This window comes from Anastrepha obliqua, chromosome 1 (assembly GCF_027943255.1).
Source record: "Anastrepha obliqua isolate idAnaObli1 chromosome 1, idAnaObli1_1.0, whole genome shotgun sequence".
Classification (NCBI taxonomy): Eukaryota; Metazoa; Arthropoda; class Insecta; order Diptera; family Tephritidae; genus Anastrepha; species Anastrepha obliqua.
Genome location: NC_072892.1, coordinates 134,518,510 through 134,662,688, shown reverse-complemented (window position 1 = coordinate 134,662,688; position 144,179 = coordinate 134,518,510). Strand labels below are relative to the sequence as shown.

Here is a 144,179-nt window from a genome sequence, read left to right as displayed (position 1 = left end):
AAGCTAACCAGAGGATACGTGGGCTAATCCCGGACGTTGTGAGCTGCTTGAACCATATGTAGAAGAATCGTCCTGGCCACTCCCAAGTGAATGGCGATCAGTAACTTTCCCCACTTGCGTGGACTTCTACACATGGAACCATCCTCCCATAATTTCATTTTCAATCAGTATGTTCAATTTACCATGCCAATCTGAGCAAACAACATCATTAACAGTCCCACTTTCTCCACAAACTTTTTTAAACACGACTCCATTCCTCTTTTTGAAATTTGTTAGCCACCCTTCACTTGCCGCAAAGTTTTGTATGTTTAGAGTAGACGCGAACTCTTTTGCTTTTTCTTTTAACAAAGTTCCGCTAATACATACATACTTTTTGTCCTCTACACTGTCTAAGCCAAATGACCAGGCTTTCTTCAAGACGAGGAAATTCACCTGTAGTTGTTCTTTTCCGTGCTCCGCTAGTTTGAGCAGCAGTAACTTTCTCCTTGTCCTTTATTATGGTTGAGAGAGTACTGAGAGGGATCTTAAATTCTTTTGTAACATCGCTTTTCTTCTCACCTTCTTCTACTTTTTCAATTAGTAATTTCTTCTTTTCAGCAATCGTCAAACATTTATAATTTTAAGGACTAATATTTAATGCAAATTTTTAATCTGTATACCAACGAAGCCATTCGTCAAAATGCGGAAACGTGCGTCAAAATGTAAATATGTTTTATGCATAGAACGCAACCATGCACAATAAAAGTATTTTCAGGGGAGTCCCAAAATTCAAAGTTCTTACTAACAAACCAAGAAACTTTGCAAATTTGAATTGTCGAGTGCTCGAATTACCGCGTCGTAGCAATGATTTTTTCGTTCGAATTACCGAGTGCATAAAAATGTATGGACGTAACGAAATGTAAAGAGATTTTGTAGGGGAATCGTGATAACTGTGAATTAATGAGAGGTTCGAGATATCGCAGGTTTGAATTAACGAGAGTCGACTGTATATATATACATATAACCTCGTTTTGGGATCTTTCTTTTTGTGACACTTAAAACCTCAGCAAAGTGCGAAGCAAAGTGGCGTAAAGTTCGTTTCCTAAGTCTTTCGTTGAGTAAAAGCTAACCGCTCCTTCATTTGAAATAATATAACAATAAAAATAATATAATATTAAAAAAATTACACCGCGTTACACACATTCTGTCTTTTGAACCAAATATACTTTTTCGGAAAGGGGATAAAAAATAAAAATACACGTGTATCGGCGATTTTCATGTACACGTCACAATTTTTTTTTTTTTTTGTATTTTATAACTTTAAACGAGCAATTCTTGTATGCATATCTGTATAGCAACACGATCTCAGGATTAGCTTAACGGATTTGAATGAAATTGGGCACACAGATAATTTATCACATTTCTAGACTTTTCACCTAGGTGTTGCCACTGACAATGTTTCTCAGGGTTGCCAACTGTTCGAAATTAAAAAAAAAATTGCATGAGATATGCCGATGTGGGTATCAAAAGAAAGGTATTTCACTCCACATTACAATAAAGATATAAAACCCCGAATTTTTTTTATTAATTTTATTATATTAAAATTAAAAATTGTTATATTAAAAATTTCAATGCTTTTAAAGAAACTTAGGCCGCCACTATATTCCACTGCTTAAAGCGTGATGCAAAGAGTTCGGCTGTTCTCTTTGACAAATTTCCTTCGCGTACAGGGTCATTGAAGTCGGCTTGCGTTACTAAATGTGGCACTGCAGTCCCAAATTCACTGGGTGTTGGTACAAATTCCGATACTTCTGGTTCCCCGTATCTCGCATTCGATGCAAGAAATGTTGATAGCATTGTTGGTGCTACTGTTGGTTCTCCATCCCTTAATTCGGGAACATCATCAAAAATCTCCATTGAAGCCGCTATACGTTCTTCTGGTGAGTACAGAACCGCTGGAATAACCGATTCTACATTAGCGTAGCGAATTTTGTTGCGGCGAAAGTATTGGTACCCTTTAGTTTGAGTAAAAGTTACGCAAAAGTAGCACAGTTCACTGCAGTGCTTCGTACGTGGTAGCCAAATTGTTGGTACAGAGTACTTTATGGTTGACCTTCCATCAGGAAACTTGCATAAATTTCTATAGCAATAGTTGCACACGACTTCCGGAGTATACCACAAGTAAGGAACATAAGCAGTCTTGAATATTTTCTGAAACGAATTAACCACTGTTTTCGTAATATTTTTAAAATTTTTACTTGGTGCGAATAAGTCACAAACGTAACAAAAGTTATTTCGAGTCGGGCACTGCATTTTTCGTAAGATGAAATATACAGAAAGACGTTTTCGCGCAACAGAACTTAAAACAATTGTCAAAGTATACGTCTCCTAGTAGCGCCCCTGTCAGATAATCGGAACTTCCGGAACACACAAACGGCACAGAGTATGTTGTATGAAACAATAAATTAAAGGTTAATAAGTTGTTTAAAAATTTGGAGTCCCTTCAAGTTATGCCGAAAATTTAGAAAAAAGTTTTTTTTTAGAAAAAAAAAATTCAAGAAAGTCTGAATTGATAAAATTTTCTTTTTTTTAATTTAACATATAATAATAAAAACATTTCCACGAGTCTGCCTGCAGAAATTCAGCGCAATTGGATCACGGAAAAAGGGTTAAAAATTGATCCAAAGTTTTTCACACAGGCGGACTACGAGCTCTATATTTTATATTATACATAAAAAAAAATTCTGACGTGTACATGAAAATCGCCGATATACGTGTATTTTTATTTTTTCTCCCCTTTCCGAAAAAGTATATTTGGTTCATAGGACAGAAAAAAGTTCGTTCTTGTAACTCAGTGTTATTAATAAAAATTATTATTAATACTGATGGTAATAATATAAATAGTATGTTAATAATATTTTTAAAATATTAGAGAAATAAAGATATAAAATAATAACAAAAGCAAAAATAATATTTACCTGCGCAAGAGGCGTGCTCTATAATTTGTCGGGTCTGTATAAGTTTTCTTTAAGAAAATTCTATAAAGTTAAAAGATTCGCTACAATTCTCGGAAAAACCGCTCATCTGTCAATCATACAAAGGTGCAGCAACCACTATTGTATAATTGCAGATTACCAACTAACGCGCCTGAAAGTTCTCCGAAAGCATACACAGAAGATATATATATTCAGAATAAAAACGATCCGGCTAGAAATGAGCATTCACAAACTTCAATAAAATTACATTTCATGGACTTTTATCAACTGGCCTAAATTGCATTAAATACTTCACTAAAGGAATCAGATGTCTATTTGGAAAATATCATTTACTCATTCCCTTATTGTATATGCTCTGCCTCATATGTCATGAAATATGTCATATGCCAATAAATAAACAATTGATTTTATTTCAAAATATGTGTTTAACTTGCTTTTCAACAAGGAGCCCTAACTAGGCAGATCTTACGAAAAAACATATTTTTCAACTGTTTGGTTAAATGCAGTAAATTTGTGAACGAATAATTTTCCTTACGAAATTTAAATTATGGTATAAAGTTTTTTGTTTCTAGTGCGGCTTTCGTCATTTGGAAACTTCACTTCAATACGCGTTTTTTTATTTGATATTGCACTTACTTTAAAGAGGTGCCCATTGACCACACAGCCTAATTACCTGAGCTAAATAAAAAAAAAACAAAAACAAGAAATCATGAGCCGTGAATATTAATCAAATTTTGCATATTTACTACAACCTAACGCAGCCAACAACAATGCATATCAGAAGTAATAGCAATTACCAGTAAGCCACACGCAACATGCAATACCGCAACAACAACAACAACTTGCGCATATGTGCGCCTATATAAGTACATATTTATACCCGCACCCACTTGTGCGCAAGGGTATTATAATGTTGTTCACATAACGGTTGTATGGAGCAGCATACAGGAATCGGTATAGATATGCATACATTTACAAGTTGGCGCAAAATTAATCAGTCTATCGGAAGATTTATACTTTTTGCTAATGGCGTCGTGTATTTGACACTTGAGATCTAGACAGGTTTTTCTTCTTCTTAGCGTCACAGTCCTTGGTGAACCATTGCTTCCTTCACAGCTTCTTGCCATCGTTCTCGACTTACAGCCACTTCCTACCAGTATTGCACGCGCATTTTCCTAAGATCAGCTTCCACATCTTCTAGCCACCTTTTCCTCGGGCGTCCCCGTTTTCTTTCTCCAATTGTGCGAAGATCTAGTGCCTTTCTCGTTGATCGCTCCCTTGGCATTCTAGCCACATGTTCACCCCATCTAAGTCGTTTAGCTTAATAAGTCTTATTATAGTTTTTTTCTTGAGTATGTCTTCCAGTTCGGCGTTGTGCCTAATGCGATAATTGCCATAGCCAGTCTAAGCGGACCATAGATCTTTCGGAGCACTCTTCTTTCAAAGTCTCGTTAGCTTTCAGCGTCCATAGTTCACAGCCATATGTAAGCACAGGTCGTATCACTGCTTTATACATTCTTAATTTTTGCTCACGCGATAATATTTTAGATCTGAGCAATTTTAAATTAGCATTATATGCTTTTTTGGCTGCCCGTATTCTATCATTTACTGCTACCGCCATGCCTTGGTTGGCTGATAATGTAATGTGCAAGTAGGTGAACTCATTTACACACTTTGGAACGTGTATGCTACACACTCCAGATCATCGGATACAACGTTTGATCTTGATCGGATATTTAGTTTTTTCTACATTGATTATATGATAATTATCAGTCCAGCTAGATGTATGCTTTCCTCCAGCTTTTTGAACGCAGCCCGCAGCTCATTTCTATTTTTTGCCATTATTAGTATATAATCTACATTTGGAACGACTTATTGTAGATGCTTCCATTTGTGTTTATTTCGCTTAGTATTGCATGCAGCATCAGGTTAAATATCACCGTTGAGAGGGCATCTGGTTGTTTAACTTCTGAGGCAATAGAGAACAGTTCCTTGCACAATACCTTTTGCTGTCGTATTTGTAAGGGTCATAATAACAAGTTCAATAGCTTTGTTGGTATGCCCATAGACTGCAACAAGTATTTTATTTTACTATGGTCTATGCTATCACATGCCTGCTGAAAATCGATGGATACACAGTGAATATCAATGTCGTATTCATATAGTTTTCCAAAGGTTTGCATGACTATGAAGCCCTTGTAGATCGTCGACCAGTTGGCTTTAAGCCCTGTTTGGTAATCATCTAGTATTTCTTCAGCATATTGGATCAGCCTTAAATATAATACATTTGTGAAGACCTTGTACCCTCAGTTCAGTAGCGATATGCCTCTGTAATTTCGACAGTTTGCTTTATCGCCTTTTTTGTGTATCGGCGCAACCATTCTATAGGTAAGGTGTTGGTTTCCCATATTTTTATTATTAGGTTGTGCAGATGTTTGGCCAACTCTATTTCACCATATTTTAGTAATTCAGCCGGTAACCCATCATCGCCACTACTTTTATAATTTTTCAGTTTGTTTATGGCGGTTTTTATTACCTCAAAACTGAGGCTGCTTATATTCACCTCAGCGGTCTGCAATCCTGGTGTTTCTCCTTCTTCTTTTTATACATTTAGAGTTTCATTGAAATGTTCCTTCCAACGATGAATAATTTGCTGTTTATCACTTAGGGTTTCTCCACATTCGTCCGTGGGCAAAAGGATTTACATTGATACATTTTTCGTATATTTTCATTTTTAAGACAGCTGGAGTATACAAATAGATAAGTAATGCAGCGTAAAGTCAAAGATTTTCATCACTCAAAATCAATTTGGTTTTATTTAGTAAAAAAGTTATTTAAAAACAATTAATTGATTAATTTTACGCCACCTTGTATGTATATACCGAGATGCTTAGAAAAATGAGAGTAGTCGATTAAGCCGTCTATCCGTCCGCGCACGATAGCTATAGCAAAAATTTACATACAGTAGAAAGAAAATTTATATAAAGTAGCTCGATTCTTGCACACCTCGATCTACAATTGTTTGTTTTGCGCACTCAGTATTTTCGAGAGTAGAAAATTTGTATTTTGAAACTTGCAACCATTTTTAGTTTTGTCTCTTAACGTTGTATTGTTGAGAATAAAGCTCGGGAAGTACCGTCAATGTCATTCTGATAATGACATTTTTTGAATTGAATTTAGGGGAAGCACCGTCTAACTCATTTGCTGACGAAGTAACAGTTTCGCTTTAACTTTTGCATGGTGTGGCCTCATAATGACAAAGAGAAAATTTAAGCTGCTCACAATAAAAGAAAAGCTGATACTTTTGAGCAACAATAACTCGTATTAAAAAAATTAACAGTCCATAAAGAAGTTTGTTAAGTGATCTGAATCCGGTCCAGTTAAAACGAAAACTCTTCGGATTTCTGAGTTTCCAAAAATGGAAAAGGCGTTATTCAATTTGTTTGCAGATCAAAAGGCCAACAACTTAAAACTTGCGGAGAAAATTATCAATTAAGACTGACTCCATCAACCATCTTTCATGAACCCATTTTTTGGACAGATTTAACAAAACAATTATGGATTTAATTTTGACAAAAGATCAGATATACAAGTACAATGCCGATGAATCTGGCTTATTTTGGAAGCTCTTACCCGATAAAAACCGTGAACGCTCAAATGAAACCTCGGCTTCGGGGCACAATATCAGTTCGAGAGAATAACGTTCCTTCCTTGAGCAAATGCTGCTGGAAATCATAAAGTAAATATAATGGCTATTGAGAAATCGGCGAATCCGCGTTCATTAAAAAATTGTACTGAAATGACTGGTTGGATGACTTTAGCTGTACATGAAAAATGGTTTCACAGAACATTTGTTCCAGAGGTATGTTTAAATAAATAGGTGAAAGAGTGCCTTCGGGCACAAAATCTTCCAGAAAAAGCACTTCTACTTCTCCCATGGATCAAAATATTGTATGGAGTAGAGTCCAAAATTAGCGAGCTAAGAAGTGGCGAATTGAAGGCGCATATGTTAAGATTAAGCCCGTCTGTCCATCCGATGTTACAAGCCATGACTGTCATTGTCTATAATTATTTTTGACAACTAAAACCCAGCACAAATCTAATTTTACTAAAATGTGCGCGGGTATAAAAAGTTCAGTTCGGAGCAAACTCACCAGCTCCTTACTTGTTTTCGTATAATTTTGCATGTAGCGAATTACGCGGCAAAAAAGCATTTACACTTGCATGATTTATGAAAATGTTATGGTTAATTCAGTACTAAAAATGAAAAGTCCTAAATACCTTAGAGCGCAAAGTGTAAGCAAATAAAATTGAGAAAAGCTGCTGCGTATGCCGTAGAGCCACGAATACTTAAATATATACACCAACAAAGGTGTTGCTCATAGGCTCATAATTCTGCAGATGACCGTGAACTTTTTAAAGCGCTTTTAATTGAAAAAAAAAAAATAATAATAATTGTGATTATTATTATGAAACTGTTTGCATCTTCAGCTGAAGATTTAATTGCATCGACTGGAAAAAAGTAGATAAAAATAAATCAAAAGATATAAAACGATAAAAAGTTCATGCTATTGGCTAATACGCGAAAAAATGTTAAGTACAACCCAAGCAATCCATACCTTAATTAGGTCTTACTGCATACTTAAAGTGAATAAATTCAAGGCAAATGAATTGAAAGCAAGTAAGGCAGTGCTCAATTCGGTTCGGACTGAACTTTATATACCTGTCGCTTTTTTAAACACACGAACAAACCCACAGACAATGAAACAAAATTCAATTTTTACATTTAAAAAGTTGGCATGATGTTTATCAGCTGTAAAATAATAATTGTTCGGCATCTTAAATGAGCTGGGGAGCAATGGGAGTACTAAGGTTCACCGAGTTTATTAAATCATTAGCGAAATACTTTGACGTATTTGTTGGCAGGCATCCCTGCCACGTTTTTTTTTTGCTTTTTGGAAATTGACCGTTATAAAGGAGGTGGGCGTGGTTATTGGGCGATTTCGCCTACTTTCAATACAAAACTACGTCGAATAAAGAGGTGCCAAGTTTCATTGAAATACAATATATTAATTTTTGCTCGAGTTGTCAAGCGCAAGGACGGACGGACGAGCAGAAAAGCATTGCTAAATCGACTCCTTTTATCAATATGCGCACATTTCGCTATATATATGTCTATATTTATCCTGATTCCTTTGAGCTATTACATGCAACCTTTACATGAACAGAATTATAATACCCTTGAGCACAAGTACGCGGGTATAAATACTCAAGGTCGTAGATACATACATATGTATGTATGCATATATTTAAGTGCCAAAGTTATATTATACTTATATGTATCTGCATATGTACGTATGTTTGTGTGTACAAGGGCATGGTTGACGCTTCAAAACTGCTCTTCTGTTTGCTTGGTGGGGTTCGTTAAGTCGCTGATTAGTCTGCGTGCACTTTTGCAACTTTCATTTAGCTTTTCATTCAACAGCATGCATGTACATACATACATACATACATACATACATACTTATAAGTACTTGTGCATAATCATACGAACATAATGAGATTAAACTATAGCAAATTATATGTATCATATTATAATAATGGAATAACAATGAACCTGCTGCTGAAGCTATTTTTTGAGCCAATGAAAAATGTTGATAAGCTAAGATAATTTTCGGATTGATTTGGTAATACCAGACACCTGTAGTGCCACAAAAATAAATATAATATAGAAAAGAAGTTTAGTTCTCCAACAACTAAGCTCTTCTTTTAAAAATACGTGGATAATGGCCATATTTGATTTCAAAAAATAAACTAAAGAAATCGTTAAAAACAAGTCCTTCGCGGTCGTGCAAGGTGAAGCCCAAAATAAACAAGACTGGCGTCATAAAAATGTTTTTGATGGCCGGGGCCGAGGCACATGTACCATATAGAATGCCCAAATGGAGAGCTGCCAGTTTTGCCTTGCACAGGCAAGTGGTTGGACGGAGAGGCCGAGGGAAACCAAACAAACGCTGGATTGATGAGGTTACAGCCGACTTTCGAAAAATGGGAATCGCAAACTGGAATGGTGTAGCAGATGATCGATCGGAGTGGAAAACCGTTGTTGTGGCAGCAATGGCCTGCACAAGGCCTATCGACGGTAAAAGCCGTTTTTCGCCTCAAGCTGTAATCAAAGAGTCCTTTCTTAACTAATTACTTGGCATCTTTGGTTTTATGAGTTTTCGGTGACCAGAGCTTCAAAGTACCATAACGCCAGCTGGTTTCAGAGGATATGGATTAGAATTCTTCCTCGCCTAACCAGTTGTCATACACAGGGTCTCACACTCAAAGTGTAACCAATTAAAAAGGCCATTGACGGTCTTGAGGCCTTGAGATGGCCCAGAAACGAATCGCAAGCTACACGAATGTGACATGCAGGTATTTTGGCCCACTCGCGGGCAATGGCTTTTTTTAGCGCCTCGAGACTGGCGAATCTTTTAGTTCGGACCTTGGTCTACAAAATGGCCCAAAGATAATAATCCACCGGATTCACGTCTGATGAATTTGAAAGCCATTGTGTGGACGTTATGAAGTCGGAACGTTGTTTTTTAGCCATTCTTGGTTCTTAAGCTTTGTGAGACGGTGCCGAATCCTGTTGAAACGTCCATGGTCTGCCACCGAAATGTTTGTCTGCCCACGGCTTCAAAGCAATCTCCATAATACTTTCCCGATAATATTTCGCATTTATCTTGACGCCAGGCTCGATGAAAACGATTGGAGAGCGCCCGTCTGCGGTTACAGTGGCCCAAACCATTACCTGTGGCGGGTGCTGCCTCCTGGTGGTCAATCGATGACTCAAATTCCCGTATGAACGGTCGGTCAAATAAATGCTTTAGATGTGATGGTGCGATAAACAAAAACTTTCTATACTTTAAGGTGCTCGAGCTCACGAACAATCGTTGCTTGTGATTTTCCAGCCAAATATAATGCTGTGATTGCTATGACGTTTGAAATCCATTACTGATTTTCTTTTTTCGCGTTTACTGTCGGCAATACTCTTCACTTTTGCCAACTAACAGACAGCTGCACGGGCATCAGCTGCGCGAGCGGTCTGAAGTTGGCTACACTTCGAGTGTCGGACCCTGTAATTGTGAAAAGAGCCAAGGAAACTGTAAATATCGACGAATTCCTCTTGACATATCGAATTCTCACCCTATCAGATCTCGATGGCAAACAATACGTGAAATTTTTTAGTCGGAAGGAAAAGAAAAATAGCCTTTTTGTTGAGTCCGAAAAAATAGTATATAATAAATAGTTGAGAGCATACATATGTAGCTTTATGCAAAGATTCTGCTTTTCGTCAAAAATAAAGTCGATGCTCATTTGGTTTTACGATTCCAAGCGAGTTGTCCACAAGGAGTTCGTATCAACGGGCAATTTTCTATGTTGGCGTTTTGAAGTGTTTGTTGCATCGCATTCGTCGAATTCGCCCTGAATACCGCGAAGGAGGGAGCTGGCGCTTATTCCATGAAAATTACCATCGCATCGATTCACTCTTGTGATTGACTTTTTGACTATAAATCGCATTTTAACCATCAATCACTCACCGTATTCGCCTGATATGGAGCCCTGTGATTTGTAAAGGGTAGGCCATATAACGTTTGCTTTTTGAACCATCTATTTTTTTGAGAATAGTTACACAAATGACATGTCAAATGTATTTATAATTTACTTAAAGGTTTGGCATTTACGAAATGGGACGCTATACGCTTGAACAAAATTGGGAAATATTGAAAACTTATTTCCAAACTGGAGAGCCTTCTTCTTCTTCCGCGGTTACAGTAAATGGCGGCCGTTACCGTGACATGTTCAACGAGTTTTTGTTTCCAAATATTGAAGAGGATGACATGGACGACATTTGGTTTCAACAGGACGGTGCAACTTGTCACACTGCCAAAGTTACACTCGAACTTTTGGCTACCGTTTTTGAATTCCGATATCAATTGGCCGCCTCGGAGCTGGGATTTAAGCCCATTGGACTATTTTTTGTGGGGAGCCGTTAAGGACAAATGCTATGCGCACCATCCAGAGACGATTGATGCTTTAAAACACGAAATCGAAGTTGCCATTCATGATATTGGAGCCCAAACAATCGAAAATGTGCTTAAAATTTGTGTTGATCGAATGGCCTACTGTAAAGCCAATCGTGGCAGTTATTTGAACGATATTATTTTTCATTCATAAATGACAATGTTCAATCTTCAAAATAAAAAAAAAAGTTTGAAAAAATATTGATTAGTTTTTTTTTTATAGCCGATTTGAAAAGCAAATTTTACATGGCCCACCCTATACCTATTCAGAAAATTACATTTGACCACGAAATGAAAACGTTTTGCGTCCCTAGAGACCATCCAAAAGGCTTGTGCCGTCATTCCGAAGGACATTCCGGTCAATGACCTGAAACACTCTTTCGAAAAGAGTATCGAGGCCAGAGGGGACTATTTTGAATAAATAAACTTCAAGTTATCACAACAAAGCTCCTGTCGTTCCTATTTTAGATCAGTCTTGTTTATTTTAGACTTCACCTTGTAGAGGAATGTAAAATAATTGAATTCAATTCATAGGACAGAGTCGTTTAAATTATTAAAATTTAATTACACACAAAATGCCATTTCAATAAGAATGTAAATTGAATTTTAAAAATAATTTTCCCGAATCCAGTGTAAAAGTCTTCATAGATTACAAGAAAAAATGGAGGTTTTCTCTGTAATGCGAAGCGAATGGTAATTGCAATGCGAAAAGAAATTTAGTATTTGGTGTAGCAATAAAGAACTTAATTACATATCGTTTAATATATATATATTTTAGAATCTCGAGATCCCGGTATTATTTTAAAAATATCCCGAGATTTCATGATCAAAATTTTCCGCTAATATTGTCATCCCTAACATGTTCGCGCCGTGTTGGTGACTTTATAAATATCCCCACACCTGGTTAAGCGCGTAAAAACATGCCACAAACCTTTGCCTGTGCATTTCAACCATTGGAAATTCGTGATGCATGAAATGTATCGCTTTATATGCATTTACTTATATATATATGTACTTACGTATGTATATACAAATGTATATATAAATGTGCGCCACCACAGGGTAATTCAAGCTCGGAAGAGAACTTTTAGTGGTATGGATATTGGCGATATGCGGTTTTAAGGGGTTAGGAGTAGTCAGAGGACCGAAAAAATGATGATTTTCAATCATTTTTTTTTTTTTTTTGCTATTCAATAGCTTTATTTTACAAAAATAAAAATATAGCATTCGATTTGACTTTAGCTAAATTTCAAAAAAAAAATTAATAATTGTAAAATTTATTGCTGTTTGTGTGGAGCCCGTTTCTCCAGAAGTCCCTTGCGGTGATCATCAAATGTCCTTGGAGATTCATCTAAAATCAATCGGACAAGAGAAATTACTTTTTATTTTTAATTTAAGGCGGCCGCCGTAGCCGAATGGGTTGGTGCGTGATTACCATTCGGAATTCACAGAGAGAACGTCGGTTCGAATCTCGGTGAAACCAAAATTAATAAAAACATTTTTCTAATAGCGGTCGCCCCTCGGCAGGCAATGGCAAACCTCCGAGTGTATTTCTGCCATGAAAAAGCTCCTCATAAAAATAAATATCTGCCGTTCGGAATCGGCTCGCAACTGTAGGTCCCTCCATTTGTGGAACAACATCAAGACGCACACCACAAATAGGAAGAGGAGCTCCGCCAAACACCCAAAAAGGGTGTACGCGCCAATTATATATATAATCTTGTGCCTGATCGAAGCTTTTTTTCAAAATTAACAAAATGACAGCCTCAGGAAATATTTTCCAGATTATCGAGAAAAAAACTGACAATTAATTGTTAAAAAAAAAATCAAAATTTTTGAAAAAAAAAGAAATCTTTCGATCAAGCACGAGTTTTTTATGTTTTTCAAAAGCCGTATACATTTTATTGCAATCTACCAAGCGGTTTTTAAGTTGCAGTGATCACCAGTTCAAAAAGACAGTTTTGGGAAAAACTCATTTAAAGTTTTACTATCGATTTATGTAGAATTATGCGAGTTATTTAATTACTTACTCTATGTCATCCATTCCTGGGCCATATAATAGCTATTCAGCCGTCATAGTAGCTTCCAAAATATCGATTTGCTGTTGTCTACCTTCTCGAGTGTTATCGTTAGCGCGCTGATCTGCGACTTTCATAGGTGCAGCATCTATTTTGCTGCTAGCTACTTGCTCTCGAACGCTCCGGAGCGCCCGAGCGCCCTTTGTTAATTGTTGAATAACTCGAAAAGTATTTGTCGGATGCACTTTAAATTTTCACACAATATTTTTAAGATATTATACTTTAAGAAAATGCAAAAAAAAATCAATTTTTTGAAAATTCTGATTACGCCTAACCCCTTTAACAGACTTCTGACAATCGAAGTTCCTGGGAAAATAGTTTCATGATATGCTGGCTTCAAAGTTCGTCCGATTTAACGCATTTGGACTGCGATCTATGAAGCGCTCTCTTATGAAAATAAAACGTAAGCCATTGAAGCTTTGACAAATAGCATACAAGGTAGGGCCCTATTATGAGTACGCCTAAATGTCAGCGATAAACAGATAATTAATTCTCATTCAAAATATGTGTGTTTAATTGGAAGTTAAAGAAGTCGAGTTTGAAAGACCCTTTCTATTAGTTTATGTTAAGACGGATCGCATGTGATGTCATAACATATCAGTAAGCAGGGTAAGCAGAGCAGTGCACAATCGAAAGCTGTTGACACTTAGACAATGCGATCGGTGCTGTGCGATGTATATGTATGTAACACATCGCGCCGCCTCATAAATATGCATTGATTGCACTCGCCGTAATGCACCGAAAATTTCTCAAGCCAACGACATGGCTCTAATTTTATATTTTCGCATACAAAAGTGTGTGCATGTGTGCGTGCAACACTTATAAGCAGCTCAGTTTTCACGACTGATTGTTGCCCACAAGAGCAGACTAAAAGAAAAAGTATTTTGTGTAATTGCTGTCACACATAGTAAAGTGTTGTTGTATACGTTAAAGAAGTTAATCTAAGATGTCAAACTATGTATGTATGTATGTATGTATATATGTAGGTATATTGCACGTGTTTTCGGTAATCTTACGAAAGCACAAATAGTTATGTACTTTTACATTGTCCACTTTCCAGCCATTAGCCGTATGCTGTTTCACTAAGCTCGATATGATGAGCCAATTTTAATCAAACTGAATAGCTACAGTAAATTATCACTAATTAAATTTCAACTTCATTTGCGAGCATGTGCTTCTTGCAACTTCCTAAAGAAACAAGAAAGCGCATCCGATTGCTTACATAAATATGTGTGCGAGTACATACATACAAGGTGGCGCAAAATTAAACATCAATTTTATTTTTGAATAACTCTTTTACTAAATACAAAAAAAAAACTAATTTGAGTGATGGAAATTTTTATTTTGACCTTTACGCGCTCCATTGCTTGATTACCATTGGGTGATTAATTTTGTGCCACCTTGTTAGAATGTCTATTCGTAAACAATTGTTCTTGTGTATATCGCCAGTAGTTTCGGACGTGCCCCGGTCGGTGATTGCGCGCGCTAATCAAGTTCATACAAATGTATGTGCGTACTTACGTATATACAGGTTGGTTGAAAAGTCATTTTCTGGATGTAGAACTTAGTGGTTCTGCCAATTTTGACACATGGTTGCCCAGTTGGGTGGGTAGCACTTCGAAAGGGCTATAACACCGCTAAATTGGAGCGAGTGCAGAGGAATGCATGTATTGGCATATAACTGGGGCGTGTAAAATATACTCCACTGTCGCCATTAACGTCATTATTCACTTACTTCTCGTTGATCTTCAAGTTTAATCTATTACCGCTCAGAGCGCTATTAGGTAGGCCTCTGGAGGTGAATTGAATTTGAAAAGGTCGAGCCAAGGAGCACCAGGAGATTTGGTGGCTCCTAAAACACTCAGGCTAAAAAGCCCATTGTATTTAAAGCTCTGGAAAGGGGGTAGATAGTTAAGGAGGGAGGGAGAAAAGTATCAGAGAAAGAGATAGGAAAGAATAGAGACAGAGATAGAGATAGTTAGTCCTGTGAGAATTTTCCAGATTCTTTGGCGAATCTGTAAATATCCTCCAGTTTTAGAGAACGAATATTACTCATTCCCATGACATCGGAACCCAATACCCGTAGTCGCGCTCTAGCAAAGGCAGGACACTCACAGAGAAAGTGCTCAGTGCTATCCGCCTCCTCCAAGCAGGACAGGCATACCGGGTCCTCGATGATTCCAATGGTGGTCATATGCTGACCCCATGGGTTGTGTCCTGTAATGATGCCGACCATCAACCGAATGTCTTTCCTTCTAAGTTTTAGTAGAAAGTTTGACAGTTTTCTGTTCGGACTTGTCACAAAACACTTTGCAGTTCTGCAGCGTTCTAGACCGGACCATCGCTCTTTATGTAGATTGCCTACATAATCGTTGATCCAATTCTTGATTCCTGCGGGACTGATTCCGATTATTGGCTCTGGCCCCTGTGGGGGCACCGCTGATCCACGGTTGGCCAATTCGTCGGCAATTTCGTTTCCGTGAACACCGGAGTGTCCCGGAACCCATATAAGTACAAGCCTGTTTTGTCTTGCGACAGAATTAAGCTTCTTCTTACATTCTTGAACAATCTTCGAGGTTTGCTTCGCGTTCTCCAGGGCCTTCAATGCAGCCTGACTGTCACTGAAGACTCCAATCTGTTTCCCGCTCCATCTTCTCTCGATTATCCATTCGGCTACTTTTAGGATGGCAAAAACTTCTGTTTGAAAAACAGTTGCCATTCCCCCCATAGCATAGTGATACTTATTACTATCGTTTAAGTACCATCCGGCTCCAGACCCTATTTCAGTCTTGGACCCATCGGTAAAGAAAATATCCGTCAAACCTCCCTGCATGCATTCTGGATTGCTCCATTGCTCACGCAATGGAAATCTGACATCAAATTTCCTTCCGAACGAAACTGTGGGTATCAGGTCATCTTTAGGTGCCAAAAACAGTGGATACTGCTCCGACAGCAACTTAAAGATTTCTCTGTGTCCCGAAGTTCCATCTTCGTGCCAGAAACCATATTTATAGAGTCTACACATTGCTTTTATTGCTTCCTGTTGTATCTTAAGATCCAGGGGGAGCAAATTAAGCATAGCATTTAGGGCATCACCAGAGGTTGTACTCATGGCACCCGTGATGCATAAACATACACTTCTTTGCAGCTTGTATAGTTCCCGGATTGTGGACTTAACCATGCTCCGTCGCCACCAGACCACAGAAGCGTAAGTGATGATTGGTCTGATAAGTGCCGTGTATATCCATAGGACCACAGCAGGTTTCAGACCCCAAGTTTTGCCAAAGGCTCTACGGCATTGCTGAAAAATCTTCAATGCACGATTCACCTTCAGTGAAACGTGTGTCTCCCAGGTCAGCTTCTTATCCAAGATTACTCCTAGATATTTAACTTCGTTGGAAAGACCAAGTGTCACACCTTTCAGTGTTGGAAGACTGAGTCCATCCAATTTCCGTTTTTTCGTAAACAAGACTATGGTTGTTTTGTTCGGATTAACGGAAAGACCTTGTCTCATGCACCAATCATCGATTCTGTCAAGGATCCTCTGCACTTTCGTGCAAAGCTTCCTTAAGGATTTATCCGATGTTAGCGCACAGACGTCGTCCGCATATGCTTGGACGTGAAAGCCGAGTTCCTGCATCTCCGCTAATAGGGAGTCTACGACGAAGCACCACAGCAGCGGAGAAAGAACACCCCCTTGGGGACATCCTTGCTTGGCCCTGACTGTGATTTGCTCGTCGTCGCTCCCACCAGCGGTTAACAGCCTCTCAGAGAGCATGGAGTATATCCATTTTATAATGGCTTGATTAACTCCGTGTCGTTCGGCAGAAGAACATATCGAGCCGAAAGTGGCATTATCAAAAGCCCCCTCAATGTCCACGAACACGCCCATTGTGTATTCGTCAGCTTCCAGCCCAGCTTCAATCTTGCTAACAAGATCGTGTAAGGCTGATTCACATGATTTTCCACTCTGGTAAGCGTGTTGATTTCTACTAAGTGGACTTCTCGGCAATACCCCCACTCGAATATGTTTCTCCACCACTCGTTCCAGACTTTTCAACGTGAACGATGTCAAACTGATTGGTCTGAAACTTTTTGCTAGGGAATAGTCATCTTTTCCTGGTTTTGGAATAAATACTACTCTTACGCGTCGCCATTGGGATGGTATATAACCAAATGCAAGACAGGCTGTGAAGATCCTTTTCAGGGCTTCAATCAGCCTGTCTCCTCCTTTTTTAAGCATTAATGGATATATTCCCTCAGGTCCAGGGGACTTAAAGTTGTCAAAGGAAGATAAGGAAAACCTTATCGATTCCCTTGTCACTATCCGACTAGCAATATACCAGCTGTACCTAGAGGTTCCACCGTTGCCACCGTCATTGTTCATGCCACTCTCAGCTTCAGAGAGAGTTCTACTACCCGGAAAATGGGTTTCGAGTAGAGCATTAAACGTTTCCGATTTGGAAATGGTGTATGAACCATCAGGTTTTCGAATGGAATCCAGCCTTACTGAGCGGTCTAAATGAAGGACCTTACAAAGTCTCGCTGTTTCCCTCATTTCTTCGACGTTACTGCAGAAATTTCTATAGGATTCAAGTTTGGCTTGCCGTACTTTTTTCTTATATTCTCTCTGTGTAAGTCGATGATTGGCCCAGTCCTCTTCTGTTTTGGTCTTCAAGGCCTTATTAAGAAGTTTCCTGGACCGTACACGAAGCTTCGACAGTTCAGGGTTCCACCAAGGAACCGCTTTCCCCTGTCTGCTTTGCCTGAGTGGACACAGTTCCTCAAAGCAATTGATTAAAGTACCTTCTAATTTCTTAGTAGCATCTTCAATCATTTCTGCTGATTTGAGTTTTTTCAGGTTTGGTAATCGCTCTGTTACAAGCTCACCATACCTGTCCCAGTCCACATTTCGAGGATTCCTACCGGAAGGTATTGATATTGTGTCAATTCCCAGTCGGAATTCGATAAGACGATGATCAGAAAGAGAGTCCTCTTCCAAAACTCGCCATCGGTTGATTTGATTTCCAACTGACCTATTGGTAAGTGTTAAATCAATCACCTCTTGTCTCCTTCTGGTCACAAAAGTTGGTTTGTTACCAGTGTTTTGGATGACCAAATCGGATGACAGGATAAAATCCAGTAACTTGAGACCTCTGGGGTTGCATTTGCTGCTTCCCCACACAATGTTCTGTGAATTTGCGTCACAGCCCACTATTAGCCCCAGATTATTGGATTCTGCGTACTTGACCACTTCTCTTAGCTCCCTCGAAGGAGGTGGCTGTACAGAGTCATAGGGTAGGTAGGCCGAAACTATGATAGCTTCGACACTGTTCCCACTTTTCCAGTACTTTATTTTTGCAGCAACGATATCTCCAGAGCATAGCTCTTTTAACATCGTGTGTTCGATCAACCTCGGCATGATAATACATGCTCGCGGTCTCACATTCCCTTCACAATGAAGTATTTGTCCCCACGACATAGCACTTAGACCACAGATACGCTTGTGACATACCCATGGTTCTTGTATAAGTATTATGTGTGGGTTTGTTTGCAGTTTTGCATGCCTACGGCACAAGAGAGCCGTAGACGCTTTGCTATGCTGCAGATTAATCTGTGTAAATATTACTTCAGTCATGAGACTGAGTATATTTACGCTTTGTCCTCCACCTTATCCTGTACGCGGAACTGGATCCGCCCCAGATGTAGGTGAGGACGGCAACCGTACTTCGACTTAAGCACCTTGAGGGACCCAAGATCGATACCCAGTACCAGGTGGGAACCCGCCTCCGAAGTGGTAGCGGATTTCTGCCTGGTGCACGAGTATACTCTCCAGAGAGTCGTGTTAAGATCCTTATTCTGAACACGGATGCGTTTGAGGAGTTCTGCTGAATTACAGGAAGGACCCGGAATCCAGACACTCGCTCGTACCAGCCTTTCTTTGCTACTCTCAACAAGAATAAACTTGCTGTTTTCGCAAGCTGGAATCTTTGCTATAGCTTTTTCTAGCCATTCTCGGGAAAAAGCATTGGAACAGTGCACCTTTACGATGCCGTCCACCACGCTTTTCCCCTCGAACGTCGGCGCGTCTTTCGACTCACCGATAGCTTTCCAAAGATAGCTGTCAAGATAGTCTTGTTGCCCTTTGGACAGTAGACCATCTTGTTTGTCGGTATGGATTGGGTCGAGGATGCAGGCATTTCCGAATTCCGTCTCTCGACTTTCCTCTTCTTTGCCTTTCTCCTCTTCCCGGTCGTTGGCACAGACCCCGTTTCGTTTCCGGAAGAGCGCAGCGCTACAGAGGAATCCTCTGTTCTGCCACGCTTTCCCGTTTCCGTTACAGGTGTCGAAGTTGACGGATCTTGAGTCCTTGCCTTAGCTAGTGCTTCGGCTTGCCTCGCCTTCTGTCTCCTTCGTTTGATCTGCCTTGCGGTTAGACCAACACCTGCGATCGAATCTCCAATAACTTCGGTCTTTTTACCGGTACTTACCTGATTCGCACCAGGTTTAACCGTTGTCAAAGACTTACTCGGTACCAGAGATCCGTTTGAGTCTACTGAGAGATTGACGGCCATCTCCACATCCTCCACAACTTGTTCAGTTGCTTCAGATCGTTTCGACGGCGGTGTATCACTCACACTCACTCGGCTCTCCATTGGCAAAGCCAATGTGCCATGTTTCACCACTAGTAGTTCGCTTCCTCCGGAACCCTGGGTGTCAGTTCCGGTCATAGGGGAATGTGGGGTTCGGGCCTGCACATCCGATGCCCGAGCCGTCGATTGCTCGACGGGAGGATTTCCCAGAAGTGGGTTACCTCGTGCAGAGAGATCCTTGTTAAGCCTCCACATTGTAGGAAAATGCATTTTATACCTCCTGCCAGGTTGTCGGTACGGTACTCTCCACATAGTACTTGGGTGGCCACCAATTCCGCCGTTCCGCGGTTGAGTGGATACCCAATTCCTATATGGAGCTGCCCTCTTAGTTCGTGGTAAGCTAATCTCCATAGAATGGGGTTAACTCGCCACTTAAGCCTCATCCCCGCGGCAAGGAGACCGACATGACTGGAGGTAATTTCTTGTCAGACATATTAGCATTTTGAGGCAGATTTTTCCTTCTCCGTAAACTGGGCTTTCAGAGTTGCGGAAAAGATTATCTTGGGTTATCTTTCCAAGCAGACTGGTGCATAAGTACTTCTGTTTTCACCGACAGATCTAAGATGGAATCTGGATTTGGAGTGGGGGTTTTCTCTAGATCAGTCTAGTAGGGATCGTTGCTGAGAGGGAGGCATAAACATCTTTTCCGATAGTCAAGCTGCGATCAAGGCCCCGTCGTCGCCATGTTGCAGCTCTCATTTCCTTAAAGGAGTAGATCAAACGTCTGGAACGTGCAAGAAACATTATTCTTATCTGGATTCCTGGAAATTGCCGGTAACCTTGCGAGAAAAGAATCGACAAAACCGGTTTCAGTTATCCCCATCTCAGGTATCCGTGTCCCCTTGACCATTGTTAAAGGCAAGCTGCACAATTTTTTTCTTAAAAAAATGCAAGCAGATGGAATTCTATCCTATCGTGTGTTATCTAAAAAATACTTTGGCTTTAGTACAACAGAAGTAAGGCTCTTAGGGGCGCAGGGTGATCGGAACTCTGTACAACCCCCATTGCAGGAGATGTAGGAATCCAGCAGAGTAAGGGACTGTTAGACACTTTCTTTGAAAATATCCGGGTCTGATGCCTAGGCGCTTGAATTTTTTTAGTGTGCCTTTCGAGGATAGCCTGAGACAGTTCTCCAGCCTAGATACCGTTTCTCTTCTCCACTACATCAACAGCACTAGATGGCTGTAGATGGTTTTCCTTCATTTAAGTTGTGAAGTTTTGCGCAGGTACTGGTCTACATTATGGTTTTAAAACGGCACTCTAGTGCTACTTGTAATGTACCCGTGGTACTCTTGTCATGTAACTTTACCTACTTATCTAACTGGAACCGATGTGGCTTAATTTGTTTGCATTTTTATGAAAAAATACGGCTTTTCGCTTTAAGCTTTAAGTGGAACCTATCTATGCCGTTAAGCGAGGTACGAGTGTATTCGGCTCACTAACACCTCAACTTCAAATGGCTTGTAAACGAAAAATGCATTCACGTATGGAAATAAAAATTGCCTTGTATTCAAATCAAAGACGAATTATTAAAATGGTGTATACATTTTGGTTGCTCTACTGGTTGATAGGTGTTGCTGTCAATACTTTTCAACCAACCTGTACATGCTCGTATAGTGTTTTATTTTCTCTTAACTTCAAAAATCTTGTAGTTGTAAGACAATTTATTTTCTTGCTCTAGAGTGCTTGCGCAAATGCGCACAAAAATGTTTTTTATTTAGTTATTGGCTTGAGTCCACGTTTTGTACAAAGCAAAAGCGAGTAATTTGTACTTGCCATCTTCATGCGTATGTCTTATTTCACCTAATTGGACGAATAGCTGCAACACAATTTGTACTTTAGTACTCACTTAAAATTTACTGAAGCGCGCCAGATTTAAGGTTGAACTACATTTGTAGATACAAACTACATCACATTTCATTACCCTGCTTAGCTTACTATGCTTCTTAGTACCTAATTATGTGTCTGAGTTTGAATATTTTAATTTTTAGTTTTGATAGATTTCTGTTCATACGAGTAACTTGGTAAATTATTTTTTCACGAGACGGAAACTAAGTTTATGTATTGGGAATGTTTCAACCCGTAATGCTTGAGCCACATACTTCAGTACCAAAGACGCTTTGGTAACATAGCCAAGCAACCGCTCCATAGTTTTTGGTACTTGCAGATATCCATAAATATTTTTATAAATAAATCCATTTGTGGAACAACATCAAGGCGCACACGCGCCAATTATATATATATATATAATCTAAGAATTTCTTCATCAGATATTAAATAAATAAAAAATTCGTCTGAGTCAAAAAGGTAATTATTGCAATGTAAAACTGCCTTCTGAATACGAATATGATGAAATGAAATTAGTAGAAATGTTTGAAAAGAAGAAAATTTTCTTCAATCAAAAGAACTTATTTTTTCCCCGTAATAATACAAATATTATAAAAATTATCATAAAATAAAGAAAAAGTCATTAAATAACATGATAAAAATATGATTACTCCTAAAACCAAGCAGTAGGTGTCGATGCGATGGATATTAATATGAAACTAAAAACTAGTTTTCTCTTAACCATTTAGAGTATTTGGGCAATCACCTAAAAGGCCTCCTTCTAGTCATGGGAACGAAGATTTCTCAATAGCACTCAATTATTATTCCAACCTCATTGTACGGTAGTGAAACCTGGTCAGACAGTTCTGCGAAAAATTTTTGGTGTAATAAAAAATCTAAAAACGAATGGCAAATGGCAACAATCATGAAATCGAAAAATTGTACGTGTCTGTAATACCCACAATAATGATCAAACGACTGAGATGGACAGGTTACATAAAGCCCGTAAGGCTAATACCGATTACCCACCCCAACAAATACTCTTTTAAAAGTGCAACTGACATAGAAGAAGGGGCTGCCTACCGCTCAGATGGACTAACGGTGTAAATAAAGACGCAGGTTTATTAGGATTTCGGGCATGGAGGACACAGGTTCGAAACTGAGACAATTGGAGGCTATAATCGCCATTGCTAACGTGCAAAGATTCAAAAATCTTCCGCAGAATTTTTCTCTCAAACAGTCCAAGCTTCTGCACCACACGATAGGATGGGCATAAGGAGAGACTTGTAGGGTGTTAGTTTTGTTCGTCGAGAGAGGACTTTACTACTCAATTGTCTACTTAGTCCAAAGTAGCACTTGTTGGCAAGAGAGATTCTACGTTGGATTTCAAGGCTGACATTATTATCGGTGTTAATGCTGGTTCCTAGATAAACGAAGTATCTTTAAACCTCGCACTTATGACTGTCAACACGTGACGTGATGCCGATACGCGAATGTACCAACTGTTAGTTTGATGACAGGACGTACTTCGTTTTGCTCTCGTTCACCACCACATCCATTCGCTTTGCTTCTTTATCCAGTTTGGAAAAGCTTACTGAACAGAAATATCAACACAGTTTGCCATTCTCAGCTGCCAAACCATAGTTATCCGCAAGATATTTACATAGGCTGAACGTTGCTCCTTTTGCGAGTTAACGGGATAAGATTTAGTATGGATCGTTTCCAACTAAGCAAAAGCACCTTATAAGAGAAGCTGATTTCCTTCTCCGCTCTTCTTCGTATGTTTTATGACGGCTCGTGAAAAGAATTAGTCCAGCTTTGAAGGGATTAAACGCCATGACCTTTCCTTCCTGCCCACTTAGCCATGTAGATTGCTGACTGTCGAGATGAAACTCGCTATCAATAGTATATAAAGATTATCTGCATACACCATAAGCGTACATTTCGAGGTTTCGTAGTAGAGCACCTAAACTACCGAGTGACCATTTTCCTTACTTCAGCGATTCGTAAGGAAACGTGAAGCTTCTTCTTCTGGAGAGTTGTCATAACGTATGTATTAAAATTTTACGTCAGTTCTATCGAGTATTACTGACAACTTTGGGTAAAGCTATCTTTACCGATATACATACATAACTTTACGGTATAATCTAGTCAACTATTGGACAGCTTCTTTTACTCGTGGTAAAGAGTAGGTAGGAAGAGGAGTAAAATGGTTGCAGTACTACTCTGGTACTACCTAAGCAGCACTAAAGCGCTGTTCTGATACCATTATGAGACCTCTAAGAGGCAGATATCTAAAGCCAGCCAGAGCTGTTGATGTAATAGAGAAGTTTGATGGGATTTAGGAGCATTTACAGAGAAAATGCTCAATAGTCTTATTCTCTGAAATGTCCCCAAAGGGTTTATATGGTAAACCTAGATTTTCTCTGTAAGTGCCGATGTCCAATGACCGGTAAACACAGCCACAAGTGTGGAAATTGAATGATGTGGAGTCCCCAGGACTATCTGCGTCCTGCTTCTATTGTACTGAGGTCATAGGATTTCCAAAATACCACACGAAGTAATGGAGCTTCATCTGATCTGTGCTTTCCTGAGAAATCAGTTGTCCACTCCCCTTTAACAGTCAGGGTGATAGACCTCTGAAACCAATTCAATTGAGTTCATCATTTCATTTCCCTCTATGTTCCTATATCCTCTAACTCAGGTGAGAGAAATGTTACCTGTATACCCAAGAGATTTGATCTCCTCCTGACAGGACAACTAGTCACTAGTTTGGATCTGCACCATAGCGTCGTTAGAGCCTTGATCGCAGCTTGACTTGACTTGACTTGAAAAGATTGCCCTGACACGACCCTCAAGCTCCAGTTTGTGGAAAGGGAGATCTGTACAAATTTCAGAGAAATATGGTGTTAACTGCATAAAAATGTTATCATGTCTCTTGGGAGATTGCCTCCAGAGCCCAACCTCCTTTAACCTGATTGCACTTTGAGCAGCGATGAAAATGACGTAAAAGTCTAGTTGTAGTTCAAGTTCTACATGCTCTGGCGATGCCAATGCATGTAGCCTTTGACGCCCTCACCAGGCTAGTGATATAATAGTATTAGGTGTGCAACTAAGTTCCCGCTGTTTGTCAATAGATGCCGCCAGCAGTGTGTGCTAGTCGATTCTAACATAACCTAAACGTCATCAACCAAGCTTAGACATATCGTAAACAAACTGCTTCGACACATTAGTGATTTTGTTTTGGTATCATATACTTTTGGTTTTGTAAAAATTTCTGATTTTGTGCCGAATAATCGCCATTTGCGGGAAGTGTTTATTTTCCTCTTTCATTCGAAAAAACGGCGGCTGAAGCGCATCGATACCTACAAAAAGTTTATGGAGATGCTGCTTTAAGTGAAACAACATGCCGCGATTGGTTTCGTCGCTTCAAAGACCTTCGAAGAAGCTGAATTGGAGGCATTGCTCAATGAGGATCCGTGACAATCCGGGACCAAGTTGGTGTTATTTATTATGAACTGTTAAAACCAAGCGAAACCATCACTGGGGTATCGATATCGACTTCACGCGAAAAACAGCCGCAATACGCGGAGAGGCATGAAAAAGTGATTCTACAGCATGACAACCCTCGGCTTCACGTTGCCAAACCCGTGAAAACCTACCTGGAAACACTGAAATGGGAAATCCTACCCCACCCGCCATATTCTCCAGATATTGCGCCGTCCGCTTTTCACCTGCTTCGATCGATGGCACATAGTCTAGCTGACTAGCAGTTCCATTCATATGAAGACATAAAAAAATGGCTTGATCCGTGGATAGCCTCAAAAGATGAACAGTTTTACCGCGACGGTATACGAGATCTACCAGAAAGTTGGAAAAAAGTAGTAGCCAGCGATGGGCAGTACTTTCAATGATTCACTTGTAACAATTTTTACAGAATAAAGTTGTATTTTCATCAGAACTTAGTTGCGCACCCAATATTTAATTTTAAATATGCGTTAAAATTGGCAGTAAGGAGAATTCACTCTAAATCTTGTAAATTGGACATGCTGAACTTTTGTCCTTGTTTACCATAGTTCACCATAGTTGGCAATAAGCTGCTAATGAGGTAATACGGGCACATAAAATGTTACCAATGTTAAAGAGTTGTTCACCCGTTCAAATCAAAAGTAATATGAATTTATTTAATACTCCCTTTATATTAATTTCCAGAGGTCCCACTACATCCTAGCTATGCTATTCCGCCAATGACAATGACATTTCATCAAACGTCCAAAATACTCGAAAAAAAAAACCATGGACAACGAAAAAGCGTTGCAACGCCGCCACCAAATTTCAAATGCACAGAGCCGTCAACTAATAGCGATAACCATTGCAAATTTGTTACCAGAGATTAAAAGAAAATACAAAAAAGTACGTTTAAAGGCCAGACGAAAGTCATGCATTTCTTGCGCAAGCACAGTTGCGCTGGTATTCTTGACTCTACTGCATCCGGTGACCAGTAATCGGCCACCACGATTTGCCATCGACGGTGGTCAATCTGAAATTGTTTTGCGACTGAAGGAGAGCCCGGAGACAGCCGTAGGTGAGTTGAAAAAACAAAAACACATTTTTATATAAATATAAAGTACGAGTATGATAGGTAGATAGCTTTTGAAAACATGCAGATCAAAGTGAAACAGTTCGCTCTATGTGATCAAATTTAAAATTAACCTAAGTTTTCAATTTGGCAATCAGGCATAACGATCCCGCCATAAAACACAAGCATACACATTTCTTATAAAGTTTAAATTTTACCCTTCATAGGTTCCCACATATATACTCTTAAAGGTTTCGACCCCGATAATGATCCTTTAATATTCGGCAAACGTCCGTCCCACGACAGCGAAGTCATACGCATTGAGAATACAGGAGACAATCAGGCTAATATCTACTTAGCCAAAGAATTAGATAGAGAGGTTGGTATCGCAATAAAATAGCATAAAGTTGTTCAATTTTCTCCTTGTTCTTTCATTTTCACTGCAGTTGCAAGACGAATACTCGATAGTTCTAACGCTAACCGATAATCATTACAACGACTACAATTACGTCACGCAAAGTTTTCTGCTACTCGTGGAGGACATTAACGACAATGCACCAATATTTTTACCTTATCAAAATGCCATCGAAATACCGGAAAATAGTGATCCTGGTATTATAACAACAATAGAAGCAACGGATGAGGACGAAGGTGCCTATGGGCAAGTCGTCTACTATCTACAAGAGTTGGATGGCGACAACGACATGTTCTCCATATCCACATATCAGGGCAAGGGTGTGCTACGGCTGATGGGCGAGTTAGATTACGAAACTAAAAGTCTGTACCAATTGCGTATTTTAGCTGTCGATCGCGCTAATCAGGGACCCGTAAATACTGGCACCGCAGCCATTCTAGTCAAAGTGGGTGATGTCGGCGATCAACCACCCGAGTTTGTTGAAGTCCAAGCAGTAGCACGCATTCCTGAGAATGCAGAAATAGGCACACGTGTGCTACGTGTACGCGCTATTGATGGCGATCGTGGCATAAACAATCCCATTCAGTATGAATTAGAAGCCAATGAGTTGTTCGACATTGACCGGCAGACAGGCGTAGTCTACACAGCGCAACAGCTCGATCGTGAGGATAGCAGCAAGCAAGTAAATGGAGCGTATATTCTAAAAATAACAGCCACCGAGGTGCCACAAGTGCGTTTGCTGATGGTCACATTAAAAATCAACGACCATGACATTGTAGACTAATTAAATAGACTCATTACATTTATTTTTTTCAGCTTCAAATGCGTGCATCGGAGGAGGTGATGCACATCAAAACGGAAGTCACCGTGATCGTAACGGACATAAATGATGAAATACCAACATTCAGACAATTTATTTACCGATGCGAGGTCAATGAGAACTCACAAAGTAATACACCATTGAGTTTCATAGATGATGATGTGCAAAATTATGTCGAAGATCACGATATGGGCAATAATGGCACATTTCGTTTGTTTTTGGATCCGCCAAATGATCTGTTCGAAATTGTGCCTGCCGTGGCAGTGAATGAGGCAAACTTCATGGTGAGAGTGAAGAACGCGAAGGCTATCGATTACGAAGAAATGAAGGAGATTAACTTCACACTTTTTGCAAGAGAGATCGATGAGCCGACTAGGTGGAGGTAAGCAAATGGGTATTTGCGTAGTATGTCGATTTTTTTTTAATTGAGATACATTTATGTTCTGTATTCGTGGCAGCTCTGCACATCTTCAAGTTTATATTCGCGATCAAAATGATAATTTTCCCGAGTTTACACAAGCAATATACAATGCGAGTGTGCCAGAGAATAGTGAACTAGGCACCATCGTTACAAAAGTCGAAGCCACGGATGTAGATTCTGGCGATTTCGGCTCAATGGGTATACGATTTATGAGCCTACGCGGCAGCATCGCACATTTGTAAGCCACTAATTGAGTTATTTATGAATCAGGATTTATAAAAACTTAATTACATTTCTAGACTACATCTTAATCCCATTACTGGTGTTATTACCATCAAACAGGCGGACGACTCAGCTTTCGATCGCGAAATCATTTCGCTGCATTACCTTACCGTTGAAGCTATCGACAATGTTGGCATTGGAAACCGCAACACCGCACAAATCATAGTCAATATTGAGGATGTCAATGATAATGCACCAATTTTTTTACAACGTCACTATGAGGCTAAATTGCTGGAAAATAAAGCCGAGTTCGAGACACCACTGCTATTAGAAGCGCGCGACATAGATCTCAGTGGCACCGAGAACAGTCAGATCACTTACGAGCTTGTCGACGATCTTTATCGTGGCAATTTCAGTATTGATCCCAAAAATGGTCTGCTGCGGCCATTGCACGCTTTCGACTATGAAGAATTGCTGGAGAGTAGGCGACGTGTGCGGCGAGGTGTCAATAATGGTATACGTGAAATCGATTTGTTGGTGCGTGCACGTGACTCGGGCATTCCTATGCTCTCGAGTGTGGTGCCGGTGCTTGTATATCTTGAAGATGTAAACGATAACCCGCCCATATTTCAAAAGAATTTCTATGCCAAGACTATACCAGAGGACCTGCCGGGTGGAAGCTCGATACTACAGGTGATGGCAATCGATCGTGATGGGGCTGCGCCGAACAACGTGGTGGTATACCGCATACAAATGGGTGCCAGTGATAAGTTTATCATTAATTCGGAATCTGGCGTTATATCGGTGGCACATGGCGCAAATCTTGATCCAGATTTGACGGAACCGAAAAAACTTGTCTATACGCTGACTGTGGTAAGGGGAATTTATATAAGAAATTTATATATTTCAAATGTACATAAATATACGCAAGCACTATTTTGACTTTCAGCTCGCTTTGGATGGAGGTTTAGGCAACTCACAACTCATGAACTCTGCCACGGTTAATATAACCATTAAGGATATAAATAATAAACCACCCGTTTTAGGAGAGCTACCCACCATACGAATTATGGAAAATACTGCTGTAGGCACTCAAGTATATCGAGTACAGGCCACGGATCCTGACGAATTGCCAATTATACGATATCGCCTGAATAGGGACAACTGTGAAGCGCGCAATGAAGAGGGAACCTTTATCAAACTTACAGAATTTGATTTTTTAAGCGCAGTCGACTTGGATCCTATTGAAGGGACATTGAAGGTAAATTTCGAATTTTGTACATACAATTTCATATTAGTTTGAGGAAAAAGAAATCCATTATTTTAGTGTAAAATTCAAAACTGTATTTAAGATGTTTGGGATTGTTCGATTTGGATCAAATCTGCAGCGCTTTGTTGTATAATTGTTGCCATTTTAAAGGTAGCTTCTTATAGGCGAAAACCCTTAATCGATTGATTCCAATTCCTTATCACTCAGAAAGTTTTGCAATGAGCGAAAAAGGTGGTAATCGCTTGGTGTCAGGTCGGGACTGGACCGGTGGATATTCAACCAAGCTCTCGGAGTTTTTGGCGAGTCAGTACAGACGTGTGTGGCCTAGCGTTGTCGTGCCGGAATACCACACCTCTTCTGTTGGCCAATTTTGGCCTTTTCTGATCAATCGCAAGCTTTAAACGGTACAGTTCAGTAGAGATCCAAATTTAATGTTTGGCCATAAGGAAGCAACTCATTATAAATGATCGCTTTCAAGTCCTACCAATTACACAGTAGAACCATCCTGACCGTTAGTCTGATTTGGCCAACGTTTGAGCTGTTTCATCACGCTTTGACCACGATCGTATTCGCACAATATTATCGTATGTGACCCATTTCTCATCCCCGGTCACCATCCGTTTAAGAAATGTGCCGATTTCATTCTGTTTAACCTAAGCTTCGTAGATGGAATTTCGATCCATCATGTTTTTGGAGTTAATTGGCATGGCACCCAAACATCGAGCTTCTTTTTGAATTCAGCTATGTGCAAGTGGTTTAAAACTGTGTTATGGTCGAACTTTAGCTCCTGGATGTTGCTACGACTACTAACATGCCGATCAACTTCGATTATTTCTGTCATTTTATTGACATTTTCGACGACGGGTCTGCCTGTGCGAGACGTATCTTTAACATCAAAAATGCCTGAACGGTATCGACGAAACCAAAATTGGCGCTCGAAGGAACTTCCCAAAATAACAAAGCCGCAGCTCTCGAATTCGTTAGGTGTCCATGCGATAAGGCTTGGGATTGCTTCAAGTCCTTTCTGCAGAGGCTGTCTGGAGGACGATGTGTAACCATCTCAGAACCTTCCCATTAGCTGTCCTGCTCTCGTCGGACAAAGGTTTAAACCTCTGGGCTCTCACTTTTTCGCTACACCTGCGTATATTGCGGGTTTAAGTATCACACATCTGGTAAAATTCATCAGTAGCTTGAAGCCGTTAATACGAACGTAAATCGCCACTGTTGGTCGTCATCCTCTAATCCAAAGCCCCGTCTTTCGTCTGGTTTCTTCCCTTCTCCTTTCCCCCTCCCTCCCCCTGTATGGTATTACAACGGACAAATTTTAAAACCTTGTCCAAGTGGGCTCCTCGCAAAGTCAGCCATTTACCCTAGTTCTTACGGTATCGGCACCATAAACTCCTTTCACAATTTCAACGACCTGACTTGCATTTTCGCCTTTATCAAAGAAAAACTCAAGTAGCACTAGAGCGCCATTTTGATACAGAAAAACTGTGAAATGTACGGAATTTCATCTTTGTTGACTTCCATTGTTAACACCCTGTAACTCACAACTGAACGGATCAAACAAAAAACAGCAAACAAATTTTTTAATGTGAAATGTCACCTTGAAAAAGAGCATAAACTTTAAATTGTTTGATCGATACTTTACGAGTTATCGATCACTACAGCCATCTACCGAGAAAATAATGGATTTCTTTTTTTGCCCCAACATAATATTACAAATTATTTATTATTTTACAATAGCTGCTCAAACTTCTGGATCGCGAGAAAGTCGAACATCTCAAGCTGGCCATAAGCGCTGAGGACTTGGCTGCAGTGAAAGGGAGGCAAGTGGTGGAAGGTAAACTAAATACATTCATTTCAAATAAGATTTGTGATTAAACTACATGCAAAAAATCACTGTCTTCAGCTTTTCTAAACATAATAATCGAAGATGTAAATGATAACAATCCGAAGTTCAAGCAGCCGTTCTATCGCAAAACGATTACCGAGAACAGCATTAACGGTGTATTGATTGCAAATATACTCGCCTATGATGTGGACAAAAATAAAACAATCACATATTCATTAGAGGGTAATCCCGCGATAAGGAATCTGGTACATCTTGACCCACAAACTGGCGAGTTGGTAGTGGCGAATAAAATTGACCACGAACAATTTCAGTGGTTGAATTTGACGGTGCGCGCAACAGATTCAGGTGTGCCGCCACGATCCACACTCGTCGATGTTTATGTGTCCGTGTTAGATGAGAACGATAATAATCCGTATTTCATTGGTGGTTCGCAGAACTATACAATAAGTGAGAACGCCGAAAAAGGTGCACGCATTGGCACAGTACTGGCAACCGATGCTGATTCAGGAGATTTTGGCAAAATCACTTTTCTCATGGATCGCATAAGTTCGCAGGTGCGTATGGTTTGTAATGATCAAATATGGAACGTTTTAGAGTGGTTTTATTTTAGGGAAAATTTTCAATTGATGCAGACACTGGTGTGCTCTCGGTTGCCGATAGATTAGATCGTGAAACAAAAGACTTTTACATGCTGGTCATCGAAGCTTGGGACAATTATCAGTTTGGTTTCCTGGCGGGCGAGAGTCGTAATGCCTTCAAGCAAATATTGTAAGAAATTTTCTTAATAATGTAGAGTAGTGCTAGGCTTAACTTTTATACATTTTCAGTATAACCATATTGGATGAGAATGATAATGCACCCGAAGTTTTCCTACCTAGCAGCTGTGTGCTGATCACCGAGTACCATGACATGAATGAAAAAATTGCCACTATTCATGGCAAAGATGCCGATGATTCGGATTCACCAAATGGACGCTTAGAATTTCAAATTACGAAAGGCAATAAATATGGTGAGTAAGCAGTCAATCTGCGTAAGCTCAAAGGAGTATTTAACGATTTTTTTTCTCAACATTTCTCTAAGATCTTTTCGAGCTACGACAGATCGACGAGTGGACTGCAAATATTTACGCACATACGCTTTTGCGCAACAAATTTGGTAATTACACGCTCACCATAGCTACACGCGATTTAGGTGTTCCCTCGAATATCGTGACCAACACTTTGGATATTTGTATATCCGATTTTAATGATCATCCACCAGTTTTCGTGACACCTTTACATAATACTACACTGCGCATACCCGAGAATACTACTGTGGGCACACAACTGCTGCAAGTGGTGGCCACCGATGAAGATATTGGCATGAATGCGTTGGTGCACTATCGCTTAAAACCTGATCCACTGGGCAGCTACAAAATATTCGATATCGACAGTGAAACTGGACAATTGTTTTTGAAGGAGCAACTAAATCGTGAGAAGCAAAAGATACATGAGGTTAGATGAACTGAAATTTGTCTACAGTATTTGGAATTATTTAGCAAAATAGGCTGAAGTAGCGATCATCACGGATGATAGATTACCAGGTTTGCTATTTAGCCATGATGAAAAAGAAAATTGTATGCGAAACTTTAGCTACCACGTCACTTTTGCACTCGGCAGCCGATTTCTGCACGATCATTCCACATGTATTCACACACTCATCCAATCAGTCGATGTTCAGATAGAAACGAAGCAAAGGTTGCCTTGTCGTATATCACTAACACAATCTTATTGCCAGCCGAAATCTGTACGATAATTTCACACATTCGTCCAATCAGTCGTTGCTCACACGGCAACGAAGTGTTATTATAATTTTTTTCGTATAGTATATCACTAACACAAACTTAGGTTTTTCGTAAACAAACTGCTTCATGAACACAAGTGACGTCAGCCCTTCAGCTGCCGTTTTGTTAAATGCGTTCAGAGCCGAATAAAGGTCTGCTAAGTAGCTCACCTTTGAAATCTTTCCACCATGAGCGACCATCGTAAACCAGTGGGCTTGTACGTAACTGTCATTCAGTTGGTCCCAGATTTGATAACGACTGTGGACATGAAACATTCATGTGATAGAAAAGATTTTGTTATGGTACGAGTGCCTCTCAGCAAACAATAGCAAACCTCCGAGTACATTTCTGCCATGCAAAAGATTCACATAAAAAATTATCTGCCGACCGGAGTTGGTATAACAGTGTAGGCCCATCTATTTGCAAGAGTAAAGCACACAATTGGAGACGAAGCTCGACCAAATAGCAAATAATCTTTATTCTATTCCATTTTCGACTTTTTGTTTTTTTGGTGTGTTGTTTCCGAAAAAATTGATCACAGAATCTGTATTTCTTAGTGTAATCATGTTCTAGCCCCCATATTCACGGGTCCTGCCTTTCTACGACTTTTTTTGTTCCCTGCACTGAAAAGAATCATCAACGGATGTAAATTTTCCATCATTGGCAGATAAAGACTGCATTGCGGAAACAGCTCAAGGCCAGTATACAAATCATACATCAGAAGTGCTTCGGAAATTGAAAAAAAACCTTGGCACAAAAGTATTAATTATACATAGAATAAACAAATCTATTTCGGGAAAAATAAAGCCACCTTTCTTGAACAAACCTCGAGCTTGTACGTGACTAGTATACGATTACCCCGGTTCGAAGCATCAAATGAAAGAACGTTTTTTCTAATAGTGGCGGCTCCTCGGCTGTCATTAGCAATTCTCCCAGTACCCTTACGAAATAAAAAAATACTCTTAAATAAATGTCTGCCGTTCGAAATCGGCCTTAAACTGTACGTCTTCTAAGGAGAATCTCGGTCAAGCACCACACAACGGATGTACACGACAATTATATAGGTACAAATAGCTATGAATTATGGAGAGAACACTTCTCAAACCTGCTAAATAGTGATAGCTGCGCGTGTCTCAGAGAATGTGAAGATCCCGAAACCCCAGTCGTTGACGACGGGAGTGTCGTTCCGCTACCCCACCATGGCGAGGAGAGAATAACGATAACGCGGCTAAAGAACAATAAAGCCGCGGGAGCCGACGGACTGCCGGTTGAGCTATTCAAACACGGCGGCGAGGAGTTGGTAAGGTCGGATGAAACCATGCCTACCGAATGGAATTTAAGTGTGCTCTGCCCAATCCACAAGAAGGGTGACACAGCAATCTGTACCAATTACTGTGGAATTAGTCTTCTAAACATCGCGTATAAAGTTCTAGCAAGCGTATTGTGTGAAAGGCTGAAATCCACGATCAACCAACTGATTGGACCTTATCAATGAGGCTATAGACCTGGAAAATCCACAATCAACCAGATATTAAGAATATATCAAGTCTTGAAAAAGACCCAATGAAAGGGGAATCGACACACACCACCTTTTTGTCGATTTTAAAGCTGCATTCGACAAGATGAAAAGGAGTTACATGTATACCGCGATGTCTGAATTTGGTATCTCCGCAAAACAAATACGGCTGTGTAAAATGACCCTACTCATTAACAGCAGTGCGTCGTGTGACTTCTTTAACCTAATGTTGGAAAGGATCGTGCGAGCCGCAGAACTTAATCGCTCAGCACAATTTTTTTATGGGAGCATACAATTGTTAGCCTATGGCGCTGATATTGACATCGTCGACCTTAACCACCGCGCTATTATATTAGTTCTGGCTTTTCCAAACTGGATAAGGAAGCAAAGCGAATGGGTCTGGTGGTGAACGAGGGCAAAACGATGTAGCTCCTGTCATCAAACAAACTATCCACGCACTCGCGTATCGGCACTCACGTCATTCTAATGATTTCGAGGTTGTAAGAGGTTTCTTGAAATCCAGCGAAGAATCTCTTTTGCCAACAAGTGTTACTTTGGACTAAATAGACAATCGAGTAGTAAAGTTCTCTCTCGACGAACCAAACTAACACTCTATAAGGTCTCATCATGCCCGTCCTATGGTGCAGAAGCTTGAACGATGATAATATTCGATGAGGCGTCACTTGGAGTGCTTGAAAGAAAAATTCTGCGGAAGATTTTTGGACCTTTGCACGTTGGTAACGACGAGGATCGGAGACGATGAAACATAGCGCAGCGAATAAAGATCCCTCAGCTACGTTGGCTGGGTCACGCCGTCCGAATGGATATAAACGCTCCGGCTCCGGAACTATTCAATGCGGTACCAGCCGGCGATAGCAGAGAAAGAGGAAGGCCTCCTCTGCGTTAGAAAGATCAGGTGGAGAAGAAAGTGGCTTCACTTAGTGTGTCCAACTGGCACCGTTAGAAACAACTCGCGCGATTTGTTAAACTCGGCTAAAATAGCCTAAGCGGCTATCGCGACAATTAAGAAGATGGTTTCCATCTTGCTTTTTTGATTGGTCAAGTGCAAAAACAAATTATTATTGAAATTGAAGCCGGGCATGGCACAGTGGTCCGGCGGCCGGACAAAATTCAATTTTTCAACATTTTTGAAATAAAAATATGATAATGCAGATGTTTTCTTAAATATTCAAGGTAGATTTCCTGAAAATATTACTTAATTTAAAAAAAATTTTCATTGTAGTTTTTTGACTTTAAACATGAAATTGTATGCAAATCGTACTTCATACAAGAGTTTCATTCTCATGTCTGCAACCAAATATTGAAAAAAAAGATAATTGAATATATTAACGGAAACAGTAATAATTCTCTTAAGTTGTGGTACAAAATCCAATTTTTTTTTTGAAATTTAAAAATTTTTCGAAATTTTTTTTTTTTAAGATTATTTTTTCGAGTGGTCCACACCCGGTCCACTTGAACTCAATATGAGTGATGTAGCCACATATTTCAGCTATGATCTCAAACTGAAACCTGTTGCGCAAAGTTGCGCAAATTAAAAATAATGTAGCTTTTGTGCATTTACCCACAGGCAAAACGTTACATATGGCTTATGCAATTTTGTGTAAAAGACAGAAAAAGACATCACAGACCCCATCAGCATTAAGAGACAACTAAAAAAACAATGACAGATTTATTAAATGCTTTGCTTTGTTCATCAAATGTAGTTATAATTACAAAAACTAAGGTTCCGAAAAACAACCCAAAACCATTTTCAAAAATTTGAAAAATGATCCAGCCTCAGAAAACAGCTCATCAGAAACCGAGTATTCTGAATCATAAAAAAAAAATTAAAAATGAAAAACAAAAAAACAACTAAATATCCAAAAAAATTTAAAAACTAAAACAAAAAAAAAATTTTAAAATTAAAAAAAAAAAAAATTTAAAAAAAAAAAAAAAAATAAAAAATAAAAAAAATCTAAAACCAAAAAAAAATTAGGAGAGAATAACCTTACCGTAAACCTCCACGTGGTACTCTCTGGGGTCGTGAAAAATGTAAAAATGAACTCATCAGCTAATTACGGAAGTAAAATGTATTTATAGTATTCAATGAATTTAAAATTTGCTAAAACTAACGTCAGGTTCGTCATCACTGATCCTTAAAACCCCTAAATATATGTTTTCAGCTTAATTAAATGAGTTTTTGAATTTTGTCCGCCAACGCCTTCTGGTCGGACCACTGTGCATGGGTTTGGTGATGCAAATATTTAAATGTTTTTAATTGAATGAATTCGTAAGTAACAGCCTCATTTTGCATCGAGGTATTTAGTGCAAACGAAGAAATTCGTATTTTACAAAAGCTTACTTTAAGTCGAATAATAATAAGAGATTCGTGAAACATTTGGACCTATTAATTGGATTTTTCAACAGGATAATGCACTTGTACACTCTTTAAGTGTGGTTAAATCTTGGTTTGCGTCCCAAAACGTTGAAACTTTAGCAGGGCCACTGCATTCCCCAGATCTGCACATTATTAAAAGTCTATTGGGACGGCTTGCTCGTAAGGTTTATGCGAACGGGCAACAATTTTAAAGCAAAAATTCTTTAATTCGAATCATTGAAAGGGCCTGATCTGAAATTTCATTATAATACGTTCACATATAAGTAGATGATCTACTTTTTCGTGCTTAACTTCCAATCCGTAAATAAAAAGCGAGATTTCCCATACAAAATTTCTATCCCAAAATCTGAGATTATAAAATAATCCTAGATAATAATTATACCTTTTGACATACAACCCTGTGTTTTCTGTGCAATAGATCATTATTTTTACGAATGAAAGAAAAACGTCAAAGTAAAAACTAAATAAAATGGATGCCGGCAAAGAAAGCAGGTTTCTAGACATAATTCTAATAAAATGATTGTTAAGTATCATTAACTACACATTCATATAACAGAAAAAAATCGTGGGTCCCCTTATTGCTTATTATAAAATGTAATATCGAATTTCGAATGCGTATTGCTGCTATAATTTTTTGAAACGTCAGTAAACGTCGTTTACGGATTTACTCCAACTATTCATTATTAGCGACCAATTGCGCAATTAAATTAGTTATTCCTTCTCCTTGTCTTTTCTTTATATCGGTAATAATAATTAAACAAACCAGAAACACCGAAATATTCCACCAAAATAATTTCTATGAAGAAAAACTTTTCACAACAGACTTGTCAGCTGATTGTCAATTTTGCAGGTAATCTGCCATATGTAAACGGGTAGATAAATTTTGTGGATTTATTGGTAATTAACACATATGTGAACGTACTTTAAGGCTATCTGGTTTGTACAAATCTATTCATCAACGTATTTACGAAGTAATTTAAAAACAGGGTGGCAGAACAAACTATTAAGGGGACAGATACCTGTAAACGGCCATATTTTCACTGATTTTCATTACAATTATTTAAAATGAAGAAGTCAATATATTTTTTTTTAAATTGGCATACAGTTTATTTATACATTAAAATAATATATTGTATGTACATTTTTTTCTAATCATTTAAAATGGCGGATGTACACTCAATTCTTCCAGGACGGTCGCAGCGGGGCTTCTCAATCGGCGGGCATTGTAGCATCGGCGTCAGTGACCTGAATACAAAAAACCAAAAATTTTTTTTGTTTATTAAGGTCATAATTTCTATATGAATTAAACAAAAATGATGCAGCAGTGGTCTGGATGAGTAGACTCTCTCTAGTGGGAGTCAGGAGGACCTTATCGAGACTGCAACGCACTGTGGCCATCTGTTGCACCGGAGCTGTTCCGACTACTTCAGACCCGGCACTAGATGCTCTGATTGGTTTACCACCACTTGATGCTTTCATCCAAGGAGAGGCCTTGAAGGCCATCTGCAGACTGAAACACAGTGGGAACTGGTACGGCCCTTGTCCGGCATTGGAACACAGAGAAGGCATGGACATCGATCCAACGATTCTCTCCATGCCTCTTGACTCCATGCCATCAAGAGTCGTACTTGAAAAGAGATACAGTGTAGTGCTACCAGAGGCTCAGTTGTGGGAAGACTCAGAAAATGAGCCCGGCAAACACTGTTTTCGCATTTTTACGGATGGCTCCAGGACCGAGCATGGCTCCGGCTCTGGGGTCTACGTGGAATCCAGCGGGACAAAACTGCACTTTGCTCTTGGAATGCATGCATCAGTGTTTAAAGCGGAGGTGTATGCAGTTCAAGAAGCGATGAACTTTGTTGTGGAAAAACGATGGAGAGGCAGATCTATATGTGTCTGCAGCGACAGCCAAGCTATGCTTATGGCCTTAGACAGCCCCCAACCACTTCAAGGGTAGTCGAGTCCTATAAATGCAGGCTAAACTATGTCGGTAGACATAATAGCCTGATGCTAACATGGGTCCCGGGACACGTGGGTATCGCGGATAACGAGACCTCTGACTCCTTCGCTAAGATGGGCTCTGAAGCCAACTTCTTTGGCCCAGAGCCCGTTTTGCCACTCCCTTCGGCGGCCATCACACCCACGGTTAGCAAATGGGTAACTACCACCCACAAGCGAGCTTAGCAAGCTGAGAGAGGCTGCAGATGGACAATCGTCATGTCCGATCGACTGTCGCAAACCCTTCTGTCATTAAGCAGAGGGGAGTGCAGACGGCTGGTTGGACTGATTACGGGCCACTTTCTGTGGGCGAAGCACATGGAAAGGTTGGGCATCTCAGACAGAGTACTCTGCCCAGCTTGTGAGGAGGATAAGACGGCGGGCCACTTCCTGTGTGTCTACCCCGCCTTCGCTCGAATCAGGTTTGAGGTCTTTGGCACTGATGTGTTAAGAAGCGACCATCTTGGCTCCTTGGCACCACAAGATCTACTCAGATTTCTTCGGAGATCGGGTAGATTTAAAGAAAATTAAAAGGGGAATCCAAGTGTAGTGCAATGGACTCAATTAATGTCTGAGTGCTGCACTTGCTAGTTGTCCCGACAAAAAAACAAAAAAAAAATGGGAAAAAAATTCACAGAATAAAATGCTGCAAAAAACAATTAATTTTAGGGCGAATTTTCCTACTATTTTTGCTTCGAAAAAATTATTTTTTTGAAAATTTTCGAAAACTTGTAAATTCACATAGAAAGTAATATCATAAAAAAGATGTGTGCAAAATTTCAGGGAGATCGGTCAATAACTTTTCGAGTTATCGAGTACGCCAAATTTTTTTTCCGAAATTTTACAGGTATCTTTTCCCTTAAGCGTTCAGTAATGAATGTAAAAAAAATTCTATTTTTGTTATTATTTTTTCTTATTTCGTTATTATCATACAACTGTTGAAGTTTTACTGCTGCGAAATAACGTTAGATGGGATAATATAATATTTTGATGCATGTTTATTTTCGAGCAAAGTAGAGCATTCACTTGAGTTATCAGAATTTTTTGTTATGCTAGATAAAATACAGTTGCTTTAATAACCATTTTTTCCATAAAAATGATTGCCTCTAATCAAGTGAACCAGACTGTATTTGGTATAGGTACAGACGCATTTAAGTTTTTATTTCTTTGTCTTGATACTCTAATCTATCATCTTTATTTGTTTTTATCTCTTTTGCAGATAAGAATCGAAGCATACGATCAGGGACTTCCAAACTCTTTGAGCACCGACTTGGACTTAACGATCTATATAAGGAACGTTAATGAATACGAACCACAATTTGTGGTGGAAGAAATACACGTTAACTTTACAGGTTTGCAACTCAAAACACATTTTCAATTAAAAAAATTTATAGCATTCTGAACTTATTTTCCAGAGCACGCTGATCCCGGTTCAGAGCGTGTTAAGCTACCGGACACAATTGACAAAGACGAAGTAGATGATCTCGATGACCCACCCAGCTCGGTTTGTTATTTCATTGTGAAAGGCAACGAGCAAGGCTACTTTAAACTTAATCCCGAAACGCATATACTCAGCGTGGAGAAAGAACTAGATCGTGAGTTAATTGCCAACTACACTCTCTTTGTGAGAGCAACGGAGAATTGTTCATACGAAAAATTCTCGTATGCATCTGAAAAAACCGCTGGCAATCGCCGGTCAGATGGCATTGTAGATAACGGCGCTCGCTGGCAAGGGCAGTCTAATGTTGGCCGAAAACAAGCCGGGTTTCTGCGCAATTCACAATTTTTCGATCGCTATAAGCATTCACGTAATTTGCGCTCAATCATCGATGAGGAAACTCCCCACGCGCAAGAGTCGTACGAGTTTACCGACGATAATGTCTCGTTAACTAGCGAAGAGGTGCTGCTATTCGATAGCACTGTGGTGCGTGTGCGTGTACGTGTGTTGGACATTAACGATAATCCGCCGCATTTTCGCACGAAGGTATTCACAGGCGGCATAACCACAAGTGCTGATTTTGGCACGAAATTTATGCGTGTAGAAGCTTTAGATCCGGATGAGGGCGTGAATGCCAAGATCTCTTACTATATGGTCGGTGAGATCCGGCAGACGTTAGCAGAGGGTTTGGAAAATGTCAAAAAGTCGCCATTTCTGGTGGACCCTAAGACGGGTGATGTGCAATTAAATTTCGATCCACAAAAAAGTATGAAAGGATATTTTGATTTTATGATATTAGCTAACGATACGTTGGGCATGAAGGATGTGGCGCATGTATTTATCTATTTGCTGAGAGAGGATCAGAAGGTGAAATTTGTTTTCCGCTTACAACCAGACGAGTTGCGACTCAAAATCAACACATTCAGAGAGTAAGTACACATTGGTAATATATTTTAGTATTTGAAATGTGTAAATTATATTGTGCACTAACCTTTTATTGATCACCAATCATTTTGCTGTACAAGGACACTCAGCCATGTCACCGGCGCAATTGTGAATATAGATGAAATAAAGGTGCATGAAAATAAAGATGGTTCCGTGGATAAAACGAAAACTGATCTTTACATGCATTTGGTGGAGCGAGAGGATAATTCAATATATGATGTGCCGGAGGTGCTAAAGCTAATCGATCAGCACATAGAACATTTGGATAATCTTTTCAAGGAGCTGAACGTATTGGATACTCAGGCAGCGGAGGCTGAACTACTAGTTGCTGGGCCACCGAAACCAATGTTTATTTGGCTAATTTTCACAAATTTATTTTTGGCCACATTGTTGGTGGTCACGTTGGCTTTGTGTGCCTCACAACGAAAAGGCTACAAGAGACAACTGCGCGCCGCCAAAGTGAATATATTTAGTAAGTTATTTTGAAATGTTTTGGGTAAATATCCCATTTACGAAGGTTGAATTATTACGATTGTTAAATCACGCAATCTTCCGTAATTGTAATAGGAAACTCTTCGTTGTCGCTGCAAAACAGCACCGAACCAGCTACTCGAGTACCAAATACGAATAAACACAGCGTTCAAGGCTCAAATCCCATCTGGCTGAAGGGCTATGAGAACGAATGGTTCAGAAATGAGGAAAATCTAAGGTTAATAATGGATTTAAGAAATAGCAATAATTCACAAAGAATACTAATTCAAAATGCTAAAAATTCTATACTGATTGCTTTCTCAAAACATTAAATTACGAGTGATTTAAAAAAAAAAATTATATTTCATTTATTATTTTTATTTTATTTGCATGCAGTCAAGGTGGCCAGGATTCGTTGGATGACAATTTTCTAGCCATTGGTACACAGGACATACACGAGACGCTAAAAGGCACTGCAAAACTCTTCAATCACACAAACGACCTCAACCGGCACTTTAATGTGTACAACCAAATCGATAAATTAACAAATAATGCTCAAATATTAGCGCGTAAATTAGAGACTACAGAATTGTAAGAAAGAATAGCTATGGCCTTCTTAAAAATAAGAAAATCATACGCTAATGTTTTATATGCGAGTTTCTATGAAATTAAAAGTAGTTACAAGAAAATTTGTACATGAAGTAGTAATCATAATTTATTTTTGTAAATAAATAAAATGCATCATATGGATTTGAAAATTATTCTGAAGACATAAAAACTCAAACTCGTTTCTTTCTCGAGCTTACCAGCGGCAATTGGACACACTAAGTAAAGCCAAGCCTTTCTCCACCTGATTTTTCCAACGCAGAGGAGGCCTTTCTCTTCCTCTCTTAGGACCACTACCATTTGGTGCAGGATAAATCTTGTCTTACCTTAGGAAGAAGAGTAAAATATATTCACGGATCAAGAGAAAACCTGGCGCAGTATCTGTTGCAGTAGCATCGAAGACTCTGAAAATGAGCCCGGCAAACACTGTTTTCGCATTTTCACGGATATCTCCTGGATCAAGCATCGTTCCGGTTCTGGTGTCTACGTGGAGTCCAGCGGGACCCTTTGCTCTTGGAATGTACGCATCTGTGTTTCAAGCGGAGGTGTATGCTGTTCAAAAAGCAGTGAACTTTGTTGTCGAAAACAGGTAGAGAGGCAGATCTGTATGTGTCTGCAGCGACAGCAAAACTGCGCACATGGCTTTAGACAGCTCTCCAACTACTTTAAGGGTAAATCCGGGCTGAACTATGTCGGTAGACATAATATCCTGATCCCAGTATGGGTCCCGGGACATGTGAGCATCGCATGTAACGAGACCTCTGACTCTTTAGCCAGGATGGGCTTTAAGGCCAACTTCACGGCCCGGAACCCGTTCTGTCACTCCCTTCTGCAGCCATCGAGCCTACGATTAGCAAACCATTTACTTTAACCCACAAGCTAGCTTGGCAGGTGGGGAATGGCCGCAGATGGGCAAAATTAATGTTACCTGTCATGTCCAACCGATTATCGCAGATCCTCCTACCATTAAGCAGAAGGGACTGTAGACAGCTGCTTCGACTGATGACGGGCCACTTTCTATGGGAGAAGCACATGGAAAAGTTAGGCATCTCAAACAGTGCACTCTGCCCAGCATGTGGAGAGAATGATGAGACGGCGGACCACTTTCTGTGCATTTGCCCAGCCTTCCCTCAGGGTCGGTGGTCGTGTAGATTTAAAGAGTGCAGTACAATGAACTTAATGTTATTTGAGTGCTGTACTTCCAAGTTTGTCCCGACAAAAAAAAGTAACAAAGAGTGTTTTTCTCTCTGATCTCTCCTATAACCTGAGGCACATATCTTGCCTATGAAGATGGATACTACCGCGCGCTTCCTTTAAAAATTGATACAAAAACTTCGAATAGGATTAGCCTTGAAATCGCATATGGGCAACGATCTACAAACTATGATATAAAAAGCACTTGTTGTTCCTCAAATTTAGAGTAGAAAAGAGGTAAGATTCTTCAACAACTCGGATCGAAAATCGAGATGCGTAATTGAATCGCTGAATTCAACTTTTGCCGTCTGTCGTCTCTGAATAAGGCAGCTAAACAAATACTCTTCTACTTCGTGATTGGCGCGATTACCGCTTAAGCGATTTTGGTCAAGTTTAACAAAGCGCGCCAGTCGTTTCTTTCTCGTGCTAACCGGCGCCAGTTTGGACACACCAAGTAAAGCCAAGTTCCTCTGCACCTGATCTTTCCAACGCAGAAGAGACCTTCCTCTTTCTCTGCTACCACCAACTGCTACTGCATGGAATACTTTCAGAGCCGGAGCGTTTGTATCCATTCGGACGGCATGACCCAGCCAACGTAGCCGCTGGATCTTTATTCGCTGCGCTATGTCTATGTCATCGTAAAGCTCATTATTCCAACGCCTACGATACTCACCATCACCAACGTGTAAAGTTCCAAAAATCTTCCACAGAATTTTTCTCTCAAACACTCCAAGAAACGCCTCATCGAATATTGTCATCGTCCAAACCTCTGCACCATACGTTAAGACGGGCATGATGGGGGCCTTGTAGAGTGTTAGTTTTTTTTTTTTTTTGTCGAGAGAGGACTACTACTCAATTGCCTACTTAGTCCAAAGTAGCACTTGTTGGCAAAGGAGATTCTCCGGGTTCTTTGCATGCACTGCGTGACACCAAAATTCTGTCAAGTAATCTATGGTTGCTACAACTTGAAACTGCTTGCTCGAAGTAGGTACTCAGTTAAATGGTTAGTTTATCAATATTTGGATCCATTATGGACAATCAATAACTAACGAGGGCAGTATAAAACGCGCCGCTCCCGCTTTCAAGCTCATCATATATTCCACATATAGTCGCTATAGATAGCGGCCACCGTAGCCGAATGGGTTGGTGCGTGATTACCATTCAGAATTCACAGAGAGGTCGTTGGTTCGAGTCTCGGTGAAAGCAAAATTAATAAAAACATTTTTCTAATAGCGGTCGCCCCTCGGCAGGCAATGGCAAACCGCCGAGTGTATTTCTGCCATGAAAAAGCTCCTCATAAAAATATCTGCCGTTCGGAGTCGGCTTGAAACTGTAGGTCCCTCCATTTGTGGAACAACATCAAGACGCACACCACAAATAGCAGGAGGAGCTCGGCCAAACACCTAACAGAAGTGTACGCGCCAATTATTTATTTTTTTTTTTTTAGTCGCTATAGATATAGGCGGTCAGGCGAAGTTAAGCTCAAAATATGCAATGTAAACATACACCCATTCGCCTGTTTCCCGACAAGATATCACCGTAATATTGATGCGCTTGTCAGAGGAGACAAATAATCATAGGGGAAAACTCTTGGCTGAGATAGACTCAGATAAACGATTCGACATTCAGCACAATAAAGGACGAGTCACATATTCACATGCCCTCTTAAACCTATACACCTAACACCCTTCTCCCTCTGGATCCAATCCGTTGAAACAGCATGTTTCTTGGACCTATCATTACATGAGATAGACGTTGACGTTCGGTGACTGCAACGTACCGGCAGACCTTGCTAAACTACTACAACAACAGCTACAGGGTGTCCGGTGGTAGAATTAGGTTTTCAATTTAAAGTTTCTCCCTAATCGCTGAGCGTATGAGCGTCCCCTCGCCCGCATTTACTTCATTATTTATGTAGGTTATTTAATCACGATGTCGCAGTGGACGTGCGAACACCTGCATTCGCAATCAAAGCGTATTTCAAGGCCCGAAGTGAAGATTTGATTCGTTCATCGGTGCGAAGACTCCGGGCAAAAAGTTCGGTGGCAAATATCTTATCTTCCTTGTAAAAATATATACCTGCTCCGCTTCATTTAACCTAAATGCACTCATGGTTGCCATCTTCTTGATATGCAGATCTATATACGTTATGTGTCAGTGCATTAGGAGCCTCCTTACAGCATGATCTGATTGGAACTAAACAGTACCTTGCTTATAAAAAATGCCCGAGTAAAAACTTCAATAATTTCATTATGTCAATTTCTTACGCAATTTTCACTTTATTTCATTAAATCAGTACAAAAAACTCTTTATGCCTGCCAAGCAACACACAAATTGCTTTCATTACAGATCAAGTTGAGGTGGTCATCCAGAAGGCAAAAATTTCCAAAGACAATTTTACCGACGGAAGAAACTTGTTGATGGAATACACTCCTCTCTCTCTTCTTGACCAATTTTTATATCACAAAAATGTCGGATGTCGGATAACTTTCCTTCTTCCACGCGAAAAGGAGTTCTACGCAAAAATACTGTGGATCCGCTTGCGTAGCCGGAGTTGGACTGATGAGGGTTATTTTTTTGAAGCATGCAACCGCGATCGCCACTAGGGTGCAAAACCGTAACAAGAGCCTCAAGTTGCTATTAAATAGTTGGGTCAAAGTAAAGAAATGTTTCTGGCGACATTTAAGGCGGCAATTATGCAACGCCAATCCGGTCGGTGGGGACTAGTAATACTGAGTGAAAAATACTTATCACTGATGTTCCAATTTGGTATCTACATAGCGAGACGTATATGCTTCCCGGAAAGGGCATATACTATGCTTAGCAAGCAGTTCCTGCTGGAATGCTAACGCAGGAACAAACCAAGAAGGCAATTGTTAGAGGCAAAAGGCAATCCATTCAAATAACTGACGAAATCCGAACTTACTCACAACAACCACGACACCCGCATACCGGCATACAGGCAACTAACAACATTCTCCGAGAATCCCTTATTCCCTTCATGAACTCTTGCTCCCCGAATGTGTTCACCTGCCTCCTGAGACCCGCGTGATTACGTTCAAGATGTCGTAGCATGTTAAACTCCTTCCTATCCAGAATTTACCCAAGCGTACTCAACAAATGTCTAGCATGTAAGGTTACCCCACCGCCCCACTCGTCTAGCACCAATTTCCTCTGAACCCACTGGATTATACAGACGACAATGCCGAGGACCTTACTATGCTCGATAGACTTTTGTGAATTGCTACAACAACAACAATTTTATTCCTTAGCCCAATTCATTGAACCAAAGACAAGCTGTGAGTTTTTCTGTTTTGGTTTTTGTTTTATTTTCTAAAAAATTCTTTTTCCTTCAGCTTATTCTGTTTCTGTTAAAAATTTAATTTTAATCATACAAAAATAAATCACAAATGCAGAAATACGAAAGAAAGTCACTTAAAAGTTTGAGTAAAGGATGTATACGTGCATTTGTACATGAACACAAGTCTGACATTGGCAACATATTTATGTATGTCGCAGCATACAAACTTTAACTATTTCTTTCGCGTTTAACTACATACATAGTTCATTCTTCTTCCGATGCAACTCACTTCCTCCGTTAATTTTAATTTTAAGGTTTTTGTTTATCTATCGATTTTCTTTTTTAATGCAGCAGTAATATTACTTATATGTACTTATATTGTTTTATTAAAAAACGAACAAAATATAAATAGTTTTTAAATATATTGGGATGGTCCAAAAAAAAATATTTTCTTGGTGTCACGTTTGTTCTAGGGTAAAAAATTTGTCAAAAAACTAAAAAGAAAACGAGATAAATTTTTTAAAAATTTTTAAATGTTGTGGGTCACTTTAGAAAATGGTTATTGTTTTTAGATAAGGTATAAGTTATCACTTTTTGTAATAATAGTAGATTAAATAATATCGAGCTGCAAACATTTTATACCAAACCTACTGAAAAGTACATTTCTTCCCAGGCAAATTCAATGGTCATTTTCAAAGCGCTGGCGGCACGGATAAATATTAAACAAAAAATAAAATAATATGAGTAAAAATATAGTTGGCTAAGTTTCTTGGCCAAAGCACAAATGTAGGGAATAGATCCAGAGTAAAAACTTTTTTTTGGGCCATCCAAATCTATATGATTGTGTCACATGCACAGCACACGACAAAATATAGCACATCAACATTTTGATCAGTTATGACATTTTTTTTAATAACATTTTTTTTATAAAAGTGTAGCTCATTCTCTAATAAAACCATATAAATCCACTAAACGTGGATTTATACACAAATTAGAACAACTGTACACTCTTTTCATCCCAATTCCACAGTTTTTGATAGGAATTTCTAGAAAGATATATCGATTTAAGTTTTATAGCTGATTATATTTTGTTACATACTCGTATACAGGGTCCGGCACTCGAAGTGTAACCAACTTCAGACCACTCGCGCGGCTGATGCCCGGCCATCAGCTGTCTGTTGGATGGCTAAATGGCAGTACAGAATAGTGTTTACAAGCGCACGGAATCATTTCGCCAAGAGTAAACGCGAAAAAAGCAAATCAGTATTGAATTTCAAACGTAAAAGTGCGATTACATTATAATATATTTGGCTGAAAAATCACAACCAGCGATTGTTCGTGAGCTCGAGCCCCTTAAAGTAAATAAAGTTTTTGTTTATCGCACCATTACTCTTTACTATGATACTGGTAGCATCGCGAAACGTTATGGAGGTGGTCATCAAAAGACTGCAACGTCACGTGAAATGGTTCAAAAAGGGAAGAAGCGACTTGACCGAAATCCCCGACGAAGTGCCCATCAAATGGCGAAAGAATTGAAAATATCTGACCGGAGCATCCGCCGTATACTGAAAAGTGATCTCAAAGTCAAGCCTTACAAGATCCAAAAGGCGCTTGATCTCTCACCAAAGCAGCAAAAAGTCAGACTTGAAGGAGCGAAGGAGTTACTTCGCTTGGCCGAAAGCGGTCAATTTCCGACCATTGTGTTTTCTGACGAGAAAATTTTTCAAATTGAGCAATTCATAAACTCCCAAAACGATAGGGTTTATATGACCGACCGTTCATACGAGAATTTGAGTCATCGATTGATCGCCAGAAGGCAGCACGCGTCACAGGTAATAGTTTGGGCCGCTGTAACCGCAGATGGGCGCTCTCCAATCGTTTTCATGGAGTCTGGCGTCAAGGTAAATGCGAAATATTATCGGGAAAGTGTTATTGAGGTAGCTTTGAAGCCATAGGCAGACAAACATTTCGGTGGCAGGCCATGGACGTTTCAATAGGGCTCGGTACCGTCTCACAAATTGCGAGTGGACCGATAAACATTGGGCAATTCTTGTATGGAGTAAATGTGCAATACCCCTTTGTTTGGGAACTACACAACTCTGTGTACATGCATTGGAATGTGACAGATACCCTGCTAAAGAAATTTTCAAAATTAAGCAATCAAATCCTGAGCTTTATGATATGATTGCTAACTCAACCAATATTAAGGCACGCTGGCATAGTTCTGTGTTTCAGGAATTTGAGAAGATCTTTAGTGACACTGAAGTGGGTACCATTTTTGTAAGAAATAAGAACATGACTATTGTCACTGATACGCCATAAGTGTCCAAAAAACATTGTCTATTAAGGAGCTAAAGGCTATTTATCTGGAAAAATTTAATGATTATCTTCATGACGGTTTGAAAATTATTGCTACAGATGCCTCAGTGACAGACGATGCGGTTGGCTGTGACATTGTTAATACGGTCAATAATTTAGAATACTTTTTAAACTTGAGATGCACACTGATGATATCGCCAATGCTTGCAGATATGAAAGGATTTGTATTTTTATGGACACTTTAACGGCTTGCAGTCTGTTAAAAAAATCACTCTCAAAAAACTGTTGCGTCGCTATCTTAAGTATGGGTTTGGACGTCTGGCCATGTCGGTATAGGTTTTAATGAACGGGCTGATTTGGCTACAAGGAAAGCAGTCGACAGTGCCTCCATTCTAAGTGTAAATTAATTATTGAAGACGCACTGAAAAATATACATAATATAATATTTAGAGATTGGTATTCTGGATTTTTGGAATTCCCGAATTTGTCTGTTTGCTAGATGAATGAATTCAAAAGAATTAACAGGATTTTGACTGGAAAGACTTTATGATGAGTTGCAGTATCATCAGTAATCATTCCATCAGTGTCAATTTAATTATTTTGCATTTTGTTTTTTCTTTTTTCCTTGTTCACTCCTCTCGGGAGCATTGGGCCTTGCGTTGGTTTCACTAATATATTTTGATTTCTGGCAGGGTAGGTGATTAGCCTGCCGCTACCAGTCCTAAATAGTGGGGAATGCCCAGCTGTAGTTGCTTAGGAACAACGCCTTCTTACTGCTTGAAGCGCCATCTGTGTTTCACATTTGTCTGCCAGAAGGATCGCACAGATGGTTGAGGACATCGCTGAATTTGGTGTGTCTGCGCTATTACCGCGGTTGACTGCTTCCTCTTGCTGGCGCCACTGATGCAATGTTTAGCTGTGTGTTTTTCTTTGTTTCTGCTTGTTTTAGAAGCCACAATGTAATAATGCGCTGACTATTGTGCTGGAGTAAGCATGGAAAGGATAAGTTTTTAGATAAGTTACCGGAAGAGAACGATGCAGGCGATATTAAAAAGGAATTTTATACATTTTACTATGTGATTCCTGAAATTGATGCGCGGTACGCCGTTGAAGTTGAAGACATTATTGTCGATCCACCAGCCTTAGCACCCTTTTTTATGCTGAAAACTGCACTAATAGCACGTTTTCCCAAATCAAAGGAGGCTAAACTACTCCGCAAGTATCCAGAAATCACGAACCCAGATGGCATGTCGAAGGTCAAGCAACCACCAGTGACAAATAAAGCGCGCCGCCTACCACACCAAGCCAAATTAAGGAGTAAGGCTGGCCTTACCGATTAAGATCCGAATTAATTTTAAGAATGCTGAGCTTGCCTCATCGAGTAGGCTGGACAATATGAACAACAAGAATAAAATAAAAAAAACGACAACAGCAACAACAATAATAACAGAAAGGTCAGTGGGAAAAAGCTGGACAAAGACCACCTTGCAGAGCTCACAAGAGGCAGTGTCACTCTTTGAGGAACACGCACCCGAGAATAACGAACCATTTACCAGCCGTGGGATCTACCGCGAAGCATCCCTAGATGCTGGGAGATTAGGTGAGTCAGTCACCACAGACTCAGCATCAAAAATAGAAAAGTGAGGAGAACCTCGAAGAGCAACAACAGCTGCTAGCTACAGACCTAGCGGCTCTCACTAGCCAACACCGTCCAGTGTTACTGCCCAGCACAAGCTCGGATACTGGTCGGGCAAGTAACCGAATGGAGGAATCCCAGCAGCGAAATCGGGTACCATCCCCAGAAATCAGGCGCCACAAAGCTCCCAGGCACTCTGAGTCCGGGCAATCGTCCTACTCTACCAGGGGAAAGGTAGGCGCAATCCGGCGTGTTGGACGTCCCAAAAAGTACAGGGTTGAGTAACGCGTGGGTGAAATGGTGTCTGCGCTATCTGGAGGAGGGCAAAACCCTAGAGACAGCTCGCCAACATGTGAAGCAGCGACCAAAGAATTTGGTTGATCAGCCCTGCGTAGCATCAGCGACTAAGCGGGATAAATACTGCTACAGGGCAGACAGGAAAAGGACTGCACCCTCTCCCGCCACAGAGCAGGTAAGCGGGAAACCAGCAACTGAGCCCGCACCCGCCGCAAAGCGGGCAGATCACTCCGCAGGCACCCAATGCCAAGAAACAGTGAACGCACACACTGCTTCCTACAGTATGAACCAGAGAGCGACAACGTATTCCTCCCACGCCAGATAATAACGGACAGCAAACGAGTTACTCGTACGCACTCAAAGACATCCCATTGGCAATACTGCCGTAGAATTCCCTGCGGAGACCCTAATGGACGAGGATGGACTGCTGGCTGAATTATGAACATGAGACCATAGAAGCAGAAGGCTGTCGGGGACAAGGAAGGCCATCCAAGGAAGGCTTACAGAGTAAGACAGTACCACGTCAGCCAAAACTGTACAGCGTCCACCATGCCCGCCATGGTAGAAGTCCTCCCTCATGGGGAACCCAGGCAAGTCACTGGGCTTACAAAATCCAGGCAAGCCACTGGACCAACCCATCCCAAGGAATTCACTGAGACGGCTTATATGCCCACCACATAAGAACTTTTTTGAGGACTGGACCTAAGGAAGCTCGAGCTCGATAGAAGGAGCGAGAGTGAGTTGTAGATCTCGGACGAGGACGATTGAGAGACACCTGGAGAGAAATGACAACCAGTCAATTGTTTACCCAGCAATCCATAAGATGAGCCATTAGCACCTGTAACCCATACAAGCCCTCGGAAGCTGATGTAATCCGCTTGGTAGAACCACCGCAAGCGGGGCGAGCTAATTACACCACATCTCGTTGGAATAATGCGAGACAGTTTCCCGCTGGTTTACATACCAATAGTGGAGCCTGGCTTGGTGGCGACAGCAGATAGCGAGACAGAGCACGCTTTCTCGGCCTACCGTTAGATAAGTTAAACGAAGACGACACCGCACAGATAGGGTTTAGTAATCTACATCAACATAAGAACTCGCCAGAAGATACGAGCTGCCAGATCTAGAAATTACGATAGTTATTAAGTACATGTATGAAAGCAGAGGTGCATCCATATAGGAATTCAGTTGGAAGTCGAACTTGTAAACGAATAAACGAAGAGCAATAGAGAGATTCAGCCTTAAGATGAACGTGTACGTTTAAGTGTTGGAAATAAAGTAAAGCAAACGTTTTGCCATTTATTTGCGATTTTTATTTGACAATCTAGTGATCGAACTCAAAGGAGTTATTGTAGCTCCCTCTCTGCGGAGCCTAGAGGCTGCTGCTTCACTTACTGATAAACAACAGATGACTTTGTCATTATAGCGAGGGGCAAGTTTGAGAACACTCTTTTCGCCATATTGCAAAGAGCTTTAAAGCTGACGAAAAGATGGTGTGGGTCTGGATATAAGCCCGTTCAAAACAGCCATCATTCCCTTCGTCAAGAAGAGTCTTACCAGGAATGAAGGAGATCAGCATGCACGGGGTTGCTATTAGGATTGCCAGCAAAGTTAAGTATCTTCACCTTGTAACTGGAAACGCCATGTTGACGCAACCTTGTCCAAAGCAACAAAAGCTATCATTATCTACAAGCGTTTAGCAGGAAAATCCCGGAGTTATAGCCCAAGAATCCTAAGATGGACGTACTTCATGATAATATACCCAATGATAACATATGTAAAGGTTGTTATGGCATCGAGAGCCACTCTCTCGACAGTGCAGGCAGCGCTCACTAATCTTCAATGCCTAGCATGCGTGTGTGTCACGGGGGCTTTGCATACCTACCCTACAGCTGCGATGGAGGTGATGCCTGACCTGTTCAGCAATCAGTCAAGCGTAGCCTATTTATTATTACTAGAGAAGGCTTCGATAAAGAAAAAGTTATGCAAGTCGCACTTACCCAGCTACCCAAAGATGATATCACTTAAGTCATCAAATTCGAAAAGAAGTTCCGAATAGAACTGGACGAAAAGGTAAATTGGAATACACCTACATTTGAAAGAAAACTCCAGGAGTGTACCCTGCACTGGTTCACAAATGGCTCGAAGACTCCAGAAGGCATAGGCGCTGGAATATATAGCCACATAACTAAGCGTTCTGTGCCTATGGGTAGTTTTCCAAGCATCTTTCAAGCGGAGGTGGATGGCATCTGTCCATGTGCTAAGATTAACTTAGACAGGAACTTCTGGGATGAGTGAATTGCCGTTCTGAGCGGCAGTCAGGCGACTCTGAAGGCTTTGTCATCCTGTGAGATTAAGTCCTCACTAGTTATTGTATGTATCGTTCATTAATAGAACACGAGCCCTTCCTTGCTATGAGACAACACACCATCAAGGAGAAGCTTAGGAGTGAAGAGCTAAGGCTAAGGGAGGTTATCTGGCACCAAACTCTAGCGCTACGCTAGACGAAATCCTTACTGGAGTGGTAAAACAAAAAAAAGTTTAAAAACCTCATAACTCTCTTCAATCATCTGCACATGATCGTAATATGATCCACTGCTCCTTGTACCATCTCCAGGAGACTCCAATGCACCATCTCCATGAATGCGCCGCTATAGCGCGGAAAAGGTTGAGACATCCCGGCCATTTGCAGCCAGAAGAAAGGCACATACGCTCATTCCAACCCAGCCTAAACTCGCACAGTATAGCCGACAAGTACCCCGTATGCTGTCGAGATTTCACTGCGAAACTTCAGGAAATTTTTTTCCCACAACATATTTCGTACCACCATTTAACCAGATTCTGGTAGCACCCGAAAATATGTGCAAAACTGCCAAAATAACGCCATTTGGCCTTTTCGAGTTTCTCCATATGACTTTTAGCCTCGGAAACGCAGCACAAACATTTCATAGGTTTATAGATGAAGTGATATATGACCTGCCGTTTATATTCCTCTACATCGATGACATTCTTGTGGCATCAGAGAACGAGAACGAGTATTTGGAGCACCTTGAATTACTGTTTCAGGCTCTTCAGAGCTACGGCTTGGTTATCACTTTAACATGTCCGATGTCCAATACTAGGACACATCGTTAATAGTGAGGGTATCGTTTCTTTAACTTTAGCACAAACTGTTGTCCAATGGATTCACATCTGGACTTCTAGATGGCCAATCTTCTGCGACTATGAACCCAGGAATATCGTTTTTAGCGAATGGTGGTTTTTGCCTTATGGACTGCAGCGGAATCTTGGTGGAAGATGCAACGCTCTCTGCTCAACTGCTTCACCACGCCTTCTAAGACACTCTTCTGGGATACTTTTGCACCGGTCTTAATCCCTTTTCGCAAATGAAGATATGTCCTTTTGCTCATTAAAAACTTTTTCAACAGTGATAAGTGAATTTCCCCATCTTTGAAAAGAATATTTTCATGACCGTTGACCGCGTACCACAAAAGAAGGTTCTTACATCCGTCGAGTCTAATTTTCTTCAAGTGCGTCGTCAAAAGATGCCCAACGTACCGAGCGAGCTTCACTCTAGCAGTTCCGACAGTTAGATTATATTGGTCAGCCATATAAGGCATATATAAGTATAATACATATATTTAAGTGCTACGCAAGAGTTTCATTATTGAAATTCATACTTAGCGGAAGAAGCACTTCTTCACGAACTTCACGTTGTTGTTCATGGTTCGCTTAAAGTCGCTTAAATAAAAATTTAAGAAAATGGAGTTCCAACTGCTGGCGCTTACTGAAAACTCTACCGAAAGAGGTATGCGAATACAATTCGCTGGTATTTGTGCATTTTGAAACACCGGAAACATCAGTCAAAATTCTTTGGGTGAATTGGAATCCATCCAATGACGAGCTACTTCTAAACATAAAACGCCCAATAATTCAGCCAAAGCGGCCGCCGTAGCCGAATGGGTTGGTGCGTGACTATCATTCGGGTGTGCGTAGGCTCGAATGGCTCCGTGCATGAACAACAAATAATAGAACAAGTTTTTTTCTAATAGCGGTCGCTCCTCGGCAGGCAATGGTAAGCCTCCAAGTGAAATTTTGTCATGAAAATACTCCTCATAAAAAACCATTTTCCGTTCGAACGCACACCACAAATAGGAAGAGCAGCTCGGCCAAACGCCTTAGAGAAGTGAACGTTCCAAATAATCCAGCCAAAGCAAGCGGTTTTATCCGAGACATCGAAGTTATACGATCCATTAGATATGGGAGCACCCATTGTTGTATTATAATATTTAAAATCTTATTTCCAGAATCCTGGTTTTACTGTCTCGGTTGAGACGACCCGCTACCTGATCTTTTGTGCAAGCGTTGGTGCAGCTAAATGAGCGAACTACATAGTTTAACAGAGCGGTGGATATCATCTCAATATCTCAAAATCCTTAAACCTGATTGGATTTTCTGACGCATTAACTTCGACATCTGCTGCTCGTGCGACCAAGCCAATATCGGTGCCAAGACTCGAATTGAATGCCGTTTTGTGACTAATTAATTTATTCTATCTCGTAAAAGAGTGATTAACGTTGCCACTTTCAAGCATTATATGTTGGGCCCATTCCGAAATAGTCCAACATTGGTTATCTGCTCCGCCCGGAAAACCGAACACATTTGTTAGCAATCGTACAGCGGAGATTTTAGATGTAGTTCCTAGAACTCAATGGAGACTTATTCGCTCAGTAGACAATCCAGGTAATTGCGCCTCTCGTGATCTTCTGCCTTCCCAATCAGTTAAGCTTTACTTGTGGTGGCATGGACCGAGTTTGCTGGCGCTCGCTTAATAGAAAATTCTCTAAATTTCCAGCTGATCAATCAATGCCAATTGAAGAAAAGAGAAAAAGCATAATAACCTTGTGCATTAACCAAACTGATGACCCATTACTGTTGTTATGCGCAAAAATGTCGTCGTGGACACGCGTACTACGCATTGTTGTTTATTGCGTCCAATTCACCAACAAAATTCGTCGTCGCTTTGAGCATTGCACGCATTAATTCCTCTCTTCAACTGAAATCAATGAAGGTAGAACGCATTCCCATGCCAGCCGGTTCTACGTTACCGGAATGACTCGCGTTTTTCCCGACCAAGGCGTGCCGCCCCAGTAAACTAGCCCCGTCTAGTATATCGTACCCCACCCCCAAAGTAGAACGCATTTACTCAAAATGGTACAGCGGCATGCATTCTCCCGCGAATTAATGAAATTAGAACCTCAATCCCAACCGCTTCATCCGAAGTCTGCACTAATTCGTTACGCACCTTGCGCCGATCAGTCAAGACTGCTCCGTGTCGGAGGTCGTATCAAACATGCAAATATCAGTCAAAATATGAAATGTCCAACCTGTTACCTGAAGATCCGAATGTTTCATTACTTATCATTAGATGCACGCACGAAACTAATATTTAGGTACATTCGGATGTTGAAACGACCTTTGCTACGGTTCGTCAACAGTACTAGATCTTAGGCTGCAGAAACTTAGTCCGAAGGTGGTGTTTAGTTGCAAAACGTGTTTTAGGCTGAGATGGGCTACCAGTAGTAACTCATGGGTGATCTGTCGTCGGCTAGAATGCAACCAAGCCAGGCCCTGTACGACTCAAACATTCAAAGTCCCGTAATCCAAAGATTGGAAAGGCTTGGTTTGCTATATTTTTATGCCTTTCGACGAAGACACTGCATACAGAACTCATGAGTGACTTGACCAGCGATGTATTTTTAGCTGCCTTTCGTAGATTTGTTTCGAGAAGAGGCAAGCCAAGTGACTTATATACAAAAACTTGCAGTTTCTCAGGAATATCGCGCTGAGATTGCTGACTTTTTTTCAAGTGATGGTATCAATTGGCATTTCATTCCACCTCTTAACTTTGGAGGACTTTGGGAAGCTGGAGTCCATTCCAGCAAGCTGGATTTGAGAAGAGTGATCGGAGAGAATGTATTGAGTTGCGAAGAATACAGCAAGAAGCCATTCTAAACTCCAGACTATCATGTAGCATTTCGGACACGCATTTCGATGGACGAAACGCATACTTCTGTACAAGATCCATCTATGTTGAACTAATATCAATCGCTTACAATACTGGCGGCACTTTCAGGCAATGGTGTAAGAGTTTTCGAAGCGCTGGCATACCGAGTATTTGACATACTTCCAACAACAAAGCAAGTGGCAACAGACTAATGTAACTATTGAAGCGGGTAAGCTGGTTGTATTGAAAGAACCGAATCTTCCATTTTCGAAATAAGTTCTTGTGCGCATTGTTGACATCCATAGAGGTCCCGACAACTTGTTTCGCGTGGTACAGCCTTGAATTTCTGAACGTGTCCTTAAGGGGGGCGGTATGTTTGGAAAAGACTCTGCATTTTCTCTAATAATTTAATGTGTATGTATGTGTCATGCCAGTAGACTGGGAGCGCCCTATAACGACTATTGCAGAAGCTGTAACGACATTGAAGAAGAAGAGACTATAGAACACTTTCTATGCGGGTGCATGGCTCTGTATAGAAGAAGGTTCAATATTTTAGGAAAAACCTCCCTGAATAACTTGGCAGAAGTAGCCAATATAAAAAAACAAGTCTTGTTAGATATATCAAAGCCACAGATTGGTTCAATGAGGACGATGTAGAGTGAGCAGAGGGGACAGCCCCGGTGATATTACAATGGGTCTACAGCAAGCCTAGGTGTGTCAAACGACAACCACTATACCTACCTACCTACCTATGTGTCTGTTTACTGTTAGTTTAACTTACTTTGTCGTTCCTCTTAATTTAAACAACAAAACTGAATAAATTATTGTAAAACTTAAACACGGAACTCATCGCATCTCATAGTTAGTTCATTGATAGGTGCATCAAGGAAAATATTAGTGTACTTCTGCCATGAAAAACCTCCTCACAAAAAATATAATATATGCCGTTCGAAGTCGGCTTGAAACTGTAGGTACTTCCATTTGAGGAACAACACCAAGACGTATGCCACAAGTAGGAGGAGGAGCTCGACCAGATACCATAAATCTTTCTGCAAAGTCTGATTAACCCTCCGTATTTGAAACCTTCGGTGGGTACCAGGGTCTGGCCTTAAAGGCCCTTCAAAAGTTTATATCCATAGGTTAGGTTAGGTTGACCTGATGGCTGAAAGCCATCACATAGACCTATTGGTCCTTAGTGTTACTAGACGGAGCTATACATGCGTTTCTTTGCAGTAGACATCTTGTAATACATCTGCGTCTTTTGCGAATCTAAGTAAATTCTGAAACTCCCCGAGAGGCATTCTAACTTCTGATATTGTAAAGCTCCTAAGTATTTTAATCTGGTTCTAGCTAACGCAGGGGGCAAGAAATTTAATAAATTTATGGAATTTTCCTCATTTTTTTATAAAATTTTAAAATTTCATTCAAATGGTTTTTGTTAGACGAAGAGCTATACTTTTACAAAAAAACCTAATGAAAAAAAAAATAGTCAAAATGTTGCTGTGCTATCGCTTTGTCATGCGGTGTGTATATGTGTGTGATTCGTATGCCATCAAATATGCAGTGCATAGAAAATAAATTTTATGTAGTTATATAATAAAAACTGTATATAATAACAAAAATTCAATTAAAAGTAAAATATATAAATGTACATATGTATGTATATGTATACATATTTATTGTATAACAAATTTTGTTCGATATTTCCGTAGCATAGGCTTCTTTTACATATTATTATTATTTTTTTGTTTGTTTGTTTTATAATTATTTTATTTCAGATGAATTAAAAGCAAATTTTGTACAATTCTATTTGGTGCTTTTAGTACACACCTTACACAAGATTTCATATTCAGTTTGTAGAACTTCATTTATAAAAAAAAAAACGATTATACACATACATATAGTATATACGAGTTAATACAAAGTAGATTTTCATATTATTTTACTATATAGTACAGGATATTTGACTGACTGTGTGTCGATTGTTGTACGAATACAATGAGGAGTCTGTCCTTCTTCGGCATTGCCCAACTTGAAAAAGCCTCCCAAAAATTAATGAATATGTTATATTTAGATACTCCCTCCCTTCTCAAGCAAAAAATTTCCAAACCGATAATCGCATAATCCACATCTTTCCTAACCTAGCTAGTAGACGAATGCATTTGTGTGTGTGTGTGTATACAAGTGTATGTGGAGGCGAAGTGTGCGTTCAGATGTGTTTTAGATGGTAGGTGCGCATTGTGGAGAATGTGCTGATGAACGTAATTATATAGAATTTTTTTTAAAAATGCACTTACATATGTACACATAATAATACTCGAGCGTAGCTGGCAAATGAGGTGAAAATAAATGATTTCATCAAATGAAAATGTGAATAGATGCAAGTATATAGTTTTAGACTAAATATAATCTAAATTTTATAAAATTATTTTTGACTAAAAAAATATTTTTTTTTTGTTTTTTTTTTTTAATTTTGGTTACAATTTTTTTTTTTTTGTTTAGAGAGTAGACGACATAGGAAACACCAAACGAATACAACAAATAAAATAGAGCTACACACATACGTATATACGAAAACAAGACCAATCTATACAAGGTGATATCGTTTGTAAAATTTTAGCTGCAGGAAGAGGGAAAGAAAATACAAATACTCCCATTTTGCAAATCACGCACCAATCAGCTCACGTAACAACGCCACCTTGTATAGATTCGCGTTGTACCAAATATACGCCATATTGTAGATGGAGTGGGAAAGCAAATGAAGCATACACACTAATGTACATAATTATATTTTACTTATATGAACGTCTAAAGTAATTTTTTGCTAGCTCCTAATGTTGCACACCATCTTGATCAAAAAGTTCCCGGAACAACCGCCAAGTGACGCTCTAAGTCAATCGGTTTGAGTTGTTTTTTTTTTTGGTTTAGGTTACCACATCTGTGATTAACATTCTTACCAAAATTGTATCGCCTTTACTTGACATTTGTAAAAGTTACGCCGCCGTGAGTAAATCTACCTCTGCACGTGTTTTCGTTTTTTTTTTGAAAATGGATTTGAATCTGCAACGAGTTCGTATTAAATTTTGCGTTAAAAATGGATTTCATGATGCGAAAACCTTAGAAATGTTGACAAACTGTTTCCGTGAAGACATAAATTACACGTGTATGAACGTTTCAGAAGAGATTGTGAGTCCGTAGAGGATGACGAACGCAGTAGCAGGCCGCCGACATTGAAAACTGATGAAAACATTAATAAAGTGAGAGAAAAGTTGGCCAAAACACAAATTAACCATCAGAGAGCTGGCAGAGGACATGAATATTGCTTATGGATCCGTTCAGGGTATTGTAGTTAATGATTTGGGTTTCAGTCGTGTTGTTGCAAAGTTGCTCCCAAAGGACCTGAATTTCATGCAAAAAAGGGGCCACGTTGATATCGCCAAAGACACGATTTCCTATGCTGAATCCGACCCAATATTCATCAACCGCATCCTTACTGGAGACGAGACGTGGGTTTATGAGTACGACACGCAATCCAGACATCAGGCGAGTGAGTGGAGAGTTCTGAATGCGCCAAGCCCATAAAAAAACATGTCCATGTGCCCGATTTTTATGGACTATAACGGTATTGTACACCAAGAATTTTTGCCAGAAACTCAGACGGTTAAAAAGGACTATTATTTGGGTGTTATGAGACGTTTACGTGAAGCAAATTCGATAAAAAAAGAAAGGATTTATGGAAAAACAACTAGTGAATTTTGTACCATGTTGACACACCGTCGCACAGTGCCATCATTATCCGTGACCTTAAGCAAGAACGAAACGAATACCATCCAATAGCTCATCTCTTTAGATTTGTAGCAGCATAAACATTCTTCACACATGCACGGGGAATGCTGCTGCAAAAACAGTCCTTGGCCGGATACAAATCCGAATCATTTCGGTAACGTATAACCGACTGCCGTGAGAACGTAGCGAGTCAAAAAACTACTATAGGGAACGCGTTTTAAAAGCCAAAAGTAAGTAATGAACAAATCAAAGACGGCTCTGATGGCTATATCGAAAATAGAGCTCCACAAATGTTGCGAGAGCTGCATCAAACGCTGGCATAAGCGCGTTTCAGTGGATCGCGAGTGCTTTGAAGGCGTTAAATATCACTTTTGGAGAATTAATGTGTATTTTGAATTTTCTGAATATATTCCCGGAAATTTTTGCTCATGGCAGCATGCAATAATAGCAGCAGTAGTAATGCTCTGACACAATACAACAACATACACACAAATATCAATTTCTCATTGTTCATATTTTCTTTACTTTCGGTTTCACATTTGTTTTTACTTTACATTTAACTAAAGCCATTTATCACTAAATTGTAAATACACACATATTCAAATAAGAAAATAAAATAAAAACATTTTCCAATTTTAAATTTAGATAAATATAGTACATACATAGAAGTTAATCGCTTGTTGAGGAAACAATGAAAACCAAAATTAAGAGTAAAAATAAAAACAAAATTTAAAAGTGTATAAAGCATTTTCTTAAAGTAGTAGTTACATATACAATAGTTATATATATTCATAGTATAATTTATATAATAATACAATACGGGGTTGTCTAATGGGTTATCGGTTATTATTACACTTTCAGTTTTAATTTTATCAGCAGACGTTTTTTTTTTGTTTCAGTCCAACACAGTTGTTTGCGATGCCTTTGGGTGCGCTATAAAATCACACTTTGGACGGCATTGCAAAAAAAAGCAAACAAAAGTAAGCCAACAGGTTTGCATAGCTGTTGTTGTTTTTTGTTTCTTTTTTTCTTCGTCTTTCGATGTGCCTTAAATTTACGCATGTGCATTTTTGCTAAGATTTTCTTTCAATGTTTCTTTTTAGTGCAACTTGAAATTAAACGCACTTTTCAGTTGTTTTTAGAGTCTAAAAGTTTCAAATTGACAAAATCTTTTGATTTAGTAAACAGAGCAAATGTTAAGAACTGGTTATGCGATTTTCGAGTAGTGCAGCTTTTAAAAAACAAAAACATAAACAAAAAAAATAACAAAGAACCAGACGTAGTAGCTTTCAAACTAATTTATATAGAGGTGCTTACGAAGTTTTTATCAGCAACATTTTTCATGAACATCCATTAAACACTAACCCAACCCACTTCAATAATGAATATGGATGTACATTTTTTTTTTTTGCTTTGTTACAACATCCCTAACACTTACTCACTTATTATAAGCAAAAGAATTCGCTCAATTTATAAAGCTACTGGTATCCTTTCGCTTCTTTCTTACATGTCCGGTAGCTTTTCTAATTTTTCCATTAAGTTTCGTATCCTCTTTTTTATTTCCCATAATTTCACCAAGTTACAGTATTCACCCTTACAATGTTACTTCCTAAATCAAGTAAGTTAACGTTTGTTGCAGTGATTCTTCACTGAGTGCAACGATAATCGTTATTTTTTTCTTCCCATTCTTTGCATATTTCATTGTTTCTGATGTTACCATTGAATATTTTTTTCAATTGTATAGCATACTTGTATACCGTTATATGCCAACGGTTTGTATGTACGAACTGTATATCGTCTGTGAAATTTAAACGCTGGATTTCAGTATGAGTTTAGCGCTTCTCCTTGCAAACATATATATATGTGTATATATATTTACATATACATATATATATCTCTGTATTAGTTAGCATAATTATATATAAAATATATCGTTATTAATAATTAGAAGTAAGGACTTTAAAAACATTCCAGCAATTCGCGCATGTACCATTTTCGCAGCAGCTCAAGTCAAGTAGAAACGTAATAAAAATGATAGCTTTATATATACACAATTTCATATATATATATTTACATACATTGACATGTACAATACATATATATGTATATATATATATATATTCATTCGTTATATACAATATATAAAATAATATAAAACAAAAATTAATATCAGCTCGAACTGCTAAAATGTTAATCCAACCCTTGTTTTTTATAAAATAGCTTACTATTATTTTTTTAATCTTTTACTTTTATAATTTTTCTTCCATTTTCTTTGTTTTTATTTTTTCCATTTATCTTTTCATCATTATTTAAAAGAATGCTTTTACATTCCCCAAACGCCATACGCATTTATATTCCTTTAGTTTCCACTGACACATATTCCTAACCGGCGGCCACCAACCGCTGTTAAATGGTCCCAAAACTTACGTTTGCACAAGACCTCGTATGTCAGCGATATTGTTCGAGTGTACACTTCCGCCTCCTCCTCCTCCTGCACTGTTGCTACCACTGTCAATAAACAGTGTTGAAGTGTCAATGCCGGATGTGGCGTCTGGCGAGCCCATCACCGATGACACAATATCCATTTTGCTGCACATAGCATCAGTATCTGCCAAGATCTCGTCGTCGCCTGGAAAATCTTCTAAGAAATGAATATCTGAACCGATGGTTTGTTGTAAAGTTTTTAAATGTTTGTCAGCCAATTCGAGTGCTCGTTCGACTTCTTCACGCTCTTCTTGATGCACTGCAAGTGTTGCAAAAATTAATTTATCAATAGTTTATGTAAAGGAAACAAAGAAAATGTAGGCATAACTAAGTTAAGACCAATCTTAATATGCTAGCTTGCTCAATAAGTTTTGCGGTTCGATAAGAAAAACACAATTTTATGGTTTGAAATTCACTTTATTATTCAGTATAGTCTACCTGAACATCAATACACATGTTGCTGTTTTTTGTTTTTGGACGTCCTTGACGTGGATGGTCTTCAAGTCTTATACAACCATGTTTGAATTCAGCAACCCATCTTTCTACTATACTAGTGATGATAGTTCATAAATTTCCATTGTTTTAAGCTTTCCAAAAACAAAAATTCAATCACTGCACGCCACTTGATTTTTTCCATTGTAGAAAATAAAATGGCTTGTAAACAAAGAATAAACTGACAGATTGAAATGAAGCTTCAATGAAGAGTGTACCAATATAAAAAAAAAAAAAAAAACAGAAACTTTGGGTAGTAACAACGCCTTCTCTTATAGAACCATACAACTTATTGAACAACCTAGTAGAAACTTAAACCCTATTTCAACTTAATACGCTAACTAAACTTGATTTCTGAGAGGAATTTCTTTATTTACCTGCTGTAAATAATTCATTGAATGCATCTTCCGGTAGCGCACTAAGCACATTTGCTAGATCATGCTCCTCTAGTAGCCGTGTGTCGCCCAGCGGTATATCGTCTGTACAAAAACGTTAAAAAACAATTTCACGTTATTTGCTAAGAATTTCTCTAACACGGCTTACCTGCATCATTGGGGCCCACCATCAATTCTGTCTCACTCAATCCACCCAATCCGGTATCCTCGGAACTGGCATATGCTGAGCTATTTTCGCAAACACTTAGCAACTCTTGGCGGAATAATTCCTCTGTTGATGAAGGCAACGACGAAGACGAGCCCAGCGCCGATGTGAAGTTGGAATCACAATTTGCACTGATATAATTATAACAGTTATTAATGCTACTGTTACTGTATGCATTCAAACTGTTGCTATTTTCATTGTTGTTGCTGTTGTTGTTGTTGTTATTATTATTATTGTTCACTGCAACGGAGAACTGTGCCACTAACTGGTTAATTTCATGTGGCTTCAAATCTTGAGACATAACATCATTGCCTGCTAGTGTTGCCCCATTATCGCTGCAGCTCACAGTGCTAAAGTTAAGCTTACGTTTCGGAGCAGATACCGGCGACACAGTGCTACTTACGACTGGAGCATTGCGTCCGCTGAGTGGTGCCAGTGCAGGCATTGCGATCTTCCCCTGAACTTGAGCATTCATATTCGAGGAAATGTAATGCGGCTGTGAATTAGACGATTGCGAATTACTTGCTATTGATTCTAGCGAAGTGGTGCTGCTTTTGCGCTGAAGCACTGCTGATGTCAATTGTAGCGGCGCTACAGCTGCGGCTACGACCGGCGTTGTCGGCGTCCCATTCACTCCTACTTTTCGTGGTCGCTTTTGTGGTCGCCCGACTGTTGCTGCTGCGTTCGGTGCCTTACGCTTACGCGTAGCCGTCACTTTTCCATTGCCAGATTTTTTGCTCTTCCCAACGGTATTATATAGGTCCTGTTGTGTATAAATCTGTCGCTGTTGCTGCTGCTGCTTATGTTTGTGTTGAATTTTTTGTAACTGCAGCAGCAAATCTCCTGCATCACAATCCAAAGAAGGTTGAGTTGTGGCAATAGCGGAATCTGCCAATTTCTGAATCCCTGCCTGTTGATCGTGCACGTTCTGATTGTAAGCGTCACGCTTACGCGAATGCTCCTGGCATAAGGGCAGGTCGTGTATTACGTCAAAAACGGGTATACGGCATTGGGTATTATCGGCGAATTTCGCCGTACACGGCAAGAAAATGTGCTGCGATATATTGTCCACAATGTGATCTTCACATTGTAGTGCCATCTCAAGGACGCTCTTGCTACAGCCAACGACATTGCACTTATTGTGGGTAGTTATGCTATAAAATGTAAATAATTAACAATTAATGAAAAGCACACTTTGAAAACAACTAAAAACAAAATATACAAAAAATATCGTAGAATCACTGCTGAAGTAGCAGGCCCTGGCCGCGCCCTTCTGGTGACGATAACCCCACTGTCCTGGGAACAGTCAAGAAAAGTCTACGCGAGCTTTATGGGTAACCAGATAAGAGCGATACAAAAAAAAATGTATTAAATAAAATAACAACGGCGTGGATATCAAATTGATTTTGGCTTAATTTTAAAACAACATTCATGAAACTATGTATGGAATAACAAATTATTCAAATGATCGCGCCGACTTCGATTGAATTAAGCTTCTTGTTGTTTTTGTAGGGGGGGACATCAGGATGCATCCCGGGCTGTCCTGATTGTAGTGTTTTGGCATGTCTGGAGCTTTGTCCACTGCGAATCACTAGTTCCAGGCGACCAGACAGGGGCAGCATAATTTAGAACCAACTGCTTTAATAGCCAGTAACATATCTTTGTCTTTGCCCCAAGTAGAGCAACTTATCGAAAGGTAAGAATTAAGTTTGTTGTTGTTGTTGTTTGTTTTAACAGCATAGTTAGCCCTGTCAGTGTAAGTATATCATCGGTCGTGTTCGTCTAGCTCATCTAAGGGTAGGCCCAGGAAACATGCTGTTTCGACAGGTTGGGTCCAGAGGGAGAGGGGGGTTAGATGAGTCGGTTTGAGGGGGCATATGAAGAGGTGGTTAGTGTCGTGCGGGGTACCTTCACATGCCGGACATGTGTTTGGTATGTCGGGGTCAATTCTGGATATGTAAGAGTTTAACCTGCTACAATATCCAGAACGTAATTGTGCCAATGTTACACGAGTCTCACGGGGAAGCTGGAGCTCTTCATCTGCGATAGGTGGTGGTTGGACTCCGATTACGGCATTCACAGGACGGGAGTTCATGAAGGTGGTAACGGTCTCCCGCTGAATGTCGTTTATTGACTGTCTAAATACTGTCCGGTCCAGTAGGTTTCGGTCAGTTTTGTCCTGGAGTTCGTCAGCGTAGTCTAGGAGGTGTCTCCTGACGTGCCTGGGAGGCGGCTCAGGCTCAAGCAGGTGTCTGCAGGGGTGAAACTTGCGGTAACACCCCAGCAGGAACTGCTTGCTGAGCAGTTTGTTGTGCTCCGCTACTGGGAGCATTTGTGCCTCGTTGTGAAGGTGTTGGATGGGTGACATCAGGAGGCACCCGGTCGCTGTCCGAATGGCGGTATTTTGACATGTCTGTAGCTTTGTCCACTGCGAATCACTAGTTCCAGGCGACCAGACAAGCGCAGCATAGTTTAGAACCGGCCGGCCAATTGCCTTAAATGTCAAAAGCAACAGTTCTTTGTCTTTGCCCCAAGTGCTGCCGGCCAGCGATTTGAGGACCTTGTTGCGATTTTGGACTTTTGTGGCAATTGCGGTTGTATGCGCAGAGAAGGAGAGCAAGCTGTCAAAGGTTACACCCAGAATTTTGGGGTTATTTACAGTCGGAATTGGTGTGTCGTCGACTTTTACCTTAAGAGACAGCTTGACCTCCTTTGTTCAAGTGGTGAAAAGGGTCGCCGTGGACTTGGTGGGGGAAAGTTGGAGATTCCTCGCAGTGAAAAAGCGAGAAAGGTCGGTGAGGTAGTTGTTCACTTTGGAACACAGGCCATCGATGTCATTGCCCGACGCCATTATCGTGCAATCGTCAGCGTATGAGATCAGGGAAACTCCCGCTGGTGGTTGGGGGAGCTTCGAGATGTAGAAGTTAAAAAGCAAGGGTGAAAGGACACCACCCTGCGGTACGCCTTGCTTAATCTTCCTCTGCTTTGATATTTGATCTCGAAAAATCACTGACGAGTGCCGACCGCTCAGGTAGTTCGCGGACCACCTCTTCAGCCCTGGCGGGAGTGTCGACTGATAAATATCATCTAGTAGCGTGGAATGGCTGACTGTATCGAAAGCCTTCTTTAGGTCCAACGCTATTAGGACAGTCCTCTCGCAGGGGCGGTTTTGGTTAGGCCCGCGATTTATCTGGGCGTTTATGGCGGTGAGTGCCGTGGTGGTGCTGTGCACTCGTCGGAATCCGTGCTGATGTGGGGCTGGGGCCAGGTGTGTCGTGTAGAGTGGGAGTAGGAGGGCTTCAAGTGTCTTCACTACTGGGGAAAGGAGAGTTATCGGCCGATAAGACTCCCCTCGGTTGGCGGGTTTCCCAGGTTTCAGTAGTGGGACCACTCTCCCTGCTTTCCACTTGTCAGGGATGATGAGAGTGGCCAGGGACAAATTGAAGACCCTTGTGAGGAATCCTACTCCCAGGGCTCCCAGATGCTTCAGCATCAGCGCGTTTAATCCGTCAGGGCCAATGGCTTTCGATGATTTCGACTTGTAAGGTAAGAATTAAGAATTAAGTTTGTCAACATAGCCGCTGTGCCAAAAAAGGGGGGACATAAAAATTCTTTTAAATAAATTCCAAACGATCGGTAAGCTTGAAACGATACATGATGAAATTACAAATTTTAGTGAATATTTCGACAGTCGGAAGTCATGGGTAATTTTCACAGCTCATCAAACCCATATTCCCTTTACCATAGTCGGACAGACGAACGCTGCTCCTGCATAGACTTAAATATTTCTTCATTGTGAATAGTTTGGTATATTCATTCTATACCTATCTCAATTCTTCTGCGCTATAAAGAGCATCAATAGCCTAGCGCATTGGTGCACACAGATATACAAATAATTAAGAAAAATATATTCAATAACAAAACGGAAACTCTAAAATAAAACCGAAACTTACTCATCTATGCCATGACGTTCGTACTTTCGCAACAAACGATCAACGCACATCAAACGACGTTTGGCTGCCTGGATTGGCAACTTTTGCAACGAATGTGTGGAGAGCAGTTGTAACGCTTGACGTCGCAGCAGCGTTTTTCTCTGCGTAATGCGCGACTCACGTTCACTTGCTGTCGGCGCTAAAATTGCATCCAAATTGCCAACACCTTTGCCGGTTGCAGTTGCAACCACACAAACGCTTCCAACTAACTGTATTTCGCGGGTAATATACAACCAATGTTTTTGCATGCAATACGGGAGTACTGTGGCGGATGCCAACAAAGTTGTATCGGCTTCAATTTCTGCAGTGGCCATCTTCACCACGGCCACAGCGCGGCAATTACCTTTGTTTTGTCCATTGCTGCTACTTTCAATTAAAGTAGTACCATTTGTCAGCATTTGGTTATCGCAGGCTGAATGCAATGGCCCCATTTTGCGGCTGCGCTTTTTTATGAACGTTGGCAAGGCATTGTTGCTTCTCGACACCGTTGGCGTGGCAGTTGCTTTTGGTTTGGGCGCGTGTTTCACAGCAGGCGTATTGGCTTTGACCGCAGCCATTACTTTGTGTGCATCTGTAATCTTCTGCGCGCACTTCTCTTCTGCACGGATGTTTTTAACACCTGTCACTGGCTTACGCACATATTGAGCAGGGGCTGTAGTGTCATAATTTAGCGGTTGTGGCGGTTGAGGCGGTGGTGGCTTTGCCATGGAAGACATATTTTGCTGCGGTTTAGGTATAGCTGCAGGTGGTTGGTAAGGTGCACTATATGTGTGGGCAGGTGTTATCAAAGCATCGTTACTCTGTGTAATTTTCGCGGGACCAGGGTGCGTGAAAACAATGTCACGTAACACATGAGGAGCGGGCCGTAAACTCGGCTTTGTCACTGCTGCAGTTTCTGTGAGCACAGCTGAAGCAGACGCTGGTTTTGACTGCGTGTTGGATGAGATAATTTTTACGTTCTTCGCTTTCATATAAGTTGAGTTCTTTTTGAATGCTTCCACTGCAGAATTCCTGCTATTTACCATTGTTTTACCACTTTCACTGCTGCTGCGACTTACACCTTTGCCCAAGGCAGTCACACTTACGCTGTCACCGAGTTGTGAATGTAAAATCTCGCTCGCTTGAGGCTTGCGAAATATAACATTCACTGGAATTTCATTCAAATCGGAATCGGAATGTTGTGGTGGTGAAACCGCCTGAATTGCCTGCAATGGGGGCGGAGCAGAAGTTGTGGCTACAATGGGCTTGTTCATTTTCGCCTGTGCTTGGGGTTGTTGGGTCACATGTGCGTGCAGTAGCGCTGACGTCGGCTGCACAACGACAGTTCTCGTGCCTGCATCACATCGCTGCTGATGCTGCTGTTGCGGCTGTTGCGGCTGTTGTGGCTTCAATACTGCTTGCTGTTCCTGAATATTTTGTTGTGATTGAAACTCGACGACTGCAATCGATTTCTTTGGCTTTTTAATGCATTCTACTTTCTGCAAATGCTGTGCCAGTGTGTTATGATGGAATTTAGATGGTGGCAACGGGGCCGCTGAAACTGCAACCAGCGGACTGACCATAGCCGTGGCAGCAGCAGTCGGCGACGGTACTGGCGTGGGTGTAAAAGCGGTCGCCAGTGGCGGGGAGGGCAACGATGCGGGTGATGTCGGTGGGCTTACCACGGCAGATGCTGTGTTCAGAAGCAATGGCGTCTGCCATAGCGACGGTGTGTGTTGCAGTAATGGAGGTGGCGATGATACTTGCTTTCGCTGCTGCTGCGCCTTATAGTGCGGTCGCACTGTTGTAGTCAGCTGTTGTTGTTGTTGCTGCGGTCGCACTATACACACATTCAGAGCTTTCTTATGCTGATGCTGATGCTGCTGCTGCTGTTGCCTCTGAGATAGCGAATTTGTAGTTTTCACAGCTGTAGGCAAAACTGTTTTTGCCGTTGTTGCTGCTGTGGGCCCATTGTGGGCCGTTGCAGCAGCCAACGTCGATGCCGCCTGCGTTTTTGTATTATTTCCATTCAATGGTCCCAATGGCAGTTTCTGATTGAATTTTAATTTTGCGTTGGTTGTAACTATTGCTGTTTGCGGTCGTTTGTTAGCGGTGGCTGTGACGAGGGTTAGTGTCGCCGCCGTCGGTATTGCTATGGTTGGGGCTGTTGTAGTTACAGCTGGTGTTGGTATTGGTGTTGGCGTTGGAGTTGGCGTTGGTGTTGGTGTTGATGTTACTGCTTGTGCGTCTATGAATACTCTGCTTCGCGTTTTCTACACATATATCGAAAACATATTCAATTACCGATAAAATGTGATTCTAAAAAGGAACAATTTGGAGCAATAAGCACCTGTGTGTTAAATAAAATGGGTGGCGTTGTTGGCACTGTTTCTGTGAACACATACGGATCCTGATCTTCAGATGAAACTGACGTTGTTGCTGTTGTAATGAGTCGTGATACTTGCTGACATGACATGTCCAAATTTACAGTTTTCGAAATATTTCCTCTCTCTTACACGCTTGCACCGTAGCTGATTGCGGTTGGATTTTCAAGTTTCCTGTTGTTGTTTATTCTTCTTTAAGTAGATACTTCTCCAGTTGCGCTTGCAATTAAAGTGTGTTGTGTAAATTTGTATTTAAAGTATCTATAAAAAAAAGAGCAAACAAAAGTTGAAACATCTTTATACTACAGAATCAAGATTCAAATTATCCGTCTTTAAGATTTTAAAAGAAAACTACATATCGTTGTTTATACACTTCTTAACTTTAACAACAAATTCTTACATGCATCCATGTAGATTGGCGAAAATAATAAGAAAAACGTGTTTAGATATTTTTCTTAGATTTCGCATTGAAACAAAAACGAGAAACAAAATATTTTGGATCAAAGTTTAAGGGGTATTAAATGATGCACAAATATATTATCTTACTATATAAGATTTCATGAACAGCAAACGCTATAAAGTGGTGTCATGAAATCCCACAAATCGGCAGAATTCAAATGTTTTGCACAGGCTTGCCAGGTTGGCGAAAAATTCGATTGCAATTCGCGAAATATCTGCCTTCGTTTTCGTTGGTAAGTGAATGATCATAGAAAAAAAGTGGGCTCGCAATAAACTCTGTTGCGCATGCTTATTTATTATTTAGTATTTAACACATTGACGCCCGGGAACGAGATTTCTTGTTTTCATTAGACATTTATTGGTGACCGGGAACGACATACATATCTCGTTTTGGTAATAAGCATGATTCAATAACAATAACAATTCATTGATTGCTTTCGTTATAACGGCATTTTGTACTGCTATTGAACGATATCCATTGTGTTTCTAAGTAAGTTTTCAGTTCGGTTTTAATTTCGCAGTGATTGGTGCATACATTAATAATCATAGTATTTATTAATTTTGTTTTAAGGCACCTTTCTGGTCTAGAATTTCGAAAAAAAATTTTTTTTCATGTTATGATAGTTTATACTCTCAAAAATATACTTGCAAATTTTTATATTGAAATTCCTTGTAGTTTAAACGTTACAGTCCTTTAAAACGAGACCGGTTTGTAGTACGACGCCCAGGTAAAGGGTTATAAGAGGTGTTATTTTCATATTCAAAGAAAAATGCTATTTTTTAATATAAATGATCGGATGTTTATTTCATTATAAAGAGGTAGGTATACCGTTAATAAAACCGTTAATATACCGGAAAACAACATCAGGCAAATGACCACCACGACCACGCTTCCAGGACAATATCCTTTTCATGCAATTTCCATAACCAAATTGCAAAGTGGCTGCCCTTTGTCCTCGATAGCCTCACGAATTCCATCTTCAAGGTGTTGAATCGACCCTGGGCTGTTGGCGTAGACCTTCTCTTTCACGTGGCCCCAAGGAAAAAAGTTACAAGGTGTTAAATCACAAGATCTCGGTGGCCAATTGTGATCCCCTCTTCGAGAGATAACACAGTCCGGAAACTTTTCCCGTAAAAGATCAATGGTTTCGTCGCTTGTGTGGTACGTAGCGCCGTCTTGTTGAAAATAAACGTTGTCCAGATCAATACCATCCAATTCCGGCCATAAAAAATCGTTTATCATCTCTCGATAGCGCAATCCATTCACCGGTAACACCTGTTATTGGAAAACCCTTTATAAGCGCGTTAGCGCGATTGGTTTGAATTTTTAATATATTATTGAGTAGACTTGTGGCTCTCACGTGAAAAAATTTTTTTTTTTTTTTTGTTTTTCCAAGAAGCGACATATCTTCTGATGAATAATCGTACTCAGACGTACCTGAGCAGCCCAATCAGTTACGTCAGGGGAAGCAATTTTTTATTATTGTCAATGAAAAAAAAAAAAACATTTTTTTTTGTAAATAAGAATTTATCTAATGAATAAAAACGCTTTTCAATTGACACCGATTGTTTTTCTTCAAAAAGGTGCCTTAAGGGGTTATATACCTTGTGTTGGACTAAAAAATCGAAAATTTTGTTTATGGAATAATCTAAAAGTACATCATCTTAAAAATATAAATTCAAAAAATCATAAAGATCGGAGCGCTAGAACGAAAGTTACAGACCGTGAAAGCGCGCGACCTTTCTTGGAACGAGAAGTGCACGCAAAACTTTAGACGCGATTATCTCGAAGTCATGTTTTTTGAAAATTACCGTCACGGTGATCATTATTTACCTATCAAAAACTATTTGACCGATTTGCATAAACTTTTTTTTTAATTATTCGTGAATCTGAACGGTTCACTTTTTATAAATATTTGCATAGTTCGCTGGAATTAATTTTTTTTTTTTCAACCCCTCAAAAGTCGTTTTTTTGGTGCAAAGCGGCTTTCATATCGAGAAAAAATTTTTTTGGGTAAATAAACCGTTCAGATTCACTAAAAAACATTTTTCTACAATAATCATTTAATTTTTTTGATTTCAGTTGAACTGTTCATGCGCTACCGTGATCACCGCAAGCCTCTTCCAAAAAACGGCGTTTCGGGGGAGGGGCGATATCAACAATAAATAATAACATTTTTTAAAATAAAAACACCAAAATGTATTCTTCGAGAGTTACCCTTCAGTAAGATATATGCCTCATTTGAATAAAAGTTCTAAAACATATTTAAAAATAAATTATGACAATCGTACATTTTTTCGGGCTCACAAGGTATATAACCCCTTACAGTTGTATACCTTCGTTTGCGGAGCACTTTTATGAATATTTTTTGATGTACCGAGTAGTCGTGAAGGTGAGAACAGTGATTTGGAAATAGAAGAAAGTTTAGATAGCGGCATAATATTTGTGCCGTGAAACAATTAGATACTTATCACCAACAAGAACGTTGGTATAAAATTGAGAAAAACCCATTGAAGTGGGTTGATGTTATTATTATATGAAACACTGATATTTGGAAAAGTGTAAATAAATTGGTGTGAAAAAAGTTATCGTAGTATTATTACACGCCTCCCAAAGTAATTTCGAGTTCTAAAATCACCGGTCACATAGTAAATTTCAACAAAACATTAATGGACGTGTTAAGCGAACTATGCATTTTTAAATACAATTTTTTAAATTACTTGATAACTTTATCTTTAAAATTGTTGGCATCATTTTAGAAAGCCAAACATCTACATATATATTATACATAGGTACGCCATCGTTCCTACTATAGCTCCAACCAAGAGCTGTCATCCCAACAACTATGTATGCGGAAAGTTTATGCTATTATTTTTCTATTATTTCTACTATTTTATCTAAAGAGCAAAAATTATTTTGTATTCGTAGAATATCTACTGCATTGCGTATTTTTGTTTGTGGCATATTGTAAAGAGTTAAAGATTAACTTTTATTTGAGGTAATGAAGAAACTGAAAACCCACATCGCGGAGAAACTTAGGAAACGTATACAAAATATACGTAACGATTTCTACGCACGCTGGTTCAAGCTATACTTTTCTTTATGGTTCAAGTTACGCTATATAGTCCTTTTACATTTATTTTACATTTCCCTGAAATATATATACATACATATATCTATATATATAACCGTGCGAACATGTTGACAGAAGGCTGGCGGAGATAAAGAAATGCAGCCGGAAGCCATGTTCACTGCGGATGGCAATGATTAGGTGCCCAAATAGTCCAGGGGTCAGCCATGCCCACCGAGATAGCAGTATATTCAGATGGGAAGTCCAGGCAAGTCACTGGGCCTGCAGCACCCATACAAGTCACTGGACCTACTTATGGCAAGCAAATCACAGGACGGCTCAAACTTTACAGTAGCTCAGATCAACCTACACCGCGCAGTAGCGACCACGGCCGTCATAGTACGTATGTTTACCTCGAGGCAGCTGGCCATAATACTGGCTCAAAAGATAGTAACAAGGTAAAGATGTAGTTCTTGCTTCAGAATATTTGGCGAGGAACAACAATATACCGTCCTCAGTAACAGACTATCCTAACACACCTACTATGGAACCTAGTTGTCGATGACTTACTGTATATGCTGACTTACAACGGCATTCGCTATCAAAGATACGCGGACGACGTTGTAACATGCAAGGGCAAATTCGAGAATGCCCTTTGCAATATAATGTAAAGAACTTTGAACCAGAACTTTGTTCTGGAGTCCGACTGTCATTATTCCCTGGGATTGTAGCCCAAAAATCCTGAGATGGTTTATTGCGACACCAATCGCATGGGTATCGAGAACCACCTTTTCGAAAATACGGGCAGCACTGACTAAGCTTCAACGCGTAACATGCGAGTACATCACGGAAGCGATGCGCACCAGCGTTGGACGAAGTACTCGAGCTGACGAGAAATCAAACAAGCACACCCTATTTAATGTTACTAGAGATTTTAGTAAAGGAAAAGTGATTTCATCTAAGAGCATAAAATTGTTGCACCTACAGCTGCCACTTTCTCCCATTTAAATTTGAGAAGTAATCCAGGATCGAACTGGACAACTGGATTAAACCTGCTCTCGAAAGGAAACTCCAAAAGTATTGGCATGGAACACCTGAAGGCATAGGCGCTGGAATACATGGCAATTGAATTTGCTAGGGGTCATAGGATATGGAGGTATATCGGGGAAAGAAGTAGCGGATTTATTAGATAGAGAGGCTGCGGCCTCACTATAAATAGGGCCCCCAAACCATTATTTTCCAGGGGGCAACACACCGTTAAGAAGTGAAGAGCTAAGGCTACGATATGTAAGCTGGCACCAAACTATGTGCTGAGCTAAAAGCAGTAGACCGGAAGAAAGGCTCGTACGCTCAACTTAGCCACACTCCATTTTAGATTTATTGCGAGATCTGAGTTTAGATGAGTTACTATGATGACTACAGGACACGAAAGACGAGGTGCAAGCCTCCCTCCTTTTCATTCATTCAGTAATCAATGGGAATATTATTACGAACTTAAAGGGCTAACTGTTTCATCCAAGTATGCAGCGCAAACAAAATTAGGCCAAAATGGCGTATATTTTACATTCGATTGCAGGTTTCTTCCAGGTTCGCAGTGTCTAGTCAGAAATCTTGGCACTCCATACATGGCATAGCTTTCCGGTTCGTTTGACACACAATTATACTAACGATCTCAGGCGATATTAGCGATTTAAAAATTTAAATCGGGCTTCGCATAGTCCCTGGAGCCGGGTCTCTACGACCCACAATGGCGCAGTTATGCGCACCTACGGCTAGAAGAGCGCTTGACCAAAGCGTGCATTCGTTATGTGAAGGAACACCGTCAGGGGAAAAATAGATAAAAAATCAACGAGAAAAATACCATATTTCTAATTAGCTGTTAAGGGGTGTATATGATATATGTACATATTTCTGAATGTATGTATATACATTCCATCTCTTAGTATCATGTTTAATGAAAAATTTTTTTGTCGTGCTCACTCCCGACGTAGTTGTAGTATGTTCGTGTTTTCATGTTTTCCTACAAATAGAGGTACCTACAGTATTAAGCCGAATCCGAATGGGAGTCACGTCTACAGTGGGCTTTGAACCTGATGGTAGTCACGCACAAAATCATTCGCCTACGATGAACGATAATTTAAATAATTTTCACTGCACCATATTTTTACAAGACGAAAAATCTCATTATGTAAAAACAAACCAGGAAATTTTCATAAAAAAGAAATATTTCTAATTGGTTCTATATAATTGCGCGCCACTGTATTATATGCATATAATTAAAGTTTGTTTTTCAATGAGCGAATAAATGAATACGGGTTTCCTTATTAGCATTGCCCTATAGAAAAACGTTCTACTTTTCGCTGTTGTTATTATTGTTGCATGCCCTTTTACTTCTGTTATTATTGTGCTGCACTTGCATTGTTGGTGCATTTAGGAGAAACATACTATGAAGGCAAACCAAGAATACAGTAAAAGAAAAAACTTCGGCAAGGTATATAATCAGACGCCCACCACAGCCTATTTGCTTAGCCACTACCACCATCGGCGGAATTAAAGACACATCAAATACATTGAAACAACCACATCACGAACGCCAAAAGAGAATTTAAACTAAGAAATGGAAAGGCGATTGTGACAACAACAAGGCAAAACGTAAACAACATTTCGTAGCAGCATCGTCAATGTTCAGCAACAGACTCAGGCACAGTCGACTCTTACGTGTGTACGAATTAACAACAATAACAATAATATTGACAATACGCGCGAAATATGACTAAACACTGTGGGCAACACGATATCAAACCCCTTGCCATCTTCGCCGCACCGTACTTGAAAGCCTTCATTCGTCTGGCAATAAATACAAAAAACAAAACAAAAACCTTCTCCTCCACCCCGTGTAATCCGCCCCTATTAACCATTTATATGGCACGACACGGCATGCTGATTAAAACTTTATGCACAGAGTGTTTATGTATGGGTATGTATGCATATGGGAGTATGCACGTCAGCAAAAATAAATGATAGCGATTGTATGGCACGAGGTGGCGCAGAAATTATTTGTGTACATTTACAAATGCAAAAACAAGAAAAGGAATATGAACACAGAAAACAAACAAAAAAGAAAACACAGTAAAGTGAAATTTGCAAAAAATCGAAAAAACTAATATAAAAAATAGTACGAGTAGAGTAAATATAAACACACACGGAAAGGAACAATAATAGCACTTTGGAAATATAAATGAGGAAATTTACATTTAGTAAATTTGCATTTAGACGACTTTAAACATTTGCGCGTCGACAAGAGTGTGTGAGTCCGACCGGGAAAGTTGATCTATTTAGGATTGCTTTTGCTATGCAATACAATGGAGTCTACTTTTAAACGTCTACTAATGTCAAACACATTTTGTCAAAATGTTTGCGATTTAAAATGAGGTGAATCTTTCTTAGGCAAAGAAGCCTTTAAACTCTATTGAAGTTTTTGCCTGCGTATACTTCGTTTGTGAGTATCATAATTGCCATTAATCTGAAGCTGGCATGTAAGACCATTCACAAACATCTGTGAGCACATCTGTCATAAAAAGCCGACAAAAAAAACTATTGTCATTGTCTTAGCATGACTCAAATCCTTCTAACGCTGGTACAGCCGACAAGTGTTGTAATCAATGTAAAAGGTTTGCCCACGCTGAAGTATAATCTGCTCCGATAACGGAGCAAGAGTTTAGGAAGGTGTTAATTTAACCTCTCTCAAAGTCGTTCAACACTTGCTAATAGTCCATCGGTTCAGCTCATGGAGAAGAAGAAAATTAATTTGTCAATGTAAATAATTATATTGGTGGCGGATTGTTTATTTAGAGATCAAAGGTTGTGAAAAACCGCGCTCGACTCAGATTTGTGTTTGTTGATCTCCAATGCCATTTCAACGACATACAAAAGAGAGAGCTTATTTTATCTAAAATACGTGTGTATGTAATATAGGAATGAATGTATGTAAGTACCATGTACGTATTCTGCATACATTTTGTCTTGTTATCGTCATGTTCTCATTTCTACGACTTCATTCCATTTTCTTTGGTATTGTTGCTATTGTTTTTGAAACATTCACAAAGACGATACCGTCCGTACCAACTCTCGTCTCTGTCACCATATCAGTAAGAAATATTTGTAATGAAATAAAAGCGGAATAATTTGATATCCCTTACGATATGTATGTATAGTATATGCACATGTTTGTAAACTATATGTATACACACTTATTTATACAACGTGACCAGTTGATTTTAGCCGTAAATCTGCAATCAAATTCGCATACACTTGTGCTCATACAATTAAGTCACTACAAAGTAAAATTGAAACCAATCAAAAATAACATAGTAACCCTTGACATAACTAAATTTTTTTTAATGAATAAACTAGTTCAAAGTAATACTGAACGAGAAGGTTTAAATATTTTTATGTTTTGTGGTAAAGTGAGTTTGTTTCGCGAAAGATCAATACGACTGTGCTCACATAATTAAGCCGCGGCAAACTACGAATTACGGAGTAAATTTATTAGCCCAATTTGTTTGAAGACAACTTCAGAAAAATTCTTTGATTGGAGGCATCGTTCAACAGAAAACCCACGTATAAAAAACAATTATTGCAAAACGATTGGTATTTGCCAATCAACATTTGAACAAAGTTCTAAATTAAATTAAATTCAAATTAAATATCTGGAATCACGAGGTCAAATTCCATACGTTTGGTAATGATGGAAGACCCTACGTGAGTTGTCTACTACCGCACGAATTAAAGTCCAAGTACACTAAAAAAGTGCGTGTAGCGTAGGACACATAACAGAAGTGAAACTTTCAAGACAAAGAAAGAGGGAGAGACCCGAGAGAGGATGTGAGAGAGAAAGAATATATATCTAAATAAATTCACAACATTTGCAGAGAATACAAATAGACACATTTTACAAAAGACGCAGAAGGGTCAACCGGTGTAGGTAAACGCCGGACACAAACCGTGGCAACAACGCGCACTAGTCCGAGCGTTTATCACCCGCACAAACGCAACGATTCCAGGCTCGCAGCAACGGCACAAATTACCGCAAGGCAATACCAATAAATCCGACGCCGGAATGGATAACACTTTATAGTACGCACAAGCACTAGCCAGGAAACGGAAATAAGCGCCAAAAAGTAGGCACCAAAAAAAAACGCCAAAAAAATTGGGACCAGAAAACGCCCCAAACAGTAGGCACGAAGGAAATATAACGCCAAAAAGTAGGCACCAAAAATATATTTCCTACAAGTTTGCACCAACAAACAAGCGCCAAAAAGTAGGCAGTGTTATTTCTCAGAAATTAGCAACCACAAGAAACTCAGGAAAAATAGCCTAAAGTGTATCTAAGATATATATAAGGTATAGCTCTCTCTCTCTCCTTTTCCTCTACGTTACATTTTTTTCTCTCTCTCTCGCGGAACGAAAAAGCCCACAACGTTGCATGGCCTTGAAATTCTACTCTCCATTCTCGCTCCTCCATCGACGCCTAAGAAGTTTCACTTCAAAAAACAGTTGAACATGGTGGTGTAATGGTTATAGTGTGGAGGTGTTTTAGCTCATCAGATGTTGGTCCGACAGTGCAAAATCAAGACAAAATTACTGAAATTATGTCCAGAGGAATTTTTTTGACAGGATATTACTACGATAATTTTTATAAAAACTCTTGAGAATTTGTGGCGGATCATGAGGAGAGCACTACCTGCAAGAAAATCCGTAAAAAGGTTTTTTTATCCAGACGAATGGTACAAGATTAGCCCGTGTCAATTCCAGGATTTGGCGCACTTCATAAGTAAACGATGTATCAAAATATGAATAATTTTATTGTAATATGCATTGTTTTTCTCTTCAAAGTTTATTGATCAACTTAAATTTGAAAACATGCATAGCACTAATTTGTAAACAAACCAGTTTTTTTTCAATAAATTTCAACTTTTTTACAATAGTTTATAACCATATTATCGGTTCACTGATATTTTTTTCGTTATTTTATTACTGCTATTTTGAATTTATGACCCTATTGTCACTAGTTCAGTATATCCACTTTGCAATTTATCGCTTGAGAAAGTTTACATTTATATGCTGTAAGTAAGTATAAGTTCCCTGCAAGACAGTCGATTATCAATTATTATGGGTTTATATTAGTTTGGGAAAAGAAATGATACGCCGTCTTGTTGGCACCAAATGTCGTCAACGTTTAGCTGATTAATTTTTAGAAACAAAAATTCAGTCAGAATGGCTCGATAGCATTCGCCATTCTCCGTAGCGACAGTTCCTTTCGATTTGAGGACCGATTATGCCACCAGTGCTCCTTGAAGTAAATTTGCACAATTTGGAAGCATTGCTTTGTCGTTAAACGATGCATGTGGCAAGTCAACAGCCCTACTAAACAGAAATGCTGGTCATTCTCAGCTGCCAAACCATAGTTATCAATAGTTCTCTTGCAGCAAATAAAGAATACCCGATATATTTAAGTACAAAATATATCGACTTAGTTCTAAAAAGGCAAAGCAACTAATAATTTGTATGATGGCAATATAATTTTACTACTGACTAATAATCTGCTCACTGCTGTCATCACAAATAAATCGGTGCCTTAAATACACAGCCGTGTTTTGTAGGGTATATATACACATATGATCATTAAAATAGGTAAGTAAATTAATAATAACAGATATTCTGTTGTATGTGGATTAATATAGCAAATATATATAATATTTGAAGGATCTTTTAAAACTTAAACTAGTGACATTAGGATAAAAAAGCAAATATTCATGTCGCCATTAAAATAGGTACGAAATACGAATAGATGCTGCTGCTAGATCAAAAATGCTGTTTAACACGTTGAATGCCACGCCGATTTTACATGGTTTGTCCGAGGCGCCAACATGAATTTGTTAGTATGCAAAACATATATATTATGAGCACACATTTCTCATATTTAAATAAAATGTTTTTGTATGATCTATACTACATTATATCAATTATATCAATTACACTGCCCTGCATCCGTTTTGCGAATAAAATGGGACCTAGTGATCCCGAAGGGAATTTTCGCGCTAAGCACGAATCCGAGTTCAAAAATTTTCCATCACGTCAGGTTTTCGAGAAAAAGGGGGTTGAAACCCCTAAAAATAGCGTATTTGGCCATTTTTCAAAAATTGTGGAGCAGAACCCTAACGTGCTACGATCTTCGTTATTGTCAGTAATTGAAGGTTGAACTTTGCTCTTTGAAATAAGCCCAAACCCAAATTGTTGCACCCTTAGAGTAGAGGGTGTACTTATGTCTACGGGGGTAGGGAAAAAAATGAACATAGGAACTTACATATCTACACCCAAGATAAGATATAATGAAAAGTGCAGTGTTCCTAAGGTATTTAGTGTCGCTGATTACAAACCTGTAGTCAGATTCCCAAAATTCAAAATGGCGGACGAAAATGTTGAAAATTTATCCGATTTGCTTGAAAGTTGTTACTAGGAACTCCCTTCCCACAGCCCCCAAGCCGCGCCACCACTTTCATTCGTCACTAAGAATCGAATATTTGCTTAAATTTAATCTAAAAAATCTTAGTTTTTCCTATTTCCCACTATTTATAGCACACTCTAGACTTCATAATCCGCATAAGCTGTTCAACTATGACCCAAAGGCAAAGTTCAAAAACGGTTTGAAATAGAAAATTAATAAAAATAATTTTGCTTGATATTTTTCTGATTCGTTGTTTTGATTTTATTCAACGAAGCATAGCAACGGATGCCGGGTATTGTAATATTATGGTTATTATAATAATAAAAAAATATTTTCTATGCAATTATTGTTTTTTATATACATATCCTAAATCCCTCAAAACTACTCCTACGCGAGCGGGGCCCCGGGTTAAAGCTGGTATATGTATATAATTGACGCGTACTCCTTTTTTGGGTGTTTGGCCGAGCTCCTCCATCTATTTGTGGTGTGCGTCTTGATGTTGTTCCTCAAATGGAAGAACTTATAGTTTGAAGCCGATTTCGAACGGCAGATTTTTTTATGAGGTGCTTTTTTATGGCAGAAATACACTCGGAGGTTTGCTATTGCCTGCAGCGGGGCGACCGCTATTAGAAAAACCGTTTTCTTTATTTTGATCTTTCACCGAGATTCGAACCTACGTTCTCTCTGAATTCCGAATGATAGTCACGCACCAACCCATCCGGCTACGGCGGTGGAATACCATAGTTCCTTGATTTTTCGCTATAAATCCATCTTATTTTCGAATGTTTCTTTCCCGATTCGCTTCCTTAAATCTCCCAACGTTTTTCAGGGATTTAGTTCGGATGACTAGATCGGCCAATACAAAACTTTAACATTATTTTCATTATTTCAAAAAAATAGCCACCAAAGTGGCATATTCTCCTCATCATATGGTAGCATCACTACCTGAGTATGTCCTTGTAAATAAATTTGTTTGTGCTGTAGCAGCAAAAACATTCTCCATACATGTACGGGGGTGCTGCTGAAGTAACAGTCCTTGGCCGGATATATAATAAATCCGGTATTTCCGGTAAAATAGAACCGACGAGTCGGGGGAACGAAGTAAATTAGCAAATACTAATATAATAATGAATTCGTCCATTTTATTGGTCATGAGCTGAACAGGTCCTACATATCAGAACTGACATTTTGCCCAACATTATTTCCAAAAAAATTTATTTCTGTTTCATCGCTCCAAAGTATGGGATACCATTTTTTTCATTCTCTCTCCGCACCAACTTTTGCTTTTCCTTTAATTTGCTTAATTCAACAGGGGAACTTTATGAGTTATCCTGCCTGGCAGCATAAGAGCATTTATAACAACATTTTTGGACTGTCTCAGCAATTAATTTGTACGATTTGTTTTTTTGGAAGATTAAGGGGTTATATACCTTGTGGTCCGGTGAAATTAGCGAAAGTTGGGTTTTTTTTAAAGATATGTAGCAATAATTTTATTGTATAAAAGTTTTTATTATTGGATATTACAATGTTTAAAGAAAAAAAAAGGCTTTGTTTGTGTAAAAATATTTAAAAATGGCGGAGTTATGGCGTTTTCCCCCAAGACCCTTTTTTTGGAAGAGGCTTGCGGTGGACGCGATTCAAGTCCACCAAGTCAACTGAAATCAAAAAATCGAAAAGATTTCATTAGTATAGGGTTATATCTTCTTAGTGAACGATCAATATATTAAATATTTTGATTTTTGTGAAAATAGGAACATGTTTTTAAAAAACTCCACTTCTACAGTCCTAAAATTGGCATTAAAAAATTCATATCTGCAAAATAAAAATTTATACATAAAAAGTTGATCGTTCACTAAGAGGCGACATCAATTACGAACAATTTAAAAAAAAAATTATAAAAATCGGTTGAATACTTTTTTTGCAATCGCGTCCACCGCAAAAGCATTTTTGGAAAAACAGGTTTTTGAGATAATCGCGTTTAAAGTTTCAAGCGCCGCATGAGGCCGTACGCTCAGGACGTGACGACGCACAATTTAAAACGCTGTAACTTTCGATCTATTGCTCAGATCTCTATGAAATTTTTGGAAAATGTTCTCAAGGGATTGTACTTTACGATAAAGAAATAAAATTTATTTTGATTTTTTTGAAAAACACAAGGTATATAACCCCTTAACAACCAGCCTCCGCTCCTGCAATGCTACCCTTAAACAGTGAAATGCCCACGACCCATCTTTGAAAAAAATTGATTTTAATTATTAGTTATTATTTTCACTTAATTAGTTAAATTCAACAAAAGCTCTAAATATTTCCAAACGGCACATGGAAATCGATAGATGAAGGCAGCGTGCCTATTTTAATGATCATAGGTGTATTTATGTACATACAAATAAGTACTGAGTTGCAATACAAAGCACTTATATTCACAGATACTTCACTCCATATATGAGAGTGTCTCTAAGCTGGTTTTTAAATAAAATAGGTAGAATAGCAGCGAAGAAATAAAATCGTCATAAAGCAACAAAGTTTTAAATATACATATAATGGGAAAACATTAAAGAGCAAACAGAACTTTATAATTAACTGACGTAGAAGCACATGAAATATATGTGGATATGTATGTGCATCGAAGAAGTTTTTACCTATAAGTTATGTGGCTTACAAAAGAACTAAGTACACGCCTTTAAAGCAGCATAAGTACAATGGACGAAGACAAAGCAACTACAAGTGATTGGCATGAATGATAATAACACTAAAAGCAACAGCACAGCAGAATACATAATGGTGTTGTTCAACTCACGTTGCCTCCGACTGACTAACTTGTTGTTTAGTTGACTGGGTGACTATTAGATTGCTCACAAAACATCATTAAATCTTGCTTTAATGATCATCATCATAATCTTTTTATATTGTTGTCTTTGGCGGATTGCAGCTGCTAGAGCGGAATTAGCAGATGTATGTATGTATGTATAGAAATATGTTAACATCAATTGCCATTGTGATCACATGTTCATGCATCGAAAGAATGGAAACCTCGATAAAGCTTGTTAATGCAAGCATATCGTAAAGGAGTACTGGCAGACTCAGTACATTCAAAGAAAATATTCATATTAAGAGATGCTGAAAAAGTTATCGTTATTCATACTAAATACAAGTGTTGTCAAATTTAAATACCGACAACATAACACGTCTTTAAACTCGTGTTTTCAATATCGTGTATTTATTATTGTTATTGCACTTCATATTAAACAGCATGGGAAACTGTGCATGTCCAGGTAAGTTCATTTTACTTCCAGTAAAAGTATACACAAATGTTATTCAGGTACGTAGAATGAAATTGGCGTGCCCGTTTTTTATTTTCTTTATGTCTTTTCTACGACTCCATCCTCATTCTCCGTCTACATTGGAAGGCGATTCTTCTTTATTCAGAAACTTGTTTTCTTTCACTGCCATATCAGATACCCTAACGTTAAGTTAGATGTACCGATGGAAAATTCACAAAATAATTCTTATATTTCTCTTGGCACTGAATTTCTTTTGAATAAGTACACAAAATTTACCAACAAATCCAAACTAATTCAAAATCTTTTTTTTTTTTTTCAATTTTCACGGTTAGCGCTTGTTATTCTGTGTTGGCCAAAAGTCCATTTATTTTTCTACTCTTAAGTCCATTGACATCGCGGAACCGAATAAAAACTACAAGCATAAGAACGTATTACTCGAAAATATCAACAGCAGCAGCAAAAGTAGCTGCGAATCAACAGAAATCCGTTAAAACCACTTTACAATTTCATCTTTGGAACTTGTATATATGTGTACACTTCACTGCCGTCCACATTTCCTGTTCCATGATTCGTATTTATCAAGCATAGCGGCAAAGGCCATAATAGTGGCCGCGGTCATTATCATTATGTTGATCATCGCCTTTTCCTAATTCTACTGTTTGCATTTCCTTGTAGTTTTTTATTTTATCTTTTGTTTTTACCAGCGGCGTCGCCCTTTTTTGTTTTCATTTGGCCCTTGTTTGCAGCTGTGTCGTCTGGCAGGTTTCACATCCTCTCACGTCACTAACATTCTCACTCTCGCATAGGTTAGGCGTTCATTTTAGTAACTCATATCCCTCACACTTTTTTCTTTAGTTATTCCCTTATAACCTATGAAAATTTTTCCAACAATTTTGTTTTTAATCAAGTATTCACCTTTTAATTTTATTCACTTTATATATCAAAACATATTTTGTATTTAAGCATGATTATTTAAAGCAAAAACCTTTTTTTCTTTTAATATGGTAAACTGAACAAAGTTAAAAAACTCGAACCGCACTAACAGACTACACAGGAAACGTCAAACTTCTTCGTGTACACTGTCGTTGTTCCCATCGCAGTTATCGACGTCAAAGGCAAATGGTATTTGCTTCGCTCTTTGTACCAACAGCCAAAACAAACGCGCGGGTGAATCAAACCATTCCCCTTTTTCAAACACATCCAACATCGCTGAATGCAGAGAGCGACAGAACTAACTAACACTCCCAAAGCGAATGAATGTAGTGTTGCATTTTTGCGTTAGGTGACGCAAAGTAATATTGCCTATAGAATGTATAGAAATTTTGTGAAATTCGAACTACTTTTAAAATAACCATGTCTCACTCGCGGGCTATACGTATACCCAAAGTGTATTTAATAAAGTGGAATTTAATTTGGCCGTGCCATTATAAGAAGTATACTATGTCAAATTTTAAAAAAATTGTGATTAATTAAAATTAATTTGTCTATATCTTTTGACATTAAGTACCATACAAATAAGTGGCATTGAATGATCAAGCTAGTATTAAGACGCTCACGGACTGCAGAAGGTTTTACAGTAAAATTTTTAGTATCAGAATTGTAGTTGACATTTTACAGTAAATTCTTGAATATCAAAAATGTAGTTGACAGTTTGCCACTGTCTATCGAGGGGCAAACGCAATTTGAAACAAACTTCATACACTTCGGCATAAACTTCATATACTTTAGCAAAAGTTTCTAAAAACACGGTTTTATAAAGAATAATTTAATAAATCCTTAAAAGGATGATTGGGATTTTTTTAGAAAATTTGCTTTAATAAGTGTTTTTAGGAAAAACCTAGCTTGATTTTTCATTTTTGTATACCATAAACCAATCATTGGCTTTGCCATTCAATTTACCGTTATTTTTCTTATAAAAAGTAATTGTTGAACGTATCTTATTCCAATGACTCTATTTATAGTGAAATATGGATTCATTACATGCTTTACATAAATCATAAATCGCAATTATTTAATTAGTTTTCTTTCGGCAATTCAGTACAATAACTACAACTCGAATTTGCAGAACACGCAACACTATTTTTGATCTTCTTTCTGGTCAGTGACTTCTGTACTCATAAACAACACCTAGAAATGTTTTCCCTCCCAATTCTTTCCATATATGTAAATGAAAAGAGAAGCCGTCAAATAAAAGGTGAGAAATGCCAGGCACACATTGTCACTCATTTCGTTGTTGCTTTTCACTGCGTCATTCGTTTGCAACAGTGAAATAACTTCAGCAACGCAAATATATCAAGTAAAAACACCAATAACCATACGATTGAATTGTCATTAAAGCTTTCAGGTCAATTCATTTTCCGCCGATGACTAATGAAACAGAGGAGAAGCAAGCCTGGGGGTTCTCTCCAGTTTCGTAGAAATGTGCATACATACATACATATGTATATAAATATGCATCTTTGAACAAGTATTACCCAACAAGAAAGTCGCACTCCTTGTAAGCCGGCAATCAAAACCCTAGAAACAATGGTATCGCACATATGTTTTATGTTCAGCTTCCAAATCATAACTGCGAATAAAATGATAATTATATATTGTGTTGATATGCAACATGAAATAATAGAATATTACTCGCGAATAATTGCACTACCCCCAAAAATGTTCAATATAAGATACAACACAAATTAATCACGTAGGCAGTCAAATCATAATCGCTGAATTTTATCCCGTTAAATTATTCCCCCGCCACCCAATCCGCGAAAAAAATTTAACAACCTTCAACCAACAGTACTCCATCGAAAGATAAATACACCGCCAAAACCGCTCCTTATTTTTATCTCGCGCATTCTCCTTCAACACCGCACACCCTTATTCCTACATTATTCATATGGCTGACGGCTGGATATACAAAATTTACGGTAGTTCTGACAGCGTATACTCTACTGTCGTGGGAACGACCTCATACCCATAGGCAGCTTCAGTCAATACCCCTGAGTGTTCGGGGAAAATAAAGAAGAAATTAACTCCGTGCTGAATTTAATGCAAATCCACCAGGCGACCTAACTTTGTCATATAAACATTCCTCCGATTCAAGTCGACACTGAAATCGCGTCGCAATAAACTAAAAACCTCCACTTGCCTGTTTTATTGTATTTTTATAAGTATGTGCTTTTGTACGTTGTTCATTATCCAAACAAGCTGTTCGCCATAGCAAATTTTTTCTCCACGCTCTCTTTTATGAGCATTTTCTGGCATTCGTTTGCTTTGCTTACCCGATACATACACAACTTATAGATCTCCCCTCATTCCACACACAATTATACAATCAGTGGCAAAGCGGCACTAAATCTGCTCAAATTTAAACACAAATACACATCGTGACTCGTATCCGCACGCTCAGAAACGAATAAAATGAACCTCGACCAATTACGCCAGCAGTAACAGAAGTGGACCTGGGAATTTTTTTCTTTTTTTTGTACTTTGGTTTTTTCCTTTCTCGTTTTCACTTTGTACTTTGCAGTTGGACTTTTAAAGCCTAATTTCAGAGCAAAATTCACAGCTAACCAAACTTGAGTTAAATATATCTCAAGAAAATTACTTGAATTATCACCTTTATGTATTTCGAACAATTTGAATCTATTTTAATGCGATTTTTCAACGAAAAATTTTTCTTTTACGAACAGCAGTTGAGAGATGACAACACGCAACTAAAATGGCGGACGTTTCTCCATTCGGTGTTCATCCGTCTTCATTTGTGTTAGCTTCAGCGCATTGTACATGTGTTTGTGTTTGTGTTGATAGCCGAGTGAATACTCTGCAAACAAATTATTCGGAGAGGCGATGATTGTATACATACAATGTGTTTTTAATTCTGAGTAGGCACAACGATGATGCCACAGGGGTAATTTAAAAAATCCTTTCTATGAAATTAAATTAAAACCCCCATATTATTAAGATTTTCCAAAGATTCAAATATAATCTCACTTACGTTCTGAATATTTTTATTCACGATCCGACAATCCAAAACTCAAAACACAATGAGACAAAACGAACATCAGCATGCAATCAATGTAATATCGGGGATCCTTTCTAGCAGAAGGACCTACGTTAATGAAATATCCAACAATTGGCAGTACTTCGGATAAGTAAAATAGATTTATTGTGTCTGACCGAAACAAGATGCCGGGGTGGAGAGGTTGTGTATTTTACATTAAATAATATTAAAAACCAGTAATACTTCCAAAAATTTGGTTGCGCCCCCGTTTATAGGAACGGTACGGCCGTAGTGGCTTGTATAGTGAATCTATACAAGATGATATCAGTAGTTCCGGATGACTACCTTATTCTGCATCAGGAAAGAATATACATCTGTATATGCAATTAACAATTTTTATTGCTCCAATCCATTTATAAATCAAATTTTGAATGACCTGTTAATTTGTAGTGAATGTGCAAATAATCACTTAATTTTAAGCCGCAAAAGGTTTTATGTTACTTAAATGAATTATATGAAACATTGAACATTGAACATACATACATATATTATTTATTTAATGCATTTAATAGAATGTATTCTACAATTGGCCCCCAATATTTAACAGAATTCAAACAAGAGTAAGAATTTATATGGCAAATTACTTCGCAGCTGTCAGCTGTTTTTGTTTACAAATAACGGTCGCAAAGAGTCGACATCTCTAATAATTCATGACTGTTCTACATTGTTGATTCTCCGTTAGCATTTTCAACACTCTCGCTCATGGTATTTTGTTATGAACAACTTTACAGCGATTATTTTCTCAATTAAGTTCGACATAACGAAAACTCTGACATTTTGCACTCATAATTGATATGTAAACAACTATCCCAGAAAGAAAAGGTTTTTTTTTTTGATAGTGTATGTACATATGTACATATAAGAAAACATTTTAATTTTGCTCGGTGTCAATTTGTGATTTGCTGCTGATAATATGTGAAAAGGGAGAATGTCAAACTTATTGATGAGAAATATCTTTGTCAGAATTGTCATCATCACAAGTCACATTAAACAGTAAGCAGGTAGCAGCATTAGGCTTGCAATTTTGATTTTTTTCTATTTAATTGGTCTCAAACGGTCAATCTTTGTTTATAGGTTTTGATATCATAGGCAAGAAAAGCAAAAACAAAATACATTGCCCTTGTAGTTTTTGCTCTAATCTGTTTAATGTGTGTTAATTGGCCTCGGGAGACGATCCAGCATGCTTGACTGAGCTTTGTGTGTGTTAGTGCAGTCGGGTGTCGTCGTGTCACACATACTTGTTGTCGGCTTTTGAATGATGAAAATCAAAAATTTTAGATATTAGCGTCAATCAGCCGACACGCACACATATAAAGTTCTTGTCAAACAAAGCTTGTCCGGTACCAGAGGCCAAATGCAACAGATATTTAAAGAAGGTATAAAAATATGTATTCTACTAACGCACGTAGGTGTCGCTGCTGTATGTCGAAATTTTAGCAATGTTACCCACCTTTGTAGTTTTGTCGTTAACAGGAACGCATGTGCTTAGTATTAAATGAACACTTGTGTTGAATTAATTTGGTTAAAGCCGATTACAATTAAAATATGTTTTTAAGTTAGCTTTTATTCAAATAATGCTAGGAATTATTTAAAATTATTAAATTGCACTTGTGCGATTTTCCAATAGATCTGATTGGCAAACTACAGTTTGAACGCAGTACTATCTTTGTATACAATTCGCGCATACTCCACTTTTACCGCTCCATTGCGATGTAAAAGCAACAGCAAAGGCAATTTAGTAGTCTTGGGGTGTTCTTCTTCAAGGCAGGTTTTATTATTAGTAAAATGGCGATAGGATTCAATTCGTTAAGAACTACAGCAGACAATTCGTGTGTTATTGATAAAGTGAATGAGTAAAATTCGAATAATTTACAAAGTGTAAAGTGAATAAACAATTTTTAATTGTGATTTGGAATCAAAATAAAAATGGAAAGTCTCGTTAAAAAAGGTAAAAATTGTATCTCCTAGATAAACAATTAAATCCACTTCTGCATTTAACCAAACGACAGAAGACGACTAGCTATTTCAGTTTTTTCTACTTGTCTTTACTGCGTTTGTCAATTGGGGCTGGCAGACGGTGTAGCTTTGTCGAATTGTTGCAAGCGTGTGGTAGCGCAGATATTTATTTTTGGCGCAAGGGTTTCGTGGTCGGACAATTTAAAACGTACGAAATAAACTCTAGTAACAAATTTTATATTTATGAAGTTAAATCCAGACTAGAACCTATATTTCGTGTATAAGTAAAGAATATACGCCCCGTTTTGCTTGACGAAACCGATAATGTTGCTCGATTGAACTTTTTATGCTGATTATAACAATACTAAAAGTTGTATGGCCTAATTGAAAATGGAATATATATCTACATTACGCGTTTGAAAAATGTTAATATCTTGAAAACTATGCAACCATTGATCGTAAATCATATGCTCATTTTGCTTTCAAGTTCTTGCTGGCAAAAATTTTCCCCTGCAAATGAAATGTCAAAATTGCGCTCTCTCGCAATTTTTTGCGTAAACGAACGCGATTTTCTAATATTTTGTACGAGTTTTTTGCTTCGCGAACAATCATATTGCCAATTTTTGTTTTTGGAAAATTGGCTACTAACCTGTAACTTTGGAGTGAAATTTTTTAACGGATATGTACGGGTGGTAGTAAATTTGGCATCATTTTCTTTCTCGACGTTTTTGTTTATAATGGTACACATTTTTCTATTTCTCTAACAAGTTGATGTAGAAAAAATGAGAGTGTAAAATTTACTACCACGTCGTAATATAAAGGTTAAAAAAAATAAAAATATATAAAATATATATTAATTACGATTGTGTTATATTGCATTATAATGTGTGCAATAATAGCTTAGCCGGAGTTGGACTGACGAGGGTTAATTCTACGCTGTGCGGTCGAAAGCAAAATTAACAAGGCACGGGCATGTGGTATTTCAAATGAAAGTGAATTGAAAACACTTTTTAATGAAATTATACTTATATAATGTTAATGAGGCACATTTTCGAAAAAAAAAATCGTTTTACGTAACTATATTCGTAAAAAATTTATGGTTCAAAAACTCTCACAAAAACTTAAGAAGTATTTATTTTACATTCAAAGAAGTTCTAAATTACTTTTCCCATTTTCGAGTAAATTTTATTTTTGACCTTCGATATCACCTATACTTTTAATTTTTATTATTTTAATCAGTATAAAAGCCTCTATCGAACTTTTTTTTGTACCAAAACTGTACAAGTCAAATATGACTGACAGCGACATACTTCGTATTGTAAAAATTTATATACCTATTAAATATTATATCGCACTTGTTACGTTAAAGCGTAACAACTCAAAATCTGAACATTTTCAGTAGAGACGAAAAACTGTTTCCGTAAATACAGGGTGGCTGATGAATTTTGCTACATTAAGAAACTCAAATAACTTTTTTTTTAGTGTATGGAATTCATTTATTTTTTTTTTCAAGTTGAAGGGCATTAAATTTTATTAAATGTAGCTTAACTAGTTTTAAAAATAATTGAATTTAAATGCCCCCCATGCTCGTTGACACAAGTGCGGCATCTTAGTAAAAAGTTGTTCATTGCTGCTTTGAGAGTTGCGACAGGAATAGCCGCAATTGTTGCCCGAATGGATTGTTTTAGTTCATCCAAATTTGTTGGCTTTGTTTTATAAACTTCTTGTTTACATAAACCCCACAAGAAAAAGTCAGGTGCAGTAAGGTCAGGCGACCTGGGGGGCCAACGAAATTCGGAGTTTCTTGAAATCAGTTTATTGGGAAATTTTCGTCGCAACTCTGTCATAACAGTCTGGGCTATGTGAGACGTTGCCCCATCTTGTTGAAATCACACAGAGTTGAAAGGAATTCTCTTTCGGCGTAGTTCTGGATAGAAAAGTTCGTTCAGCATTTTCAAATAACGGTCTCCAGTAACCGTAACGGTGTGACCATTTTCTTCAAAAAAATAAGGCCCGACAATACAGCGTGAGGAAACCGCACACCACACTGTCACGCGAAGAGGATGCAATTCCGTCTCGTGGAGTATCTGTGGGTTAGAAGTACTCCATATTCGACAATTTTATTTGTTCACATTGCCGTTTAAATTTTGTAGTGAAATAAGTCTAAATCTTTGTGCATTATTGTTTGCAAAGACTGTCGGCTGACACCAAGTTGAGCAGATAAGCTTCTTGTTGAAACCCTTGGATTGCTTTGTATAGCTGCAGCTACAGCAGCGATCGTTTCCTCCTTCCGAACTGGTTGGTTTCGATGATAAGGCCTTCTTGCGACTGTTCCTTGCTCAGCAAAATTATTCACCAGTCTCATTATGGTCCATCTGCTCGGGGGATCGCCGCCAAACATCCGCCTGTACTCTCTCTGTACCAAAACTACGGACTCCAGTGCGTGATAGCGGCGGACTATCCAAATTCTTGTTTGCGTGTACCAGTTATCCATTTTAATAAATTTTAAAGATCAATCTGCAAATTAAAACAAAAATGGAACAGATAACTTAAAAAGAAAAAAAGTTATTCAATTTTTTTTTGGTAGCGGCTTTCATCAGCCACCCTGTATTAATAATATATTACAAGGAAAAAAATATGTAATTGCACGAAAATATCATTAAAAACAATATAACGGTTGTTTCATTCTTATTTGTTTAGTAGTTGCGCTAAAATAACAAATTTTTGAGTTGTTACTCTTTTCCTGAAATTTTTTTTATACACTTAGTGGTGTTATTTTGAGTTGTCTCTGTTTAACTGAAAAAATAACACGTAACTTAAACAAACCGTTTGGTTGTAAACAGGCACAATTCAAAATGTTACACTTTATGTGAAACAAATTTGTTCAAACACTTGGAGACAACTAAAAATGTAACGCTTTAGTTGAGACAAAAGAAGTCATTCTGAAAACAAAGAGAGAGTCATAACGGTTTTTTTTAACGAAAGGCTAGATAAACCACTGAACGATTTTTACAGTGGGTAGAGATGACCACTGTACATTGTTTTCTTGCAAAAAACTAAAATTTGGAAATTTTGAGTTGTTACGCTTTAACGTAACAAGTGCGATATATACATATGTATCCCCAACTCTGTTTTTAATATGCGCGCAAAAAAAATATATATGCGACGTATGGTAAATTAGGCAATAGGTTCCACAATTTGAAAAAATCGTGTAAGATGAAAAATGTTCCCAAAAAACCGCGGAAAAGAAGTAATATGGAAAAATCTCCATATTACATAAGTATTTATAAAACAAAAACAATTAATTTTTATTAAAAAAAAAAATTAAAATTAATGTACAGTGCAAATGCTATTCATAAGTACAAGCATATAAAAATTCAAATTTAAATTGGCATAAAAAATCAATTTTGCAACTATTCATCGCTACCTGAGATAACAAGCGTGCACGTTCATTACGAACTAGACCAAAAATGCTGTCATTAGTAGATATGTCAGATATGCTCAGCCCATCTGTCGGGTTTTATTCGAATTGTTAACGGCTTCTGTTCGTTTTTCCTTGTAACAAAGTCTGTTATTAGCGACTGTATTTTCTGCTTTCTCGAGTTGTTTATACAAGGGGCGCAAAATTAATCACCCTAGCTGAAAATTTATAATATTTTGCAAATGGCGTCGCACGACAGTCATATTTGACACTTCTGAACTAGACAGCTACAGTATACAAACAGACAAGCAATGGAGCGCATAAAGATCAAATAAAGATTTCCATCACTCAAAATATTTTCTTTGTATTCGGTGAAAAAATGATTCAGAAAAAAGAATGATGATCAATTTTGCGCCACCTTGTACAATACTTTTTATCCAACTACACGCGACCTAAAGATTGCGTTGAAGTTTTAATGCACAGTTGGACTTGGTTAGTTCTAAAATGTACTTATTGCTCTTATTTTAAATGGAAAATGTTTCTCTATAAGACATCCTTTTAGAGATTATGTTTTGTTTTGAAAAAAATGTTATTTATTTATTTTACTTCATTATTAATGAACCTTGTTAATTAAAATTCGTGTAAAAAAAATACCGTCTAAAAAGAAAGTTGGGTGTATATACAAATACATAATTGGCATGCACACCACTTGTTAGGCATTTGGCCGAGAACCTCCTCCAATGTATTGTGTGTGTTTTGATGTTGTTCGACAAATAGAGGGGCATACAGATGTTTTATATGAGGGGCAATACCGAATCGTAGTCTCGCATAAACCCATTCAACTGCGGCAGTCGCTAATTATTTATAATATATTACTCTAATCTAAATTTGTGCCTATTTTGTATTAAAGTATTAAAAACCAGCACAATTTTTTTTTTTTAATTAATTACTAGAATAGTGGTGTTTTCAGTTGTATTTATAAGTATGTTGTTGTAGCAGTATAAGCATTCCCCATGTATGAATGGGGAATGCCATTGGAGTGGCACTACTTGGCGGGATTTGAATCCGGGTCATTCCTGTAATTTTGACCCGACTGAAAACATAAACATATAATACATATGGGTAATTGCTCAACTCGTTAAGTTAGTCTTGGAACTGATAAGCAAATAATATACAATTCTCAAATTTAATTATTCTATTAAATGTTTATTAAAATAGGTTAACTTTAAATTTGAGAATATCTTAGAAAATAGTAGTGGTATATTTTGAAAATTGTAGAACTCGAATTTTTGGTTTATTTAATCTGTACTTAATTTTGTTCTTTTCGCTCTTTCTATGTTAATATGTACAACAGTTCAAGAGAACCAGATAAAATCAGAAAATGGGAGAGATGTTGAGGTGTTTGCTACCGGCGGGAATGATATTCCTTTTGCACCTAATAAACAAAGTTCTGAGCAGCAGCAACAGCCACAAAAGACAAAACGTAAACACCGTCGTGGCAAACCAAAACCGAAAAATGCAAATAAACCGTACAAAAAGTCGAATTGGAAATTTCAGGTACCACGACCGAATTTCAATGGTGGTTGCGGAGGAGGAGGTGGCGGTGGCATGAATAATAGGAATGGGGCACGCCCCAAAATACTCCGATCACGTTCACTGGTGCCATACAATACGAATAAGTTCCTCATGGAAGAACATTTGGCTGATGTGCCCAGTGCGCTGCTCACACCCTCTGGTCGTACACGCGATTCCAGCTTCTCTGTTGATTCAGAGGATAATTACTTCTTCTCTCTGCCAGAAGATGAGGAGGAATTTCTCACAAAGGAATTTGCCAATGTATATGAGAAGGCGCGGGTTGAACGGTTGGAAAATTTAACTAAGCAACAACTTATAGAGGAGTGTCTACAAATTGAAGATCGATATTCATCCGACCAGGGACGTCAACAGCAAATGAATGTGCAGCGCATTAGCTCGGAGTTCATGACGAAGATACGAATTTTAGAGGAAAAAGTGCGCGAACTGTCTCGTGAAAATTACAGTAAGAATTTTTCTGTTGTTTTTTGCTACCTGTATTTACTTACCTGCATATATTTTGTTTCTTTTAGATTTACGTTGCCAATTAATGCGTTCAGCGGCCATGGCTGCGGCTGCTGCAGCAGCTGCCTCACCTCCCTCCGCTGCCCCGCCCATTGGTGCTGCCTGCGAGCCTATGCCCATGGACTCTTCTAGTGTGGATAGTGAAAGTGACAGCTCCAGCTCATCCTCATCATCATCTTCGTCTAATCGAAGCGCTGCTGGCCTACGTCACAATAATGCACGACAACGACGTCAGCGTCGAAGCTGCTCTTCACATAGTTCCCTAAATGATTATCATGCTTTTAATGAGAACGATCAAATGGAGAGTGACGAAGAAAATGATGTGGAAGTAGGAGCCGATATTAATAGAGATGCGAATGCTAGTGGTGAACACAAATCCGACGTAGTATTGCCAGAATTTAACTGCGAAGATCGTCAATCCTTTGTGCCGAATTCCTATGACATACGCGATTCTAGTGCAAATGATGGGAGCCTGGTTGACGATGCGGCAATGGAGGATGAGTTTCCCTTATTTTCTCCTATTCTGAGTGGCATGGGTTCTTCGCCACCACTACATGTGACAGCGAGAATTAATTTAGAAGCAACCACGGATAAGAAAATTTCGAGAGAAGCCGATGCCGATACCGATGAGCCAAATCGCAACTGAATACAGGATGGTGGCAGTGTATCCTGCAATTTATATATTTAATATAATTTTTTTTATTTATTTTTAATTTACTACTTTTGTGAGATGTTCTTTAATTTCGTTACAAATTTAAAACTTATTATCCATGCGCAGTGAGTCTCCTGCTAAAGGAGCTACGAACATAAAACTAAAGTGAACCAAAAAGTGTACAAAACAATGTTTTCCTATGAATCCTTAATAAGTAACGTTAACGAGGCGAATAATTGTTCTCAAAAAATTTTCACCGGTGTACAAATGCATAATTCGAGGGGTTATTATAATGCGATTCATATTTTTTAGGCCGGATACTTAATTATCGCGTTTGTTATCAAAACTGGTATATGCAAAAATTTTTAAAAATTACCGTTTTTCTACAGCCGGCAAATTATGTTCTTTGCAGACGTATATTTATTCAATAAATATTTATTACATGTTTCAAATATTAAAATTGGGAGCAATTATTAGGGTCTCTAACATTAAAGCACAATCAATGGTGTTAGCGTTATTGTATTGTATATCTGAATTTATAAGAAAAGTTCACGCTTATGAATTTCTTTAACCACTCCTCTGCACTTTTAGTTTTAGAAAATGCATTTATATTTTAAATTACGAATTTTCAATGTCTTTGGCCCACATTTACATTATAAACATAAGCAAATACTATTGTTTTTTTTTTTTAAATATGGCACATTTTTAATACTTTGTGGGCATTAATAAAATAAAAGTACACACATTACTATCCTTATACACACGTCAAAACCACATTTTGAAGGGTAGAAATATTTATCAGCAGATCTTTTTTAATCAAATAATTATTTTAGTTTTTCTAAACTACTTTCACATAACAGTTTTGGTAAATATAACAGTATATAAAAAGTATGAAAAGAAAAATACCAAACTTGTGATATTTTCATGTGCAACTTTTAATAAAAAAATTGAGAAAAACCAAACATTTTTGGCATATAAAAATTGAAAAACGAGAAAAGATACAAAAATTCGAAACAATATATTTCGCTACTCGCAGATAACTTAAACTCTTAATTTAATGTTCTCATTTTATTCATTTAACAACTTTAAATAATATTAAGACGGGACTCTTAATTGTGTAATATACATTTGATATACAGGATTGTGAATATAGTGATTGGTTGAGAATTATGTAAATAGAACGTGCTTTAATACTGTCGCTGTGTTCTCAATTGTGACCATCTTATGTATTTTTAGACACCATTTCGTGAAAATATTCTTTTTTTTTGTTTTTTTGTTTTCTTGATAAGAATTAATTTATAAATACATATGTATGTATAATCCATACACTCAAATACAAAAAAAAAAAAAAATAAGAATTAAAAAATTAATACAAGTACATAAATACATATGCATATAGTTTGTAGAAACTTATTTTTCAAAGTGAATAAATAATACAATAAATTGTTTGAAATGGCTTGAAATGACTTATGGTGACACTACGAGGCTAAACAATTGATTGCTAAGTAAACAAGTAAATTGTTCTCAATTTTCTTTTTAGGAATGTTGCCAATGGATTTTGGTATACGACCGAATAATGCAGACTTTTCTAACCACATAACTGTATACGAGTATATATATGCGGTGAATAACTTTTTTATAATAGATTTCCATATAACTAGATTATCTACTTTTTCGAGCTTAACTCTCAATCCGTAATTAAAATGCGAAATTTCCCATACAAAATTTCTCTCCTGAAGCCCTAGTTGATAAATCGTAGATTGTAAAGATACTTTTTTCCGTACATCCCTGTGTTTTCTGTGTTATCGGTAATTATTATTACGAATGTAAGGGGAAGTATCAAAGTAAAAACTAAATAAAATGAACTTCGAAAAGGAAAAGCGCTTTGTAGATATAATTCAACTAAACTTGAAAAAAAAAAAAATAATCAAACAGAAAAGAGCGTGTGTCTATAGATGCTTTAACCTGTCATTGCTTATTATAAAATGTAATATCGAATTTCGCACGCGTATTGGTGGCATAATTTTTTCAACCTCAGTAGATGTCGTTTACGGATTTCCTCTAACTGTCTATTCTTTTTCTTAGCATCAGAGTCCTTGATGCATCTTCATTCACAACCTTGCGCCATCTGTCTATATCTAAGGCTGCCTCCTTCCACCGTCACACGTTTAGCTTTTCAAGATCAACTTCCACGTCTTCGAGTATTTCCTTAGAACTCTATTATTTATTGCCAATGATGTATCCTTATTTACCCAAATTACGCAATTAAATTTACTATAGATTTTCATTGTATTTTCTTCATATCGTTAATAATAATTAAAAAAGCCCATAGCACCAAAATATTCCACCAAACCAATTTCTATGAAGATAATCCTTTCAAAACAACGTTGACAGCTGATCGTCAATTTTGCAGGTAATCACTGCACATGTGAGCGTGCTTTTAAAAACGTTACTCATGGAATTTCTAAAGATTTTCGTAGTAATGAGAATAGGTCTTAAGCAAAATACAACTCTGTATCGCGAATGTTTATGAACGAATACGTAAAAGAACGAGCAGTCAAATCAAAGGAAAACGTCAAAGTCAAAGCATTCTCGTCCGCACTTTCTCAACTTATTTCTGTAGAGAAAATTTTCACAAATATTTGTAAAATATTAATTATTGATCTTGAAAAATAGGACAATTTGACACTATGGATAAGATATCGCGCAAAAGCGTTCCGGCAGAAGATTTATCGAACGTAGAATTTGAAACGAGCGAAGATGTGGAGGTGGTACCAACTTTCAATGCCATGAACCTCAAAGAGGAGTTGCTGCGTGGTATTTATGCTTATGGTAAGTAACATGAAAAGAAAGTAAAAATTCATCAAATAAAATAATATTCCCACATATACAGGATTCGAGAAGCCTTCGGCTATACAGCAACGCAGTATTAAACCCATTGTGAAAGGTCGCGACGTCATCGCACAGGCACAGTCCGGTACGGGTAAAACAGCAACGTTTTCAATTTCGATTTTGCAAAGTTTGGACACGACGTTGCGTGAAACACAAGTACTCTGTTTATCGCCAACTCGTGAATTAGCCGTACAGATTCAGAAAGTTATATTGGCGTTGGGCGATTTCATGAATGTGCAATGCCATGTATGCATTGGTGGCACCAACTTGGGTGAGGATATACGTAAATTGGACTATGGCCAGCATATCGTTAGTGGTACACCAGGTCGCGTATTCGATATGATTAAGCGCCGTGTGCTAAGAACTAGAGCTATTAAAATGCTAGTACTCGATGAAGCGGACGAGATGTTGAACAAAGGATTCAAAGAACAAATTTATGACGTATATCGTTATTTACCGCCTGCAACACAGGTTGTTCTAATATCGGCCACATTGCCACATGAAATACTTGAAATGACTTCGAAATTTATGACGGATCCTATTCGAATTCTTGTAAAACGGTAAGTCCATTTTCAGTTATAAAGTAGAGACAAGTTTGAGTGAGGAAGCAGAAAATCGGATCATCAATATTATCTTATAATTTTAGTGATGAATTGACACTGGAAGGTATTAAACAGTTCTTCGTCGCAGTCGAAAGGGAGGAATGGAAGTTTGATACACTCTGCGATCTCTACGATACACTAACAATAACGCAAGCCGTCATTTTTTGCAACACCAAACGTAAGGTGGACTGGTTGACGGAGAAAATGCGGGAAGCCAATTTTACTGTCAGCTCCATGCATGGTGATATGCCTCAGAAAGAGCGTGATGAGATTATGAAAGAGTTTCGCGCCGGCCAGTCGCGTGTACTGATTACAACAGATGTATGGGCGCGTGGTATTGATGTGCAACAAGTTTCGTTGGTTATTAATTATGATCTGCCAAATAATCGTGAGCTGTATATCCATCGTATCGGCCGCTCTGGTCGATTTGGCCGCAAGGGTGTCGCAATTAATTTTGTAAAATCGGATGATATTCGCATTCTGCGTGATATTGAGCAATACTATTCCACACAAATCGATGAAATGCCAATGAATGTAGCAGATTTAATTTAAATACGACCAAATATAAAGAAACCTAATAAATTTGACTTTTTTGAAGTTTTATAATTTAAGCATTTTTTAGTACTAAAAACGCAAATTCCTTGGGAATAGTTAACAATTTCACTTACCATAAATATTGTGTGTAGAATTATGTGAAGTAACTTGTAGCTTTTCTGCCTGGCATGGAATAATTGCCCATAACAGAAAAATGTTGAAGTATAATAAAAAAAAAAAAAAATACTTAGACAAAAATCCCGCTTTAAATATTCTGCATTTATTTAAATACTAAATTGTTTACTTAATTAACATTAAATTATGCTTTGGTCTACAAAAATGCCAATTACTAATCACCCGGTTCGATACTTTCCATTTAGTTTGCATTTGAAAAATCACTACGTTAACACCTCAGGCGTAGTTGGTATTTGTACTATGCTATTCGCTGGCTGTATTTGTGTAAACGCATTACTCGTGCTGGGTTTGTCCTCTTTCTCAGCTGATTTCAAAAGTGTCCCCAAAATAATGCCAATAAATAAAATTAATCCGACTTGGTGGTTTGAGAAAAATTTCTTTGCACAGTCATTTGGGTTATTAATATTGAGTGAGTATATCTACATGAAGAAAAAACGAATGTAACACAAATTAGAGAAAATAACTATAAACCTTACCTGTTGGATTAGGTGGGCACCCACTACACCAACTGCTGCATAATATGCTGCTGTTTGTTCGGTTGCTACACCAGCCAAAACTAAACCTGATAGCATAGCTGACGTGAAGCCAGAGAGCCATATTTTCGTATTATCACCAAATCGTAAGGCTGTTGACTTTATTCCGATTTGTATATCGTCGAATTTATCTTGGTGCGCATATATAGTATCATATACAATAGTCCAGCAAATACCCGACAGGTACAATGGCAAACAAGCCTCCCAATTTACTACGCCTTGCGTAGCACACCACCCTAAAAGGGCGCCCCAATTGAAAGCCATGCCTAGCACCAGTTGGGGCCAGTAAGTAATTCGCTTCATTAGCGGGTATGTAATTACTAATCCCAAGGAACTTGCACCTAATACGATTGATTGCCAATTTAGTTGAAGTAACACTAACAGACCCAAACTCAGCTGAGCCGATAGAAATACAATCGCATCAAATTGTGTAATTTCGCCCGCGGCGAGTGGTCGTGTGCGAGTACGCTCCACTTTCGCATCAATATCTTTATCCCAGAGATCATTAATGGTACAGCCGGCGCCGCGCATTATCAGTGCGCCAGTGGCAAAGAGACCCAACATTTTCCAGTCAGGCCAACAACCGGCGTTTGCACTGAGCGCAATACTCCATGCACAAGGCCAGAAGAGCAAATATGTACCTGTTGAGGAGTGATTAATTTGGTAAAAATCAAATGTGTTCTAGAAGTATAATAATAAGCAAGTTATGCTCACCTATAGGTCGATCCAAGCGCATTAAACGCCCATATGGTGCAACAGCTTTTATTAAGTTTTGTTTTACAGCATGCGATTTACTTAGCCTGCCCGCAGACAAATCTTCTACAGCTTCCTCTTGTGCTCCTCCTAAGTTATCTTTCTGTGGGTTTTGCTGTTTGCTTTCGCTACTCGCATATCTGTTAGTTGTCTGGTACAGAACCATTTTTCGCGCATTCTTTTCCAAACTGAAGACGCACTGTTGACAATAAGCTTTATGGTGTGAGGACCATTTGGTAAAAAGTCGCAAATTACTAATTCCAAAGTGCGCAATTTTTATATCCACACACGTTGTTCTGCCAAATGAGCACATTTTCGGAGGAGCGCAGGCAACTTTTGGCAATTTGAGACCTCTTTGCAGATACTGCATATTGCGTAGCGCCAACATGTTGCTTTGTCGAGGCGGGTATTAGAACTGCAAAAAAGTTACATTTCCGGTTTCTTAATAGTTGAGGTTTGCATGTGAATAACATACCTTTCTGACAATGGCAAGATTTGTTTCAAATGTTCAAGTTCAACAAGCAATCTCTCTGAATTTTTTTACTTTTTTATGTTGTCACAGTTTTGTTCAAGGGTGGAGACTTGATCATATTAGACAACAAATACTCTATATTATTGGTGTTTTAAGTTACTCTCGTTGACCATGCAGTTGTTTTTGGCGAAGTGTTTCGTAACCCTGACCTCGTTAGAATTCGCACTTGTCATTTACTGATGGACAATCCAGTGAAGGAGTACCTTCCGTGTTATTGTCGAATGCTATTCATTGGTGGACCATGATTTCCTTCCGAATTTCAATAAAAAATAAGCTAATTTTATTTGATCAGAACATATTTCAACACATAGCAAGGCACGAAAACACACGACTACTACGGCATGCTTTTGACAGCAGACAGTTTGACATTTTCTAATTCGCAGGGGTTGTTCGAGTGTTGCCACGATATTTTCTGGTATTAATACAGAGAACGTTAAATATAGAGAAGTCTCAATGACTTAAATGGCAGCACTTTTCAGGGGTACTCGTTTTGCGCGCGTGGTACACAACAGCGACATCTGAGCGACATTTTTCACAGAACGTTAACAGAAATATGCTCAACTGCAGAAATTTAACAGCTTTTGAGAATTAAGAGCTTGTTTTTTGGAAACTTTCCGTTTTGTGCCAAAGTTAGGTTACAGGTGCTTTTTGTCTCTTTATTTGCATGAAAATTCATTTTTGAATTTGAATTGATTTTGCGTAATTTGCGCCAAAATTTCCATGTCAAACGAAAAGAGTCTAATGAACTTTAGTTTGAGAAAAACTTTTGATTGACGTCGCGCAATTTTCAAACGCTTTCGATTTTCCGAATTTTTTTAAACTTTTTCGATTTAAAAATGAGCAGAACGTGTCGTGTGCGCGGGTGTTATTTAAAAAACAGTGAAGTGAAATTATTTTCTTTCCCACAGGACCCCATATTAGCAGACAAATGGAGGCAGAATTTGCATATTGCCAGGACGGAACATCTTCCACCCCACAACTCATTTGTGTGTGTAAAACACTTTGAGGCATGTGTTGTGGGGGGACAATGTTTGAAAAAGGGTGCCATCCCCACCCTTCGTTTAGGTAAGTTTTTGCGCAATACATAAGTAGGTATGTGTGTTTTTATATTTCGCTAAAGCGAACCTACAATAATATCAAACACACATACCTACTGATGTATTGCATTCATTTGATATAATATTAGGGTGGATAGGTTTTATTGCTTACATTTGATATAATATTAGGGTGGATAGGTTTTATTGAGGGTGAGGTTTGCTAACTGGTAGCATTAGAGTTTTGAGGCAGGAAAGTGGAGGAAGTTAAGAAATTTAAATTATTTTTGAATGTGTATGTGCATATATTTCATAGAAAATAATTTTTTATTAATAACCATAATATTACAATACCCGGCATCCGTTACTATGCCTTATTGAATAAAATCAAAACAACCAATCAGAAAAATATCAAGCAAAATTATTTTTATTGATTTTCTATCTCAAACCGTTTTTGAACTTTGCATTTGAACAGCTTATGCGGATTGTGAAGTCTAGAGTGTGCTATAAATAGTGGGAAATAGGGAAAACTAAGAGTTTTTAGATTAAATTTAAGCAAATATTATTTATTTATTATTATTTATTATTACTAAGTCAAAACATACAACCATAGGTTATTTTTACAATGATTGACCTTAAGAATAGTTTACATAAAAAGATAAACAGTAAAATCAAAATTAAAATTAAAATTACAGATAGTAGTAAAGATAAAGTATTAAAAGGAAAGTAAGGTAAAAATAGTAGTAGTAGGAGTAGGGACTAATAGGAAGAGATTTAAAGTACATTCAGCAATATTCGATTATTAGTGATGAATGAGAGTGGTGGCGCGGCCTGGGGCTGTGGGAAGGGAGTTCCATCATAAAAACATGCCTATAACCTTCTTTGAATTATTATACGTTTATATTATATTATAAAATAAATTTTCTTAATAGGGCACGACGATGACCCTACATACAGCTGTACAATTCCAAAAAAGCAACGGAGCTGTTGCGTGGTAGGATGCGTGGTGGAAAAGGGTCATACGTTGTATGAATTTCCTCGACGAGGAGAGGCTCGAATTAGTTGGGCCCTGGCTTGCAACGTGCAACCAGCAGATTCTGACAAGCTATATGTTTGTAAGCGCCACTTTAGTCCCGAGCAGGTAACTCGTTATAAAGTTTTAGATGGGGCTGTTCCATCTTTAAGATTAGAGCCAGTTACTAGAAGTCGCTCACCTAGTACTGGCTCTGATTGGGTTTGCCCGCCCGTTACTAAAGTGTACGTAAATCGTACAGTAGGTGTAGGTGTAGCAAATGATCTCACGTTAGAAGAATTCGAAAAATATTCTATGCTAGAGGAAACAAGGCAGGTACCCAAAAACAAAAACATCTGTGAGGACTTAGAAATCACAAGCAGTAGCGAACGATTTGCTCAGGCTGCTCGTTATTATCGGAGCAATGAAATAAAATTAAAAAAAAGAATTCAAGAGTTAGAAGCAGAAAATGAGAAGCTACTGCAAAAATATAAATATTTGTGTACTCGTGCAGTTCTTGCGGAAGAAACTTCAAGCAGTGATGCTGTAACTTTCGCAAGAATGATCGTCAGTGGCCAAAAAAATCGTTATAGCGAGGAGGAAAAGACATTGGCCCAAAACATCAATTATATGTCCTCCAAAGCATATACGTTTATGCGTGACGATCTAGGTTTTGCTTTGCCCCATAAATCATCCCTTTCGCGTTGGCGCCCCATCAAATATGTTGTTCCGGGGTTCGATGCCAATGTCTGTGATAATTTAGAAAAAATTGTTTCAAATATGTCCGACACCGAACGCATAAGCGTTCTATTATTCGATGAAATTATCATCAAGTCGGACTTGAGCTATAATAAAGCTAGAGATGTTATCGATGGGTTTGTAGACCATGGGGAAGGTCAACGCGAAAACAAAATTGGGAATAAATGTTTATTTTTTATGGTTAAGGGATTGTGCTCCAAATGGAAATACGTGTTTTCGTATTATATCTCCAGTGGTGGTATACGTACGGAGACATTGATGTCCATTTTGGACAAAAATGTCGCACAACTAAAAAAAATGGGGTTAAATTTGAAAGGTATAGTTTGCGATCAAGGGCCCTCCAACAGTAGTATCTTTAAATCTTTGGGGATTTATGAGGATAGCCCCTTTTACGTGCACGAAGGCACAAAAATTTTTTGCATGTTCGATTACTGTCACTTGATAAAGTCCGTCCGAAATACCTTGATGAAATATGACATCTTAACATCAGATGGAGTGACAAGCTTCAAGGTGATTGAAAAATTGTTTGATATAGATCAAATGAATCCCCATTTTAAAATTTGTCCGAAACTAACGGAGGCCCATATATATCCCAATTTTATGGATAAAATGAGCGTTTCACGCGCGACTCAGGTCCTGAGCAATTCGGTAGCCTCTGGTATCGACATGGCCTTGTCCCAAAATTTATTAGGCAGTGACGAGTACGTGATAAAATGCGCTAAGCCCACACAGATGTTCGTTAAAAAAATGAATGATCTGTTCGATGAATTGGATGCAAAAAGATTCCAGTCGAAAAATCCTTCAAAATGTCCGATTAGGCGGGGTGACAGCAAAAAAATTGATAGATTGAATGAACATCTAGATTTTTTGCGGTCATTCCAGTTGCCGGAAAACGCACGCGTGCAGTGCATCGAAGGTTTCCGCATAACGATTTCAGCGATGCAAATGTTATGCGAGGAACTTTTCATTGAGCACAGCTCCCTCAAATTTATTTTCACCGGGAAAATGAATCAAGATGCGTTAGAAAACTTTTTCTATCGCATACGAGCTAGTCAGGGTATGAATACCCATCCCTCAGCTCACGAAATTCAATACATAGTTGCGCGACTGATCTCAATGAAAATTTTACGCCAGAGATTTGAGAAGAAAGGTTCTAATTGTACAGATGATGACGATTTAAATTTAGATTGGTATATAGGCCCCGAGGATCGTCATCTTGAGACAGAGGTAGGAGACCAGCGAAATGAGGATCTCGTTTTAGAAGAGATTGATGTGGAAGACATACATTTTGCTGAAGAAAGTAATGAAGCTGAGGTACAAGTGCAGCGTTACTTCACAGGCTATGGTATTTACCAGAAACTGCTGTGCAAGTTAAAATGTGAAAAGTGCACGAACGCCATGACGAAAACAAAAGGGGAGCTGAAGTTGCATTCAGAAGCCCTGATAAGATCAAAAAACTTCACGGATGACAGCGATTTAAGGCTTGTCAATCCTGAAGACAGGGTTTTCGAAGTGTGTCGACTCCAAATGGTGTGGTACCGTCAGCTCTTCGCAAAATATGCCCACATTGCAGGTCTTAGGTGTTTAATGTTGTCCGCTCTAAAAGAAAAAACACAAAAAGTGTTTCCCGACTGGTTTGTAGGATCTGGCGAGTGTAGAGATCATCGCGAGAAGCTATTAGATTTTCTCTTAACTGTCCTTTTATTCAAGAATGCAAAGTGGCTCTTGCGAAATGAGGTTAATAAAGTCAAAGAAAGAAAACTACAAAATAAATTAAAAAAGCTGTAGGTTATAAGTAGGTTGTAAGCCAGGGCCCCACGAAAAGAGATTCGCCGTTCACACAGGTAATTAATAATCTATTAGCTATCTTTTGCATATGATGATACCTATTCTTTTATTTCAGGGTTTTCCACTTTTCTATATTTCAGGTTTTTTTTATTTATATATTTTACAGGTATTTTCCCGTTTCAGGTTTTTTCTATTTTTTAGTCTATTTTACAGGTTTCTTTTTTATTTTTTCTTCTCTTTCAGCTAGCACCCGAGCCTAGATTTTTAAAGCACTACAATTTTTTCTTAATCATGATGGATTGAGAGTAGTGTTTTAAAAATCAGGTAAATCGCAATGACTTAATCGATGTCAATATCGAAGTCGTGTGAGAAATTGTTATAGTATGAGAACAATTTCGTAATTCGTGCTTTCAAAATTTTATATTTTTTTTTTCATTTCAGGAAATGTAAATACCTATTATTTATAGCATTGTAATATATATACATATACATATAAGAATACTTAAATTACTTGTGAATAAAAATAATTATATTTTTTTTTTCATTTCAGGAAATGTAATTACCTATTATTTAGACCATTGTAATATATATACATATACATAAATTTCTGTGAATAAAAATAAAAAATTAAAATTAAAAAAACTAGTATTTCATTTTCTTAAGGTAATAATATTTATTTGGTAAGAGGATCTTAAAGAAACATATACCAATAATACAATTCGACAGGATTTCATTAGAATATCAATACACATATTCGTTCAGCTCAATAAAATAAATATCTGCATATGAAAAATTGTTCCTATGGACGTGCAAAAGCAAAACACTCATATATAGTACATAAATACATGCATACAAACTGCCATAGCCATACATACATATGAGGCTGCGAGCACTTGCGACAGAATATTTCGATTTGCTATTGCTGTCGAGAATTTAGAACACATATTTACATACATATATTGATGCATACATATGTACGGAGCCGCGGCCACTCGACTTCACAAAAATTGAAGATTTACCAAATATTGGCAAATAATTCAACGCGAAATATTACAATATTGACTATTTTCGAATTGGCGAGAAAATTGGCATATGGGCATATGGGCATATGAGCTCGAACTTAGTGTTATAGAATATTTTGGATTTTTCAGCGTCGTTGCGACTAAAAAAATCTGACCGCTGCGACTGCGCCTATGAATGTATTTTGTTCTTGCAGTCGCTCGGCTTATAATTTTAGCTTTGGAAACATACGCGTGCAGAGGCATAAAGCCAGTGCTTTGTGTGTGCTGTTGTATGTACATACATATGTATGTATATACTAATAAGCATAGTTTTGCTGGGAGTCGAGAATGTATGTATATGTATGTACGGACATACATACAATAGGGCATCAATATGCCAATACGTGAGGTAGGTCATGGTTGCTTCAGTACATTGAACTTTTGCTTAATTGTTTCTTACATGTGTATGCATACATGTACATACATATGTTTGTAGTAAGAAACAGTTTAAACAGATTTTGTTACTAATCCAAATATACATACTTACGGTAACATACGAATATGCTTTTTTATCCTATAAAATATGTAAATATGGAGGATATCTTGGGTTTGTTAAAATTATTCTTTTATTTATTTTGAATATCAAAACTTGTATACAAACCATGCTTGTATACCTCCTGCAATAGGATGTGGATGAAAAATTACAGAACAGAAATAAAAACGTAATGCCTCAAATGCCTTGCAAAATGCTGTCGGTCAATTTTATTTCAAACAAATGTATGTATGTATAACAATGCCCAATTTCTTTTTGTCCAAAAATAACAAATATATATGTATATGCAAATACATACGTTTCTTTGAAGTTTTCTTTTATTTATTTTCAATTTCAAAGTTTTATACTATCTATAAAATGCATACATATATTATTCCATGTAATAAATCTAAATTGAAAAAAATTTCGTTTGCAAAGGAACAAATGAATGCATATTCAAATGTAAATATGATATATACATACATATGTAACACTATAAGAATTGAAGATCCAATTGAACTTTTGCACAAACATAGCTAACATAATACATATACATATGTATGTATATATTGATATACATATATTTACATACATATGTCAAAATACCAAAGCACTTGTATGTAAAAATTTTCATCAAATTTGTATAGTTTTCAATTTACTAAAATGCACATACCAAGATGTGAGAGGTCCTTTTATAGTGCATTTTTTTAAATTAAATCAAAATATTAAAGTTACTTTGATTTGAAATGTTGGCGCATATAATAAATATTCAAATTATTCATCAATAATCATTTAGTTGAATAAATTTTCATTCATCAAGGGAACATATGTAGAAATGAACAAGCAAATTCTTTGCAAAATGCCGTCGGCTAATCGTCAATTTGATTTTCTACAGAAGCAAAAGCAGAGAACGTTATGATATACAGAGAACGTTCTCTGTGTGCAGAGCCAATGTAGGAAGAGAGAATTCACTGCAATCAGCTCTGTTAAACCCCGGCCGCGGTTAGAGTTCAGCTCTGTTAAACCACGGCCGCGGTTAGACTTCATTTTTGACAATTCACACCATTCGTAGCTCGTGAGACTTCTCTATATTTAACGTTCTCTGTTAATATGGAGTGTGAGAAATGATGCATATTAGCCAGAGAACGTAAATTCATAGAGAAGGCTCAGGAACGAATGGGCAGGTTAAATGTCAAAACACATCAAAACGAGGGTAAGAAAGTTAACAGAAGAGAGTTAACTACTCATATATAGTATTATATATGTATACATATATATTACAATACTATAAATAATAGGTATTTATTGTACATTTCCTGAAATGAAAAAAAAATATATAAAATTGTGAAAGCACGAATTACGAAATTGTTCTCATATTGTTATATAACAATTTCTCACACGACTTCGATATTGACATCGATTAAGTCATATCAGATATCAATCGCGCTACTATAATATGTATGTACTGCACTTCCTGTGCTGTGGGATGAGTATTAATACCCTGACTAGCTCGGACCCGATAAAAGAAATTTTTAGACAATCTTGGTTTAATTTTCCAAGGAAAATAAATTCTGATGCTGCTGAAAACGTTCCTCGCACGATTCCAGCATCGATTTTATTGTAGTACGAAAGTTTTGGATACATTTAATAGTAGAATATGTACGCATTGTAGACATTGGACTAAAGAACTCGAAGTAACTTAATAGTCTTTCAACTTTGCCCCTTTCGTCCCGCTTCTGAGGAGACCTTAATGGATTTGTTGACTGGAAATGCTTTGCATCTTTAACAAATATCTGCGTGAGCTTGTCAAAATTTATCAAGTTTTCGTCATTACCAAATAAATTTTGACTACACATCATGTCAATACCTGACGCTACCGAATTGCTCAATACTTGTGTTGCGCGTGAAACGCTCATTTTTTCGAAAATGCTTGGGTAAATATGAGCCTCCGTCAATTTTGGGCAAATTTTAAAATTGGAATTCTTTTGATCAATATAAAATAACTAATAAATACATTACGGATGGACTTTATGAGATGACAATAGTCAAACATGCAAAAATTGGATATTTACGACAACGATCCCAAACATACTGCGGGAGTGGTCAAAAACTGGCTTTCGCAGGAAAATATTATCCAGCTCGATTGGCCAGCACAAAGTCCGGATTTAAATCCAATTGAAAACTTGTGGAATGATGTGAAGACGATGGTTGGACAAAAAAAATTTAAAAATATCGATGAACTTTGGGAAGGTGTACAGGAAGCATGGAACTCTATTCCTTTGGACAGGTGCCAAAAGTTAATAGAGAGTTTACCACGCAGGTGTGAAGCAGTTATATACATAGAATAACGGCTATTCTACCAAATATTGATATGGTAAATAATAATAGTCAACAATCTTTTCTCAATTCTTAGAAATATTTCATATTTTTTACAGAAATCAAAACTGCGCTAAGTCTTTGTCCAAATCCCACTATGACCAAATAAGAATTACTTCTATTTTATCATATTTTTACTAGGGAAAACTGTCTACTTTAAGTTATTTTGTCTTATAATAAAGTGTTAAATATACATATTTCGTTAAAAAAACTGGATTTAATTTGGTTTCATATCATTTAATCGAGCATTATATTGAACTCTTTTTAAGTGCACTAAACGTTTGACCATAGCTGTATGTCCTATGCTAATATATGTATATAAACATGCATACATACAATTACGCGCAATTTTCATAAAAAAATCAAAAAGAACAAATCTGTAAACATGCATACAAATAATATAAACAAATCAAATGAACAAATCTGTTCTGTACGCAAGTAAATGTAAGCTAATGTAAACTACATTTTTTCACACTTGCGTATCACTCTCTCCCTCTCATTTCTCTCCGGTAGCCATATTAATTAATTTCCTACTGTTAACTTGTGCTGATTTCATTTTTTTACCCGTGTTTTGCTAGAGCCCAAAATGAGGAACGGGCCGGGACTGCGCCTTCTCTATCAATTTACGTTCTCTGCTGCCAAGGTAAGTGCATACAAGGCAATGACTTGGATTCTCCCCGGCCAAGGGCTATAGTGCTGGCCTAGTTTGCTGAACCTCACTCCTCGTCTATCATCCCTGGAGGAGTTCTATAGAGCTAGGCTGCTCTAAACACTTATGGATGCTTAGGGCTGGCATCGCTGGATGAGTTCGTTTACGGGTTTATTTATTTGAGCTTGATAGTGCACACCGAAGTTGTACTGTTAAACACCTTTTGATAAATTTATTGAACCTTGTGACTCGGGGAACTCCTGAAATGAGAGAAGAGAAGAGTTTCTAGATGCGTGACTGTAGTATAAATTAGGTTAGATTAGGTAAGGTTAAATGGCTGCTCTAGCTTGAGGCCCACTCGGACAAATATTCAAAAATCGTCCTTTGTGATGCCATACAGGGGAAGGAGAGAGAAGAAGGGAAGGAAGAAGGAGCCTTGGAATTAAAGGATGATGACCATGCACTTAGGACGACGCCGACGGTGGCTGATTTACTTTCGTACTTAGCCGCGACAAGCTACTGATATACAATACACTAGACAGGGCTAGTGTGCTGGGGCGGCAGCCCTTGGTCGGGAAAAACCCGAGTCATTCCGGTAACGTGGAACCGGCTGCCATGGGAATGGTTGAATGGGTTGAGCACCTGAAGACTTGTAACCTCACCTCCGGGGTGAGTAAGCTCTGGTCCATTGTTAGGTCCCTGTCGAACTCGACGAAGCACAACGACAAGGTGGCTATCACCTTCAACGGTTGTACTTTGTCGGACCCGAAGAGATGCGCGAGCTATTTTAGCCGGCTGTTCATACTGCATCCTCCGGGCGACAGAACCAAATGTCATGTTACCAGAAGGCTGCACAAACTGACGAACGACAGTTCGCCACTTACTTTCTCCGGTGATGAGGTTCAGGGGGGCCATCAACAAGTCGAAATCATCGAAAGCCATTGGCCCTGACGGATTAAACGCGCTGATGCTGAAGCATCTGGGGCCCCTGGGAGTAGGATACCTCACAAGGGTCTTCAATTTGTCCCTGGCCACTCTCATCATCCCTGACAAGTGGAAAGCAGGGAGAGTGGTCCCACTACTGAAACCTGGGAAACCCGCCAACCAAGGGGAGTCTTATCGGCCGATAACTCTCCTTTCCCCAGTAGTGAAGACACTTGAAGCCCTCCTACTCCCACTCTACACGACACACCTGGCCCCAGCCCCACATCAGCACGTATTCCGACGAGTGCACAGCATCACCACTGCACTCACCGCCATAAACGCCCAGATAAATCGCGGGCTTAACTAAAACCGCCCCTGCGAGAGGACTGTCCTAGTAGCGTTGGACTTGAAAAAGGCTTTCGATACAGTCAGCCATTCCACGCTACTAGATGACATTTATCAGTCGACACTCCCGCCAGGGCTGAAGAGGTGGTCCGCGAACTACCTGAGCGGTCGGCACTCGTCAGTGATTTTTCGAGATCAAATGTCAAAGCAGAGGAAGATTAAGTAAGGCGTACCGCAGGGTGGTGTCCTTTCACCCTTGCTTTTTAACTTCTACATCTCGAAGCTCCCCCAACCACCAGCGGGAGTTTCCCTGATCTCATACGCTGACGATTGCACGATAATGGCGTCGGGCAATGACATCGATGGCCTGTGTTCTAAAGTGACCAACTACCTCACCGACCTTTCTCGCTTTTTCACTGCGAGGAATCTCCAACTTTCCCCCACCAAGTCCACGGCGACCCTTTTCACCACCTGGAAAAAGGAGGTCAAGCTGTCCCTTAAGGTAAAAGTCGACGACACACCAATTCCGACTGTGAATAACCCCAAAATTTTGGGTGTAACCTTTGACAGCTTGCTCTCCTTCTCTGCGCATACAACCGCAATTGCCACAAAAGTCCAAAATCGCAACAAGGTCCTCAAATCGCTGGCCGGCAGCACTTGGGGCAAAGACAAAGAAATGTTGCTGTCGACTTTCAAAGCAATAGGCCGACCGGTTCTTAACTATGCTGCGCCTGTCTGGTCGCCTGGAACTAGTGATTCGCAGTGGACAAAGCTTCAGACATGTCAAAATACCGCCATTCGGGCAGCGACCGGGTGCCTCCTGATGTCACCCATCCAACATCTACACAACGAGGCACAAATGCTCCCCTGAAGGCACCTGCTTGAGCCTGAGCCGCCTCCCAGGCACGTCAGGAGACACCTCCTCGACTACGCTGACGAACTCCAGGACAAAACTGACCGAAACCTACTGGACCGGACAGTATTCAGACAGTCAATAAACGACATCCACCGGGAGACCGTTACCGCCTTCATGAACTCCCGTCCTGTGAATGCCGTAATCGGAGTCCAACCACCACCTATCGCAGATGAAGAGCTCCAGCTTCCCCGTGAGACTCGTGTAACATTGGCACAATTACGTTCTGGATATTGTAGCAGGTTAAACTCCTACTTATCCAGAATTGACCCCGACATACCAAACACATGTCTGGCATGCGAAGGTACCCCGCACGACACTAACCACCTCTTCACATGCCCCCTCAAACCGACTCATCTAACCCCCCTCTCCCTCTGGACCCAACCTGTCGAAACAGCATGTTTCCTGGGCCTACCCTTAGATAAGCTAGACGAAGACGACCGATGATATACTTACACTGACAGGGCTAACTATGCTGTTAAAACAACAACAAGCTACTGATAAACTTCACCAGATGTGTGATATTTAAACTCGTTATATCCGCAGGCTTAGCGAAAAAATGAGAAACCAGATATCGAAATCCTTGCCAGACGAGAGCAGGGCAGCTGAGAAGAAGGTGTTGAGATGATTCAACCTCGTGCTCAAAACAGCTTCTGCAATCCCAAGTATCGCCGCATGGACACCTAACGGACAATGTCCGGTAAGCATACCCACCAAATTCGAGAGCTGGTGCTTTGTTAGCCTTAGGAGCTCTCTTGTGAGTCCCCGATCTACCCGTGACCAGAAGAATCTCGCAACCTTGCACGTTGCACTCGCTGAGTTGACTCGAGGCCCAACCTTCTAAGAGCAGACCACAGGTTCTTAAGGGAACCCCAATCCTCTCATTTCGCGACGAAACCGTCTCCAGCATTACCTGTCTAGCCAGCTGATCAGTCCAGCAGTTTTCCTCTATGCCGCTGTGACCGGGAACCCAAATGAGCCTGATATCGAAGTATTTGGATGCAGTCGAGAGAGAAGCCAGACATTCCCCGACCAATCTCGAACGCACAAACAACGAGCCCAAGGCCCTAATTGCCGCTTGGTTATCGGAGTAAACACTTACTTCCTTAACGGTAATTACCGAAGCAAGCAACCAATCCACTGCTTCCTTAAGGGGTTAGGGGTAGTCAGGGGCCCGAAAAAATGATGATTTTCACGAATTTTTTTTTGCTACTTAATTAATTTATTTAACAAAAATAAAAACATAGCATAAAAATATCATGTTTTAACTTGACTTCACCAAAATTTCAAAAAAAAAAAAAATTAATAATTGCAAAAGTTATCGCTGTTTGTGTGAAGCCCGTTTCTCCAGAAGTCCCTTGCGGTGAACATCACAAGTCCTTGCAGATTCATCTAAAACCAATCGGATGAGAAAAATTATTTTTATTGATAGATAATATCGAGCCGGATCGAAGCTTTTTTTTTTTTTTCAAAATGAACAAAATGGCGGCCTCAGAAAATTTTTTCCAGATTTTAGAAAAAAAAAACCAACAGTTAATTGTTAAAAAAAAATCGAAATTTTTGAAAAAAAAAATCCTTCGATCAGGCACAAGTTTTTTATGTTTTTCAAAAGCTGTATAAATTTTATTGAAATCTACGTAGCAGTTTTTAAGTTACAGTGTTCACCAGGTTGAAAAACATAGTTTTGAGAAAAACGCATATAAAGTTTTGCTATCTGCTCTGGAGCGCCCGAGCGCCCGTTGTAAATTGTTGAATAACTCGAAAAGTATTTGTCGAATTCACTTCATATTTTTACACAATATTTTTAAGATATTATACTTTAAGAAAATGAAAAAAAAATCGATTTTTCGAAAATTCTGACTACCCCTAACCCCTTAATTGCGGCTACCTCTGCTTGGAAAACACTACAGTGGTCCGGAAGCCTGAATTTGCGCTTGATGGGGAGCTCCAGTAGTCGCTGAGGCCAAATCTTGCGAATACGGTGGATGTGGGAGAAATTCGAAGTTCAATTCATGTAATTTTGCCATTGTTTTGCTATTGTTTTGCTAACATAAACACGTTCTTGTTTTTGAACAGAGTCATAGTCTCACAGCCAATACGTCAGCTAACTCAGGTAACTTCATTTTCCGATTTGGACGTCCACTGCTTCATTTGAACGATATTTTTCAGATAAAAAAAGCAATGAAAAATTAAAACACCTAAAAAGGGTGTACGGGCCAAGAAGAACTTTTAAGAAAAGGGACCTTCTCTGCACATATTATTTTTTAAATTAAAATTAAGCGTTAAACCAATTATGTAATATATGTATGTATGTACCACTAGAAAAAATCAGATTAGAATTTAACAATTACCGTCTTTGCTATAAAGACGAAAAAGCTATACACAGCGATATCTTTAAACTTTTGGCCGACTGCTTATAGAATCCAACCCACAAACCTATCGGAACGGTTCGTGCAATGAGCTTCACCACATTTTGCACACACCTCCAACGCGCAAGAAGTAAACTTCTTGAAAATGAACTCCCTTTGCACACGGAACCAATTCACTTTGTACTAACACAGTTTTTGCACACGTCCTCTAATGGCCGTTTAACTACTATACTATAAATGAGTGTCACAAGTGCCGGTGCCAAATCCATCGAGACAATCATTGCTAATACAAAAGTCAGTACACCAGCGAGTTTGTACGGAGTGAAGAACTGATTGCCCTTACCGCTGCTTGACCAAAGCATTATTATTGTTACTAGCCGTAGATATTTTGTATGCATAAGTATGTATGTATGTTGGTAGCATTTGGAATAAGAAATGTTTTATTTATACTTTCTTTTTTCTAATTGTGTGGGCAGTTAATAATTAAAATCATCATGATTAGAGAATTTATGACAGGATTTGGGTTAGATTATTTGCGGTTTTTTTCTTCTGGAATTTTTGAATTTATGTATAAATGACGCTTTTACGAACTTGGCCACAATATGAATGACGGAGCTACATACATAATTATTTTTTTATATATAAGAATGTACCTACATGTATATATATGTATATATGTATGTATAAATTATATTTCGTTTTGCAATTCTAAGCTGAAAAGGAGTCAATGCGCTTAAAATATATCTATGTATATGTGCGCCCTTATCTAATTATGTTGCTGCATATCGCTGCTTATCGTCATCAAACCATCTTAGTGTATTTTTATTTTACTAAGTTGTTCAATAAGTTTTGCGGTTTGATACCAAGACGTATTTATTCAAGGTGGTGGCACTAGACCAACAACAATGTTTTGTACGTTTGATTGTCACGGCAAAGTAGAAAACAAAAAATTAATTCGCCTTACTTCATTCTGTACTGACAGCCACATGGACACAGCGAAAGAAAAGAAAACAAAAAACAAAGAAAAAAAAATCAGCTGATTTACCATCTGCGGGGCCCTCAGAACCACACCCACAGATGCACTAAATATCATGCTTAACATTTTACCAATAGAGCAGTACGGTAAGCAAACAGCTGCCAAAGCAACTCTCAGACTAAGAGAAATCGGCCTACTCAGAACGAACCGAAGAGGACACTCCTCAATTTTAGAACAATTCCCCTGCATTCCCAACACAACGGATTTCTGTAGGACCAAGGACATCAATTTGTATAAATCCTTCGTCACAGTATTTCCTTCCAAAGAGGAATGGGATAACGGGCTCATTGTTAAGATAAATGACTTAAACATCTACACAGATGGCTCAAAACTGGATAACAAAGTAGTTGGAGGGGTCTACTCCGACAAACTCGGAGTACGCCAATCATTTCGCTTACCTGATCATTGCAGTGTATTTCAGGCGAAAGTCACTGCCATAAAAGAAGGGCTTAAAGAAATAAAAACGAGAGTATTATCCACAAATGAAATCTTCATTTACTCGGACAGTCAAGCAGCAATAAAAGCGCTGGAATCAAAAACGCACTCGTCAAAAACAGTTCTAGAATGTTTTAAACTACTAGATGACGTGTCTAAGTGCTACAAGGTGCACCTTATCTGGGTACCAGGCCACAGGGACATTCCAGGAAATTGTAAGGCGGATGAACTTGCAAGAGCCGGTACAACGCTCGATCTCGAACCGGATAAGGCGCTGATACCCATGCCTATAGCCACTTGTAAATTATTTATAGACAGGGAAACCATCAAAAAGGTAAATACAATCTGGCAAAACCTCACAACATGCGAACTAAGCAGACAGACATGGCCGAACTGGAACAGCGGTCGATCGAAGATCTTGCTAAGATTCAACAGGGAATCTATAAGAAAAATGATAGGTGTATTAACAGGTCATTGTTTAATAGGCAGCCACGCTAGAAGGTTAGGACTACCTTACTTCGATTTCTGTAGAAGCTGTCTAAATACAGAAGAAGAGGAAACAGTCAGACACCTTTTATGTGAGTGTGAAAGCCTAGCTAGGAGAAGGCTGCGCACCCTCGATACAGCATTTCTAACCGATGTAGCGGATATAGCCCATCTAAAACTAACGAAGCTCTGCTCGTTTATTAAAGCAACCGGATGGTTTGAAAGGGAACACGTAGAGTAAGGATAAGCTCCAGTGGTATCACAATGGACCTGCCGAAGGTCTAAGTGTGTCTTACGACAACCACCCTACCTACCTACCAACCTTGGTTTTTACACTCTTCATGTCAAAATATGTGAAGTTTCATTTCAATCCATTCTTTGTCTACAAGCCATTTAGTATCAGTATTTTTTCCAATGGAAAAAATTAAGTGGCGTGCAGTGATTGAATTTTTATTTTTAGAAGGGTTAAAAGCAAAGGAAATTTATTTTATTTATTATTATTTTTCGCCATCAATTAGTATAGTAGAAAGATGGGTTTCCTGAGTTTAAATGTGGTCGTCTAAGGCTTGAAGACGATCCACGTCAAAGACGCCCAAAACAGCAACAACACTAGAAATTGTAGAAAAAATGCAGGACATCGTATTAGAAAATCGTCGCGTGACTGAAGAGATTTAGTAGAAGCCATCGGCATGTTGTTGTTGTTGTATCAGCATAAACATTCCCCATACTTACATACGGGGAATGCTGCTGGACTGACAATCCTTGGCCGGATATAAATCCGGGTCGCTGTGCGCATAATGGGTTGTGTCTCCCTCATCAATGAGTCTTACTCAGCAACATTTAGAGCGTTTTCGAAAGGATAAAGTGGATTTTGAGCGTTGCTTCATCACTATGGATGAAACTTGGCGCTATCACAATGTTCCGAAATCCAAACAAGAGGCTACCGAGTGGTGTAAACCTGTTTCTTCGGCTCCAAAACGAATTCGTGTCCAGAAATCGGCCAAATCAGTTTTTAGGGAAGCGAAAGAAATTTTGTTTGTGGATTACTTGTAAACTGGTAAAACAGTAAATTCTGCATATTTTTATTGTAACCTTTTCGTGAAAAAATACCCAATGTGCGAAAGAAAAAAATTCTTCTGCATCAGGGCAATGCACAAGAGCATTTTGACAAAGGCTAAAATTCATGAATTAAAGATCGAATTGTTGGAGCAGCCACCGACTTCCATCTGTTTCAAGACCTAAAAAAATGCATGCGTGGAAAACGTTTTTCTTCAAATCATGAGGTCCTAACAGCAATGGAAGCATATTTTGCAGCTCTTTCAGATTCTCACTTCAGGTGTGGAATTCATAAATTGGAAGCTCGTCGGAACAAATGTTTTGATGTTCAGGGAGACTATACTCAATAATGAAGTGTATTTCAAACCATAAAATTGTGTTTTTCTTATCGCACCCCAAAACTTATTGAAGAACCTAGTGTCTTATTATTTTCATTGGGCACTATCTGTAAAATGCGTGTACGTACAATGTAACAACCGGCATGCAAGTAAATGTAAACAAAACAAGAAGTCAAACCGATCGCCCTAACGTCCCGTTTTGTTTTATTTTTAATTGCATTATTATAAGCGCGCTCTGCTACCCAACCAACCTGATATTTTTTCCATTCACTGCAGCAGCATTTTTGTGCCTGTAGGTATCTCTTATCTATGGGCGTTAGCCGCACTCGCTTGTAAATTTTTTTCTTTAAAAATGCCCTAACCAGCTATGCTGAACACCAGTGCAAGTCTCACTCTCGCTCAGCGTGTACCGAGTAAGCTTACAGTAATATCGCCCGGTGAACGATCGACAATCAGAACAGTGACTACGAATAAAACGACGCTTCGCAACGACTATATATTCATATGCACAGTACCACAAGTATTCGATCTTTCTGCAAAGTTTTATCGTAATAGTTTTGTGTCGTAGTCGTTAAAAATAAACTTTTAAGTCGTATTAAATTTTATCAAAATGATGAATACGCTCGTAAATGCTACCTCGGCGGCAAAAGCTTCTTGCCCTATGATAATGGTGGTAAGTTAACAAATTAATACTTTATGCGCACAAACACATCTCATACTGTAGTTGGAATTTATGCTAGAGAAGTCAAAGCTGAGCTTTTAGTTAGTAGCGAGTACGCGTGTTTTTGTTTATTGCAATTATCTAATTGTCTTGCGCTTGTTGACTTGCTCAAATCATTGTTTGTATGCTGATCTATATGCCAAAGCGCTTAATATTCGTGCTTAAAAATATTTATGTGTGCATGGTTGAGCGACTGTCAGATTGTCATGCTCACACTCGTACTTCTTAAAAGAGAAAAGTTTGGAAGTACTGAGCTTTGTAGCAGGTTTGATTTAATTGTTTAATTTAATTGCTAGTCAATTGCTTTATTTTAGCATTAATACATCAGGTTTCGACTTGACTTTAGCCAAATTTCAAAAAAAAAAAAGAATAATTGTAAATGTTATCACTGTGGATCCCTTGCGGTGATCATCACAAGCCCTTGCAGATTATTTAAAATCAATCGGACAAGAGAAATTAGTTATATTAATAATCTTGTGCCTGATCGAAGCTTTTTTCCAAAGTAACAATATGGAAATATTTTTCGAGAAAAAAACGCACAACTAATTGTTTAAAAAAATCGAAATTTTGAAAAAAAAACAAAAATACCAGTCTAACGGTTAGACGCGATAGAAGTGAAACCTTCCGTAAAACAAACTGAGAGAGAATGAGACGAAGGCAGCATTAGGAGCGGGATAATTATAGGTTCATTATAATATTGCTATAAAGTTCATATTTTATTCATCCTCAATGTTTTCAATTTCAACAAATGATATGAGTGGCTTATGATAGCTAAAATATGATACAAATGCTTTGGTTTCGATGTTGTCAACATATCTTTGAAATACCGTGTCAATTGTTGTTTTTTTCTGTCGATATTCACGACACTTTTCTGCATTATTTTTCGGCATAATTGCGGTAAACATTTAAAAATGAAAATATTTACGAATATAAAAATACGGACGCAATACAGCACACGCGGTTGCTATTATGAGCGTCGTAGCGCGTATATTACACAGACGTGCTAACATACACACAAACATTCGTAGGACGCTTGGTTTGAATTTTTTATACATATGTATGTATGCTATACTATGGCCTAGCCTATGTAAGTACATACATATTTGTGTTCTGAACTTCCAGCAAAACAATGCTTATTAATATACGCATATGCATCTACATACAACCGCACACACAGGCCACTCACTTTATTCCTGTAAATGCGTATGTCGTCCAAAGCTAAAATTCTATGCCTAGCGACTACAAGAACAAAATGCATTAATAGGCGCAGGCGTAGCGGCCATCATCCTAGTTGCCATAGCGCTGAACAGTCGCGGCGGCGCCGAACAGTTTCAACTATTGTACTGTGCAACAAAAACTCATCATCAAAAAATTGATTTATAAATTCGAGCTCATAGTTCTAAGAGCAAGTACTTTCATTCATAAAACGAGCCGCCCATATGCTAATTTTCTCGACAATTCGAAAATAGTCAATATTGGAATATTTCGCGTAGAATTATTTGCCAATATTCAATTTTTGTCAAGTCGAGTGCCCGCGGCTCCGTAAATATGTTTGCACCCATATATGTATGTAAATATATGTTTCTAAATGTTCGACAACCGCAGCTGCCTGTTCAAGGTTATTGTACATTAGGCCGGGTCGATTTGTGGGAAGGCAAAAAAATCGCCCATTGCTCTGTGAAAATCATATTCTAGGGATCAGAATAAGAAATTTTGCCGAAGGAACCATACCTCTAAAACGATTTCTGATGTCCCCCAATATGGGTCGAACTTTTTAGTTTCTTTTCTATAACTCACATTCATTCATTTACATATGTTCTGAATAAATAAATTTCTTAAGAGAAAAAATAGATATTATTATAAATAAATAATAAATATTATTATAAATAAATAAAAATAAAGAAAAAACATAGCCATTTAGCTGATTTTTTCATGTAAAGGCCAAAAATGGTGATAGTTTGAAATTGGGGGACATCAGAATTCGTTTTAGAGGTATGGTTCCTTCGGCAAAGTTTCTTATTTTGATCCCTAGAATACGATTTTCATAGAGCAATGAGCGATTTTTAAATCGACCCGCCCTACTGTACATGCAATGCTGTGCCTATGAATGCGCGCTGGATTTCTTGAGAAATTTTACCGTATGTTTTGCTGTGGCGAGGCACATATGTACATACACACAACATATATACATATATCCGCATATATACATACATATATAAATTCACAAATTTGAATTTGCTTGTGCCATCCTTCTGTGTGCCTGGTAATGAAGCATTTTCTATACATACATATATATACGTATATCTTTTTTCTTCTTCTTTTTGGTGTCGCTTTTTCGTTTCACTTTTTCTCAAATCACTCCCAACGATTCTAAAGAAGTTTTCACTTCAAAAAAATCCTACAAATTATTGTGGACAAAATAAAATCCTGTAATGCTTAGCTCGTTATTTTGCATTTTATTTGCTTTTTAACACACTTTTATTAGGTCGGGTTGTATGTATGTATGTATGTACATATGTATGTATGTATGTATGTATGTACAGGGTTGGCCATATTAAACTGACCCATGTGATTATTAAAAAAATATGGAAAAAGAAACATTTTTTTGTGTTTCATTGTGAAAAACATTTAATTTAGTTCAAGGAGATTCGTTTACATCACTTTTTGAATATGGTATCGCGCAAGTGGTCGCCCTTAGCTCGTATAGCGTAATGTGCCCGTTTTTCGGCGTTTTCCACAGTTTTGGCCAGCGTCTCGGCCGATATGGCGGCTGTTTCCCGTCGGATATTGGCCTTAAGTGCGCCTAGTGTCTTTGGCTTGTTGACGTAAACCTTAGATTTCAAATTACAGTAAAAAGTTATAGGGTTACTCAATGGGTCAGTTTAATATGGCCAACCCTGTATGTATGTAACGGAATCTTTGAGCTTAATTTTCACTAGCTTCTAAAAATCTGATCGACTTGAAATTTTGCACACCTATCAAGGACCGATGACAATGCAATAATTTGATAAAAGTTTTCCATTATCCTTATTAGGATTGCCAGGATTAATATTTTCTTTTTTTACCTGTGGGCAAAAAGTAAGGTGAATTTGGTTGTAAAAGGAAAAATCTTTATTTATTCTTGTAAATCAGTTTCATCCCCTTCAAAACAATCCCCTCTCGATGAAATACACTTATGCCAACGATTTTTCCAATCCCCGAAACATGCCAAATAGTCCATTTCCCCTATAGCCATCAGCACCTTCTTCGATTCAGCTTTTATCTCCTCAATCGACTCGAAACGCGTTCCCCGGAGTGGGGTCTTGAGTTTTGGGAATAGCCAGAAGTCACACGGAGCCAAATCAGGCGAATACGGTGGTTGCGGAACGATATGCGTGGAATTTTTGGCGAAATGGTCACGAAGAACGAGTGCAGTGTGAGACGGTGCATTATCGTGATGCAAAAACCAAGAGTTGTTGGCCCATAATTCTGGTTTTTTTAGATGAATTGCTTCACGTAAACGACGCATAACGCTCAAATAATATTCCTTATTAACAGTTTGGCCAGGTGGAAGGAATTCATAGTGCACTACACCACGAAAATCAAAAAAAAAAGGCCAATGGAGTGGGGTAGCCGTTTCTCAGTCTCTCTCCACGAAATAAGTTCTTCATTCCGATTACTTCTTTATCACGGCCGATAACTGCATAGCTTTAGACTCACAGTCGATAAGAAAGGAATTAAATATAACACGAACATATCGAATCATTAATTCACTGACTGCAATAATAACAACAATTTTCATTCATAATAAAAAATAGTTTACAAAAAAAAAAAAACTAAAAAACACGCTTTTTTGCTAATCGAACTAAAAAGTATAAAATAAATTTTAATGACAAAGAGACCTATAATGAAGTAATAGCAAATCGAACGATCAGTCATAGTCAACTACCTCAGAACAGAAATTTAACAAAAATTAAGATACAAATAGAATAATTCAATTCGAGTGCAATAAATATATTTTAATTTATTATTATTACATACAACAGCATACAACAAATTCCATACATTTCTCAGCTGCGGTAATCTGTGCGCCAAAACTAAAAACAAAAACTTATAGCACAAAATGTTGACTTCTTATTTCTATTGATTGCCTTAATGTCCAATTTTACGAATCAATTTTAAAATTTGTACAATTTCCATACGAAACTTTGGTATTTTAAATGTTAAAATGTAGTTTTTTAATTGCTTTCACTCATTGGTGCAACACAGAAACCTCCACTGGGTTAGCGCAACTCCACAGCGGTGCAGTTGCATTGCAATAATGTTTTACACCTAGCGGTAGGCTGTTTCCATTGTTCAGTTCAATGTTCCGCTAATCAGGAGCCTATACAAAAGTGCTTGTATTAAAAATGCAATTTCGTCACGACAAAAACACACGCCATCATCACTCGCTGCTAAGCTGCAGCTAATGATCGCACCGTCTTGCTCTTCGTTTTGGTTTTTGCCACCCATTCTTCGTCATCGCGTACCCACTGCTAAATCAATCTCAAGGCATCTGTTCTTCGCTTGATAACGCAACGCACCGCTGCAGTTAAAATTAATATAATTTCCAGATTTGTTATATTGAAAATGTAATTGGAATAAAACCCAATTAACTAAAGAGTTGTTATTCAGAGCAACAAAAACGTTTCTAGTTCCAACATCCATCTTACAATAAATAAAAAAAGAAAGTGTGTGGTAGTTCACGGAACCCGCACGATTGAAGTGAAACTTCTTTTATCAACAAATCAATAATTCAACTATTATTTCAATATAATGCATGCAGAAGTCATGGAAAGCATGGAATGGAATTTTATTAAACAGAATTATTTATTTATTTTAATATAAAAAGAAATGAATTTATTGTACTCAATTACATTTGGTTCTCGGCATTGTCATTATCATTATTGGATTCGTTTTCCAAAAATGAAACAAGGGCTTTATGGTAACTGAAATACGTAAAAAATGATCTACATTCTAATCTATCAAGGTATCGATGAAATACTGCATCAATGGTAGTTCCGCGTCTTGTTGTTGGTACTACAAATTATCACTTATCGTACAACCGGAGGATTCACTGTCACGGTGTTCAACAGTAGCTCTTAATTTTTTACGCTCCAAATACTCACGTTGCCGTTCAGCACCTGTTTTCGGTTTCCGTTTTTGTTGATTTGATGCCATATTTAACAGAAATCAATCAACAAAACAAAATATGTTTGTAAGATTTGCTCAAAACTACACACACACTCTATGACGCGTCTCGCGTTACTAATAATATTGTGTTTGGGATAACTGTCAACTGTTTCCACCGAAATGCGTTCGCAAAGTGTATGGTCTTTGGTATGGTAAACAGATTTATTATACATTATTTTGCGGCGACAGCACAGCACGATAGCCCAGCGGCTAGCAATGTGGGCTTCCGATCCGAAATCCTTGGTTCGAATCACAAGAAAATTTTTTTTTTTTTTTATACATTTATTTCAATTTGTTTTATGATATGTTTATGAGCAGATTTTTTTCATGGCAGAAATACACTCGGAGGTTTGCCATTGCCTGCCGAGGGGCGACCGCTATTAGAAAAATGTTTTCATTAATTTTGCTTTCACCGAGATTCGAACCAACGACCTCTCTGTGAATTCCGAATGGTGATCACGCACCAACCCACTCGGCTACGGCGGCCATCAATCAAATGTCATATTTACAAATTACATTCGATAAGACGACACGCCACGCCAGTCTTTTAACAGATGGCGCTGGCATAGCGTGAGTTTTACGTAGTTTAGCGTAGTTTTACTCCTCACAGCGTTTCATCCACGCCACGCTTTTAACAGATGGCGCTGGCGTAGCGTCACATATCGATGAAACGCTATGGTTTTACTCCTCACAGCGTTTCATCCTTCGAGACAAAAGAAGTTTCACTTCAAAAAAAAACTTATTAAATTAAGCAAAACAAACTCATGAAGAATTGAGCTAACCACTCCCAAATTTGCACCAGGCTTATCAGCCAATTTCGATTTACATACAAAAAGTTTGTGACCCACTCGTAATAATGCGAGGAGGTGCGTATTTCCGGGAAGTTAATTTAAAATTGTACTTTTACTTAAGAAACGGCCTTTTTCTTGATTGGCGCGATAAACCGTGTACATGTTTTTGGGCCGAGTTTGACAAAGCGCCCAGGTCGTTTTTTATTCGCGCTTACCGGTGCCAGTTGGACACACCAAGCCCTTCTCCACCTTATCTTTCCAACACAGAGGAGGCTTTCCTCTTCCTCTGCTACCACCAGCTGGTACCGCATCGAATACTTTCAAAGCCGGAGCGTTTATATCTATTCGGACGGTTCGACTCAGCCAACGTAGCCGCAGGATCTTTATTTGCTGCGCTGTGTCTATGTCGTCGTAAAGCTCATACAGCTCATCGTTCCATTGCCTGCGCTATTCGCCGTTGCCAACGTGCAAAGGTCCAAAAATCTTGCGCAGAATCTTTCTCTCAAACACTCCAAGCGTCGCTTCATCGGATGTTGTCATCGCCCACTCTTCTGCGCCATACGTTAGGACGGGCATGATGAGAGCCTTGTAGAGTGTTAGTTTTGTTCGTCGAGAGAGAACTTTACTACTCATTTGCCTACTTAATCCACAGTAGTACTTGTTGACAAGAGAGATTCTACGTTGGATTTCCAAGCTCACATTATTATTGGTGTTAATGCTGCTTCCTAAACATACGAAGTCTTTTACAACCTCGAAATTATAACTGTCAACAGTGACGTGGGTGCCGATACACGAGTGCGCCGACTTTTTGTTTGATTGCTCTATTGTGCGCCCCTAATTACTTAATTATAATTATTTAGTATACCGAGGAATCGAACCAGCTCCTTAGAGGGAGCAATTGTAGGCCTTCCTCCTCTAGTAGGTACGAGCCCAGGATTCTGTGTCTCCTTTGGCCTAATGCCTCTTCATCACAGCTGAACCTGCAGAAACTAGGTCCAGATAGTCCTATTGTATTGAAATGTTTATTGCAGGCTAAGTGGCTTATAAGTGCTCCACAGAGTTTTGGAGTGATTAAAGCCGCTTATGCCGTTCCAGTGTTCCCTGATTTTAGTTTGGATCCATTTTTTGGTTTCCTGTTTTATATTATTTTTGTTAAAGCCGAAAAATCGGGTTGGTCCAATAAATAGCCCTTCTGCCCCTTTTTTGGCATAAAACTCTGCCTTCTCGCTTCCTTCGTGTCCCTCATGTCCTGGTAGCCAAATCAGTGAGACCTGATTATGAGTAGCCAGTTTGCTGAGTTCATTGTTACACTCTATTAGGACTTTTGACTTGAGTGTGAAGCTATTCAAGGCTTTGAGAACCGATTGGCTGTCCAAAAGTACTTTAATTTTTACTTTCTCGAACCCACTTTTGGATATGATTTGCACTGTTTCCATTATAGTGCAGAGCTCCGCATGGAAAATTGTGGTATCTGTACTTAGTTTTAGGGATTTGTGTGCTCTCGGCCCCACTATTACTGCTCCTACTCCTTGGAGCGTTTCGGAAGCATCTGTGTACCATTTTTGTGAGTCTTCATTTAACCATGTTGGGTTCGTGGTCCCCTCTTCCCTAGACGGGAAGATAACCTTGTATCTCTTTATAAAATTGAATACGGGTTCCGTGTGGTTATTCGCCTGGGTTATACATACTGCACCCTGTTCAAGATATTGACGTGTCCACTAAGATTTCCTGGTTCAAGTTTTGCTTTCATATGGAAAGAGAGTGCTTGCATAGTAGCTTCCTCTTGTATTGCTAAATGTAGCGGTGGTAAATTTAATAGCGCTTCCATGCCAGTAGTTGGGGTAGTTCTCATGGCCCCTGTTATGCTTGTGCACGCCAGCCTTTTCACCATCAAGTAATTCCCGTTCCTTTTGTTTGTTTATTCATGGGCTCTGACGACTCAGCGAATTCAGAAGACACATCCTTGTATTATATCATCCTTGGGCATGCACTACTAGCTGACATTAATTAGAAATACCTAGTGAAGCCATTGAGTCTTTCACAAAATACGGCCGATAGAACATATACATATGCAGTTATAATAAGGGGTTTTTCAATAACAGGTGTTATTGGTGAATAGATTGCACTATCGAGAGATGATTAACGATTTTTTATGGCCGGAATTGGATGGTATTGATCTGAACAATGTTTATTTTCAACAAGACGGCGCTACGTGCCACACAAGCAACGAAACCATTGATCTTTTACGTGAAATGTTTCCGGGCCGTGTTATCTCTCGAAGAGGTGATCACAATTGGCCACCGACATCTTGTGATTTAACATCTTGTGACTTTTTTTCTTTGGGGCCACGTGAAAGAGAAGGTCTACGCCAACAGCCCTGGGTCGATTCAAGACCTCAAAGATGGAATTCGTGAGGCTATCGAGGACATAGGGCAGCCACTTTGCAATTCGGTTATGGAAAATGTCATGAAAAGGATATTGTCCTGTAAGCGTGGTCGTGGTGGGCATTTGCCTGATGTTATTTTCCACTATTAACGGCATATCTTCCTCTTTATAATGAAATAAACATCCGATCATTTATATTAAAAAATAGTATTTTTCTTTGAATGCCGAATGGGTTGGACAAGAAGCACCAAAAATTATGAAAAAACTGTTTTTCTAATAGTGGTCGCCCTTCGGCAGATAATGGCAAAACTCCGAGTATATTTCTGTTATGAAAAAATCTTCTCTTAAAAAAGCATTTTACGTTCGGAGGTAGCATAAAACTGTAAGTCCCTCCATGGTAGATCCCCTTGAGAACGGATCGCCCGATTTAGATGGTATTTTTTATTGTGTTTGTGCCGACCTAGACAAACTATTAAAATAGTAAATAGTAAATTCAAGTCAACTCAACAGTGGTCGTTCAAAATGAATGCTAAAACTCAGCAGAGAGAATACAAGAATTTTGATAGGTGTATTAACCGGCCATTGTCTAATAGGTAACCATGCTAGAAGGCTGGGAGTTCCATACTACGATTTTGGTAGAAGCTGCTATAATACAGAAGAAGGAGGGAACTATTAGACACCTCCTTTGTGAGTGCGCATCTTAAACTAACAAAGTTGAGCTCGTTTATAAAAGCCACAGGATGGTTTAAAAGGTTTAGTGTAAGGAGACGTTCCAGTGGCTTCATAATGGACCTACGAGAGGTCTAAGTGTGTCATATTGGCAGCCACCAAACTTACCTACCTACCTACCTGCCTTATCTTGGCACAAGAAAAAATGCTACGGCGACGAAATTTGACAATTGCCTGAAAATTCGATTTTCCATAAATTTGATATTATAAATTTTATTTTGTAACTAAATTTGAGGAAATTATTATGGTTACATACATATGTATATGGTTTGTATTTGTAAAAATATGTACATACGTCAGACAACAGAATGAAGAGCGTATGTAGTTTATCACTTGATTAATATTGATTAAATTTGGCACGTGATTGTTTCAACCGCTTTACAACTCTGTGCATTCAAAAAGTATTTCATCCATTTTATATCAGTTTTGGGCGGAAGGAAGTTCGCTGGGTATGAAATAAAGTGATGCTTTATCTAACTGTGCTGGTTTCTCAGAGAGTAATTGGAATCTCCGAGATCTTCTGCCAAGCAAATACTCATTGACTTTAAGGAGTAGGATTCTGTGAGGAGAATTCCTACTAGAAAAGAATAATTCAATACAAATCTGTAACCGTCGCTCACTATTGCCCGTTTACGTGTAGGCATATATGTCTGGTAATGGTAATGATTGCACTGGTTAGGCTAAGGTCTTTATGTACTACGACCAGATTGATCTATTGTGCGCCCTTAATTAATTAATTATAATTATTTAGTATATCGAGGAATCGAACTACCTCCTTAGGAGGGATCAATTGTAGGTCTTCCTCCTCTAGTAGGTACGAGCACAGGATTATGTGTCTCCTGTAGCCTAATGCCTCACAGTTGGTGATTAAGTGGTCCATAGACTCCTCTTCATCACAGCAGAACCTGCATAATCTTCTACTAGATAACCCTATAGCATATATGTATATACATACTATACCTAAGCTTGTCTTTTAAACTTTTAATCAAGTTTTATTCAAAACACTAATTTCCAAAACATTTTTCTTATCTAAACTTCATAGTTCCATGGTGGACATTGTGAGCGCATTCTTTGGAGGAGTTGGGTTGCCAGTACCTACGTAGAATTCACCTTCTCTTGCTTAGCATTTGTTGTGATGGGTTTTCTCTATGAAGCGTTGAAATTTGCACGTCAACAACTGAACAAGCGCGCTTCCCGAAAATACACTGAACGCACAACTTTGAGTTTGCAGTTAAACCAGAGTAATGGTGGTACATCAGGGTCGATCGGTGGTGCAACAGGGTCCACGCTAGCGTTAGCCGATAGAGGCTTGCCATCAAAAACATATTGCCAATATATTATAACATCGACACACATCGCAACGACTTTATTATTTTTTGTGCAAGTTGCTCTCTCTTATTTACTTATGCAAGTGTTCATGAATTACAATTACTGGCTATGTTTGTCAGTTGTTGTGGGGCTAAGTCTGGGATACTTCGTTTTTGGCTGGTCCCAGCATGATGCTTATGATAATGATTGTTGTCACTAGACTTGCATACATACTTACATACATGCGTATGTATTTGTAATAAGTTTTATCAAAATATTGTATATTATTGTATAATTGAATATTAGTATGTGTAATTAATTATATATTTTATGTATTACGTATTTAAGAAGCAGATAATTGAGAAATTTTTAAATAAATGTGCACAAATGCGCGAGATAACAAAACAGTGTCAACTCGACACTCATATCGTTTATCTTGAAGTGATAATAATTTGGAAATCCAGTTAAATAAATGATTTTGTTTTTCAATGCGATTCAGAAGGCCTCATAAGGAGCATAATTGTTGCGCTAATACGAACAGAGAAGTACAGTAGTCGCTCGATTATGTGAAGACTCGCTTAAATGAATACTCGAAAAAGTAAACAGCTACATTCAAAGACTCGAGCAAGGCAAATCTATAGAAGACAAGGGTGATAGAATACCAGGTTGCGCGTTCTGAATTCGCAGTGTTGTCAGATCTCATGGATAAACGAACAAACGGAAGAGGAATTACTTGTTTATGAAGAGGAAGAGTAGGTGAAAGCAATAGGGGCTACCAAGGCGGATTTATTACAGGTGATGGCATCCGTCCGACCTAATGTTTTACGCCGTAGATATGAATAACGTCAAAGTTATTTGTTTTGTTTACATCTGTGCATTTACTTTGCCATTTATGTACATTCAGAATTTATATTTGGCGATTTAAATAATATCTAAAGTGAAATATTACGAAAAAAATACATGAAAAAGTGTTTATTGGGCTTCAAAACAAGTTAAGCGGGGTGAGGGACCCTTTGGGCGTTCCTGGAGGGGAACCGAAGCGGCAAGTGTGGAAAGGAGCATCCTGATTTTGACGTGATGGAATTCAAAACGCAAAAACAAAATACACGTGTGTTTTTACCTATATGCGGATGCCATCATCTATACTAATATTATAAAGAGGAAAACTTTGTTTGTTTGGTTGTAATGAATAGGCTCAAAAACTACTGGACCGATTTTAAAAATTTTTACACCATTCGAAAGCTACATCATCCACGAGTAACATGGATTAGATTTTATTTTGGAAATAGGGCTCGAGATATAGGTCAAAACGGGGACCCGGGTAACCTTCGGATGTGTATGTACAATATGGATATCAAATGGAAGCTGTTGGTGAATGCTTTAGTCCAGAGTATTTTTCATGCCGCTCCGTGACTAGGGTCTCGAGATAGAGACCAAAACGTGGACCCTAGAATGTGTTTGTACAATATGGATATCCTTTGGTTGTGTATGTACAATATGAGTAACATATGAAAGCTGTTGATAAGTGCTTTAATACGGGGTGATTTTCATACCTATTGATGACTAGGGTCTAGAAATATTTGCCAAAACGTGGACCCGCCGTGTCTTTGCACCGAATTAAACCAAACTTACGCACATTGTTAAGTAAGTATTGAAAATGGGTTTCGTAAAGTTTGGTTGTAATTCGGAGCACTGGCAACGGGTACAGCGTTCTTTTGAACCAGCCATAATGTCGCTTACTTTTTTAACGCTTGGGGCGGACCTGAACTGTCAAATTGACAGTGTGAGTTACAATGTGTCAATATTTCTTTCTGATTTGGATATATTTACTCAAAAACAAATAGAAAAATAAAAAATATTGTTTATGCCAAAGCGCTTGAATAAAGAATAAAGAAATAAATAATATGAAAATCATATATTTTCTGTTCTAAACCATATCTATTCTATTTTAGTGTGCCCAGCGAAGGGGGCCGGGTTTGCTAGTCTGTAATAAATTCGCCTTGAGCAACTACCAAAGCGGCAGGCTGATCACCTACCCTGTTAAAAATCAAATAGCTTAACGTAACCAACGTAAGACAAAATGTCTTGTTGAGGCCCTATGCTCCCGAGAGAAGTGAACAAGGAAAAAAAAAACTACCAAACACAAGAAATTATACACAAACACACACACATTCTTGCCGCGGCGTCATTCCTAAACAAACGCAAAGAACTGCATTTGGAGATTTTACATTCATTTATCCTTTTATAATTTAACATGCGGCACTTCGTTTTCATTAATTTGCTTAGTTTAAACCTCACAAATCCCAATATTACCAAGGCATTAACTGAATTTACAAAAGCATGTAATATCCTTTTGTTGGGTTTATTCGTTTATTTTGTATTGTCAAGGGATCTGTCGTCAGACTTGTCAAAATCGCGAAAAATAAAATAATTTTTTTGGGAAGGCGCCACCTATGGTACTCAATAAGCCTTGATAGAAGATGATATCAGCAAAACAGCTGATTAATTCACATTGGGTGCTTATGTAAAAAATTTGTGCTTTGCTTACATATCACAACCCCTTGCCATAATATAACAAATATTGAAGTGCAGATTCTTTTGAAATGAAAATTAGAGTATTCCGGTCATTTAAATTAAGTCCAAACAAATAAACAACAAAAGAAGTGGAAATATGGTATTATTTCGGGTATAGATTTAATATATGTATATACGGCGGTCGCCGCAACCGAATGGATTGGTGACTACCATTCGGAATTCCGAGAGAACGTAGGTTCGAATCTCCGTGAAAGACAAAATGAAGAAAACGTTTTTCTAATAGCGGTCGCCTCTCGGCAGGCAAGTGTGTACTTCTGCCATGAAAAAGCTCCTTATAAAAAATATCTGCGGTTCGGAATCGGCTTGAAACTGTAGGTCCCTCCATTTGTGGATCAACATCAAGAGGCACGCCACAAATAGGAAGAGGAGCTCGCCACTTAACAGGGTGTACGTGGCAATTATTTTTTTTTTTAATAAATGGTCAAATGTGATTTTTGTGCGAAAGGAATGGAAAGTTGTCTGGATACTTTTTTCGAGTACCCGCACGGTTGGTGTGCGAATCATTTCAGGCCTTCAGATACTTATTGGGGAAAGGTATCATTTGTTGTCGAACGCTGTTCCATACCCTCCACCGTTTTAAATTACAAGTTGCAACTCTATTTCTCGCTCATCGCTCGTGAGTAAATAATAAAACCGGGCAAAGTTTCGCCAATAATAATACTAAAGACTTTGTGTAAAAAAATAAATACTTAAATAATTGGCGCGTACACTTCTGTTAGGTGTTCGAGCTGGTTTTTATGAGGAGCTTTTTTCATGGCAGAAATACACTCGGAGGGTTGCCATTGCCAACAGAGGGGCACGGAGATTCGAATCTACTCTCTCCGGAATGGTAGTCACGTACCAATTCAATCGGCTACGGCCAGACTTTGTTTACATTTCTTTATTATTGGTTTTCTTTATTCAACCAATCCGCCTTGGAGTTAATCATTTTGACAATGGAGCCCAAAAAGCAAAAACAAAATACATGTAACTCTTTGTTTTTGTACTACTGGTATGACCTTGAATATGTATATTCATCTTGGACTTGAACTTCAAAAGGGCGTACACACAACCTATCATGTTTATGTGAACAGGTGGTTTTTCAATGAATTTTTTTTAGGTCTTGTTTTGAAATGTGTTCTAGTGCTACGTTCGAAGTATGCTCCACCAAAATGCAGTTCGCATTGAAATTCACAGGTTCGAATGTCTATGACAAAGCTGTTCGAATACTAAAAATACTTTCCCGTAAAAGGGAAAGGGATAATTCAGATTATTTTGGAAACTATTTCCTTCTTAAACTTTGGTTCGAAAAAAGGGGTCAAAGTTAGGCCAAAAGTGTGTACACTACCCCTCCGCTGAGCCATGAATGCTCTTCAACTGATATAAAAAGCATGAAGAATATCACAGTTCAATTTTAAAGTTAATACATTTGTAATACGTACGGACAACTGCACTGGATCGGGGGTGTACTCGGAACAATTATCCCTAAATTACTCGATTTGACTCCCAAACCAGTTTAGTATCTTCCAAATTGACGCTATAGCTAAAACGATAAGACTCATGAGACTTACCTCCGCCAAACTTTATCGTTTTTGTTGATAGTCAAGCAGCGATAAAGGCACTGGCCTCAGCGCGCATCAATTCAAGATGTGTTAAAAAATGCAGGAGGTCGCTCTCGCTTATCCAACAACACAACAGCACAAGAGCGGATGAAAGACTCTAAGCTTGGCCTTCAGTGAATGGTAGAGGACATAAGTACGAATTATTTACTGCGATTGACTTGAGCGTAATCGCGGAAACCAATAGATTGTTAACTCCAGGGTCTCCAAAGAGTTCTAGCCAAAACGGAATCTTAATAAACCGAAATGTCTGCTTGCGTTCAATAGTTCAATCACCAGCGTCCTCACAGGTGTTGCAACGGGTCAGTGCACTATTGGCACCCTAGTCAGTAGAATGGGTGTACCTCCCAATAACTTCTGCAGGAGTTGCGAAGATTAAGAAGAAAGTGAGGCGGTACAACACCTCCTCCGTGAATGTAGTGCACTTTAAAGAGCGCGTGCCAAATATCTTGGCGATTATTTCTTTGAAGACCTGGGAAATTGCAAAATGTCTCACTGGAGGGGATGGAAATCCCACACATGTAGCACAATGGGCTTTGGGGCCACCGAGTGTCTTGTCTTAGACATGCAACTTGGCTAACGAAATCAAATCGTGGTGACGAGGCTATTATGATGACCGTGAAAAGAATGTTCCTATGTAGCTTTCGGTCATTATGTGTTTGTTTCGGCCATTGCAAATTTGTTATATCGACAACTGATCGTTACCATACCAATTTGGATCAGTTCTGCATTAGTCTATAACCAATTCGACTTACTGGAAGTTGTGCATGCGTAAATGTGAATATTTCCTATTACAAGGGTAAGTGGAGTATGATGTTTAATTATATTTAAGCTTATCAGTTATTTAAAGTTAAAAGGTACATACATATTTGTGTACGTTTCAAAAACAAATTCCTTAAAATTTGCTATTCTTATCTCATATAGGGTGTTTTTTTAGCTGCATGAGAACTATCGATAAGGATAACTATGGTTTGACAGCTGAAAATGGCAAACTGTGTGAACATTTCTGTTCAGTAAGGTTGTAAAGGTATTATGAATAGTTTAACGCTTGAAAAATGCTTTCAAATTGTGGAAATTTACTTTGAAAATTATAAATAAGTTCGTGAAGTTCATAGAGCATTGGTGGTATTTTTCCCCCTTGTTCACTCCTCTTGGGAGCATAGGGCCTCGACAAGACATTTGCCTGACAGGGTAGGTGATTAGCCTGCCGCTACCAATCCTAAACTTAGGAACAACGCCTTCTTACTGATTGAAGCGCCATCTGTGTTTCACATTTTTCTGCCAGAAGGATCGCACAGATGGTTGGGGACTTCGCTAACGTTGATGTGTCTGCGCTATTACCGCGATTGCCCGCTTACTCTGATGCAATGTGTAACTGTGTGTTTTTCTTTGTTTTTGCTTATTTTACCAGCCACAATGCAAATAATGCTCTTGACTATTGTGCGGGAGTGAGGATGGAAAGGATAAGTTTGTGCTTGAGGAGTGAGTTTGAAAATGTTTTTGGGATGGAAAATTAGTAGAAAGTGCGTGGACCGTGCTTCACATTGGACTCGAACCCACAACCTCTGGGATGGCAGGCTAGTGCACTTATGCTAGACTACCGCGATTGCTTGTGGTATCACCAGCCCTTATTTCTTTCGAGATGAGAAAGGAACTGCCGTTACATTGAATGGCGAGTGATATCGAGCCATGCTAACTGAATTTTTGTTTCCAAAAATTAATCATCTGAATTTCATCTTGGCACAATTACCAATAACATGGCACAATTCACCATTCAACGCGCTTAACAATCAATTTACTTGCGTATTAAAACCACCAATTGACTCCATAGGACCAGATTTGGAATGGAAAAAGTAGTCAAAAATTCGACTGATCGAATGAACCATGTAACTTGTAGCCGCGGCGGACATATGTCGGATATCATGTTCAAAAAATATATGCCATGAAATTATCTATCAGATTAAAATAAAAATAATTCAGTTCAACAATATTTCTCTTTTGTATTCTAATTCAAATTCTCAAGCTCTTAAAAAGAAACACCCTATACTTGTAATTGAAAAAGCTCTTCTATATATTTTATACATTTTTTTACTCAACAATTTCCAATTAGCAGTTTTCACAGTTTTTGTTATTACTATTTATCTATATTTGTACGTACATACCAAAAATACTAACGCACTTGTTGGTTTTGTTGTTTCAAGTTGTTATCTAACATATAAATAATACAGTACATTTTTGTGTAATTCTCTCAAATTAGTTTTAGTCTCAATTCTGACTAATGGGCTACGTAAATTTTTTACAAAGTTTTCATTTTAAATGCTTCAGAACAATGAATTCCAATGTAAAAACGCGCACACACTTCAGTGTAATTACTTTTATCAATTATCTAGTTTATTGTTTATCTTGAATCTGGTTCCTCATTAACCACTTAAGCGTCATATCATATATAAAATATTTGGGTGTTTCACCGTCCAGCTGGTAAGAAAGATAAGCACTTGTATTGAAAAATAAATGATTAATCGTGCATACATACATATGTACACCTGCATATGCGTTCATTTGCACACAAACATTTGTTTATTTTCTGTACTGATGACACTTAAATCAAAATCAAAAGTTATGGAACTTGAAATCTGGTTAACCTCATTCAATGTTATAATCAAAGGTGCATTCGGACATAAACAGTTCTAACCCACTAAAGGAAGAATAAATCATTAATCTGAGAGATTTTTTTGAGGTATGTATGTGAAAATGACTGCTCTCTAAGAGTAAAGGCGAGTCAACTGTCTCATTTATAATTTCGAAGACAAAGAAGAGTGAATGTTAGACCATATGAGCGAAGTTAATAGAGACTGTAAAGTATGGGGATCCGTATAATCGCAAGCAAAACTCCAAGTATAGAACACGATTTGGCAATGACAAAATTAAAATTACTGAGAAACTGAAAAGTGAAATCAAAAATTACTCTCAAATCAGTAATTTCATTAAGAGTATAAAATATGAAGTAGAGATTAATTGCTTAAATTTAGACAGCGAGACATGAAAACATTTCTGAAACTTATATTTCGTTGAAGTAAATTCCGTTCACACTATGCCACGACGTTCTAGAGGTCTGATTGAGGATTGTATGACCAGGCTTAATACAGTTTTAAAACTTTTCAAGTCGTCTGCAGCTCAGAGAAGTGGAAACATTCAGATTTATCATTCATAAAAATTACAAAGAAGGAGGCAACAGAAGAATAAGAAGTTACTTTATCGACAACGACTATACATTCACGATTGAATAAGTACAACTTTATTCATTTAAGGAAAATAGAGTGAAATCCAAGACTTGATAGTTTGGTGATTCAGATTTTTGGTGGGATAATAAAGTTGTTAGCCGGTATCTGCCTTACGATTTCAACTGACTGTTCGTTCTTATTTTATCTGCCTAGCAGAGTGATCAAGTTAATTTTTTCGAGGCTGGGTTTAGTATTTACATACCATATATGTAGTAGTCTCAATCTGTGTTAGACGATTCGACTAACATAGTTGATATTTCGTAGCACAGTTATTCTCTAATTTTATCATTCTCCCACTTTCTCTCACTTTCGCTTTCAAATATCGTGTAATCTCACTTGCCGATGTTATCTTGTTGTATGCTATGCTGTTAACATACATATACCACTGCAGAAAGCGTTTTGTTTCAGTCTTCTTTTCAGCAACATTTTACTCTCAAGTGAGAGGTAAAGAGCTTGCGTTTTTTGTACTTTTGCTATTTCAAGATGGAAAAATGAGTTTCAAAAAAGTTGGAGAGACAATTTTATAATAACAAAGCCCGGAATGACTAAAACAACATCTGCCGAGTGCAATAAAAGCATATGTATGTGATCCTATGCTTCACTATGAAGCGGATAGATAAATATATAAAAAAAAAATATAATATGTGGAGAACACAAAGTTGAAGTCTACAACAATTGCTCTTAGAACGAAAAACGTATTATCTTTTAAGATCTATATATTTTACACATTTATTTTGTTTTTTTTTTTAATGAATTTTATTATCGCGAAATTTTTTTTTGTTAATGTGACGATTTATTTATTTATTTTACAATTTCAATTATTTATTGTAGTTCATATTACAACAACTACCAGATAAGGCAAAGCTTCGAGCTTGGTATAAAATTTGCGAAAAATTCCAACTTTTTACTCAGAATTTCTAGAAAAATTTCGGGTATGGAGTTCTATAGATGATTGAATTTTGAATACATATTTTAGCGGCTTTTTATCTCATTAGCTGACAGTTTTACATACATACATACGTACACATATATGTATGTACTAATATCGCCCGCGGTCGAAAATTACAATTCTCACTGTAGGTCTTATTCAATTTCAATTGAACTATGCAATACGAAAAAACTATGCCCATTTTTTCCAATCCCAGGTAACGAAATATAAAAATCATTTTAAGACTTTGAGATTTCCGTTGATTTATTTAGTTTGTACACTCGATATGAGATTTAGTTTGTATGGGACGTACCACACCCCTTTTACCAAGACCTAATGCTTAAATATGGCATTCGTTATTTATGCAACTGTATGAAATTTCAGTGCCTTAGCATAAGTGGTTCCAGAGAAAAGCTATATGAAGGTTTCATTTTGTATGAGAGATGTTATGCTCGCTTTTTCAATACTTACCACGTTTCACCATAAGACAGGTATTGGCAATTTGTGTAATTGTATCAAATTTCAGTACATTAACTTTTGTGGTTCTGGGGAAAAGCAATATGGGAATTTTAGTTTATATGGGAGGTGCCACGCCCCTTTTTCGAATACCTACTACTTATCACTATAGCCACTGTATATACTACGGGTATGGTAAAAAGATTTTTATAGGTGTACTACCTAGCAGACCGTTATTCGGCTCTGAGCGAATTTTGACAGATATGCCGGCTAAATTTTTTGAAACACAAAACGAATGACGTAGAATCCAAAGTTCCCCTCAAAAATTTTTTTTTTCACTATACCTACCGAGCAAACCTGGTATCTAACATCCTTGTGTATATATGGTATGTATGTACAATTTACGCATTCGTGCCAAGTTCCAGTTTCCTAGCTTAATTGGAAGGCGGCATATCACAGGTCCCATTATTTGTAAGACAACGTCAAGCCATGCGCACCACAAATTGGCGACAACGCAAACACGATTTTTATCATACAAGCGAAAGTGTTAGATAACAAGTTATGTTGTTTAGTATTCAGAAATTGCTTAAAAAATGGTTGCACATATGCACATACATACATAAACATACAAAAATGTGATTATTGTATTATTTTGTTTACATACTCATAATTTGATAAGCTTTTCTCTTTCATGTTAACATTTTGCTCTCTTTTTCACTTTATTTCAGTTCCACGGCGGTCACTGTGAGCGAATACTGTGGCGCAGTTGGGTCGCCAGCACTGTTGTAGAGTTTGGTTTCTCTTGTGTTGCTTGGTTTTTCATCGCTTTTATGTATGAAGCAATCAAATTTGCACGCCAACAGCTGTATAAACGCTCAGCACAGAAAGCTTCAGAACGTATGGCCTTAGAGGTAGAAGCGAAACGTGCCGCCCATCCACCAGGCTGTACACATGCATCGTCTCATTTGCCGGAGATCAGAGGGAAAACGCATAGAGAACATCTTTTTTCAAAAGATCACATCATACAGACGCTGCTAAACGTGGTGCAGGTTATCACATCTTATCTTCTGATGTTGGTCTTCATGAACTTTAACTATTGGTTGTGCTTGTCTATGATATTGGGTTTAGGCTTCGGCTACTTTTGCTTCGGTTGCGTTAGACAGCCAGGTATAGGTACCGAATGCTGCACTTAAATCTGGTGGGAAAATTCCAAAATTACACGGGCTCCATTGCTTCATTTTACTCTCAATACAATTCATTGTTTTAAGTTAATAAGATAGATAATTGACTGATTTAAGGCTTTGGAAATGAAATCCAACTAATTGTATTTTATGCGTACATGGGGTCGAAAAGACAAAAGTCTATAGGTTTTGTTTAGAAGTTTATAATTATGTGCAAATTTATTTCCAAGAATTTTAATATATAATTCTAAATTAAACAGAAAATGCTTTGTAAATATCAATCATAAACCAAGCACATTATTTTTAGCAAGTACGAAATAAAAGTGTCTGTACACACATACATACATACATATAATATGCATTTGTGCTAAATTCAAGGACATTCACAAAAAGTTGCCAGTTATAAAATTTGATAGATTATAAATATAAACCGCATGGCCACTTAAGTCCATGAGTATACTTTGTTAGTCTCCTTATTCCTATACAGTTCAAAAGCAATGCAATGCTGTATCCAGTAAAAAGGTTTCTGGTTTTAACAAAATTTTGGTGTAGAAATAATTCGATTTATTTCAAGGCAAGCAAACAATCATTATTTCCTTTATTTTATTTAGAAAAAAGCCTCCGTAGACGAATGAATTGCACACGAGTATTATTCGGTGTGACTCTGGCTCGATGCATTGTGAAATGATTTTTAATGGTGTGGCCAATATCATACCGTTAGTCGGCTCTCAGCGAATTTGACTGAATCAGCGGATGGGCTGACGTAGTCCGGGTTTGTTTACTAAAATACTAACACAATGTCACTTCGTTGCCGTCGAGCAACAACAACATTTTTTAAATAAGAATGTCGAGAAAAAGAGAATAGATGAATGGAATGAATGGAAAATATTTAGATCAAATTAGTTTGTCGCGCATTGACAACAAAATACGTTTGTGGTGAACTTTAAGTACCATAACATAAATTTCCTAATTACTGAGGAAAAGCAACTTCATCGCTAGAAAGAGCGTTTCTCGGCAATACTCAACAACGTACTCGATCCCTCTACTGACCAGTCCGCATTCGTTTCGAGAATAAACTCATCACCACCAAATCTGGCTAAAATCTCTGCTGCAATAAAACAATTATTAGATGGTATACCTGCAGAGCTCTACAAAAATGACAACGCCCGCTCCGCGGATATTCTATCTCCCTTTACAACAACTGTCTGGGAACAAGAATCTTTTCCGCGAGAATGGAAAGAGTGAATTATAGTAAAGCTATCAAAAAAAAGGCGACCTTAAAAACTGCAATGATTGGAGGGGCATTTGCTTGCTCCCCGCAGTAGCTAAACTTATTGCGCGTAAGCAACTAATAGCTCCTGCCTAGTCGGTTTTCGCAGTGGGTCCTGCTGTGGCGATCAAATGAATACCCTCAGAATTGTCATCGAGCAATGTGGTGAATTTAAGTCTAACCTAAATACTTAAGTCCATCTGGGCTGCGCTGACGAGAAGAGGTATCCCTGAAAAGTTTGTTGCACTTATAAGGAAGAACTTCAGCGCAAGTTGCTACCTTCTTCATATAGGAAAACTGTGCTAAGTGGTGTATGACAAGTCTGCATCCTGTCACTAATTATCTTTCTTTTTGTCACTCTGCCTTTGGCAATGAAAACCAACAGAGGGGCATCCAATGGCAAACAACACATTCCTCAGATACTTGGGAACGCTGATGATATCTGTTTGCTCGCATACAAGCCATGTGACCTCAAATTGCCGATCCAAGCCGTGCATGAGAAGTTGAAATCAACCGTCCTGAAAGTCAACGCCGAAAAACGATAGCGCTGCATTTCAATGAGACCATATCGGAAACACTAATAGTGGGTGCACAACAGTTCGAAACCGTTGACAAACTCTGCCTCCTTGGCTGCATGGTCACCGTGGATGGCAGTTCTGAGATGGATGTCGAGCATAGAATCAGTAAAGCTAAATCATCTTTCGGCCTCCTAGCTCCATTGTGGCAAAATAACAGTATCAGACTTCACATCAAGTTGCGCATCTTCAACTCGAACGTCAAATATGTTCTATTATGTGGTTGCACCACCTGGAAAGTAACTGCGAAGATCACGAAGCGTTTTCAGGCTGTTCATAAATCGCTGCCTTCGTCGGATTTTGCGAATTTTCTGGCCCGAGTTGTTGACGCAAGCTAACCAGTTCAATGTTGTATCAGATATGGATTGGGCACACGCTAAGGAAAGATGACGACAATGTTACTAAACAAGCGCTACGCTGGAATCCATTTCAACAAACTGGCAGAGGAATTGGCAGACCACGTACCACCTAGTTGCGTTCAACAGAAGCTGAAATGAAGTCTATTGGATTACCGTGGAACGAACTAAGATCCCTAGCACTAAACCGTGTCCAAATTCAAGTTCAACTTACCTTTGTACTTCTATTATACTTACTTTCTTTTGACTGATTTATGTCCCTATGCCCTATGTCCAATCAGGGAGGACAGGAATTAAGGGAGATATCAGTATAAGTTTATATAACATCTAATCTGTACGAATTAAGTCCA

The 144,179-nt window shown here is 38.5% G+C and overlaps 6 protein-coding genes and 1 long non-coding RNA gene across 12 annotated transcripts; 5 read left to right on the top strand and 2 right to left on the bottom strand.

The window, feature by feature from the left end:
• Window positions 1-25,877: 25,877 nt before the first annotated feature.
• LOC129236209 (cadherin-23) lies at window positions 25,878-42,379 on the top strand. The gene is made up of 17 exons (XM_054870455.1): window positions 25,878-26,190; window positions 26,412-26,563; window positions 26,631-27,329; window positions 27,416-27,801; window positions 27,878-28,078; window positions 28,140-28,935; window positions 29,012-29,323; window positions 31,079-31,175; window positions 31,245-31,741; window positions 31,798-31,955; window positions 32,015-32,196; window positions 32,268-32,680; window positions 40,141-40,273; window positions 40,337-41,288; window positions 41,385-41,776; window positions 41,872-42,013; window positions 42,172-42,379. Exons 1-17 carry the CDS (start codon window positions 25,902-25,904, stop codon window positions 42,368-42,370), a joined length of 6,000 nt encoding a protein of 1,999 aa, XP_054726430.1. The 5' UTR covers window positions 25,878-25,901; the 3' UTR covers window positions 42,371-42,379.
• Window positions 42,380-61,416: 19,037 nt separating this feature from the next.
• LOC129236208 (formin-J) lies at window positions 61,417-88,886 on the bottom strand. 5 transcript variants are annotated; one of them, XM_054870450.1, is made up of 6 exons: window positions 88,781-88,886; window positions 70,819-71,113; window positions 68,451-70,741; window positions 64,441-65,651; window positions 64,275-64,376; window positions 61,417-63,664 (listed from the first exon to the last, which is right to left on the bottom strand). In XM_054870450.1, exons 2-6 carry the CDS (start codon window positions 70,942-70,944, stop codon window positions 63,345-63,347), a joined length of 4,050 nt encoding a protein of 1,349 aa, XP_054726425.1. In that variant the 5' UTR covers window positions 70,945-71,113; window positions 88,781-88,886; the 3' UTR covers window positions 61,417-63,344. The 5 variants fall into 5 exon arrangements, with proteins under 5 accessions (XP_054726425.1, XP_054726427.1, XP_054726429.1 ...); XM_054870452.1 differs by lacking the exon at window positions 88,781-88,886 and adding an exon at window positions 88,443-88,713; XM_054870454.1 differs by lacking the exon at window positions 88,781-88,886 and adding an exon at window positions 88,136-88,246.
• Window positions 88,887-90,770: 1,884 nt separating this feature from the next.
• On the top strand, window positions 90,771-98,729 carry LOC129236207 (uncharacterized). The gene is made up of 3 exons (XM_054870449.1): window positions 90,771-91,172; window positions 95,956-96,639; window positions 96,707-98,729. The coding sequence occupies exons 1-3, from the start codon at window positions 91,151-91,153 to the stop codon at window positions 97,342-97,344; spliced, it is 1,344 nt and encodes a 447-aa protein (XP_054726424.1). The 5' UTR covers window positions 90,771-91,150; the 3' UTR covers window positions 97,345-98,729.
• A 1,194-nt stretch (window positions 98,730-99,923) lies between these two features.
• Window positions 99,924-101,431, top strand: LOC129236206 (eukaryotic initiation factor 4A-III). Its single transcript, XM_054870448.1, has 3 exons — window positions 99,924-100,182; window positions 100,244-100,802; window positions 100,889-101,431. The coding sequence occupies exons 1-3, from the start codon at window positions 100,041-100,043 to the stop codon at window positions 101,394-101,396; spliced, it is 1,209 nt and encodes a 402-aa protein (XP_054726423.1). The 5' UTR covers window positions 99,924-100,040; the 3' UTR covers window positions 101,397-101,431.
• Window positions 101,432-101,636: 205 nt separating this feature from the next.
• LOC129236205 (4-hydroxybenzoate polyprenyltransferase, mitochondrial) lies at window positions 101,637-103,736 on the bottom strand. Its single transcript, XM_054870447.1, has 4 exons — window positions 103,335-103,736; window positions 102,821-103,274; window positions 102,050-102,747; window positions 101,637-101,992 (listed from the first exon to the last, which is right to left on the bottom strand). The coding sequence occupies exons 2-4, from the start codon at window positions 103,245-103,247 to the stop codon at window positions 101,777-101,779; spliced, it is 1,341 nt and encodes a 446-aa protein (XP_054726422.1). The 5' UTR covers window positions 103,248-103,274; window positions 103,335-103,736; the 3' UTR covers window positions 101,637-101,776.
• A 3,852-nt stretch (window positions 103,737-107,588) lies between these two features.
• Window positions 107,589-108,400, top strand: LOC129236204 (uncharacterized). Its single transcript, XR_008581634.1, has 2 exons — window positions 107,589-108,040; window positions 108,100-108,400. It is a non-coding gene; the product is annotated as an uncharacterized LOC129236204 (long non-coding RNA).
• Window positions 108,401-120,836: 12,436 nt separating this feature from the next.
• LOC129236203 (high affinity copper uptake protein 1) lies at window positions 120,837-142,043 on the top strand. Of its 2 annotated transcripts, none has more exons than XM_054870446.1 (2): window positions 120,837-121,117; window positions 141,176-142,043. In XM_054870446.1, the coding sequence occupies exons 1-2, from the start codon at window positions 121,055-121,057 to the stop codon at window positions 141,638-141,640; spliced, it is 528 nt and encodes a 175-aa protein (XP_054726421.1). In that variant the 5' UTR covers window positions 120,837-121,054; the 3' UTR covers window positions 141,641-142,043. The 2 variants fall into 2 exon arrangements, with proteins under 2 accessions (XP_054726421.1, XP_054726420.1); XM_054870445.1 differs by lacking the exon at window positions 141,176-142,043 and adding an exon at window positions 131,324-131,976.
• Window positions 142,044-144,179: the final 2,136 nt, after the last annotated feature.

Bases quoted from the DNA above. Each gene is read 5' to 3' on its own strand.
- LOC129236206 (XM_054870448.1), top strand. From the start codon at position 100,041: ATGGATAAGATATCGCGCAAAAGCGTTCCGGCAGAAGATTTATCGAAC. The intron at 100,183-100,243 runs GTAAGTAACATG...CCACATATACAG, and splicing joins GCGTGGTATTTATGCTTATG to GATTCGAGAAGCCTTCGGCT. The intron at 100,803-100,888 runs GTAAGTCCATTT...TTATAATTTTAG, and splicing joins ATTCGAATTCTTGTAAAACG to TGATGAATTGACACTGGAAG.
- LOC129236203 (XM_054870445.1), top strand. From the start codon at position 121,055: ATGATGAATACGCTCGTAAATGCTACCTCGGCGGCAAAAGCTTCTTGC. The intron at 121,118-131,323 runs GTAAGTTAACAA...TAAACTTCATAG, and splicing joins CTTGCCCTATGATAATGGTG to TTCCATGGTGGACATTGTGA.
- LOC129236205 (XM_054870447.1), bottom strand. From the start codon at position 103,247: ATGTTGGCGCTACGCAATATGCAGTATCTGCAAAGAGGTCTCAAATTG. The intron at 102,748-102,820 runs GTGAGCATAACT...ACTCCTCAACAG, and splicing joins GCGCTTGGATCGACCTATAG to GTACATATTTGCTCTTCTGG. The intron at 101,993-102,049 runs GTAAGGTTTATA...TTCTTCATGTAG, and splicing joins GTGCCCACCTAATCCAACAG to ATATACTCACTCAATATTAA.
- LOC129236208 (XM_054870450.1), bottom strand. From the start codon at position 70,944: ATGTCATGTCAGCAAGTATCACGACTCATTACAACAGCAACAACGTCA. The intron at 65,652-68,450 runs GTAAGTTTCGGT...TACATTTTATAG, and splicing joins GAACGTCATGGCATAGATGA to CATAACTACCCACAATAAGT. The intron at 63,665-64,274 runs GTAAATAAAGAA...CAACACTTGCAG, and splicing joins CAATGAATTATTTACAGCAG to TGCATCAAGAAGAGCGTGAA.
- LOC129236207 (XM_054870449.1), top strand. From the start codon at position 91,151: ATGGAAAGTCTCGTTAAAAAAG. The intron at 91,173-95,955 runs GTAAAAATTGTA...TATGTACAACAG, and splicing joins GGAAAGTCTCGTTAAAAAAG to TTCAAGAGAACCAGATAAAA. The intron at 96,640-96,706 runs GTAAGAATTTTT...TGTTTCTTTTAG, and splicing joins ACTGTCTCGTGAAAATTACA to ATTTACGTTGCCAATTAATG.
- LOC129236209 (XM_054870455.1), top strand. From the start codon at position 25,902: ATGGACAACGAAAAAGCGTTGCAACGCCGCCACCAAATTTCAAATGCA. The intron at 27,330-27,415 runs GTGCGTTTGCTG...TATTTTTTTCAG, and splicing joins CAGCCACCGAGGTGCCACAA to CTTCAAATGCGTGCATCGGA. The intron at 28,079-28,139 runs GTAAGCCACTAA...TTACATTTCTAG, and splicing joins CGCGGCAGCATCGCACATTT to ACTACATCTTAATCCCATTA.